This window comes from Pinus tabuliformis, chromosome Q (assembly GCF_031772625.1).
Source record: "Pinus tabuliformis cultivar Carrire ecotype Pingquan chromosome Q, CPIR1, whole genome shotgun sequence".
NCBI lineage: Eukaryota > Viridiplantae > Streptophyta > Pinopsida > Pinales > Pinaceae > Pinus > Pinus tabuliformis.
Genome location: NC_142296.1, coordinates 1,239,932,699 through 1,240,076,877, shown reverse-complemented (window position 1 = coordinate 1,240,076,877; position 144,179 = coordinate 1,239,932,699). Strand labels below are relative to the sequence as shown.

At 38.7% G+C, this 144,179-nt stretch overlaps 1 protein-coding gene and 2 pseudogenes across 5 annotated transcripts; all 3 read right to left on the bottom strand.

Annotated features, from left to right (window-relative positions):
• Positions 1-55,177: 55,177 nt before the first annotated feature.
• On the bottom strand, positions 55,178-56,457 carry LOC149224302 (UBP1-associated protein 2B-like; annotated as a pseudogene).
• Positions 56,438-66,826, bottom strand: LOC149224301 (ABC transporter D family member 2, chloroplastic pseudogene; annotated as a pseudogene).
• A 16,794-nt stretch (positions 66,827-83,620) lies between these two features.
• LOC149224300 (uncharacterized) lies at positions 83,621-138,097 on the bottom strand. 5 transcript variants are annotated; one of them, XM_089386080.1, is made up of 8 exons: positions 137,818-138,097; positions 137,541-137,630; positions 137,273-137,369; positions 134,035-134,200; positions 84,836-85,073; positions 84,654-84,727; positions 84,266-84,389; positions 83,621-84,091 (listed from the first exon to the last, which is right to left on the bottom strand). In XM_089386080.1, the coding sequence occupies exons 1-7, from the start codon at positions 137,957-137,959 to the stop codon at positions 84,273-84,275; spliced, it is 924 nt and encodes a 307-aa protein (XP_089242206.1). In that variant the 5' UTR covers positions 137,960-138,097; the 3' UTR covers positions 83,621-84,091; positions 84,266-84,272. The 5 variants fall into 5 exon arrangements, with proteins under 5 accessions (XP_089242206.1, XP_089242207.1, XP_089242208.1 ...); XM_089386081.1 differs by having other exon boundaries at positions 83,621-84,081; XM_089386082.1 differs by having other exon boundaries at positions 84,266-84,353.
• Between the last annotated feature and the right edge of the window lie 6,082 nt (positions 138,098-144,179).

Sequence of the window (144,179 nt, the reverse complement as noted above, 5' to 3'; positions counted from 1 at the left end):
GATTCTTCATCTTCTATTAACGACCAAAAATTATTGCATCCCAGACTTCAAAACCTTGAGTCATTAAGAGATTCTTAATTCTTGCCTTCCATATATCAAAATTTCCATTGAATAATGGAACTTTCCCAATTTGATTATCCACTGAGGAGGTGACATCTTTGACGGATTTGCAAGTCTTCTTCCTTGACTTTGCCATTTGTGTTATAAGGATCTACCTTCAAATTGTTAGGTTTTGAGTGAAGATACTGGCTCTGATACCAATTGTTGGAAATACTGAGAGGGGGTATGAATCAAAATTTCTTTTCAATTGTTATTTTACTAGTTAGATCACTTATAATTAGAACACAAAATGAACAATAATAATAAATACTTTTATCAATAAGAATAATGAGGAATTCAATCCTCTTATTTACAATAAATCAAGTACAATATAGTGTAGGTCTCCAACCCTAGATGAAGACACCAATCTCCAATCAACCAGGCTCCAACCTGTATTTTTCCAAGCACTAACTTGGACTTCACAAGGCTCCAACCTCTAGGGCTCCAACCCTATCTTCCAAGGCACCAACCTTGTCTTTATGAGGCACCAACCTCTAGGGCTCCAACCCCATCGCTGATATAGGCTCCAACATGGTCTTCTTGAGGACTCCTATCCTCTACGACTCTAACCCACAACTTCAATTCTTCAAGATAGATTCAATGATTCTTCAAGGCTCCCAATATCTTCCACAATAAGTCCTAACAAAATCTACATCTTCAACACTGCCCTTAAACGATCTCCAAGGTAGTAAACTCATCAATGACAACTTTTTCTTCTCATGAAGGTGTCATCACTTCTCTTCATGTTACCTAAAATAAATCTCCGAGGTCACCTCATGATGACTGCATCATGGTCTCCAAGGATGCCTTCAAGAGTTGGTCCAAAGGATGTATTCAACAATGCTCAAAGGTTTCTTTTAGACTTGCACAACGGTTCTTCAAAGTTATAATATACTTCTTCCAACGTGCCTCAAGGTGTCTTCACTATGGTTCCTCCAAATGCTTAACAATGTTTTTCAACCAAGGGATGGCTTCAACGATGCTCCAAGTTCTGCTACACAAATCCTCAAGTCAATACAAAAGACTATTAAATGAGGCCACTCCACAAAGTCTTCTTTATCCAATGTAGCCTTCAGGCTAATCTCCCTTGATCCAAAAATATTGACCTCAATAAGCTACTCTTCAAGATGTATATAGCTCAACCTATGTTCAAAGACTGCTCTATATGTCAATCCAAGTTTTCTTTGAAGATTCCACTATCTAGTACTTCACTGTCCAAACCACCAAATGCTCTATTGTCCAAAGTCTTCAAGTTCTTAACTTGTACAAGCCTCCAACTATCATCACTTCAAACCTTTACTATTGATTGTTCATGCCTCCACTAGCACCGAATTCAGGTCAAAGGTTATGATACAAACGCTAAGATTGTTGGTCCTTATTCAAACTTCGAGCTATGACTGTTCGAACCTTCAAGAGAGGTATGTCCAATGCAATTAGCTACAAGTATGATCTCCATAGGTCCGAGGTAAGTAATTGACCACATATGACTGTCCCTAATCCTTCACAAGACTGTGACTTTGGTCTTCCACCGGCAGTCTACCCACAGGTTTAAGGCTTTGAGGTAGTAAGGTCTGAGCTCTCTTTATATGCCACTAATCTGAGTCTTCAAGGTGTAACTATTATGTAGTGAAACTCTTCCACTAGTTTGATGTAGTACAAGCCTTCTTGTTCACTATTTGCTATCCGAGCTTTCTAAGTCTCACTGTACTGCACTTCTTCCACAGTCTTAAAGCAGTCTGAGGTAAAGGTTTGAGCCTCTTAACAAGTTTGTTCGATTATCTTTACTAATATTGGGCTACCATAGTTTTGCAATCCCACAAGTTCGAGCTACACACCCTCCAAGGCACCACTCTGCAATCCAAGGTATTTAACCCAACACAAGAATCTTTAAACACAAAATTAGCCCAATATAAATCTTTTCTTATTCTCCTCTACCTATGTCCTGCTTCTCTGCCTTTTGTTCAAATTTTGTGTCTTCTTCACTGAAAATTATTGATCAAATGAAGTGTTTAGATGTCTATATATACTAGTTTTGGAGTTATATGAATAGACACGTCCCTTGGAGGAAGAGCCGACTTGGACATGTAAGTTCATGTCAGCCAACACAAAAAATTATTATATTTTAACTTAGAAAATTATTTTCTCTCAAACTAGGAGTTAGAGGGCGAGTGATAGCTCGTTAGAAAGGGAAAATTGTCCTCTACAAGATGGTGTCAATTTCATCCTTCAATGAGGTCATTTTCCCATCAAGAAAATTATATTTTTGAAACTATCATCATTATTTCATTTATGGCAGCCTTTAGGATTTTATGTTTTGGACAGTGTTTAGGGCTTCTTCACTTGTGTTCTTCATTAGGATTAGGGCATATTTAAAGGAATCATGGGCATCTAGGGATTCATTCATTCATGTTAGGGATTTTAGGGCTTCATTGATTTATGCATGCATCATTCTAAGGAAAACCATCTAAGGTTTCATGTATCTAAGAAATGTGCCTAAGAGGGTTTCATGGAAAAGGCTCCTTCATTCATCATTAGATCATGCATCATTAGATTACGAAATTTTTATCATATAGATAGGGTTATATAGCTAGGGAGTTTGCATAATCTCATGATTAGGGTTTTATCCTAGGGATTGCATGAGGTTAGGGAAACAAGGACTATTCATGTATAACAAGAATATTTTCCATCTCCAATAAGGCCATATTGACATCAATGACAACTTTTATCAACCGATTTGTCCTTAGGGGTTCACATAAAACCTTGCCCATTCTTTCCTCTATTTCCTTAAAGGAGTCTTATTTATGAGCCTTGTGTGTTACTCCTTTCAAGAAAATATGGATTAGCTCCATACATGATTGGGGTTTTCCTTTGTTCCTCAATATCCTTTCCTTCATTTATTCCTTCCATGGAAAGATCTACATTCTTCTAGAAATATTTGGGCTACCATACTTCCCAAAAATGAGAATGCATACAATCTTCCAATATATGGCCATATGCTTGGTATCTTAAACATCTAAAGAATATTTTAACATAATATAACACTTACTTATGGTTTTTCTACCCAATGATAATCGTCATGGTTTTAGATGACCCTTATTTTAAACCCACTTTAACCAAGGCTTTAATCATTGTCCTATCCACATTGGATTTACAACATCTATTGATTTTTGTTGTTTTCCTCAAGTAATTTCTTATAACCCAAAGGAATTAAGAATCATATCGAACCATATCTCAATAGGAAGTCTAGCCTACCTCATTTATAGGATTAATCAGATAGTCCATTTATGCAATGAAAAGACGAATGACCCCCAAAACCAAACACCTTCCAATGTTTTGTTGATATCTTATTCTAACCTAAACATGAAGCCTAACCACCCTCAAGCCAACATATTTTATTTTGGACCATACCCGAAAACACAAACTAGAACATTTATATCTATTCATTTAAGGGTTTGTTCAAAAGTGCTTCTTCCAAATCTTTTGTATTAGGGATTTACCATCACATTCTATCCCCTAACTCAATATTGCATCATGCCCCACCACCATCATTATCAGGCTCACGATTTTATTTTTATCTGTAAAATGTTGTGGATATTCCATTGGACAGTTTGTCACAACAGATTTGATAAAATTATATTTAAAATTTAAAATTCTACACTATTACAATTTTATTTCTTTTTTTTAGATTTCTGGAATTGTAAATTAATGTTAATAGTGTATGCATGTGAATTAAAATTATGCAAAAAATAAAGAACAATGAATAAAATATCACACACACATTTGACACTAGATATGACATGGGAAACCCTTTCGAGAGAAAAAACCAGTTGGAAGGTGAGATTGTTATGCTCTCTTTCTCTAAATAGAAATATGGTTGTGAGTACAAAGAAGTATAACATGTGCATTGGGGATACTACAGTGCACAAATACTCTTTTTGTGGTCTATCACTTATCCCTCTTGGCTATGTTTGCTCCATTATGGAACAAATGCACTCGAAAGAATAGAACCCCTTTTCCTCCTAGTTGCTCAGTGATAACACAACCGAATAGGCTAATAGTGGTTAGGTTTGACTACCTCAAATATTAACCAGAGTTACAATATAGACTCTTGTAGAGTCTTCTTCATCATCATCACATGTCTAGCCCCTTTTTCATGAATAATGGGGGCTGACATAGCATCTTCTCGAACTATGGTGGTGAAAACAGAAAGGTCAACTTCTGAGTGGCATACTTTCGCATACAAACTCTAATTAACATGATTCTTGAGTTGTTGTAAATGTCTTTGTTTGTATAATAAGGAAAAAATGTGTTGCGCTAAAGAAACAAATTTGTACACCCAAAAAAGGTCCTTTTTATGCCTCTAAACGCTCCCAGAAGGTTTCATATCCCATTTTACCAAACTGGGTCCTGCTAGTAAAATGGAACTGTGAGCTTATTCCTCCACTTTTTCCACTCTGAAAGCATCAAGATGGATGAAAAACAATATAATGGTCTAATTTGAATGAGCTTTCCACACTTACTTGACTTCTCAGTTCTATTCTCGATCACAATTCCTTTGCTCTAGCTAAAACCTTATATATATCTGTGTGTGTGTGTGTGTGTGTGTGACCACTAAGATCGTTTAGATCCAAACTACTACCAATAAATCCTACCCCACAACACTGAACCTCCATCCCAATTTTATTTACCAATGGCTCATCTCTTTGGTCAGTTTCTATTTTCTTGATTATGTTAGGCTTTGCTCACTTGAGAACTACTTTGAACCATTTGCTAAAGTGACCAAATGTGCATTGGAATTCCCTTTACTACTAGTCTCCTTAGATGTAGCTATGTTAGGGTTATGGACCATATCCTTGCCTAAGTATACCAAGCCTTGTAACAACTCCATCATAAGATCTAATAAGGCTCATCTCCTTTGTCAAATATACATGTATCTATTTTTTCCCCATGTCTATTTTTTTCTCCTACACTTTCGATTCAACCATGGGACTTGTTACACCTCAAATTCACTTCAATGCATCACATTATTTTTCACCATATGCAACATATAATATGATAAATTTATTGGGGCTATTGTATCATGATGAGACAAAAGTGTGGTTATCTTTCATGTACCATATTGGGTCATGCTTAGTTGATATATGTAATAATGTTTAACCTAGGTGGTATCTCCAAACCCTTAGTGGTTGGTCATAGATAGTCCTCTTAATCCCCTCTCAAGATAGTCCTTTCTTTTATGGATTATGCTAACTTTCCTTGGGTGGAATTAAGTTGACACCATGTTAGTAATTTATGACATGGGTCATTTTGCAAGGGGCCTGGGATGGATATACCAAGACACATTATCTAGGAGAACATCTAGGCTCTCTCCTTTGTATGTAAAAGTGTTTCTTGTGTTGTAAAGGTTATCATACCTATTGAAGCACACTTATCTTATGTTTAAGCATGGATACCCATCTTATTTATTTATCCCACATTTGTCGTGGACTCTTGGAGATGACTTTATAGTTGCTCATATAGTTTCACATTTCATAGGTAAATTCATGGATCTCAAGGAAGTTTGTGTATCCCAAGGCATTGTTCACATCGTCCAAGGCTCTTTTCGACTATTTCTACATGCATGGGTATCCTCTTAATGTGATTTGTTGAATACCTTTGAATGATTTCTTCTTTCATCGCTTTTAGAGTTATTTTTCACTTGATATGAGGGTTTACCCCTACATGGGGAAGTGTCTACCAAATTTTAGAGAGTGATATGACTTGTTTTGACTGAGAGGGCTAATTTCCATCCTTTAAGGAGGATCCTTACTTGATATGTGGACGTGGTCTCTCCTTGGAGGCTTTATTTGAGGAAATATGAGCACTTTTAGAGGAGTTGTCCACTTCTTTGAGGTTATTTTACTACACACATGTGAACATCCAATCAATTAAGGCTAGACATTGGCTTGCTTGAAGATTATTCTTGCTTATATGACTATTTCACTAATATTTGACGCTTGAACCATGCATTCAAGAGGGATGTTGAGTCTATTCACCCTAGTTGACTCCATTAATGTGGAACAACCTCCTCTCTTAGAGGGTTTACTATACAAGCAACACATTTTACTTAGTCTCTTTGATGTTGTGGAAGCCAATCACTTTTGCAGGTCCCCTAGACTAAATTTAGGGATATTAGAAATAATAAAGAATGAGAAGAATGTGGAAGGATCCTCTATAAATAAAGGCTCTCCTTTCATTCCAAACTGTTGAGATTGTTGGCTACTTCTTTTTGAGAATATAACTTGTTGAATAGGTTTTTAATGAAGCCTTTGGTGTCAATTCTTGGACCTCTTTCTCTCTCTTGGTTTCTTATGGTGCATTAGAGATTTGTTGTGATAGCTTAATATTTCTACAATCTTCCAAGATCAATCTATTTGAGAGGTAAGTCTACCACTTGGAGAGAAGATGTTTTAGGGTTTCATCTCGTCCTTCTTGATTTGTCAGTTTGGGTAAGTGCTCAATCATTTACTTTGTTTTTCCTTTTGGTTTCTTAGCAATGGTTTTGAGTAATTTATTCAAGCTATATTTGATCTTGTTGGTGAAGGTGCTTCCATTTAGAAACCCCTTCCTACAGGGCCTTGGTCTTCATACATTATCTTGATTAGATAAGAGATTACCCTAGGGTTCTCATATTTTAATCTTAATCCTTTGAGATAAGAAAGACCAATTATCAGAAGGGATTTTTTCTTCAACCCATAAGCCCTAATGCGCTTGTCTTCTCCCATCAACCAAAAAAAATAAATCTAGAGTCTATCATTTTTTATTTTCTTTTGTATAGATAGAAATATAATTAGTAAAAATTAAAGAAAAGAATGATTTGGGTTTTGTTTGCTAACCTACTACAAAGTCCATTAATTATTTCATTTTGTAGATTAGTTTTATTGAGGGTTTGTGCTTAATTGTTCATCTCTAACCCTAATAAGGAAAAACAACCGTATAGAATTGTGCTTTGAGTTGTTATCTAACTTGTTGTGGACTAATTTAAGGCTTTCTCAAATATGACAACAATAATAAAATCAAGTTTGGAGAAACCCTAAGTTAGGGTTTGGTGCTTAAAGGACCATATTTACCTATAAATAACTCTTATTTCATTTCTAGATTGTTATTACAAGTTTGTCTTACATTTCTATAGGTGGAATTGATCTCTAAAATGCTTATAATTGCTTACATTTCTTTTGAATCTTTTTGTTGAATTCTTGTGCTAACGTTGGATAACCCTAGGGAGGATTCACCATCTACTTTTAAAGTTCTTGCTTATTTAATTGTTATATAGCTTTGAAGTTGATCCTAACACTTATCGGGTCATTACTTTGTTTCATATACTGAGTTCTAGTCAAAATGTCCAATGTCTTGCTCCCAAGTGGATAATCTCTCTTGGATGGTCTACTTTTCACTTAAAATATGAAATTCTACATTATTTGAACATAAAAACATATTTGAAAGTGTTCGACATACTTGAGCTTGTCCCTATTTAAGCATATAATTTGTTGGCACTCAAAGCATACATTTCGCAATCAATCTTTTTTTTCCCAAGTGACACACCCAAAGAAAATACCCAAGTACTTCTCCTCATTTCATGGATGGTGCCCAGGGTAAACTCTAAATTCTTAAAGGCACACGACCAATCAACAACAAGGCTCAAAGCCAGTGCAATAATATACTCATAATGAACTCAACATATCACTTATGGAAATTGAACTTAGATGTGAAAGATAAAAATCATTCCTCTCAATCACCCAAGATAAACCCAATTGACTACACCATCAATTTATGCTAACTAATTTCACTCTTTGTGCCCTGAAGTAGCTTAAAGTTGGTTTATGCTTAATTAGTATTTAAAGTTCCATTTGTTGAGTAATAATATTATAATTGCAAATATTAAGTTGTTTACATTTTCTATCTTTCACATCAAATTTGGTAGACACATCCACTAGTTCATAACTCTCTTCTTTAAGTGGATAATTAGAGGTTTATGTTATTATTCTTAACTTACTATCATAGAGGCATTTAATCCTTTATCCAAATCCTTGTGCTTTATATTTTTATACATATTATGGATTCATTGAAATAAATCATAGGTTTGCAAGGTTATAATTCACTAAAGATATTTATTGTAAATAGGTAGGGATACCACCCTTGGATTTTGGGAGAAGTAAAGGGGGTATTGTACTAAGGTGACAATGGTGCAACTCCCATATTTTTGTCTGAAGTTAGCGCTTGCTACTTCAAGTGGTAATAGGACATAGAGTCCTTTTTGTCTTGAACCTAGGTTTAAATCCCCATATGTGACAAAAACCATCCTCTGTAAGAATCATCACATTAGTCTGCTTACTAGACCTCCATATTCATTCTAAGTCATAGTCTTCAATCCCCTTCACCATTCTAACCTAGTTATTGTTGCACACCCCTGTGATTGTCATTCCTCCCACATAGCCCTTTTAACAATATCAACATGTTATATTTATTCACATTAATAGATTAATAATTCATTCATAGCAAAGAATAATGGTGAATAGTGAATGATCAATACAAACAATCTACAAGCTCATCTATCTCTTTCACATCACACACTTAAACCATTAACTATGATTTAAATGATTGACCTTATTTCTAGCATCTTGATAATTATTTATTAATTATGCTCATTTACTTGTTAACTCTCAAGGCTATTATCCAATCTCTTAAAATAGAGGAGGTATTGTGTGTAATGCTCCATATTACTATTAAATAAAATTAGTAATAATAATGAAGCCTTTTAGGCTTTATGTTATGATTTTATATTAGAATGATCATGAGTTGTGAACCCTACTCATTTTTGTGGTCTTTTTTTGTGCAGACCTCTGGGATCAACTGATGTTAATGATGTATATTTTATGATAGGAGAACAATTTTTTAATTTTTTTTTTGGGTCACTCAATATGGATTTGGGTAGATCCTATATGAATACACTCTTTTCTTGTGTATTTACAAAATGTAATCTTATTTATTTCTATAAATAAAATTGCGTTTTTTCTTCGAAATAAATAAATAAAAATAATAAAATGAAGATCAGAATAAATAAAACAATTTTGTTAGTAAAAAAAGAAAAAAATTTAAAATAAGTAAGAATAAATTTATGGAAAACTCAAATTAAGAAAAAATAAAAATAAAAATAAAATTTGCATGATGACACATTATGTGCATGGTTGTTTTCCTTCCATTTTTAGAACAAATTTGTCATATTTAACAGATGAGAAGGAGGATGTGGGGCATCCTTTTTCCTAGAGTGTTATAGACATTTTTGTGCCCTACAACTCCAAGCATGAAATGTCCATAAACCAAGGGCTCCTAAGTCCCTAAAAGTGTTGTTCTAACCCCTAAAGGAACAAGGTCAACAGATTACAGCTTCTCCCAGAAGTTCTCCATGAAAAACTACTCAAAATTGGTCAAAACAGGATCATTGCAGCTGCTCCACTGGCTACGTGCGTTGCATCTCACCCAAATGCACTGTGAGGGTGCGTTGCATTTCAAAACTCCCTTCTGTGGGGTGCGATGGGCGAGAAATGACAAATGGAAGTGTCATTCCGCGAGGTGGAGAGGCAATGGAAGCTTCCAGAATCTTCTCCTGTGACACTTGCCTCACTGAATTCGATCAAGGATGAGTAAGAGGCCCTCAGTCTCCAAGTGGAAGCAAGAACTCATAGAGAGAAGACACTAATCAAATCACAAGCTGACTCATCCCCCTTACAGATATCTATATATGGATCCCTCATCCCAGAGATCCAGAGGCTGGAATTTTGCATATTGTAAGGAATTGTTGTTGGTTTCTAGAGACAAACATCAGATTGTTGGGTGATCTAAGCTTTGTTTGAGGTGAAGAGGGGCTTCTTTGCTGGGAGGTTGATGCTGGGTCGGAACAACTGGTTGTAACTCCTCCTGGATCTTTTCTTGTTTATCAATAAAAGCTATTTGAGTTTTCCTCCATGCTTTTGTATCATTGATGCTTGTTACATTTGTATGGTCAATTTAAATCTGATCCTAAGTTGTTTATGAATATAGATCTATGTCTTTGTATAGTGCTATGCTTCAGTGATCTTGCAGGTACCTTGTGAAGCTGGGCGTGCTAGGGAGCAGGTAGCTGGAGACTATCAAAGAAGAGAGGGATCAAATCAAAGGATTAGCGCAAGACAGAGGTTGGTTCTTTCTATTCCTCTCTATCTATAATTCATAAAGGAAATACAAAAGTAGCTTTTCTCTGTTTGTTTCTAAGGCAGCTGTCACACCTTAGTGGGATAGAGCAGTTCTAAATAGACACTTTTCCCTGTAACATAGAGGAGACTCATGGGTGGCCAACTGTAGAAAAATATAGTGCAGTTGAGCCTATGGCTTGGTGGAGAGGCGTCCCCAACATGTTGGTTGTGGCTAGTGCATTAGAATAGCGCAACGGTTTTGAAATCACAAGTAAGTTAGTCTCTTTATTTAACAATTTAGTTTCTCACTACACATAACTCTTATTATGTACTTATTAATTGAAATCTTCTTTATATTTATTAATGAATGGTTATAATTTCTATAAGTAATTTCGTATTTCAATATGTGTGAAGTTTAAATCATTAGATATGACATCAAAGCAAGGTCACAACACTTGAAGTCTAGCAGCCTTGTCACAATTTCATACATTGAATCTAATGAATTTCTAAATTAAATATATATCTATTTATTTTTATTAAATACAAAATATCTATTTATAAAGATAATAAGTAAAATTCATATTGTTATGAAATTTAATAGGAATCCAACACAATAATTTTATTAATGCCGGGAAAAAAATAATTTGATAAGTTTTGAAAATCTAAGTAATTTTTAATTCAGTGCAACAATTGCATGGCTAATAAATTGTTTTTAGTCTCTTTTCTATGTCCTATTTGCATGAAAGTTATGATATTAATGAACTTAAACTTTATGTTAAAATAAATCATTTTATTATTTGTAATGGATTAGTGATTAGTTTAGGTAGAAACAATGTCATATGTGTCGGGTTGTATCCAAGCAACTTATTTGGCTCAATGATTTCATTTGTATTTTCCAAAATGAGTTTACACTCAAGTACTCTACAATTCATTGCAAATGTTGTGAAAATCAATGATGGATTTTTGTCAAATACATCTACATAAATTTCCAACAAAAAGTAAAGTAAAAATGGTAAACTTGTGATTAGGGTTTTCTCTATTGAATTTCCACGTCCTTGAGTCTAGGTTAGAGTCTTAAAATCATTGACGCTACCAAACCAAGAATATCGACCACAAACTACTTTGCACGGTAGAAATATAAAGTAGTAAATCCCACATGCACAAATATACACAGTTTTTAACAAATTGTACAATAATTACAATGCCAGCCTTCATTATATTAAACCAAATCTGAATAATACAAAATTCTATGGTATACAAGATACAATGACAAACTTTTTTCACATACTCGATGTGGTATCTTGTCCTGTTAGTCCTTTGCACCCGTACTGCTCACTAGTAGTGTCTTAGTCCATCAAGACCACTACACATCAAGACTCTAGAAGGGTTGCCCACTAATACTGATGCATATCATTTCTGCAGCATGTACACGAGATGATCCGATCTGATCTTTGGGTAGGCCTAATTCCCGAGCTCCAACTCCCAGGCTAGAAGTGACCTTTGTCCATCAAAGTGTTGCACTTCGGCACCAATCTTCACCCAATCTTCAACTCCTCTCTATCACATCAAGGTAACTCGTCTAGGGCTACTTTGGGTAGCCAACACACTGCCCTCCAACAGATCAGTGGCACCCAATACTTCTCTATTGGTTATGCTCCTAGGATGGACTCTTTGCCTCCTCAAAAAGTCCTCCACATGGCACCAACAGGCTGCAATATCAAACTAATCCAACGTGGTCATTGCTTGACCCAACACACATCAACTTCCGCTACAAGTTTGTTGTCCCATGTTTCCCTTGACTGTCATTGGTTAGGGCTTCTTTAGCAGGTTGTTACAACCCTTAACCGACCCCTGAACAACCCTCAAACAACCTCAATACGATGTGACATCCACTTTGAATATCCATCCTCTACCACGTTGTTTTTGTAGGCTTAAACCAACCCCTTAAATCCTCATCCGCACACCCTATTGTGGTGATATGGCTTTCGGCCTAGCACACAACAAATCTATCGCTAACGACCAACATGATTAGGTAGATTTTGTCCCTAAGCATTGCTCCAAAACATACTTGCGGGAGGCTCTTCAACGCGGCCTAGCCTCCAACACCCTCAGCCTCCACTACATCAATTTTAGACCCAAATATAGTCCTCCCACTTCGTTGTTCTGCCTCCTTCCTTGCTGTGGCTAGGGCTCAGAAGTGTCCTCCTTAATGAGCTCCTCTTTGATGTATAATGTGTTGCACAATGGATGGTCAAATGACATCAAATCACCCTTTTTTATACACCAATAAAGGGGCTCCACAAATTCATGAAGAGACACATCTATTGGACAATTTTATTTCAAGCCTACATGACTTGAATACCAATAACTATTTGTCAACTTCAAAAATTCATTTCTCCACTTCTACAACTTGGAATTCGACAATTCTCGAAGCGTTGGATTCTCCTTTCTTCCCTTTATCGTCTCATGTCATCACATGTAGAAATGTGCTTCCGGAATTGCCCCAAACACGATTGGATGCAAAACCCCATCCTTGGGTTCCAAGTCCACAAATGACCCTTGTGGCACTTTACCCTCCAAAACCTGAACCTTAGGGCTTGGAGTACCTCCCAAGCTACACAAAAAACATTGTTTAATTTCAAATTGGAAAGAGTAGCAAAGTGAAACATAAACATTCATGGAATGTAATATCACACTCTGATGCATGAAAACCTACAATTCTTTTATGAATAGAATGATATCCATGCCTCTAAGTCCAAAGACCTTAAAATGTTGTAATAGTGATTCAGATTGGATCATTATATTGTTTTTCATCCATCTCGATGCATTTGGAGTGGAGAAGTCGAGGGATCAACTCAATGGGACCGTTTTTACCAGTGGGACCCAATTTGGCAAAATGAAGTCTGAAACATTCTAGAATCATTTTGAGGCATCAAATGACGTTTTGTGGGGTAAAAATTTGTTGCTTTAGTGCCACACCATTTCATGTTATTCTACACACAAATATCTTTCCAAAGACGCAAGAAGCACATCAATCATAGTTAGTATGCAAAATATATGCCACTTAGAAGTTGACCTTCATGTTTTCACACCTATAGTTCGGGAGGATGTTGCGTCAGCCCCCGTTATTCATGGAAAAGGGGCTAGCCACATGATTATGATATAAAAGACTCTAGAAGAGTTTATATTTTAACTGTAGTTAAGAGATTATGTTGTCAAAATTAACCACTATTAGGCTATTAAGTTGTGTCATAACCGGACCCCTAGGAGCAAAAGACATTCCGTCATTTCAAGAGCATTTGTTTCATAGCTAAGAAAAGATAGCTAGGAGAAATAGGAGGTAGAACACACAGATAGTATTTGTGCACTTTAGCAGCCCACGAGCCACAAACATTACTTTGTAACTACAATTATATTTCTAGATAGAGAAAGAGAGTGAAGCGGCCTCACCTTCCAGTTGGGTTTTCTCCCGAAAGGATTTCCCAAAGAGAATATCTTGTGTCTTATGTGTGTGTGAGAGGTTATTTTTGTCGTGCTCTACTTTTTTGCATAATTACATTTGCATGCATGCACTAGTTACAGTTAAATATACAATTCTTAAAGTTTAATAAAGTTGTAATAGTATAGAATCTCAGATTTTTAATATAATATTATCATATATGTTGTAACGAATTGTTCAGTGGAATATCCATAGCAGTTTACAGATCATTTGGTATTAGAGCAAGTTTCTTTGGGTATTTTTTGGAGAGTGCAGGGATCTAGATCGGTGGCGCCGAAAATTGTAAAGCCCTACTCATGGTTGACGAATCTGTAAACTAACCTCATGATCCTACAAAGGTGAGGTTTACGTGGTTGGAACAACAAATCACAGATATCAACCACAATGTAAGCCTCTTCATGGCGGCCTTGAATAACAAGTTGGGTATATTTGGGGGTTCAAATGCAGAGGAAAAATTAGAACAAGGATCAGAAGATCGGAGAGAAACAAAGAACCAGCCGAAGAAAGGACTCGAAAAAGATCAGCCCAGTTCGAGTTTCATGAACTAATCACATTCCCTGTTTTAAATGGAAGAAAAAATTGATATCAAGTCGTACCATGGCGGGATCGACACTCTAAAGTTGAACCACTGGTTGAAGCAACTGGAAGTTTATTTCAATGTCTATTAGATTGAGGAAGGGAGAACGATGTCATTCGTGCGGCTGAAATTAAAGGGTCATGCACTGACTTGGTGGAAGAGCCACACAGAAACCCTGAGGTTGAAGGGAGAACCTCCAGTGACTAAGTGCGAGGATTTCAAACCCTCATTAAGTCATAGTTTTATCCCATTGGGTACGTGGAGGACTAGTGGATCCAGTGGCATTACTTCAGGCAAAAGCAGGGCCAAAGAATGCAGGAGTACACCATGGTAGGAATATGACTATAATGTTGTGTATCTCTCCAAATAACCCAGATGTACTTCTCAAGTATTTGGGGGGTCTGCACCACCATCTGCATGAGCAAGTGATGGTGTTCAAGCCCAAATCAGTGGTCGAGGCTTCTATACAAGCACATTACTTGGAGAACATAGGCCCGAAGAGGGTGGAATCAAGTGGATCGAAGAAGAAGGAGCAACAACAAGATTCTAAGGAGGGGAAGACGAAGAAAAAAGTAGGGAAAGATAAGAAGACAACAACCACAACAGACCAATGCAAAGATCGTAGAAACCATTGTAACATCGATGACCATACAGAGGAAAAATGTTGGAAGTTGCATCCAGAGTTAAACCAAAAGAACAAGAAGAAAGATAAGAAGAAGAAGAATCTCATGGCCATTGATTCGAGCAAACAAGTTGAAAGCATGTTAGATGTGGATGAGAAGATCATTTGTACATCAATACAGAAGGAGGTGAATCTAAGTAGCCTTCAGCAATAGGAAGAGAAAGAAATGACCAAACTCTTCCATCTAAAGATACGGGTCAAGAAGACAAAGAATCTATTTGACTCAGGATCACAGGCGAATCTCATTGTAACGAAGCTGGTCAAGAAGTCGGGGCTGGAAGCTCATGTTCATCCAAACCCATATCCATTGGTATGGATAAATAAGGATGCAGAGTTGAAGGTAAAAAAAATGTAAAATTAGATTTGTTATCAGTGTTGATTTTATTGATGAAGTGGAGCTAGATGTGGTTCCCCTTAATGTATGTGGAGTCGTGTTTGGGAGTCCATACATGTACATCTGTGATGCAATATTCATGAGGAGAGTGTGAGACTCAGATTTCACAATTGATAATTTTAAATGATATTAAAGATCTAAAATAGCTGGTGAAACATTAATTTGGGAATTTAACAGGGACTAATCAAGACAATTTTCATAATATACTACTCTACAATATATGTACAGAATTCACCAATTTTGTTATTAAGTACTGACCTGAGGTTATGTGGTTGAAGATGTCTTTGCTCTGTTGTGGTTCTCGCTCTTGCTCCCATTACCAAAACGACCAAAACCTCCCTACCAAACTGAGCACAACTTCAGTACCCAGCTCCAAAGTACTTCAAATTCGAGGTACTCTGGCCCCCTTGCCCAAAATTTCAAGAATAACTGAGCTCATGCTTCCTTCTATTAGTGACATGGAATTTCCTCATTTCTGTAATTTCCCCTCTGTAAAAGCAACCCCCCCCCCCCATTCGTCCTCTGAGTGCTCGTATAAACACTTGTTCTCAGGCAGTCACCACCCTCTTCCATCACTGTCATCCGATTTTTTGCCTTAGTCATATGTTTTACGTGTTACCTCAGGGTGAGGTACTTTAATATAAAGGTTGATAAGTTGAACTTTTAGTTCATTGTGATATTTAAACAAAATGAAATTTAATACATAAGTTTAATTTATAATATTAAAATAAATGAATAGTCATCCATATAATTATATTAAGTGTTTGATATTTTAAAAATGAATATTAATATTTAAAAAAAAAAGAATATTTTTACATATTTACATTAAGCGGATTGAAAGTGTTAATTTTATTTGATAACCTTATAATTACGAAATATTGAATATGTATCTTTTGAGAGTGTCAAATTTTTAGGTAATACTTTACTTCTTAAATAATTAAGGTACTTGAACATCTTTCATAATTATTTAATAAATATACTAGTGCAAGGCATGTGATGTATGCATATGTAGTTATCATATGCATACATCGTACACATGCTAATACCCTTTTGCTTATAAACTGAAATGGGTCATTACAGAGAGCCAACCAGTATCGGCTCGTCAAGGATGGAAAATCATTCATCATCAATGCGCACAAAGGAAAGCCGAAAATCTCACTGGTAAGTGCCAACCAAGCCAAGAAATTGATCAATTCCAGCAAGTATGTTTGATTGTTTTTAAGAGAAAGTCGGTCTGAAGAGGATTCAATAAGAGGAAAGGCATCTCTGGAAGGGTGTACTAAGAAACAAAAACAACAATTGGAGGAGTTGTTACATGCATACAAAGATGTGTTCAGACTCCCATTACCAAATATTGGGTTGTACAAACAATTGGTTATAAAAGCAAGTGAGGTGAAGAAACAATTGTAGTAGCTGCTAGAACAGGGTGCCATTCGACGGAGTACATCACCATGTGGGTCACCCATCATCATTGTGTCAAAGAAGGATGGGACTTGGCGAATGTGTATAGATTCTAAGGCATTGAACAAAATCACGCTCAAGAACAAATACCCCGTGCCCAGGATAGATGATCTACTAGACCATTTGCAACAAGAAAAGTACTTCACCAAGTTGGATTTCAAGTCTGGATATCACCAGGTTTGAGTCAAAGAAGAAGATACATGGAAGACCACCTTCAAAACCAAGAAAGGTTTATATGAGTGGTTAGTCATGCCATTTGAACTGTGTAATGCACCAGCTACATTTATGAGATTAATGAATGATGCCCATTTTATAGATTCATTTGTTATCGTCTATTTGGACGATATACTGGTATATAGTGCTACCTAGGAGAAGCATATGTTACATTTGACACAAGTGTTGGAAACATTGAAGAAGCACCAATTTCTAGCAAATCTCAAGAAGTGCGAGTTTGCGCAACAATATTTGGTGTATCTGGGGTATGTGATCGGTGGAGGAGAACTAAAGTTAGATCCTTACAAGATGGATGCCATCATGAAATGGTCAATGCCTACTATTGTTTCTGAGGTCAGGAGTTTCATTCGGGCAGCACAATACCTGAGAAAGTTCATAGCCTCATTTTTAGCGCTAGCAGCACCGCTCCATGCCATAATAGCAAGTGGCAAGAGTTTCCAGTGGGGAAAAGGTTAGTAAAGGGCTTTCGAAGAGCTAAAGAAGAAGATCAGCTAAGCACCAGTTCTGGCATTACCAAACTTGCAGCAACCCTTTGAAGTGGAAACAAATGCGAGTGGGTATTCTATGGGAGTTGTCTTGATACAGGGAGGAAGGCTTGTATGCTATCATTCTGAAGTATTTCATGGGGTAGTCCTTAACTACCCTACCTACGATAAGGAGCTCTATACCATGGTGTAAGTTTTGAAGAAGTGGAAACACTATCTAATGGGAAAGGAGACAGTAATACACACAGGTCACCAGTCGTTATAGTACTTGCAAGCCCAAAGTAAGCTACAACAGACCAGGCATTACAAGTGGATGGGGTTTTTACAACAGTTTCATTTGGTGATCAAGTATAATAAGGGGAGCACAAACAAGTTGGACAACATGCTTTCAAGGCCACCCACATCAAATATCACAACTTTGGGGACTCTTATGCACATGGAGCCATTCACCCATGACGCATATTTAGAGGATGATGACTTCAAGGAGGTGTATCAACAATTGCAGAGTTAGAGTCATGTGCGCGATGGTGATAGCACAGTTTACTACCACCTCCAGGATGGGTTACTCTACATACTGGATAACATATGTGTTCCTAAAGGTGAGCGATTGTAGTTGATCAAAGGCTCGCACCTCTAAAGATGCAGGGCACTTTAGTGTAGAGAAGATTGTGGCTAACTTGTGTAGGTATTTGTATTAGCCCAAGATGCAAGAGCAAGTAGCTAGGTTCATAAAAGGATGCATGCTTTGTTGTACCAGAAAGCCTAGCAACTGGAAACAAGGTCTATATCATCCCTTACATGTACCTACTCATCATTGGAAAAGAATTTCCATGGACTTTGTGGGAGATTTACCGATAACCAGAAAGGGACATGACTACTTGTTCATGGTAGTTGACAGGTTTAGCAAGATGTGTGTTATGACTCCCTGTAAAAGACCATCAGCGGACAAGAAGCAACAAACTTATTCTTTAGACATGTTTGGGTGCATTTTGGGATACCAAGGAGAATAATTTCAAACAAGGATACAATATTTCTCAGTGCATTCTGGACTACATTTTGGGAGAAGATGGACACAAAGTTGAATAGATCTACAACATTCCATCCACAGAGATATGGTCAGATATAAGTAGTCAACAAGACTTTGGTGCAACTTCTGAGGGGATAAACTAGAAGCATCTTAAGACCTGTGATGAAAATATGGTATATATACAACATTCTTACAACAAAGCAGTCCACATTTCTATAGGAAAGTTTCCATTTGAGACTTGTTTTGGATATTTTCCACCTTCACCTTTGGATATTTCATATGGGCAACAAGAAGGAGTGAGAGAATATCTTACTGGAGATGCTTTGAGGGTGGAAAAAATTATAGAGAAGATTAGGCAAATCCATCTACAAGTACATGAAACATTGTAGAAGTCACATGAGAAGTATAAGGCCAAGCATGATCAACACAAAACAAAGAATTCATTCAAGGTGGGAGACAAAGTATGGTTATAGTTGAACAAGGAGAGGTTGTAGGGGTTTGGTAAGAAAATCAAGGCTCTGAGGTATGGTCCCTTTGAGATACTGGAAAAGGTGGGTGATAATGCCTATCAACTCAGTTTACCACCATATATGCGCATTTACTCAGTTGTGAATATAGAGAATTTGAAACTCTATGAGCCTTCCATGCTAGATCAAGAAGAGGAACATGTCCTACCTTCTATGGAGGATTTGGCACCAGATGCTCAAGAAGAGTTGACAGAAGATACAATTTTGCAGAAGAGGTCCAGAACTACAAGACAGGGGCAACATGACCTTTGGCATAGTGGACTAAAGGGACAACTTCTAAACAAAGCTAAATGGTACACCAAAGGGAAGGTGGAGGAAAAATTTCCTCACTTTATTCAGTAGAAGCTTTTGGTGACCAAAATCCTCCCAAAATGGGGAGGTGTGATCCGGATTAGATCATTATATTGTTTTTCATCCATCCCAATGCATTTGAAGTGGAAAAGTGAAGTAATCAACTCACAGGACCGTTTTTACCTGCGGGAGCCAGTGTGACAAAACGAGGTCTAAAAACTTCTAGGAGCGTTTTGAGGCATCAAACAACATTTTTTTGGATAAAACTTTGTCGCTTTAGCGTTGCACTATTTCATGTTATTCTACACAAAGATATCTTTCCAACGGTGCAAGAAGTGTGTCAATCAGAGTCTATAGCAAAAGTTATGCCACGTAGAAGTTGACTTTCCTGTTTTCACACCCATAGTTCGGGAGGATGCCGCATCAACCCCCATTATTCATGGAAAAGGCGCTAGCCACATGATTATGATGTAAAAGACTCTAGAAAATTCTATATTGTAACTTTAGTTAAGAGTTGATGTAGTCAAAATTAAACAACAGTAGGCTATCAGGCTGTGTTATAACTAAGCCACTACGAGGAAGAGACATTCCATTCTTTTGAGAGCATTTTGTTCCATAACTTAGCAAAGATAGTAAGGAGAGATAGGAGCTAGAGCACACAAAGAGGATTTGTGCATTGTAGCAGCCCACGAGCCATAAGCATTACTTCTTTATACCTACAACCATATTTCTAGATAGAGAAAGAGAGCAAAGTGACCTCACGTTCCAACTGGGTTTTCGCCGAAAGGATTTCCCAGAAAGCTTATCTTGTGTCTTATGTGTGCGTGTGAGATTATTTTTTCGTGCTCTACTTTTCTGCATAATTTCCATTCGCATGCATGCACTAATTACAGTTAAACCTACATATCTCAGAGTTTAATAACACTGTAATAGTGTAGAATCTCAAATTTTTAATATAATATTATCAGATCTGTTGTGACGAACTGTCCAATGGAATATCCACGACAATTTACAAATCAAATAGAGTCATTGACATATATAGAAACCAACAAGGTCAAGCAGGAACTCATTAAAAAATATTTTTTCTTCCTTGCTTTAGCATTATATTTTGATAGGAGTAGCGCACAAGCTCCAATTACTGTGATCTGTAAAGCATAGGACACCATAATCTACAAACTGTTTTTTAAGGTATATTTTTGTGTCAATAATATAAAAAAACTAGCAAAGATTTATTGGAATTGCAAGTCTAAGTTTAGTAATTTACACAATCTAAGTGCCCCAAGGGATTTTCAAAGCATTGAATCCATTCATGCATTCAAAAGGGTAATTTAAACAATAAAAAATCACAATTTTACAAAGAATTGTATTGCCAATACATCTTATTGGTGTGTTGCTCAAAATGAAGGAGACATGTCATTCCTTCCACACTTTAGCATGGAATTGATACATGATGGGTGGGTGTCCATGTGTGTGTCTATATATATAAATATCCATCTTAAATCCAGATATATCAAGCATCGAGAGAGATCAAATCTCTTGACTTCAAGATTTGCACTGTAAAAAAAGTTTGCACCTCAAAAAATTTGATCCCTCGCAACACTTAACAAATCCAAAATTAAAATAAAACTATATTAAAATTAGATAATATTTAACCAATAAATTAAGTTTATGTAATTTGTTCAAAATAATTCAAAAAAATTAAGTAAAATAAAATAAAATTGAAATCTTTATCATCAAACATGGAAGTGCAATTTTACTATTTATAACACAAACCTAATTGGGCATTTTAAGTTTTAAGTATGAAAATTGCAATTTTGATTTTAAAATGTTTGCAATTTTTATGAAAATTGCAATTTTGATTTAAAAATATTTGCAATTTTTATTTTAAAATGTTTGGGTTATTCTTTTAACTATTTTTAACATATAATTTAAAAATAAATTTAATTTGGTAAATTGAGGAGCCTAAAGCTACCTTTATAATTTCTCTCTACTTGATAGATTTAATTTGGTAAATTGAGGAGCCTAAAGCAACCTTTATAATTTCTCCATACTTAATTTTATCCATTTCAATAGAATTTTGTAAATATCAGCATGTTTTAATATACTTTATTAATTTTTTTCCTCAAGCTGGTTATTAAAGTCAATTATTAAAGAATCTAATTTGGTAATTGGGTTTGTTAGCTACTGAGCGTAATGGTAAAGTATATAGGAAAACAATAACGCCTTTTATTGATTAGATTAATTGCTTAAAATTATGTCTATGGTTGTTGGTGTGAAATAAGTGATTAAGATGTGTACACGGTAAAACATTTTTAGATCTTACACTATTCGTTTATATTAGTCATATTGTAGGTTTATAAATTTACTTCATATTTAATTTAAAATGATATAAGGAGACATGGTAGTTTTAAGATATTTAATATTTTTGGTATATGTAATTAAATACAAAAATAGTTGTATTTATTGATATGTATAAGTTCAGAATTATAGAATTATAAATTTTTAGTAAGTTAAAATGATATGGGTAAGTTTTATATGAGTAAGAACTTAATAATATAGAGTTGTGTAAATTAAGGGTGGGAAATTTTGTTTTTTTTGGTTTTTTGGTTTTTTTCCCTCAAAATGAGTAATGGAGGTCATGAAATGCATTTTAAACTTTTAAGTTTGTTTTTATATTAATGGAGGTCATGAAATGTATTTTAAATTTTTAAGTTTATTTTTATATTAGTGATATTTTTAATTGAAAGATAATGTAAGGATTAAAATTATATTTCATTATTTATGTAATTTTAAGTTTGTTTTTATATTAATGGAGGTCATGAAATGTATTTTAAATTTTTAAGTTTATTTTTATATTAGTGATATTTTTAATTGAAAGATAATGCAAAGATTAAAAATATATTTCATTATTTATGTAATTTTGAAAAGTGAAGGTAATGAAAGGGCAACCAATTCGTGATAACTTTATGGTTTAGAGAGGAATGAGTGATTGAGAATATAAATGATGAACACAAAGTGATTGAGTTATGGTGGCTTAAGAAATAATCAATTATTATTGGGTCGTAATGCTTTAAGGAAGTTGTCTTTTAAAGGGGGAAATAGTATTTTAATTTTAATGTTGTTCATAAAAGAAATTATAACACATATGTTGCTTATGCTCTAGAAGATGGATATGATCCAAAATGAAGATATGATTAAATTCACATTCATGAAATAATGTTGAAGAGACAAATAAGAAGTAATATACAATAACATAATATGTGAAATTCGTTGAAGTAACCTAAAGAAGTAAATAAAACATTAGTTGTTCAAGCAAGATGTGAAGAAATTATAATGATTAAATTAAGAGAATGGTAGTACAACTCCTCAAAAGTACAAATCAAATGAAGTCTAGAAGCAATATATGTATACATTAAGCAAGTATGGAACTATGCTTGGGAGACTAATTACCCTTAATTATTAAGAAGGCTTTTAGGAAAGGAAGGGAAATCTATGTTATATTTGATAATTTATTTTGTGACTGAGAGGAAAATAATGAATTTGTAAATTTTTCAATGATGATAACTTGGAAGAATAATATGAACGTAAAATAAACTATGAGTATAACAGAAAAACAATGAACGCGAGATTTAGGCTCCAAGCCAGGGAAAAACCCCTTTAAGGGGAAAACCCAACAAATTCTTCTCTTCTTATATAATCAGATCAAATTGATAATTCCAAGGCCCAAACATCAAGACCAAGACCTCCCACAAGACCCAAGTCAACCCTCCTTTCAAGCTTCTCCAACAAGTCAAAGTCAACTCTAGTCAATGGTAGTCAACGCGTCAAAACTCGGTCAAACTATAGATTTCTGACCACTGCAACTACTTCAAATATTCACATGTGTGAGAGAGTTAGGGCATATGTATTCCTCATTTGACCTTCACTCTCTCTCCTTTGACTTTTTGCTCTTCTTCTTGACTTTTTTTGTTGGTTTTCTCTATCTTATTGGCACAAAAATCACTTGATTGAGATACTCGAAATGAGGTCGAACTGTCTTCTATTTATACACATCCAGGAAGTCAAATGGGTCACTTCAAGGACCGACTTGGTCTTGTGGGGGCAAAATTGACATTTTTGGCTCCAATAAAATTAGTTATCCGCTTTCTTTTCAAAGTCCAAATGGGACTTCACTCTAGTACAATAATCTAACTTATGCCAAATATTCTTTTGACTCAATAAACCCTAGAAGCATGAAGAACATGCTTGACCTAATTATCAAATTGACTTGAGCATGAAACCCATGCTTGAAAAAATAAATTTATTTTTCTTTCTTTTTGCATTTTCATAAAATATACAATGACATAAATACAATGGTAATTACGAAGACCGAACTTGGTTACAATTTTCAACAATAATGATGACCCATATAATTCAAAAGTATCAAGATATTAAAATATGAATTAAAAATAGTCACAAATAGCCAAGGATAGACCAAGAAAAAAAATTAAAGTTAAATGATCAAGGATAACAATTGAAGTGTAAGAAGAATGTTTTTGGAAATTCTATAATGAAACCTTGAGAAGAATTGTCCACAAATTGACAAAAGAAGTGAGAATCAACTAATAGTGGTTGTACTTGAGTGATTTATACCCATTTTATGACTAGATTGATGATATATTGAAACTTCATAAAGAGAAACTTATCAAGTTTGTGCCATTGACATTGGAAGAGGTTATTGCCAAAGCACGCCAAGCATATAACATATTTTTTGGATGATAATAGTTGTAGTCATTCCAATTATTTCAAATCATAATCCAAAGATAGTTTATTACAAACTCATAAGGGAAGGGGTATAATCCCTAGTCCAACTCAAAGAATAATGTGTTATGCAACCATATCACAAAACAAAACAAAATATAGATCAATGACTTGAAAATTAGCCTCTTCGAGGGGGAAACCTCCTTTACACCACATAAATGAACAATTCTTGGATGAATCAAATGATAAGACCTCCTTGGTATATATAAGAGTCTAAGGGGTCACAATATAACTAGAGTCTACATAACAATAACAATAATGGGCTTCTATGGGGCACAACAATATCAATATGGGAATTACATGGGCAAACAATAATAATAAGGGGGCTACACTATTATTATAGGCACCTAACATGCCCCTCTCCTTCAAAAGAGTGTTTTCTTCAACGCTTGAGTAGTTCTGAATGTTTCTGTATAAAATTCTCATCCTCCCATGTGGAATCTTTAGCTAGTAATCTATTCCACTTAATGATATACTTTGAAATTGATCGATTCCATAGCTGTCAAGTTCTTGTTTCCGTGACTGCTTCAAACTCCTATATGATTTTCCTTCTTCGTCAAGTTCTAGCAATATTGCTTGAACTGGGAGCTTGTCACTGATAACCTTCTTTAAGCATGAAACATGGAAAACTTGGTGTACTCGGGAAGATGCAGGCAACTCCAATTAGTATGCCATAGTACCAATCTTTTGCAACACCTTGTAAGTACCATAATACTTGGATGATAATTTATTATCCTTCTTAACTTGCTTGAGGGAACTTTGTTTGTATGGTTGTAGACATAAAAATACCCAATCACCTACATCAAAACTTATTTCACTGTGATGTTGATGTGCTTGTTGTTTCATTCGATTCTGCACCAGAGTGAGGTTATCATTTAAGAGTTGGAGAACTTGTTGTTGATGCTCGATGTGATCTTCCACTACTTGAACCTTAGAATTGTCTATTAAAGATGATGTGATGGATGGTGGATGATATCCATAAAGTGCCATAAATGAGGTCATTTTTGTTGCAATATGGAAATAAGTGGTCATACCACCATTCAAAAGGAGGCAAACACTTGACCCATTGTGTTTGTTTATCAAATACAAAGCAACAAAGATATCCTTCCAAATATTTGTTCATTATCTCAGTTCTCCCATTAGATTGAGGATGATAAGATGAGCTATGAGCTAATTGAGTACCAAGACAAGAAAATAATTATGTCCAAATTTTTTTAGTGAAAATGGGATCTTTGTCACTTACAATAATCTTTGAGTTTCCATGTAGCTTTTGAATTGTTTCCATAAATGCAGTAGCAACCGTACCAACTTTAAAAGGATGAGATGATACACAAAATTATGCATACTTGGTCAAACTATCAACTACCACCATGATGACACTCTTTCCTTCAGACTTGGGTAAACATGTGATCAAATTCATTGAGATCTCCTCACAACGCTGACTTGCAATGGCTAAAGGTTGTAACAAAACCAAGGTCTTAATTGTCTCAACTTCATTTTGTTACCAAACCAAACATTATGCCACAAACTTTTGAATATCAAATTTATGGTCATCCCAAAAAAATTCCTTGTTGACTCTATGGTAAGTTTTAAAAAACCACGAGTGCCCTCCTAAGGGAGAGGTGTGCAATTCCAAAAGAATATTTTGTTTGAGTTGGGAATTATTACAAAGATATAGACAATGTTTGTACCATAATGAATCATTTTTCCAGATAAATGTATCAGATGTACAGGGATCTTGTTGCAAATTTTGAATGAGTGTCCACACCTCTTCGTCATTCTTCCATTCATCCCTTACTTCAGTTATCTAATCAAGTTGGATAATAGAAATGACACAAAGAAATTCTTCCACATCCTCATCCTTTCTTGAGAGTGCATCTGCAACAACATTTTTCTTACCTTTTTTGTAGATGATTTCAAAGTCATAACCCAACATCTTTGTGACCCATTTTTGTTGCTCTTCTAAGAATAATCTTTGTTCCAAAAAGTATTTCAAATTATCATGATCTATTTTTACCTTGAAGTGTCTTGCCATTAGGTAAGGTTGTCATCACTTTAGTGCATGTAGTATTGCCAACATTTCCTTCTCATAAATAGTTTTGTGTAAATTCTTTCCCTTGATTGGATGACTTTCAAAAGCAATGGGTCTTCCTTCTTGCATTAAAACAACACCAATTATATTTCTTGAAGCATCACATTCCACAATAAATATTTTTTTGAAGTCTGGTGTAGCTAAGACCAGTGCTAGGCACATTTCCTCTTTAAGATGTTCAAAGGCCTTAGTTGCTTTTGGAGTCTAAGAAAATGCAACTTTCTTCAGTAATGTTGTTAGAGGTGCCACTATTCTCCCATAATTCTTAACAAACTTGAGATAATACTCTGTCAACCCGAGAAATCCTTGAAGATGCTTTATGGTTGTGGCGATTTTCCATTCTTTAATGGCTTTAATTTTGTTAGGGTCTACTTTAACACTCTCATGAGATACAATATGACCCAAATATTCCATCTCTTGTACTCCAAAGAAACATTTGGAGGTTTTTGCATATAATTGTTTCTCCTCCAATAGTTTGAGCACCTTGTTAACATGTTGAACATGATCCTCCCAAGACTTGTTGTATATTAGTATATCATAAAAAAAAAATAACACAACTTTTCTAAGGAAGGGTTTGAAAATGGAATTCATCAAACCTTGAAATGTGGAAAGTGCATTAGTAACGCCAAAATGCATGACCAAAAATTCATAATGACCTTCATGCTTTCTGAATGTTGTTTTCAGAATGTCTTCAGTCTTCATTCTCATTTGATGATATCCTGAACGAAGATATAATTTGGTGAAGTAGATTGCTCCACGTAATTCATCCAACAATTCATCAATGATAGGAATGAGAAATTTATATTTAATAATAGGCTTGTTGAGCTCCCTATAATCATGACACATACGCCATGATCCATCCTTCTTGTGCACTAATACTATTGTAATAAAGGAAAAGCTTTGACTAGGTTGAATTATACCAGCCTCTAACATTTTTGCAACCATGCATTCAATTTCACTCTTTTGGGCGCATGGATATCTATAATGCTTGATGTTTGGGGGAACACTTACTAGAGTCAAGTGAATAACATGATCATAATCTGTTAGGCCCCTATACTACTAGTGTAACCCCTTATTGTTATTAGTATAACCCACTTATTATATTGTTGTACCCATGTAGTGCCCATATTGTTACTATTGTGCCCCATAGAAGCCCACTATTGTTATTATTGTGCCCTTACATTATTATTGTTATGTCGGCTCTTATTATGTTATGACCCCTTAGACTCCTATATATAGAAAGAAGATCTTTTCATTTGTATCATCCAAGAATTGTTCATTTATGTAATGTAAAGGAGGTTGCCCCCTCGAAGAGGCTGAATTCTAAGGCGTTGATATATCTTTTCTATCTTTTCTTGAGCTGGTTTCATAACATTTGGTATCAGAGCTTTGGATTCTAGGGTTTTGCTGCTCCAAACAGGTCATCGTGGCATTTTCGCTATAACTTTTTTTCTGTAACGTTTCAGAAGTCGCAAAAAAAACCCATTTGAGAAGAAATCGCGCTGAACCTTGTATCTGAATTTCAGAGCTTTTCACGCGATATTTGCGGAGATATGATCTGAGGAAGTTGGTCTTTTTGCAGAATCCTGAATTACATTCAAAACAGGTGACCTGGGGAAAATCGTCATAACTTTCTCTCCCGGGATCGGATTGAAATTTCGTAAGAAGGTGCAGAAAGAGGACGGACTGTAGTTTCTTGTATGCATTTTTCAGATCCAAAGGTTGAAATAGTGACACGTGGAACTTCATACAATTTCGCTCTTCTGGCAAGGTCTATAATCAGGTCATCTTGGGAGATTGTGCATAACTCTTTCTTAGAGAATCCAATTTGGATCAGACTGGTGGCATTGGAGACAGGACACAGAGGGCTACTATAGTTCACAATTTCAGAACTTAAAGATCTGAAAGTACAGAGTTACAATCGTTTCAAGGTCGAGCTCCTAAAATCAAGAAAAAGCAAGATGAGGAAGTTTGATGGCAAGGATCTGGTAAATTGGATACTTCAGATGGAGCAATATTTTGATCTACATGGTGTACAACTGTTACAAAAGGTATGTATTGCATCTTCATATTTAGAACCAGATCAATTTTTATGGTATGAAGGGCTTTGTTCTCGTAAAAAACTTGTTACGTGGTCAATTTTCACGGAGGAAATGATAGCACATTATGAGGATACAAAGAGCAACACCTTTTTTGGAGCAACACCACAACAATTGGAAAGAGTAAAAGGGCTTTGTGACATATTGGAAAGTAAAATTATGTCAACAAGGAAGTCTACCCCTCACAACTATAAAGATGGAAGTGTTGTTTCTCCTAGCCTTCCACAACCTACAAGGGTTACACCACAACAATTGGAAGAAAAAAGAGAAAAAGTGCTTTGTTACAATTGTGATAGCAAATGCACTAAAGGTCATAAGTGTGCTGAGAAGAAATTATTTTACATAGAATATGAAGAGGAGGAAGAAAAGGATCAAGAAACCTCAAAAGAAGAAGATATACGCCAGGACCCCACCCCAGAAAAAGAAGAAATGAATCAGACCATATCTTGTAAAGCATTGGCAAGAATTACCACTCCTCAAACTATCAAGATAGAAGGACATATCAAGAACAAAAATTTTCAAGAAGTGAAAGATCACATCGAGCATCAAGAAATGAATTCGACCATATCTTGTGAAGGATTGGAAGAAATTACCACTCCTCAAACTCTAGAGATAGAAGGACATATCAAGAAGAAAAAGGTTCAAGCAGTGAAAGATCACATCAAGCATCAACAAAAAGTTCTCCAACTTTTAAAGGATAACGCCACTTCAGTGCAAAATCAAACGAAACAACAGGTAGATCAACATCATAGTGAAAAATGTTTTGATGTAGGTGATTGGGTATTTTTACTGCTACATCTCAAGCGAGTTATTTATGAGAAGGAAATGTTGGCAATACTACATGCACTTAAAAAATGGCGACCTTACCGAATGGGAAGACTCTTCAAGGATGAGGATGTGGAAGCATTGTTTTGTACTATTTCTATTATCCAACCAGATTGGATAAACGAAGCAAGGGATGAATGGAAGAGGGACGAAGAAGTATGGCCACTTATTCAAAAGTTGCAAAAGATCCCAATTCAAACAATATTGCCAAAAATTGAAGAGGAAGGAAAAATCATATTGGAACCTGGAGCAATCACAGAAACAAGAACCCGACAGCTACAAAATTGATCAATTTCAGAGTATCTGATCAAGTGGAAGAACTTACCCGCTGAAGATTCCACATGGGAGGACAAAAATTTTATGCAGAAGCATCAAGAACTACTCAAGCGTTGAGGACAACACTTTTTGAAGGAGAGGGGCATGTTAGGCCCCTATAATACTAGTGTAATCCCTTATTGTTATTAGTATAACCCACTTATTATATTGTTGTACCCATGTAGTGCCCATATTGTTACTATTGTGCCCCATAGAAGCCCACTATTGTTATTATTGTGCCCTTACATTATTATTGTTATGTCGGCTCTTATTATGTTATGAACCCTTAGACTCCTATATATAGAAAGGAGGTCTTTTCATTTGTATCATCCAAGAATTGTTCATTTATGAGATGTAAAGGAGGTTGCCCCCTCGAAGAGGCTGAATTCTAAGGCGTTGATCTATCTTTTCTATCTTTTCTTGAGCTGGTTTCATAACATAATCATGAATAGTTGGAAGGCCTTTGGGAGCGTCAAATACCTTGGAATGATTGTCCAAGACTTTTTGGAGATTTGGAAAAATATATGATTTTGATGTTTGAACCTCTAGTGAGAATAATTGTGCAATTACGTCTCATTGATTTTTCTTCAGAAGTTTTTTCATGCCATTAGAGCTTATTATCTTGCATGGTTTCCTTGTGATATCCCTTAATTCAATTTCATTTCCTTCCCCAAAAAAAATCAAGAAAAGTTCTTGAAAATTAAAAGTTATCATCCCCAAAGATTGTAACCATTGGAATCCCAATACAACATCAACACCACCCATTGGAATGAAAAGAATTGGACTTTTCAATACATATTCCCCCGTGTTAGCTTGATATTATGACACTTTCTAGAGCAATTTATAGTTCCTCCATTTGCAACCATCATTTGACCCTCTGGTGCTGGATATAGAAAACAATTCAATTCCTTGGTTATCTTACAAGGAATAAAATTATGAGCATTACCTAAATCAATCAATATTATTACATTTTTCTTCTTGATATATCCTTCTATCGTGAAAGTTTGAGGAGTGGTAATTCTCGCCAATGCATTACAAGATATGGTCAAATTCATTTATTTTTTCTCTCGGGTTGGTTCCTAGTGTATATCCTCTTCTTTTGATGTTTCTTATTCATTTTGTTCCTCCTCTTCACAATCTATGTAAAATAATTTCTTCTTGGCAGACTTATGACCTTTCGTGTATTTTCTATCACAACTGTAACAAAGTCATTTTGCTCTTTCTTCCTCCAATTATTGTGGTGTCAACCTTGTAGGTTGTGGAAGGCTCGGAGCAACAATATTTCCATCTTTATAGTTATGAGTGGTAGACTTCCTTGTTGCCATAATTTTGTTTTCAACTTTTCTTGCCACCCTGAATGCCTTCTCCAATGAATCAATTTCCCAAAGGCGAACCCCATGTTGGATGTTATCATTTAAAGTCCCTATGAAAACATCATTTCTATGCTCCTTTGGAATATTAGTTACCCTGATATTCAATTTTTGGAAGTCCTCAATGTGCTCAACCATTGAACCCTTTTGTTTGAGATTTATCAATTGGCTAAAGAAGGTGTTGCTCTTTGTATCCTCATAATGTGTTATCATTTCCTCTGTAAAAATTGGCCAAGTGACAAGTGCTTTATGAGAAAAATATCGTTGATACCATACAAACTTATGGGTTCTAAATATAAAGATGCAATGTTTACCTTTTGAGTGTGTTGCACATCATGGAGATCAAAATATTACTCCATCTATAGTATCCATGTTACTGGATCCTTGACATCAAACTTCCTCATATCACTCTTTGGAATATGATGGGTCTTAAACCCAACATTAGAGTCTCTAAAATCATATTTCATATTCATTTTGTTCTCAACATGATTTTCATGGATTACCTTATCACCATTGGGAATCCTTTCTCACAATGACTTTTTCAACCCTTCCAACTTGACATTCATTATGTCCATGTCTACTTTAAAAACTCCCATGTCTACTTTTAAACCTTCCATGTTTGTTTTTAAACCATCCAATTCATTTTTTGTTGCTCTTTGTGAGTGAAATTTGTTGCACTTGATCTCATAATTTTAATATATCATGCAACATTTTTTCCTCTTCTTCATGCATCATATTAGAGATTTTTGGTTGCTTACTGGGAGTATCCATTTTTTTTGTTGTGAGGCATATTGGAACAAAGTACTGATATTTATGCTTTACTATGCCCTTTGAATCACTTTCAAATGATTTTTCAAACAAAAGTTATGCACATTTTATAAATACACACTTTTTTCTTTCCTTCTGGAGCTTGATATTGAAACTATTGTATCTCTGTAATTTTGAATCTCTAAGGTCTAAAATTTGATCATGTGGTAGCACTTTGAGTCTTATTTCCAACGCCACAAGTCATACCAATATTGGATTCTTCAAGATAAAGTTATTCCAAATCTCCCACAATGGCCTGATTGTGGACTGGTTCAATAGAATGAACTTGTATGGAATGCCACATGTCACAATTTTAACCTTCAGCTCTGAAATTGATACACAACAAACTACAGTCTGTGCACTTTTAGCCACTTTTTACAAAATTCAAATCTGATGTTTGAAAAGAAAGTTATGACGATTTTCCCTAACTCTATTGTTTGCGATTGAATTCTAGAGCATGTAGAAACCCTAACTTCTTCGAACCATGTCTCAGAAAATATAGCAAACCAAGATCTGAAATTTCTACACGAAGTTCACTAAGATTTCGCCTCCACGTGGTTGAAATTTCAGTTTCAGAAGCTTTGTAGAAAAAAAATTATAGTGAAATTTCCAAGATTACACGTTTGAAGCAGTGAAACCCTATAATCCAAAGTTCTGATTCCAAATGTTATGCAACCAAATCACAAAATAGAAGAAAAGACAGATCAACGACTTGAAAATTAGCCTCTTTGAGGGGGCAACCTCCTTTACATCACATAAATGAACAATTATTGGATGATTCAAATGATAAAACCTCCTTGGTATATATAGGATTCTAAGGGGTCACAATATAATCAAAGCCTACATAACAATAACAATAGTGGGCTTCTATGAGGCACAACAATAACAATATGGGAACTACATAGACACAACAATAACAATAAGGAGGCTACATTATTATTATAGGGACCTAACAGAGTGCATCTATGATAAAAAAAATCAAGAGGTATTGAGTTATTGGGTGAAGAATAAATCATTCAAGCTTAACCATTCCATTGTGCAAGTGGATTAGGCATGACAAAAAAGCTTAAAAAATAACAACCTAGTGTTTATGTGCTATTAGGTATAGCAATCTCAGAATGAGTAAACAAAAGATGTAAAGTGATGTAAAAATCATGCGATTTAAATTTTGATATTAATGGCTTAAGGAATGATGGTAAGGTCGGTAATAGTTTAATGTTAAATTTCACCAAATTTTTCTAGGTGGAAGGAACACATGACCAGATATTAAGACTTTGCATGATCATGCTTAATTGAAAGTTACTTAAATAAGGAAAATATATAAAAATTTGAGCATATTGATAAAGTGACTATATCTATGTTGTAAATTGTCAACTTCCTTATTGGAAGCAAAGGAAATGATTATCAGAAAGCAATTGGTATCTAGATGAGAACAGGGCACTCATAGTATTGATGATCTAGTCTAACTGACAAACATATCCAAACCAAATCCTAGGGGGTTGTTTAATGATTTTATCTATAGAAATGTGTATTCAATGTTTATACAGAATAATGAATTTGATTTTGTTGCTGAATAATGATAAGAACACTCATGATGTTTTCTTGTTCTACATATAAAATGTGTTGACACGATTCCCATATTTATGGTATGACGTCAATATATGGTCTCATTTATTATGTTGGTGTAATGCTATGTCTTTGATACATATATGTTGATGTTATAATATTATGATGATCTTTAATGATATGATGGCATGTGGTAATTGCATGTAGTATTATGATGATATGTTTAAATAATGGCAAGTGTGAGTTTCATGTGGATTATTTTCTATGATATGGTGATGTTATAACTAACATATTGGTTACATGTTGTGAGGCGGTGATTTCTAGGAAATCCATCAATGAGCCAAGAGGGCTAGTTTATTTGATGATCCCATGGGAGCCCATACCTATGAGGGACAATATGTAACATCTTATGGGATGGGAAAAAGCTCAATCAACTACTTATTCTAGTGTTCTTTTACCTTGTATAATTCTCAATGGGATATAGGACCATCTTGAGAAGTCTAAGTGCCTAATATTGGAGTTGTGATATCAATGTCCAAAAGAGGGATGGATTTGTGTGTGGGACTTTGATGCTTGGGGTTATACATGGTAGGAGCTATGGAGGGAGTTTGGGTCAGCCTTTTGAGATGCCTAGGGTGCGAGAGTACTAGATCAAATGTCTTTCTTAGGGAAAATGAGGTATGGACAAAAGGGCTTTAAACTTTGTTCTCAAAGTTTGGGAAAGAAGAGTTTGAGAGTACTTGCACTTTCCCCTAATGTTTTGATGTAACTTTCATTGTTTGTTATGGTGATTTAGATGGCCCTTATATTAGTTACAACAACGATTGTTGTGTATAAGAGAAGGAAATAAATAACTTATAAGTTGTATGATTAAACTTAACTTTGAGACAAAGTTTCTTGAAGAGGGGATGTAATGCCTCCTATTATTATTAAATAATAATAATAGTAATAGTAATAATAAAACGAAGATCAAAATAAATCAATAAATAAAAATCATAATAAATAAATAAAAGAAACTATTTTATTAAATAAAAGTAGGAGTAAATTTATGAAAAAACCAAATGAATGGGTAATTCATATATTGTTGTGTCTTGTAGTTGCTTCTATGACTATAAAAAACCTTTCCCTCTTAACAACATTGGTTGAGTCCATAGAAGCAGTATCGCCCAAAACTAAGATAATATAGTTGGTTGCAAGGCAATTACGATTGCTTGCTCATACTTTGATCCAAAGGATAAAAAATATGCTCAAAATTGCTCGAAACCGGCACGAAATCGTAGTGTTCGACGTCCTGATTCCAACGTCGTATGAAGTTATGATGTTCTGAAGTTTCCAACAACTAAAAGTTAACTTGCAGGGTTGACTGGGTTGTTGAATGAGCAGTCCATACGATGATGTCATCAGCTAACGTTGCAAGGTATGGTGTCAGACGGGCCAATCCCATGCTGACATGTGGTAGGATTGTATAGTGCGGATTGACAGTTTTTGTTTGGTCAATTGTTTGTTGATGTGGTCCAATCACGAGGCGCCACGTGGCCTAATGAGAGGGCGCCACATGGACCTCTGTTATTGGAAAAAATTCTTGTAACAAGGTTGAAGGGCCACGACGGGGTTCGCCCACACGACCTCCACCAAACTAATCAGGTGCCTTACCATTACTCCATTCTAATGGTTCTTAACCATATTGTCGATGGAATTTATTTAAATTAAAGTCCAGTTGGAGTTGGAGGGAGGGTGCAGGCACGTGGCCCCATCCACGATCACATGTTGTACCACATGACCCTAGCACAAAAGTGGAGGGGTCGGGCGGTTATCCCTGCCCTTGGTCATATTAAACACTCTGAAACTGTTGGCGAAGCATAGCAGAGAGGGTTGGGAGATAATCCCTAGCCCGCAGTCTTGTTGGTAACTGAAAAACTGTTGGCAGGAGGCTCAGGCAAGGGCAGGAGCGTGGCACCCTGCCCGCGCCCAATCCCCAGGCAAATGATGCCATATGCCCAGAACTCGGGAGCTAAGGAGTCGACCCTCAGGCCTATTTGGCACTGTTAAACGTGCAACAAAATGCACCAATTGCGACAGGAATCCTATCAGTCCCAAGCAAATTTGTTATTCGGCAGTAAGCGCAAAGGCAAAATACATAGAATGGTTAGCCAATTTTGCAGAATTGCAGAACAGATAACAGAGCTTTGTTCCAAGAAGCATATCTTGCTCATTTTTTAACCTTTTTTAGCTCAAGAAGAGCCTAGATAGGGGTTTTTGAGCATTCTGGACACAATGGTAGTGTCATTTTTGCAATTTGAGCTATGTAAATTGATGTAATTTCAAATTTGAGCATATAATTTAAAGACCCAACATTGGAAGTTGGACCCGGAGACGTAGCCCAGGAGGGGTGAACTCTATCATCAAATTGTTGTTTGTGTGATGTTGTTCATGGTCTATTCTTTTCTTTTTTATTTCTGCAAGTTTAACTAAAAACACTAAGTTTATGTGCTTTTGCAAATTGATCCATTGCCCACAAGACATAAACTTGCTTGCAATTTTTTTTATGAAACCTTCAAGTTTTTAATTTCAGATCAGTTTGGTATCAGAGCATGGTTGTTTTGAAGGTTTGACTGTGTTTGCAAGTGTTTTCTTGATGCTTACAAGGTTAAAGTTGAAAAGAGAAGGAGTGCTTGAAGAGCCAAATCCTCAAATTGGTTCAAGGAGGTCACAAACTCCTCAAACTCCACCAGTCATGGCACATGAAGAACATGAGATGATGTCCGAGGATGAGAGAGATTTCTGTTGTCCTCTCTTCATATAAAAATTTCACCATTTCAGACATGTCATGGTAGCATCATAGTAAGCTCAAGGATATCATTTGATGGAATTTGATGGAATTTGGAATGAGATGGATCCTTGTCCCGCAACTGGCTAGGTAGCATCATAACCAGTTGCTATGGATGAGAGTTCAAATCAACCAAAAGGTAATGGTGGTGATGGGAGCAAGCCTCCACCTCCACCTCCTCCTTCACCTCCACCATCTCCTCCATCCTCATCTCCATCTTCATCTCCTTCACATACTCCTCCAATATCTCCAAAAGGACATGCTAAGTCTCCTTTGTTAAAGCTTGATGCCAAATTTGAATTTCCTATGTACAATGGGGAAGTAAACGCTGAAAAGTTGGATAATTAGGTTCAACAAATTTAAGTCTATTACATGATTCAAAGGATTAAGGATGACGTGACCAAGATCCAGCTTGTTTCTCTTCGTTTAGAAAGTGAAACCATCATCTAGTGGGAGGCCAGAACTCAAGAATACTTGAAGAAAAGAAGTAAAATAATCTCTTCTTGGAATGATTTTGTAGTTGCATTAAGAAGGCAATTTTATCCATTAGCTTACATGCAAAAAGCAATTATGGATTGGCAAAATTTTAGACAAGCTAAACGTCAGAGTGCTCAAAGTTACACAAGAATTTAGAAAAAAAGATTTAATCTTGGGTGTAGATTTGTCTTCACAAAGCACTCTCATTAAATACATATGTGGATTACATAGTTATTTGAGACATACAATTCTTATGTTTAATCCCACCAATCTAGATGAAGTATGTGTTCAGGCAACTCATTTAGAAGCAAGAGGGAAGAATGTTCCTCAAGAGACTAGCAAGAAGCCATCCAAATATGGAGACAAAGGAAAGGAGAAGTTTAAAAGCAAAGGCAAAGAGAATGCTATAGTCAAGAAAGAGAGAGAGAAACTTACATGTAAACATTGTTCAAAGAAGATCGTGATGAAGATCGTTGTTGGAAACTACATCCAGAAATGACACCAATGAAGTTCAACAAGGGAAAAAAAAATATTGCTGCAACAACTCAACAAGATCTAGGATCTGATTCAAGTGATGAAACCAAAATCACAACCATGGGAATGAAAGGTAAAGCTTCTATTGCAAGTACTAGTTCTTCTAGTAAGCCTATTGAGTCTCAAAATGATAAAGAAAGAATTGAGCTTTTCCATATTAGGGTCATTACAAAACATACAAAAGTTGATACCTTGTTTGATAGTGGATCCCAAGTTAACCTTATTTCTGAAGCTATTGTCAAGAAACTAAACTTAGAAACTACACCTCATCCTAAACCTTACCCTTTGGGTTGGGTATGTGAAAATGCCAAATTGCAAGTGACAAGAAAATGTAAACTTAAATTTGCCATCACTGCAAACTTTATTGATGAGGTAGAGCTTGATGTTGTACCACTTGACATATGTGGAATTGTTTTAGGGAGTCCATACTTGTATGACCAAAAAGCCATATTTTATCACCATGAGAACATATATGATATTTTTAAAGATGGAATTGAGTATATTGTTAGAGCACATCGCAAGAAGATGAACATGTCTCTTGTAAATGTTGGTCAAATGAGAAGGCTTGTAAATGCTAGTGAGAATTTTGTATTGTTGATGATCAAACCCAAAGATAACGCTAAATATGAAGCTTTCCAAGGATGTGATTCAAACTCAAGCATGATTTGGTTGAAGTTGTTAACACATATGATAAGATGTTTCAAGAACCTAAAGGGTTGCCTCCTAAAAGAGGAATCCAACATGAGATTCAATTGCAGCAGGATGCACCTCTTCCAAACATTAGCATGTACATAATGTCAATCTTGGAGAATGCAAAGATCAAGAAGCAAATTCAAGAGTTGCTTGAGAAAGGAGTCATTAGACCAAGTACATCTCCTTGTGGGTCTCCTATTGTCTTGGTTCCAAAGAAGGATGGTACATGGCGCATGTGTGTGGATTTTAGAGCTTTGAACAAAATCATGGTAAAGAATCGTTATCCTCTTCCTCATATTGATGATTTGCTAGACCAATTAAAAGATGTTATCTATTTCACTAAGTTAGATTTGAGAAGCGGTTATCATCATATTAAGATTGCTGAAGGTGATATTTGGAAGATTGTTTTCAAGACAAAACAAGGTTTGTTTGAATGGTTAGTTATGCCATTTGGGCTTTGCAATGCACCTGCAACATTCATGAGAGTTATGAATGATGTGTTGAGACCATTCCTTGATGATTTTGTCATAGTCTACTTAGATGATATTATGATTTTCAGTAAAACTCGTGAATAGCATGTGAAACAAGTTTTAGATGTCTTAAAGAAACAAAAATTGAATTTGAAGATGTCTAAGTGTGAATTTGGGAAAACCTGTTTGGTATATTTGAGTCATATTATAGGAGGGGGTGACATGTGAAACAACTTTTAGATGTCTTAAAGAAAGAGAAATTGTATTTGAAGATGTTTAAGTGTGAATTTGGGAAAACCTCTTTGGTATATTTGGGTCATATTGTAGGAGGGGGTGAATTGAAGATTGATCCCTCAAAGGTTGAAATCATTGTGAATTGGCCTAAGCCCAATAATGTAACAGAGTTTAGGAGCTTTTTGGGAGCAACCCAATATTGGATAAAGTTTATCGTTAACTTCTCATCTATTGTAGCTCCACTACATGCTTTGACAAGTGTGAAACAAGTCTTTCAATGGGGAGGAAAGCAGCAGAAAGCCTTCGATACATTGAAAGAGAAAATCAGTACAACACCAGTTCTTGCACTTCCATATTTTAAGCAACCATTTGAGATTCAAATTGATGCAAGTGATTATGCCATGGGAGCAGTTTTGATGCAACATGGTAAGCCTATTTGTTATCATTCTGAAACCTTTACCAATGCAGTAATTAACTATACAACTTATGATAAAGAGTTCTATGCTTCGGTATAAAGCATGAAGAAATGGAAGCATTAGATTGGGTAAGGAAACGATTATTCATACCAACCATCAACCTTTGCAATATTTACAATCGCAAAACAAGATACAACAAGCAAGACATTTCAAGTAGATGGGATTTCTACAACAATTCCATTTGGTAATAAGGTATAAGAAAGGTATATAAAACAAATTTGTTGATACGTTGTCAAGGCCTATTGTTAATGTATCTGTCATCCTTAAGCATAACTCAATCATGCATGAAAGTTGTATTGAACAGTATGCTCAAGATGACGATTTTAAATATGTTTATGCAAACTTTCATTCAAGGCAATCATGTTGAAGAGTTAGATTACCATGTCCATAACAAGTTGTTGTATCATATTGGCAATTTATGTATTCCACGGGGTGAAAGAGTCAATGTCATAAGGGAAGCCCACACTTCTCTTATTGTTGGTCACTTTGGTGTAGGCAAAACAATTGCACAATTACAGAGGTATTGTTATTGGCCTCGCATGAATGAAATTGTTTCAAGATATGTAAAAGGATGTTCTATGTGTGCTACTAGCAAGCCTAGCAATAGAAAGTTGGGTTTGTACACTCCACTTCCTATTCCTTCTCGTCCTTGGGAAAGTATTTCTATGGATTTTGTAGGAGGACTACCAATGTCAAAGAAAGGTCATGATTATCTTTATGTTGTTGTGGATCGTTTCAGCAAAATGTGTGTGTTGATGCCATGTAAGAAACATGTTACAACTGAATAAACCACAAAGATGTTCTTCCAAAATGTATGGGTACACTTTGGGTTGCCCACTTCTATTATTTCTGATCGAGATTCTCGATTTGTCAGGAAATTTTGGTCAAGTTTATGGGAACTCATGGACACCAAGTTGAAGAAGAGCACAACATTTCATCCACAAACCGATGGCCAGACAAAAGTAGTAAACAGAACAGTAGTACATCTCCTTTGTGGATACTGCAGCAAGCATCCTAAGCTTTGGGATGAACACTTACATTACATCCAGCATGCCTACAATAGAGCTAAGCATTCTTCGACTTAGACATCTCCATTCGAAGCATGTTTGGGATATTTACCAAAATCTCCCTTAGATTTTATCTTTGGGAAAGATGTTGCGATGGATGGACACAATCATATAGACAAAGCCAAGCGCTTCATTGAACAAATTCAGTTGGTGCATCAGATGGTACAAGAACAGTTGGAGAAGATTCAAGCCAAGTACAAGGTGAGACATGACAAACATCATGTTGACCACATCTTCCAGGTGGGAGATCAAGTTTGGCTATATATCAACCAGGAAATACCTCAAGGTGAAGGTAAAAAACTCAAGCAAATGAGATATGGTCCTTTTAAAATCTTATAGAAGATTGATTCTGATTATATTTTCCACCATACATGCAAATTTATGTTGTCATGAATGTGGAAAAATTGAGATTATATGAGCCTCCTATGATTGAATATCAAGGAGAGAATGTTCAGATTCCATCCATATAAGACTTTTCTCCTGAATACTTAGAAGAATTCCAGCAAGATACTATTCTTGGTAGGGGTATACGAACTTCACGCAGAGGCAATGTGGAGTATCTTCATGTGGGGCTCAGGGACTAATCCAAGTAAAGTCAGGTGGATTGAAATCGGAAAAGTGAGGTGTTGGAAATACTGAGAGGGGGGGTGAATCAGTTTTCCTTTTCAATTGTTATTTTACCAATTAAATCATTTATATTTAGAACACAAAATGAACAATAGGAATAACTAATTTTACTAATATAATCTTTAAAATAAATTAGGTACAATATATATAGGGCTCCAACCCCTGATGAAGACATCGATCTTCAATCTCACAGGCTCCAACCTATTGCCAAGCACCAACTTGGTATTTTGTGAGGCTCCAACCTCTAGGGCACCAACCCTGTCATCTCAAGGAACCAACTTTGTGTTTAGGAGCACCAACTCCAGTGACACCAATCCTTCCAATTCTGAGGTACCAACCCCAAGGGCTCCGACCCTATAGTTTTACTTTGTCAAGAATTGTTTTGATTGTATTACATTTCTCTCAAAATATTCTTCACTGTGTTATGTTAATCTAAAGCTTCATTGTAGTCTCCATGCTACATCATCAATCACAACTTGTCTTCATACGAAGGAGTCTTCGCAACTCTTCATATTGCCCAAAAAGAGTCTGCAAAGTTACCTCATGATGATCTCCAATAATGTCTCCAAGATCTGTTGATTCTTTTCAACAAGATATCTTTGATAAGTTGCGCTAAGCCCTCAATGTCTACTCAAAAACAATTCTCTGTTTTCAACCTTCTGTTCTTATGGTTGTGGTAGTTGTTTCAAGAGTGACTGTTTCTCACTACTCTTACTGTCGTGATATCTTACTTTCAAGGAACAAACTCACAAACACTTCAATGTTGGTGTTGTCTACTACTCCCTTCAAATGATGACAGATGAAACTTTATTTCCTTTCACAGAATTGTTCTTCAAATTGTGTTCTGTACTTCTTCCATAGATTAATTTATCACATGTCTGAGCCTTTCAAAGATTAACCCAATCAACAAAATTGCTTCGTCCTTCAGCTTCCTTCTGTCCTACTGGACCTTCGGCTTCCTTCCTTCTCGCTCGATCTTCGGCTTCCTCTATTCCTTCAAGTTCACAAGTTGTGAACTATTACTTCTTCTCTCTGTAATCAATACCCGAGATCCACACCTTGAAGTGAAGCGTTTTAACTTGTTTTTATACGAGTTTCACCAATGACCAAAGGACATGTCTATTGGAGGGAGGCCGACTTGTATATTAAAAATATATATCGGAGATTCTTTTATCCATAGACTTGATTATTCACAAAAACCATATAAGAGCTGCTATACCCACATGGAGGTCCCACATGCCACATCATCACCTTTAATCCCACACTCGCAATTTCATGAGAATCGGAGTCATTCCTTTAATCCCACAATCGCAACTTCATAGAAAAACGGAGGTTTTACAAGTGTGCACATGCTCTGTCTTCCGATGGAGTGGATGCGATATTCAATGAACTGTTTTTAATGAATCCATCGGGTCCACAATATTATCACAATTGGCGGTCCGGGGCCCACCACTCTATCGCAATTGATGGTCCATAATACTATTGCAATCACCGTTTTACCGTGACATCCCGTTAAGACTTGTGATATGAAAGTTCCAATACGCGGATGTGATATTACATTGAGTCATATTATAGTGGTGCAGTCGGGTCGGCAATAATATCGCAATCGATGTTTTAACGTGACATCCTTTAAGGCTTTGCGATATGAAAATTCCGATAGGCAGATGTGATGTTTCTTTAAGGTGAATTGTAATGGTCCCGTGGGTCCGTAGGGAGATGATTTCTGATTTCATTCTGAAGATTTCTTCATTTTCCTTAGCTAGACTACTCTCCAATTCTTCCATGATCCTTGTAGCTTTACATGCTTCGGCCTTGAGAAGGTTGAGGTCAGATTTTAGTTTGAATATTTCTTCATCTTTTGCTTATAGTTGGCATATCATGGTGTTTTTCTCATTTTTTGCTTCATCAACCTGTCCTTCTATGATTACCAATGCTTCCATTGTCTTCTCAGTTCCTTGTGCTTGTTTCCTTGCTTCTTCTAGTTGTGATCTAAGGGAGGAGACCTCTTCCTTGTATTGACCAATCTCTACTTCAATTTTGTTCAAGCTCTGGTGCCTTTGTTCAAGGTGGCTTGACAAGTTATCTTCCTGTTTCTTTGCTTTATCCAATTGATTTGTCACGGATATGACTTCTTCATGATGCTTTCTTTTGCTTTGATGAAATTCCTTCTTAAGCTTGGAAAGCTCTTCATCCCTTTCTTATACTTGAAGCTTGACAGAATCAACTTTCTTCCTTGTTTGGTCTTGGTCACCAGCTAGTGCTTTTTTATTAAGTTCCTCATTTTCCTTTTTCAAATTGATGATCTCTTCCATGGCAACCATAAGTTTAGTGAGGAGATCTTCTTCAAAATCTTCTTCATTCTCTTCATCTTCTAGGTCTTCTTTAGCCTTGATGTCATCATTCTCATTTTTAGCTTCTACGATGGGTTCTGGATTTCCTTCTTGGTTTCCATCATCTTCTTGACTAGTGGTCATGGTCAATGCTCCTTTTGAGTGAAGGTCATGAAGTTTGTCCCATATACCCTTCGCTGACGAACATTTTCCTAAATTGTTCTTTGTAGAATCTGGTATCCCATTCAAGATTGCCTTCATTGCTTTTGCATTGTACTCCTTGGATTCTCTATCCTTCATGCTATAAAAAATCACTGATTTCCAGATTTCAATGCCTTGAGTCTTTAAGAAATTCCTCATTCTTGCCTCCCATATATCAAAGTTTCCATTGAGCAATGGAGCTGTCACAAATTGATTGACTTCAATTTCGATGGTTGAGGGAGACACATCTTTAGGAGGATTGGAGACTTTCTTCCTTGGCTTCGCCATTTGTGTTCTAATGATCAACCTTCAAGCTGTTAGGCTTTGAGTGAAGGTACTAGCTCTGATACCAATTGTTGGAAATACTAAGAAGGGGGTGAATCAATATTCCTTTTCAATTGTTATTTTTACCAGTTAAATCATTTATATTTAGAACACAAAATGAACAATAGGAATAAATTCTTTTATTAATATAATCTTTACAATAAATCAGGTACAATATATATAGGGCTCCAACCCTTGATGAACACATTGATCTTCAATCTCACAAGCTCCAACATGTTGCCAAGCACCAACTTGGTCTTTTGTGAGGCTCCAATCTCTAAGGCACCAACCCTATCTTCTCAAGGCACCAAACTTGTGTTTAGGAGCACCAACTCCAAGGACACCAATCCTTCCAATTCTGAGGCACCAACCCCAAGGGCTCCGACCCTATAGTTTTGCTTTGTCAAGAATTGTTTTGATTGTATTACACTGCTCTCAAAATCTTCTTCACTATGTTCTGTTAATCTAAAGCTTCACTGTAGTCTCCATGCTACATCATCAATGACAACCTGTCTTCATACGAAGGAGTCTTCACAACTCTTCATATTGCCCAAACAGAGTCTGCAAAGTTACCTCATGATGATTTCAAATAGCCATCATGATCTCCAATAATGTCTCCAAGATCTGTTGATGCTTTTCAACAAGATATCTTTGATAAGTTGCGCTAAGCCCTCAATGTCTACACAAAAACAATTCTCTGTTTTCAACCTTCTGTTCTTATGGTTGTGGTAGTTGTTTCAAGAGTGACTGCTTCTCACTGCTCTTACTATCGTGATATCTTACTTCCAAGAAACAAACTCACAAACACTTCAATGCTGGTGCTGTCTACTGCTCCCTTCAAACGATGACAGATGAAACTTTATTTCCTTTCACAGAATTGTTCTTCAAATTGTGTTCTGTACTTCTTCCATAGATTAATTTATCACAGGTCTGAGCCTTTCAAAGATTAACCCAATCAACAAAATTGCTTCGTCCTTCGGCATCCTTCTGTCTTGCTGGACCTTTGACTTCCTTCCTTCTCGCTCGATCTTCAGCTTCCTTTGTTCCTTCAAGTTCACGAGTTGTGCTGTTACTTCTTCTCTCTATAATCAATACCCGAGATCCACACCTTGAAGTGAAGCATTTTAACTTGTTTTTATACGAGTTTCACCAATGACCAAAGGACATGTCTATTGGAGGGAGGTCGACTTGTATATTAAAAATATATATCGGAGAGTTTATTATCCATAGACTTGATTATTCACAGAAACCATATAAGAGCTGCTATACCCACATGGAGGTCCCACATGCCATGTCATCACCTTTAATCCCACAGTCGCATTTTCATGAGAATCAGAGTCATTCCTTTAATCCCGCAATCACAACTTCATAAAAATCGGAGGTTTTACAAGTGTGCACATGGTCTGTCTTCCAATGGAGTGGATGCACAATATTATCGCAATCGGCGGACCGGGGTCCACCACTCTATCGCAATTGACGGTCCATAATACTATCGCAATCATCATTTTACCATGACATCCCGTTAAGACTTGTGATATGAAAGTTCCGATACGTGGATGCGATATTACATTGAGTCATATTATAGTGGTGTAGTCGGGTCCACAGTAATATCGCAATCGGTGTTTTAATGTGACATCCTTTAAGACTTTGTGATATGACAATTCTGATAGGCGGATGCGATGTTTCTTTAAGGTGAATTGTAATGGTCCCGTGGGTCCGTATATATATCGCAATCGCAGATTTTGAGTGTGACATTCCTTTGCATTACATAACTTCTAATGCAGCAGTTCTGGTATGGCGGATGCGATATAACAATAGAGCATATTGTTATGGAACCATTGGGTCCATAATACATATCGCAGTCGAGGGATTCAATGTGACACATAATAAAGCGATAAAGCCACCGATATTGATTTCTCTGATGCACTATGATCTTTAAAGAGTTTTCATGGTTTATTATTGTTAACTCCTCTGTTATGGCTCTTACTCTTGGGTATATGCAATAGCCAACTTCTCTTGCTTCGATACCCTGCTTCTTTGATGGCTTCCAGTGAACTCTTCCTCTTACTCTTTGACTTCACGATGACTTCTCCTCTTTGGCTTCTTGCTCCTGTTGCTTCACGAATCCACTGCTTCTATTTTTTCTATATATATATATTCAATCCACTTGAGTCCTCCATCTCATCATATCATCATATATCAAACTTTCATCACTATGAACATATGATCAATGGGCATCAAAGGTGTTGAGTGGAAAAGGATGCTTGTGAGGGAAGGCTGCTGGTTCGAGGTTTAGGGTTTAGCGCTTCAAACCTGCAGAACCAGAATCAGTTCTGGACGCGCACAGGGTTAGAATAGTGGAACTGCTCAGAAGAGGACAAGGATTGACCCAACAAATGGTAAACGGGGGGTCCATTGGGACCCCATCCTTTAAACAAATAGTTATGCAAAAACAAGCAGCGCAGGAGGGAGTAAAGATAACAGGATATGGAAAGCTTAAGCAAGATAGCGAAACAAGCAAAGAGAAGAAACAAAGGGTGCACAGAGAAACAAACAGTAACCCAAAAATGAAAGAAAAAGAAAGCGATGGAAAGGAGGACAGCGAAAGGAAGGATGATACAGGGCAAAGACACATAGCCCATAAAGAGAAACAAATAGAGGAAGGAGGGGAACGAGAGGAAGGGAATCAATCAAGAGAAGAAAGAAACCGAACCAAACCCCAGCAATAACAAAGCAACAAGAGGAGCATGCAAACCAAAAAAAGCAGAAACCCTAAGAGTGGTGATCACAGATCCGGAGATACAAGCCTATAGAGAACATATGTTGGAACATGCAGTAATATGCAAGTTCATGGGACTGTGGCCAACTGAAAGAGCACTATGTCAGTGGATCAGGCAGCAATGGAAACCCAAAGGTGATGTCAAACTGCACTTAGGAGCAAAAGGTTTTTTCACTGTTGTTTTTACGAATTTAGAGGATAAGGATAGAGTATTTGATGGGGGTCCTTACTTCTTCGCTTCAGCGGGTCTCTACATGAGGCCCTGGAAACCCAACTTCGTGCCAGAAAAAGAGACATTCACACAGGTCCCAGTGTGGATCCGTCTTTTCTCACTTCCAATAGATTACTGGGGCCTGGCGGCACTAAAGCAAATAGGGGATCGACTAGGAACTTTCATCAAAGCCTCAGAAGCAACGATGCAAAGAAAATACACTTCCTGCGCGAGAATTTGTGTGGAAATGGATGTATCAGGAGCTTTACACGAAGGATTGTGGCTGGAGTACAGGGATGAAGACTATTTCCAAGCCATCGACTATGAGCAAATCCCCTTCCGCTGCAGAAAATGTCACGAACATGGACATTTAGTAAGAGAATGCCCATTAAACAAAACAAGGGAAGAACCTAAGCCAGAGCAAGCAGCAAAAAGCAGGGATGCCTTTATAAAGCCAAAAGCAAGACAAAGGGCTAACAGAAAAAGAACGAACAGAATAGGAGCAGCACAAGGCAACACCAGCAACGCCTTTGAAATCTTAGAGACAGATACAGATTCAGAAGAACAAAATAAGGAATCAAATAATAGTGAAGGGAACAAAGAAAGGACAGGTCATGAAACCAAAGAAGGGGAGGAACATCCCCTCAAAACAGTAGTCCAAATGCAGGAGCCAATAGGAGAGCCAGATGAAGATGCAGATATGCTTACCAGTGATGGTGGTAGTGAGGAAATGGAGCTAAATGAGGTTCTAGAGCAGGAAGGAATGAACTTACCAGTCATGGCAGAAATCTGGAAAACTCAAGGAATAGAAAATATTCCGGAAGAAGAGATTAGAAAGATCAACAATCTATTCATTGCAAGGCAGAAGGCGGAGTTGGATAGGCAAAATAGGAAGTTAGGCATAGCAAAGGGAACAGGCAGCCATTCAAAGAGCCTTTTATGCAACTCAACCAGCTCGAAACAGAGAAGGAAGAGAGGCCGAAGAACAAACGGTGAAGTATTGCAGGAACTGGGTATTTTAATGTTAAACTCTGGCAAGATGAAGGCTCTGAATGCCTTCCCGTCTTACCAACAATCTGTCTAGTTAAAAATGAAAGTTATATCGTGGAATGCAAGAGGGCTTAATAGCCAAGCGAAACAAAGACTTCTAAAGAGAAAATTCCAAAAAGAGAAACCGGATATCATGTTCATACAGGAAACCAAGTGTGCTAACAACAACATGGTGAATATCAGCAAAAGGCTTGGGAAACACATAGAATTTATGGAAGTCGCCAGTCAAGGTTGGGAAGGGGGTTTAGTAACTCTTTGGGACTCCCGAGTGATTAAAATCCTCTCGACAGAAGCTACAAGAGCGTTCATAGCCATGGAAACTCAATTGATAGGTAATTCTGAAACTTACTTATGCACAAATGTTTATGGACCTCAAAAGCTAGAAGATAAATTCTCTTTTCTCCGCTCTCTTTTAAGTCTAAAGCTCAGATATCCCAACTCGAAAATCATCATGGGGGGAAATTTTAATATGATAACCTCTCTTTTGGAAAAGAAAGGAGGGATTAGAAAACTCAATAAGGATGCTGAGCTCTTCGCTGAATTCATTGATTCTACCAAACTAGTGGACATCCAGCCAAAAAGTGGAACTTTCACTTGGAATAATAGGAGAGGAGGCGAGAAGCAGATAGCCTCTCATTTGGATAGATTCCTTATTTCAGAAAGCATTATACTTGAAGGAATAATAGTGGAATCTGACATCCTTCCTAGTGGAGGATCGGATCATTGGCCAATCTCTTTGGTAGCGGCCATCCAAGGAACCCCCAGAAACAAGCCTTTCAGATTTGAGAAGTTCTGGTTGAATCACCCTAATTTCATTCAACTGGTGGAGAAATGGTGGCACGAGCCAATGGACATCAGAGGAACCAGAATGTTTAAACTTCAAAGCAAATTAAGATACATCAAAAACAAAATAAAAGAATGGAATACAACAGAGTTTGGGAACATTTTTAAGGAGAAAACTATCATAGAGGGAAAGTTAGAACAGATTCACAAAGAATGGGCTAATGGGCACAACAATGAGGACTCAGCAGAACAGGAAAAAGTCCTGTTGCAACAGTGGCAAGCACGTTGTCAACAGGAAGAGACCTTATGGAAACAAAAATCTAGGATACAATGGCTAAAGGAGGGGGAACAGAACACTAAGTTCTTTCATAGGTCTGCGCTAGACTACAGAGGGGCTAATAAGATACTCTGTCTCAACAATGAAAAAGGGGAAACTTTACAAAGTCACCAAGAAGTAACAACACTGCTCACAAGGCACTTCAATCATATAGCCCAGGAGCCGCAAGCAGACAGGACGGAAGTTATTGAGGAGCTAACTCAGGCTATTCCTAAAATTATTACCAATGAGCAAAACCTAGCTCTTATTAGGGAAATCTCTTTGGAGGAGGTGGAAGAAGCGGTTAGAAGTATGCCGAATGACAAGGCACTTGGGCCTGATGGTTTCACCATCAATTTTTATAAAGCCTGCTGGAACTTTGTTAAGACTGAAATATGGGAAGTAGTAGAAGATTCCAGACGCTCCTGTTCTATCCTTAAATCGCTAAATTCTACCTTCCTCGCTCTAATTCCCAAGGTAGAAGAGGCCAACTCTCCAGAGAAATTTAGACCTATAGCCCTATGTAATGTAATATATAAAATCATATCTAAAGTCATAGCCAACAGATTGAAGCCCATTCTTCCTGGCCTCATTTCGGAAGAGCAGTCGGGGTATGTTGAAGGAAGACAGATTTTGGATAATATTCTTCTAGCCCAGGAAATGGTTCACACTCTTCAGACCAGGAAAATAGCAGGGATGTTGATGCAGCTTGATCTTTCTAAAGCCTATGATAAGGTCAACTGGAACTACCTTGAGGCCATACTGAACGCTTTTGGCTTTGATAAGCAGTGGACTAAATGGATTCTCGCCCTGATTAAATCCACTAAGTTTTCCATCCTTGTCAATGGCTCCCCCTCCGACCCTTTCTCTCCCTCCCGAGGCATTAAGCAAGGAGACCCTCTGTCTCCTTTCCTTTTTGTAATCCTTATGGAAGGTCTGAGCAGACTCATCAGCAAAGCAAAGAATGAGGGAAAAATCAAAGGACTACAACCCCTTCATTCCATACCAGCGACAACGCACCAACAATTTGTGGATGACACAATGCTGCATGGGACGCCAACTGTGAAAGAAGCCATGGCTTTCAAGAAAATTCTAAATCTCTTCAGTAAGGCTTCAGGTATGGAAATCAATCTTTCAAAATCCACTATTTTTTTCTTCAATACTCATTTAGCCATTCAGAAGCATCTATCTAGTATTCTAGGCTTTCGAAGAGGTAGCCTACCCTCTAAGTATCTAGGGGCCCCTCTAACAGACAAACCCTGGCAAAAGATACACTGGGAGAAAATCCTGGCCAAAATGAAGAAGAGATGTCAGCACTGGACCCACAGAGCACTCAATTTCGCTGGAATATTAGTCCTCACCAAAGCAGTATTGCAGGCCATTCCACAGTACCTGCTCTCTATTATCCCTGCCCCTAAAGGAATCCTACAGCAGATTAGAGCAATCCAGAGATCCTTTGTCTGGAATGGCAATGCGGAAAAAAAAAATGGGCGCTTGTTGCCTGGAACAAACTTTGCAAATCGAAAGAATTAGGGGGCTTAAATCTTGTGGATCCCTCCACTATCAACATGACCTGTGGAGCCAAGCTCTGGTGGAGATGGTTGAAGGAACCCAATCTTCCATGGGCCAGACACTGGAAGGAAAAATATACCCCAGACTGCAACATTTAGGAATTAATAAGGCTGCAGGAGGTTCCTGAGGGGTCTCCTATATGGAATTTAACAAGAAAGAATCGTGACATTGTGCAGGATCACAGCTTTTGGGAAATCCGAAATGGGGAAACAGCGTTATTCTGAGAAGATGCTTGGCAGCAACTCCCGAAGCTTGATAGACTAGAGTTCGCAGGCCTTAAGAGACAGTGCCAGGACAGGGGCAGATACACTGTCCATCAATACTGGAATCACAGCAGCAGGGACCAGGAATGGAGAGAGTGGTTGATCAATGCCACAGAAAGCTCAAATGAGGAAAACAACAATATAAGAAATTTGCTCGACCAACTAAACAAAAGGAAGATAAGAAAAGCTGAAGAAAAAGACCAGCTAAGATGGGGCATGAAAGGGAGTGGTAATTTTACGCTCAAGGAAGCCAGGGAACATCTCGAGAATACAGAGCAAATGGAGGTGATTCAATGGAGTAATAAGGTCTGGGATACTCTGTTTTGGCCTAAAATTAAAACATTCCTATGGCTCCTGATGCGAAGGAAAACTCTCACTTGGGAGAATCTTCGCAAAAAAGGGTTTAATGGCCCATCTAGATGCCCCATGTGCAATTCAGCTGAAGAAACAATGAACCATCTCTTCAACACTTGTGACTGGGCTTGTCACCTGTGGAAATGGGTGGAAAACATCATGCAAAAGACAGATCGAACCAGGGACTCCATCCAGGACACCATCATGAATTGGCAGAGCGGGTACTCAAATAATATAAGAATTAACAGCATATGGAAAACCTTGCCGGGATTTATAACCTGGACCATATGGAAGGAACGGAATAGAAGAATCTTTCAGAATGAATACAGAGACATAGAGCATTCGCTAGACACTATAACCCAAAATATAAGACAATTAATTCTGGTTAAGTGCAGAGTAGAAACAGATAACCAAGCTTCGGCTAGAGACTTACACATTTTAAAAGCCTTCAAATTGGATAACGGCCGAAGTATGGGCACCACGAATTGCCAGCAAAATCCAAGCACCGCGTCAATTGGCTGGAAGCGTCCTCCTGCAGGCTTTCTTAAGCTGAATTTCGACGGAGCCTCCAGAGGCAATCCAGGCTTGGCGGGCATCGGAGGCATCATAAGGAACCATGCAGGGGAAATTCTTCACATCTACAGTAAAGCCTTGGGGGAAGGGACTAATAACGAGATGGAGTTTGCTGCCATGGAACAAGGACTCAGAATTCTCAGAGACACTCAGGGTGGCACCGCGGTGGTTGAGGGAGACTCAGAGTTGGCAATAACAGCGGCAAGGAAGCTCTACGGGGGAGCGAAAGCAAGTAAGGTTACTAAACATTGGAGACTTGCCAAGGTTACAGACAACATAGCAGGTATGCTGGGAGAAATGAAAGGTCTGATTTTTCAGGCGGTGCGACGGAAAGCTAATATGGTTGCGGACCACCTGGCGAACTATGGAATCGAGCACCCAAACACCATGTGGGATAGCTGTTGGCAGAATGTAGACTGCCCGGAATTAAAAGAAAAGTGCACCCAGCTCTCCAGGCAAGATCTGGGTGACGACAATTGAGAATGAGTGGGAGGAAGAACATAACCACATCACACTATGATGAGACATGCTGGCACTGCAGATACCATTAAAGAGTGGCAGGGGGTAGAAGGACACGCGAGTTCGGTGCAATTATGGCGCGAGCAGAGGAAAGAGGATATAGGATCAGATATGATAAGTAAGGATATGCGCCGCCGAGGCCAGATCAAGGAGGGGGACACTTGGCAGGAACTGGAGCAGGAGAGAAAAGGTGACCGTAAAGGAAAGAATATGAGCCACTACACAAACAATTCGACATCACGCAGAAATTATTATGACAGGACATGCAAGTTGCGAAGAGACAGGCGGTCTTCAACCGGTAACATCCCAGGCAACCTCTATTTAACATCCACCAAAGGCAAGGGAAAAAGCATTGTTTTATCGTGTAGTAGACCAGAGCCCACCCATTCTGCAGAAAGCATCCAGAATTACACCGTGAGAGTAGGCACGACAATGGCAGGGGAAGGAAGTCGCAACGCTTCTGCAAATAAAGATCTCAAGGTCGCTAGAGAAATGTATGAAACGCGTACCTCGCTAAAGAACAAGCGTAAGATCATTGACCTGGAAGCCATGGTCCATGAGGAAGAAAAGAAGCTGTCAGAGCAGGACATAGAAAAAGAAGTGGATTGGCTTCAGGACCCCGGAACTGTTACCACGCGGGCCACCCAGTTCATCAGGACTCAAGCAGAGAGCTGGCGTATGAAAACACTACTTGCTCAAGCCTTGAGCATGCAGGGCAATAACGCAGAACAATTGCGAAGAGACCAGCACATCTCAGAGGCCAAGACGGAGGAACACATCGCAATCTTAGAGAGCCTGGACTTTAAGGTTAGTGCGCTGGAACAAGAGGTCGATAGCATCTCCAAGAAGCTCACAGTGCTGATCAAACTCCTAAGGCATACTATTGGACAAGATACAAGGCAAGCCGAACATCAGAAGGATGAACCGATGGGAGATCATCAAGGCCAGCATCCCAAGCCTGCGCAGGCAGGCATCTCAATGTCTGAACCAGCTCCGGAGACATCCAGGAATTATGTGGTGCTCAAGATGTAAAGGGGCTGTTTTGATCGTGGCTGGTTTCTTTGTTCCTTCGGCTGGTCCTCTATGTTCCCTTCCGTTATGCTGGTTAGTTGGTCTATTGTTGTTCCCTTCTGTTATGCTGGTTAGTTTGTCTGTTGCTTCTGTTGTCTGTCTGCTGCCTCATTCAGGTAGATGTTTAAGTGTTTGTCTTTTGTTAAGCTCTATGACAATGCCACCCTGCGTGGTGTGCTTATGATAGTATGGTTAGCCCTTTTGGTCAATTTTGAAGGTAGGCCTGCAGTCTGGCGGCCCTCGATCTGCAAGTGCAGATTTTTTGTACTATATTTTCCTCTTTTTTAATATAACAAGCTGACTTACAAAAAAAATGATCAATGGGCATCAATGGGCAATCATGTATCAAAGAATTTTCCATCACTAACACTTCCATATTGACATCAATGACAACTTAGATTAACAATCTCCCCCTTTGTCATTGATGGCAATATTCTTTCCCTTTCAACAGTCTCTCCCCCTTTGACATCAATGGAAAATGGGGTGCTCAGCGTGTAATGCCCTACTTAATCTTATCATGCAAATTTTACTAGTGTTTAAATTACCTTAAAATATTGACTTATAATTATCAAGAAATATTGGTACATACCTACATTGGTGAAACTATATATTTATTACTGATATAAATTTTGTTATTATTCAATTCCCAACTTCCCTCCTCAAATTTAAATTTTGATAGGATATGGTTTCCTTCCATTTATTACAATTTAAATATCCACATCCCCAAAATGTCCTCTCAAATTTACTTGGGAGAAGACATGGTCCTCTCCAATTAATTACCAAATTATATATTCATATCTCATCCCCAAAATGTCCTCTCAAATTTACTTGGGAGAAAACATGGTCCTCTCCAATTGATTACCAAATTATATATTCATATCTCATCCTCAAAATGACCTCTCAAATTTACTTGGGAGAAAACATGGTCCTCTCCAATTGATTACCAAATTATATATTCATATCTCATCCCCAAAATGTCCTCTCATATTTACTTGGGAGAAGACACGGTCCTCTCCAATTGATTACCAAATTATATATTCATATCTCATCCCCAAAATGTCCTCTCAAATTTACTTGGGAGAAGACACGGTCCTCTCCAATTAATTACCAAACTAAATATTCATATCTCATCCGCAAAATGTCCTCTCAAATTCACTTGGGAGAAGACATGATCCTCTCCAATTAATTACCAAATTATATATTCATATCTCATTCCCAAAATGTCCTCTCAAATTCACCTGGGAGAAGACATGGTCCTCTCCAATTAATTACCAAATTAAATATTCATATCTCATCCCCAAAATGTCCTCTCAAATTTACTAGAGAGAAGATAAGTCAAATGTAAGGATGAGGGGGTAGTTATGACATTAATGATAGGTGGTTGAGGTGGAGAAGAGAAGGAGGCATAAAAGGGGAAGGATGACGGGAGGAGAGAGGATCATTGGTCTTGGTTTTGGTATTGGTTTGGTTGTGGTTTTGGAGGATTTGTTTTGAGAGAAAGGTGGAGAAGAGAGAAGAGAGAGAAGGTGAGTATTGTTTATCTTGGACACACTACATCTGGTTGGACTTGGGCTCGGAGGGCTAGGGAACCTGTGGAGGTTTCCTAGGCTAGGAAATACTTCCTAGTTGGTTGGGAGGTAAATCCAGTCGGTAGTCAAGAGGAGCATCCCAGCAGGATCAAGAGCTCAGGGGCATCTCAACCAGGCTATCGGAACAGGTATTCCTCTATTTATAGATTACTCATGTAAGTGATTGAAATGAAATGCTTACTATTTAATTGTGGGAAATAAATTTTAAATGGTAAATTATCATCGATTAAATGTTTAGTTAGAAATAAGTTATTTCTCGTTTTATTGTATTTAAAATTAGAGAAATTTAGTTTTGTTAGAGGACCCTAGGATGGAGCCTCACACGTGGTATCAGAGCTAGTTTCAAAATCTGGACCCAAAACCCACTAGACCCAAATCTCCGCTAAAAGAGTTTATAACCCTCAAAGTTACTTGTAAGCATTTTATTGTAAAATTATGTGGAACTGATTTCATTTAAGACTAAATTAATGAGATTTTTTTTATTCTACCAGCAATTTAGAACTTCTTTTATCACTGCCATGTGTGTCCTTAACTGCATCGCCCCTTCCAACACCGCCATGCTAAGACCCATAAGCCCCAAGCTCGGGTGCACTCCATACGACCCTACCGATCCAAGCGGGCTCTGAACAAATTGCGAAAATGCAGCCGCTTGTGACAGCAAAGATGGATTGAATGACGATACCAAGGCAGGATTAACAGACGTAAAAAGCGAGTGATCCAGCCCAAGAAAGTTCTGGTTCTGACCAGCCAAAATAGCATTAAAACGCCTGACTGAACTCGGAAGCACCGCCCTGATTAAAAGGCAATGTGCTGCCAAGAACACGGTGTGCTTCCACGGCCGATCCGAGAATCGAAACCGCACCATGGGTCAGAGCAAGGTCATTGGGGTCCAGAGAGCCGGTAACAGGGGTATGCATGTTCCTTTGCTTGCTACCTTCTGCTGCCCACTTGCAGTTCATGGCATGACCTTCTACAGTTTTGTTCGGCTCCTCCAAAGCCTTCTTAGCACCCTCAACAGTCTTGTAAATGAAAGCGCAAAGCCTCTGGACATTCCCGTCAGTTTATCAAACCCTAAGGGCCCTTCCTCGATTACGCCGTAATTCAAAAAAAAGTTTAGCAATTTCTCCACCGGCATATTGGCCAAAACATTGCTCACATAGATTTTCTGCCCAGTGGTCTCGGTGGGAGGGTGCGCTGGCACCGGGCCAACGAAAACCATCTGGCAAGTAGTCATCCTGCTATCAATTTTCTTGCTAGGATCCTTCAGGGATTTCTGCGCGCCTTCCATGTGTTTAAAGGTCACGAATCTGTAACCCTTGGATTTCCCAGTTCCCTTGTCCACGATGACAGTGCATTCTTCCAGCTCGTTGTATTGGGAGAAAACGGACTTCAAAGCCTCCGACGTAGTGTCCCAGCCGAGACCGCAGACAGATTTTTCTGTGTGCCAGATCCTTGTTGACATGTTTTCAAATATTTTCTACAAGTTGAGGGTCTTTCTTGGCGTTCTCAGAAATGATGTCCATCAACTGCTCTTTGCTGAGAGGCTCCAATAGCTTCTTCATGTATTCTTCATCTTCCTCGACTTCAGCTTCGGTGCTACAATCGGCTTCAGAGTAATACCACGACTTTCTGCAAGCTTCTGTAATGACCCAATTACTCGTAGAAGTGTCTCTGAACAGACATAAATAATGTCATACATGCCTGCTTCTAGCTCATCCAGAGAGGAGAATCAACTTCACTGCAGTACCATCAACGCCATGACCAGTTAAGGAAAACATTTATGCAACTGACTTTGTCAAATATGTCTTATCTTGATCAATGGTTTCAAGTATCCAGTTGTGCTCAAATGTATCAAATGCACGATTCTCCAACCGCAGAATTTGCTTGTGATAATTGCGTAGAGTTCTTCTATGCCCGACGCTTATATATGATATTCCCGTTGTTGGACACAGATTTTCATTGATGTCAATATGGCAATATTCAATAGGAGGAAACAGAGCATATCGGAGCCAAGAGGAGCAAAAGGAGCCAAGAGGAGCAGACCAAATCGGAGGAGCTATAGCAAGAGGAGCCATCGGAGGAGCTATTGGAGCATATCGGAGCAAGAGGAGTCATCGGAGGAGCTATCGGAGCTATCGGAGCATATAGAAGTTCATTTGATGGCGATCAAGTGAACTACTAATATATACATGCCCAGACTTTCCATCAGAACGACGAGAGCATACACAGGAGCCAATTGACCTTCCAGATCAATGGTCCAGATGAAGCCGCAGAGGAGCGGAGAATTTTTGTTGCACCGACGAGATTGGATGTTATCGGAACTAACCAAGGAGAAATTGACATGGGAATAGTGTGATGAGTTGTGAGTCGTCCGATCACTAATCCGGATCGACGGTCCCGATCTAATCGACAATCGGGCGATCGGAGGAGTGGAGCCTTTCGGGACTGCGAAGTGTAAGCTCCGACAGCCGGAGCCGAAAAGATCATAAAGCCAAGCTGAAGGGTTCGTCGAGTCCGCGGGATATATCATTACTTAATAAGTCGCCGACAGAACTCGCCGAAACCATTCCGGATCCGAAATCCATATAGGGAGGAGTGGTGAAAGGTGTCGGGTCCGCACCTCGTCGGAGGTCAGGGCTTAAGGGTTTATTGAGACCGCCGAAATCCGGACCCACCAAAATTTATAAAGGCGGAGTTATAAAGATTTGGAATCCGAGCATTGGAAGTAGAGCGGGGATTATATGGTTTCCATGTATTGATATATTATATGATATATGGCCGCAGGGGTTAAGGCTTGCGGGCTTTAAAGCGCTCGGGTGGTGGCTTCTGATGGTTGATAAAAACGCTCGGGTGGTGGCTTCCGATGGGTGGTTATAAAGCGCCAATAAAAAGGTCACTTCGATTCCTAGTAATTCCATGGTTATAATAGGCTCTTGGCCTAAATAACGCTTCCGATAAAGCCTGTAAGACAGAAGAAGCAAAGGAATGGAAGCTGAAGTGTCAAGCGATCAAGTGAGGAGGAAGCCAAAGAGCCAGCACGTAAGAGGAAACGAATGGACAGGGGCATGGAGCATATATATATATATAAAAGAAAAAAAAAAAAAAAAGCAAAAAAGTGTGTGAGTTGTTGTTGTTGTTCAGGGACGGGATAACCTGAGCATGAGATAGTGGAAGCAGCAGAAGAAAAGGGGGCAGCAGAAGCAGTGGAAGCTGAAAAGAGCGCAGCAGCACACCAGTGTATACCAAAGAGGTTGGAGCCTCAGAATTGAACAGGATTGAAGTCCTTGGGAGTTGGTGCTCCTAAGTCCAAGATTGGTGTCTTGGCAAAATAGAGTTGGTGCTCAGGAGGTTGGAGCCTCACCTAAGTCCAAGTTGGAGCTTGGCAACCAATTGTGACAATCTATTTATTGTATTTATTTTTACTGCACAGTTATATTAATAAAAGCATTTATTCCTGCTGTTCATTTTGTGTTTCTGAACATATATGTTTTAACTAGTAAAACAATAGTGAGAAAAAGAAATATTGATTCACCCCCCTCTCAGTATTTCCAACAATTGGTATCAGAGCCAAGTTTCTTCATACTAGCCTAACAGCTTGAAGAAGGATCAGCAGCCATGATGAGAAATCATGAAGCATCAGGAAAACCTCCTCTGTTCGATGGCACTAACTTTGGGTTCTGGAAGAAAAGAATGACTTACTACTTAATGTCCCTTGGACCTGAAGTCTGGAATTTTTGTCAAACTGAATACCAAGCGACTTCCACTCTTCCAACAGACCAAGACGAGAGGAAAGCCTACATTGCAAATGCAAAGGCCATGAACTCCATCACTAGTGGAATCACTAATTCCGAGTTTACAAAAATCATGCACTGTAACTCTGCCAAAGAAATGTGGGAGAAGCTAGTTGGCTTGTACGATGGAGACTCAAAAGTCAAAAAGGCAAAGCTTCAAACTCACAGAAGACAATTTGAAAGCTTGAAGATGGAAGATGAAGAAGACATTGCAGCATACCTCCTCCGAGTAGCTGAAGTGGTAAATTCCCTGAAAGGATTGGACGAAAAAGTTGAAGAAAGTACCATTGTTCAAAAGGTATTAAGGTCTCTTCCAGACAGATTTGACTCCAAAATAAGTGCTATAGAAGAATCAAAGGATCTTGACACCCTCAAAATGGATGAACTTCATGGAATTCTTACCGCCTATGAAATGAGGAAAGGTGGCCCAAGCTCCAAAGATGCAGCATTCAAGGCCTCAAAGTCAAAGAAAGGGAAAGAAAGGAATGATTGTAGTGATGAGTCAGATGTGGAATCCGAATTGGCTCAATATGTACGAAAGCTGAAGAGAGGATCTAAGCTTAAAGGCAAGTATCCTCTTATCTGTTTCAAATGTGGTAAAATAGGTCATTATGCAGCAAAATGTCCTCATAAACATGACAGTGATGATGAAGGAAATTCTAAAAGAATGGCACATAAAAAGAAAGGGTTCAATAAGAAAAACTTCTTCTCCAAGCAAGATGAGTCTGACGAGGATGAGTTTATGGTCATCAAAAAGAAATCAGATGAGGAAAGTGATCTGGATGAAAGCCAAGAAGCATTATTCATGGCACTCACAGATGATGATGATGACTCGGGGCTAGAAGGAAATGTAGATGAACTGTTAATAAGCGCCATTGAAGAAAACGAGAAACTACGGAACAAAATCATTTCTCTCAAAGTGGAAAGCGAGGAAATAAGAAGGAGAGAAGATCTCTTAGAAGCAAAACTTAAAGAAAAAAAAGAGACTTGTGAAGAATGCGAGGCCGAAATAGTATCTTTGAGAAAGGAGTTGGGGCAAGTTAAAAAGGGTTGTAAAAGTTCTCAAATACTTGAGACTATTCTGAAAAACCAAAAACCTCAACATGATAAGTCAGGAATAGGTTTCAAAGGAGAATCCTCAAGCACTAAGAAAAGTGCGAAAAGCTATGCCGATGCACTTTCCTGCAATCCAAAAGATGAAAAAGTATGTTATCAAAAGTGCATCCCAGATTCCAAGAATGAAGAAAGAATTTCTCCAAAGAAGAATGTGGAGTCGAATCATGGACACTACAGCAAATACAAACCTGTACTCCACCAAGGGCCCATCAAAAATCCAAAGGACGAGGGAGGAGTAATTCTCAGGAAGGAAATCGACTTAAACCGTGGTTGCTTCAAAACCATCTTTCTTGGACACTGTTTTCACTGTAAAAACTTCGGTCACCAAGCTAGACACTGTATGGCTCGCAGAAGTGAAAAGACAACGCAAAAGAACCAAGTAATCAACTCATACGCCCCCAAAAGGCAGGGACAAATCAAAACCTTCAATTCATTTGATCCCTTGACCAAATTTGATCTGACTTGCTCTTTTTGCTACAATAATGGACACTATGAACAAGACTGCCCACTTAAAGGAAGAAAGACGAGTAGCAAGAACTCTGGCATGGACAAATGCGGCCTGGCTCTTTTTGCCCAAAATAATGGAAACCAGTGGTTTGTGGATAGTGGGTGTTCCAGACACATGACAGGAGACAGAAGGAAGTTTATCTCACTGAGCAAAAAGGAAGGGAATGTGTCCTTTGGAAGCGGAACTGGCAAAATTGCAGGAAAAGGAACAGTTACTCTGATAAATGGAAAAGGAAAAGCTCAAGATGCTCTGCTAGTTGACGGACTCAAACACAACCTTCTGAGTGTCAGCCAAATCTGTGATCAAGGACATAAGGTTGTTTTCAGCACCAAAGACTGTGAGATAAGGAACTCTGCCTCAGGGAAACTTGTGGCAAAAGGGGTGAGAACACCAAACAATATTTACGTTCTGAACAAGATCCAGGAAAATAAATGCTACTTGAGCCAGACAGAGGAGAGTTGGTTGTGGCACAAGAGACTTGGACATACCAGCTTCGAAAATCTAATCAATATCAAAGCTATACAAGACATCCCAAGGCTGTTCAAACCAAAGCAAGTAGTGTGTGGTCCATGTCAACATGGAAAACAGACCAGAACCAGCCACAAGACAAAGGAACACTGTACATCAAAGCCCTTGGAGATCATCCATGCTGATGTGTGTGGACCAACTAGAAATCAAGCACTCCATGGAGAAAGGTACTTTGTGTTATTTGTTGATGATTATACTAGAATGATGTGGATATATTTCATAAAGTATAAGTCTGAAACTTTTGAGTGTTTTAAGAATCTAAAAGCCCTTATAGAAAACGAAAAAGATTCAAAAATTAAGTGTCTCAGAACAGACAGAGGAGGAGAATTCACATCAAACGAGTTCAGTGAGTTCTGCAATATTCATGGAATTAAAAGGGAATTCTCGGCTGCCAGAACACCTCAGCAAAATGGGGTAGTTGAAAGACGAAACCGAACTGTCCAAGAAATGGCAAGAACCATGCTGTTAGCAGCAGACCTCCAGCCAAAATTCTGGAAGGAAGCAGTAGGGACAGCTGTCTATACACTGAATCAGACTCAATTAAGACCAAATTGTGACAAAACTCCTTATGAGCTATGGAAAGGGAGACCTGCTTCGGTGAAGTACTTCAAAATATTTGGAAGCAAGTGCTTCATAAAAATAAATGATGGTTCACCTGGAAAATTTGATTCTCAGGTTGATGAGGGGATATTTCTTGGATACTCTCCACGGAGCAAGGCTTACAAGTGCTACAATTTTCGACTGAAGAAAATAGTGGAAAGCATCGATGTAAAGGTTGATGAAGATCTTCCAGAAAAGGAAATTGAAGAACAAGAAGATGACTTTCTCATTGAAGAAGAAGAACCTAAAGAAGAAGAGATAGATGATGAAGAAGAAGAAGAGGAAAGAGAACCACCTCATACCCCTTCAAAGATGAAGTATGTAGAAAGATACCATCCAGAAGAACAGATCATTGGCGATAGAGATGAAGGTGTGCAGACCAGAAGAAGGATAACAACCTCACCCAAGAGAAAAGTCGTTGCCCTCCTATCTATGATAGAACCAGAAACATTCACAGAAGCAAGTAAGGATCCTCATTGGGTAAAAGCAATGGAAGAAGAAATGTCCCAAATTGAGAAGAACAAGACATGGGAGCTGGTACCTCGTCCAAAGGACAAAAACATAATAGGAACCAAATGGGTGTTCAAAAATAAAATGAATGAGGAAGGACAGGTTATCAGAAACAAGGCAAGACTTGTCTGCAAAGGCTATTCACAAATTGAAGGAGTTGACTTTGAAGAGACATTTGCACCAGTGGCCCGTATGGAAGCTATCAGGATGTTCTTAGCATTTGCTTGCTCGAAAGGATTCAAAATCTATCAAATGGATGTGAAATCAGCATTTCTAAATGGGGAACTCAAGGAGGAAGTCTACATGGAGCAGCCAGAAGGTTTTGATCTGACAGCAGGAAAGGACCTAGTCTGTAGGTTGAAAAAGGCTTTGTATGGATTGAAACAAGCTCCTAGAGCTTGGTATGCAAGACTAGATAACTATCTCCAACAACAAGGCTTCAAAAAGGGAGTCGCTGGAAGCAATCTATACATAAAGACAGATCAAGGTAAGTTACTAGTTGCTCTTGTTTATGTCGATGATCTGATTTTTGCTAGTAATAATGATGAAATGAGCCATGAATTTTCTCAAAGCATGGCAAAAGAATTTGAGATGTCAATGATAGGTGAACTATCCCACTTCCTTGGACTTCAAGTATCTCAAACCAGAGCAGGATTGTGTATATCTCAAGTCAAATATCTAAAAGACATGCTCAAAAAATATGGAATGGAGGACTGTGCACCCATGAGCACTCCCATGACCACAAACTGCAAACTAAGCAAAGATGATGACTCCCCTCTAGTAGATGCAACTCATTACAGGTCAATGATTGGAGCCCTTCTATACTTAACAGCTACACGACCAGACATAATGCAAGCAGTAGGAATGGTGGGAAGATTTCAATCGGCTCCCAAACAATCCCATTTATTAGCTGTAAAAAGAATCCTCAGATATCTGAAGGGAACTTCAGATCTCGGTCTTTGGTACCCAAGGAGCTCAACACTGACTGTAACTGCATACACCGATGCTGATTGGGCTGGAAATATAGATGATCGGAAAAGTACTAGTGGAAATGCATTCTTCCTAGGACACTGTTTGGTATCCTGGCTCAGCAAAAAACAGTCATCCATATCATTATCCACAACCGAAGCCGAGTATATTGCTGCAGCAGACTGTTGTACTCAGATACTATGGATGAAGGAAGCGCTAAAAGATGTCGACATATATACAGATCAACCAATTACCGTTTATTGTGACAACACTAGTGCTATCAGTCTCAGCAAAAATCCAGTGATGCACTCAAGAACCAAACACATACCAATCAAGTATCATTTCCTCCGTGAGCAAGTAGCTGAACAAAACATCGCTCTGGAATATATCAGTACTAAGGAGCAGATAGCTGATATTTTCACAAAACCTCTTCCTCGGGAAGCATTCGAACATCTGCGACAAAAGATGGGGGTTATTTCTTTATCATCACTCAAGTTCATTCATAAAGATGCAGCAGGACAGGGGGAGCAGTTTGACAGGGGGAGTTCGTCTGCATTCCTTTGCCATTGATGTCAAAGGGGGAGAAGGCAGAAGAATATTGCCATCAATAACAAAGGGGGAGATTGTTGGACACAGATTGTCATTGATGTCAATATGGCAATATTCAAGAGGAGGAGACAGAGCATATCGGAGCCAAGAGGAGCAAAAGGAGCCAAGAGGAGCAGACCAAATCGGAGGAGCTATAGCAAGAGGAGCCATCGGAGGAGCTATTGGAGCATATCGGAGCAAGAGGAGTCATCGGAGGAGCTATCGGAGCTATCGGAGCATATAGAAGTTCATTTGATGGCGATCAAGTGAACTACTAATATATACATGCCCAGACTTTCCATCAGAACGACGAGAGCATACACAGGAGCCAATTGACCTTCCAGATCAATGGTCCAGATGAAGCCGTAGAGGAGCGGAGAATTTTTGTTGCACTGACGAGATTGGATGTTATCGAAACTAACCAAGGAGAAATTGACATGGGAATAGTGTGATGAGTTGTGAGCCGTCCGATCACTAATCCGGATCGACGGTCCCGATCTAATCGGCAATCGGGCGATCGGAGGAGTGGAGCCTTTCGGGACTGCGAAGTGTAAGCTCCGACAGCCGGAGCCGAAAAGATCATAAAGCCAAGCTGAAGGGTTCGTCGGGTCCGCGGGATAGATCATTACTTAATAAGTCGCCGACAGAACTCGCCGAAACCATTCCGGATCCGAAATCCATATAGGGAGGAGTGGTGAAAGGTGTCGGGTCCGCACCTCGTCGGAGGTCAGGGCTTAAGGGTTTATTGAGACTGCCGAAATCCGGACCCGCCGAAATTTATAAAGGCGGAGTTATAAAGATTTGGAATCCGAGCATTGGAAGTAGAGCGGGGATTATATGGTTTCCGTGTATTGATATATTATATGATATATGGCCGCAGGGGTTAAGGCTTGCGGGCTTTAAAGCGCTCGGGTGGTGGCTTCTGATGGTTGATAAAAACGCTCGGGTGGTGGCTTCCGATGGGTGGTTATAAAGCGCCAATAAAAGGTCGCTTCGATTCCTAGTAAGTCCATGGTTATAATAGGCTCTTGGCCTAAAGAACGCTTCCGATAAAGCCTGTAAGACAGAAGAAGCAAAGGAATGGAAGCCGAAGTGTCAAGCGATCAAGTGAGGAGGAAGCCAAAGAGCCAGCACGTAAGAGGAAACGAATGGACAGGGGCATGGAGCATATATATAAAAAAAAAAAAAAGCAGAAAAGTGTGTGAGTTGTTGTTGTTGTTCGGGGACGGGATAACCTGAGCATGAGATAGTGGAAGCAGCAGAAGAAAAGGGGGCAGCAGAAGCAGTGGAAGCTGAAAAGAGCGCAGCAGCACACCAGTGTATACCAAAGAGGTTGGAGCCTCAGAATTGAACAGGATTGAAGTCCTTGGGAGTTGGTGCTCCTAAGTCCAAGATTGGTGTCTTGGCAAAATAGAGTTGGTGCTCAGGAGGTTGGAGCCTCACCTAAGTCCAAGTTGGAGCTTGGCAACCAATTGTGACAATCTATTTATTGTATTTATTTTTACTGCACAGTTATATTAATAAAAGCATTTATTCCTGTTGTTCATTTTGTGTTTCTGAACATATATGTTTTAACTAGTAAAACAATAGTGAGAAAAAGAAATACTGATTCACCCCCCTCTCAGTATTTCCAACACTCGTCGCTGCAATTTATTTGTACAGACGAACCTCATTAGCTTCAGCTAGCATGCTTGTAGACTCATCCAACAGAGCAAGTTCTGGTTGTGCAAGTAGCAACCGAGCAAATGTGAGTCGTTGTTGTTCACCCAGCGAAAGTACGCATGACCAGTCAACGTTGGAGTCCAAACCATTGCAGCGTGTGATTAGATGATCAAGACATACAACCTTCAATACCCCAACAAGCTCATCTTCATTTGGCATAGGTTTAAGTTCACATCGTGTGTTTGTCAATCTCGAACTTTTCAATGAAAATGGTAGAGAATATGATTCTGACACGGCAATAAGATCTTCAATCCACGTAGGATAAAGCAGCTGCTAGCACAGTGTTCCTAAAACCATGTAAGGCATTGGAGGAAGGAAAAATATTGCCCCAGAACTTCCTTTTGTTCCATCTACGAGTTGGTGTTCTTTGTCTTTTGTACGATAGTTTGTTCCATTCACTGGGCCATCATTGTTAATTGCTCCTTGTAAAATAGATCTATCAGATCCTTTATTGCTCTGTTTTATATGGAATCTAATAGTGCCTTTACCAGAACACCATATACCAGCAATAGCTCTCAACAGTGACGTTTTTCCACTTCCACTTGGACCCATTATTAGTAAGTGATCTCCTTTAGTGACCACCAATGACAAGTCTTCAGCAAGAGTCATGGTGCACTGTGGTGTTTGTAATGTTAAATGTTCAATTTCCAAAAGTTTTGGACAAACTTCATAAGTATCTGCTCCATTACATTCCGAAGCAGTTCCATAAAACTGATCAACCTTCAAGAAAGCTATCTTTGGTTTGGAGTCTTCTATCAATAGACTATTGCTTTGATCCAAAATATCACTGAACTCACCTAACCGATCAATGACAGCTGAGAAAGCATTGATAGCCTGAAACTGGTATACAATTAGTGAGAAGTCACCCAAGACATGATTGAAAGCGAAGTAAGACTGATTGATCACTCCAAATTCGATTTTGCCAGAGAAATACATGGGAGCCACAACAGTTGCAGGTAAAATTTGAATTAGGTATCGGTATCCACTGGTGAAGAAGTCCAAGTTCCGTGATGAAATCAATAATTGAGTTAAATTCTCAAAAGCTTGTTTGAAGCGCTGGAGAAGCAGCTGCATCTCATTCTCTTCACCTCCATAGAAAGCAATTGACTCTGCATTTTCTCGGATGCGCACTAGCCCATAACGAAAATCTGCCTCTCTTTTTTTTCCTTGCATGAAGTTTAGGTTTACAAGTCCCTTTCCTGCAAGGACACTGATGGTTGTTTCCCCGAGTGAATAAACAATGAGCACCACAAACAAAGGTGGATAAATTCCAAACAGTATGTTGCTGAATGATATCAAGTCTACTGCTGCCGTAAACAATGTTAATGCAAATGAAAGAGAAGTCCCGGTGAAAGAACTGAAGTCATCAACAATCCTCTGATCTGGGTTATCCATGATTGATTGTGATTGGGTCTTATAGAAAATTTGGTTCTCAAAATAGTTGCCCAAATAGTATCTTTCCATCCATGCCCGCCATCTCAGTCCAAGTGTTTCCCTTCCATAATCTCTCAGTACAAAGACCTATAAGGGTGCAACAATTTGCTCACCGGAACTCCTCCAGCAAAAGCTCCGAGGTAATACAGAAGTTGTTTTGTGAACTGCTCCTGATCTTTGCTTGCAAGGGCATTATAAAAATCACGCCCAAGAAAATTGAATCCCACATTGATTCTTGTAGTGGCTAGGGTGAGAGCAAATACACCAACGAGTTGTAATCTAGCCTGAACTTTATCCTCTGAGGTCCAATATGGAATGGAAACCTTCCAAAACCTATTGATAAGCAATGATGGGCTCAACATTCTCCGCCTCCACAAACATTCGCCTCAACATTCTCCGCTTCAACAAGAAATGCACCAAAACATAAACTGGATGGATGCTTTGAGTTGGTTTCCACTCATTTGGCTGAACCCCAAAATCTCTTAAAAGTTGAATAATCCTCTCCTGATCTGCATGATTGAAAATGCATCTAGTAATCCATTCAATTACAGGTTCCATCAAGCGGACATACATCCATTTTTCATGATAAGACTTCATCATTTTTGGTACCTAGATTGCCTGAAAGAACCCTTTGAAATAGTGTGATATAATCACTAAGTCCTGTGATGAGAAAACCCTTTTTCGTAAGGAATCAATGCTTGTGCACAACGAGCCAAGTACAAATGATCAAATGCAGAGGCTAAGGGATCTGCTAACCCTCTAATCATCAAACTCAATCATTGGCAAACATTCAACAGATTCTCATCCAAAAATGTCGAGAACGGAAAATAGCCACTTCCAAGTATATTCGAGGAAGTAGTTCTCGAATAGAACCAATCTTGTAAAACCAATTGCTACACGTTTCTTTAGCCTCACGCGGAACATCGATGCATGTGAATCCCTCAGGTAAAAGTCGTATGATATTTCCCTCATCATCAAATTCTGCCTTTCTCTTGATACGCTTCTTGAAAAAGAGTGGAAACAAACTGAAAAATATGGACACTGTATGTGCTGAGCACAGACACAATCCTGGAGACAGTGAAGGAAGTGAGAATGAAGATGGCAGTGTAGATGGTGCAGATGAGGACTTCTTACAAAAGGTTACGAATGGATCATCGCTCTAGCAATAAGGATACCAGTGTTATATTCCAAGATTATAAGAAATTGAGATCCAGGAATGAGGATGAAGGGGATGACGCATTTTTGACCAAAAATAGGCCAATTGAAGATGGGGACACTGAAGCTACAAGTTGGCAACAAGAATTTTGAAAAAAAAAAGGGGAAACTTAAGATCAATATCAATAAGCCTGTTGGCCAGCGTTTTGTCTCTGATGAGGAAGAACAGACCACAGGTACATGTTTATTTCTTTATAACAGAAACTGGAGAATTTATATTATAAAGGGTTGCAGCATTGTTGATCAGCGAAGTGTACATAGAGATAGCTTTTATGAATTTCCAAGAAAACTAAATAGACATAATATGCCAAAAACAGAGTTTTTAAGTACCTTCGCAGTTATAGCCTTCCAAAAACATTTTGGTTGGTATATATCCTATATTAAAAAAAAAAAAAAGAAAAGAAAAAAACAAAAGGACATTTAATATTATTATTGAATGACAAATCCATATTGATAAATGAACAACTCAGTTACTCACAAAACATTAACTACAAAGACATTGACTGAATTGAATTAGGCTTTAGTGTGGTCTCAGGATCGTGATAGCGCTAAAGCAAAGTCATCATTGTATTTTCTCTTTGGCCTCTTTCATCTTTTTGTTAAAATGTATTATATATACTCTTCCAATTGCTACAACAGCAGCATCGCATTCAACTGTAAATAGCTTTTCAGTGTTCACCTCCTCTTGTGTTTGAGGCAACCCCAAAACAGAGTCCATGGTAACATCAGCCCATGGTTTATTCAACACAGGCAAAGGCTTATGCAAACTAGTGCTTTACTATCCTCTGCAATTTAACAAATCTTGCGAGCAACAATAAGTTACTCACATCTCTCATTGTGGCCAATGAAACCTTCAACTCACTTAACTGAATGCTTTATTTTGCTGAAAACTTCCTCTCAACCCACTTGAATCCAATTTTTGGATCAATTTCTCTCTCATTGATCTAGCCAGAATACATAATTGTTTATCTTTAGACAAAAATCCATCCACCAACAAATATTCTTCAAAACTGCTTCTAGTGTTTAATTGGTTGGTAAGATTCGAAACCCTTTTTCCAAAATATGCATAATTCACGTAATCCTTTTCTATTACATTCAAGCCAATTGTCTAGCATAAGGAAAAATCCATCCACCAACAAATATTCTCCAAAAGTGCTTCTAGTTGTGCCTCTTCAATTACATTAAAGCCCATGGTTCAGTTTGCATAGTTATAATTAAATGGCAGCCCTACTTAAAGTTTCCACAGCAACATTGCATTGCTTATTATATGTTGAATAACAAAAGTGACAATCTGAAATAATGGGAACCAATTGCCATGTCCATGTTATAATTTTTCTCGGGAATTTATATACCATAGTGCTTGATGATCTGGACAAAACAAATTCTTTACATAGGAAATAATGCTGCCAATATAAGGTTTTTGAATGACAGCATATATTTCTTTACCAGAAGTGTTATATTTTTTTTTGGCATCAATTTTGTTAAAATGTGCTACAAGCCTACATGTCCGAGTCTGACTCAATACTAATCCAACTGCTACAGAAGAAGCATCATAGAACATCAAATGCTATATAAGTGGGGATATACACCATTTAAGTCCAATATTGTATATCCCAACCTATACAGCATTTAATGCATTGCTGCATGGGGCATATTGTTTTCCCTTTTTGGGTAGCTAAATATCTTTTTCCAGTGTTACTTCATCTAAATGTTGACATTTGGTGCAATCTGTTAAGGCTGCAACTATGTCAGAAATGTTTAATAAACCTCTCCTAAATATTTACTACCAAAAGAACTTCTAAAACCACCTCACCAAAGGAAGTCACTAATCAAGGCAAGTCATGAAAGCCAAACAAGAGGAGGAAATGAAAATTTGATCCAATTCCTTTGTTCAAATCATTTCTGCTCTGAGAACAACTTCTTTTAACTAAGGTTGCCTGGCCTTTTCACTAGCTAGGTGGTCTGCCATAGTTGTTCATTGCAAGATTCTTGCCAAAACAAGCATGCAAGCTATGCCCAGTACGTGTTACATTAAAATGTATCAGTTGGTAGATTTGCTTCCCACTTAAACTGCATTTTGGGAGATTGTTTCCTGAGCTAAATGCTTGCAGTCTTATTGAATTGCCGAAAGAAAAACAACGTTACAATTTGTATTTTTTTATTTTTAATTTTTATTATCACAACAGAAAAACATATTGTTATAAGCTCTAGAATGTTCAAAAAGGATAACTAGAAGTATAGACTATTTAGTTTTGCTATTGGTGATCATCATTCATCATCGGAGTAAACTAGATAATGTCAAATTCTAGATCTAAGTAATAGGAACCAAATGTGGATTGTTGTCATTTGTTTCCATGGTTATTTTTTATCCGACCAACCTTTGGTTGACCTTGCAGCCATTACAAGTGTTCAAAGGGATTTATTGAACCTTCCCTAGAACTTTTATAAATTATACTCATTTCAAAATGACCAATGCAATGAATATTTTCAACGAAAACCCTCTTTTGCAAACTGTTTTGGAATTGTACTTTCTTTCCAGAACGTGTTAGGGTAATATGCAATATCCTTTAGAGAGCTTAAACATTTTTTTGGATGGTTTAATTGGGCAGTACTACCTGTGGAAGTATTCAAGTTTTATTGTGCAAGCATTATACAAATAATGATAGAGATGACTGCTAATATCTTTTGGAGAAGTCTTACTAATGTTTCTTTTCTCAAGCACAAAGATACAAAAGCTAGCGAATATATGTTTATCTATTTATTCTGAGTGAAGGAGACTAGTAACATAAGTAATCCATATTTTAATTTATAGGTATGGGAAGATTATTTAGTTGCATTTGCAACAAAATATTGTCAGTGGTTTTGAAATGTCGTTTATATGAGGTCTTTATAGTAAAGATTGGAATTTTTTTGAGTACCCATGTTTTATACCAACTAGTATGTATTTATCAATTTTTATACATTGAAGAAGATGAGTAATATAAGCAATCTATATTTTGTTTTGTAAAGGTGGGAAGATTATTTAGGTGCATATCCAACTTGAAGTTTTTAAATATTGTCAGTAGTTTTGAAATGTTGTTTCTATGAGGCCTTACAAATAAAATTTGGTTTTTTTCCCCTTTTCTGTCTATGAACTGGTAAATGCATAGATTGTATTTACTTATCAAATGAAACTTCTTAACTCTGCTTTACTTTCTAGAACAAGCCATTCAAGTATGGCCTTGATCTTCTTGGATCCATGCTTAGGGTATCTACTGAAATTGAATTTCAAAGTACTAAAGGTTCGTCTTTTCTTTGCAAGACTCGCTCTTTTCAAGATTGATTATGAATTTTTTTTTATACAAGTGCTCTAAATATTAATTCATGTTTATCCTAACAATTATTATTATGAAATTAGATAAAAAAAAAATCAATGTGTAGTATAAGTACCTAGTTTATTGTTCTTATAAATGTACTGGGGTGTTTATCAACACAAACAACGTGACCAACTATTCATACAAACCCTTCTTGGTTTTGAATCCCGTATTTCACTCATCTCCTTCTCGAATTCAGATTCGGTAATATCCACTCCTCGGATTTTGATCTCTTTCAAGTACAAAGCAAGGGCATAAACTAAAAACAAGAGACCATGATCAGGGCTGAATTACATTGACCTTTAACACAATCTAATTATGCTTATTGAGAAGCTATAAGAGATTAAAAATGCATGAGTTCAAATATCTGATATTCTCGTCACCTTAAGGACTAACATAAATAAGTAAACAAAATATAGGTTTGATAAATATGCACTGGTCTTTACTGCTCTGGATATCATGGTTTATAATTTTGATGAGCATTGATTAGAGATTAATATGCATCAGTTTAAATGTCAAATATTTTCATTGCTTAGAACACTGATATAAGTATGTGTATTGAAACCTATGGATCATAAAAAGTATTAGCATGAATGGTATGAGCACTTAAAAGGTTTACAAAATGCACATATGTTTTCTGCTTGGACTTGGTTGCCTATTTTTGGTTGATGTAACAGTCCGAAGAGCACCTGGTAGGTGTGTGCAACTGTTTTATTTTGTTTACAACTTCAGTTTGGACAATGTGGTTGTCAAGTAAGCATATTTTGGCCAAATGAGGCAACTCACACATGTTGTCATCCATGGAAAATTTGCAACTAATTGTGGCATTCTGAGTTCTAATTCATGGTTATAAATATGCAAAGAATGGCCATGACTGTAAATGAGTGCTATAATTATATATTGGGCCTGTTACTAGTTCAAATTCCTTCTGCTAATTATTTCTTTTCTTATAAAGAAATCGGCCTTGCTCTCAACTTGAAGGCAAGAGTGAGGTTGTTGGTACCAGGCCAGCCTACAGAGTCATCGACTGTACATGTCTTGCCAATAACATTGGCATCCGATTTCCCCAAGACCTCTATTCATCACGCTATCATGCATGGATAAAGAAATGGTGAAACAATTTGAATGGTTTAATATTGAAATTTAAAAGCAACACATAGTTAGGCGCCTGGGCAATGATATGACCATAAATTCTGTTTGGAATACAAACATCGTAAGCATAAAGTGATAGAGTATAGAAGCAGGTAATAAAATACTTGAAAGACGGACAATGCAAAATATTCGTTAAATACAAATTTAGGATGACCTGAATTCCATACTGCTTAGAGAGGTTGAAGGAAGTGTCAAACATAAAAGACATCGTAACATAGGGTTTGATAGTTCAGGCATCACTTGGTGGACCAAGTTAAGATACAATGGGACAAGTCTAACCCAAGATCTGCTACCCAAGAGGATGCAAAGACTATATGTCGCAATTACCCCTCACTTTTGACCATTTATGATGTCCATTTTGAATTAGATAGCTACCTATGCTAAGGCTTTATTTTGCAGTTCCATGTTATTTATTTATGAACGCTATGTAATATTGATGCATTTAGTTGGACAGGTGAAACTACTTATGTAAATCATTAGATGGATTAGGTATTGATGATTGAAATGTTCGATGTATGACCTAATGTATGACTTACTTGGTTATGATTTATCTAGTACATGACTTATCAGAGTTATTGTTGTTTCATGTATGGCTTAAGTGGATATGATTTATCCCTTGAATGACTTAGTGAAATTATGATTTATCTAATGTAAGATTTATTTCCAATATGAACTACAAAATTGATACGTGGATACTAGACTTAATAATATGATGTTTAAAATCATGTATCTATATCTATTTTGTGGTTTTATATATATATATATATATATATATATATATGCATGGATGAGAACTAATCCGCAGATTGGAAAGAACTATATGATAACCAAGATCTACTCTTCCATTTGGGAAGGTCGAGACATCCAATAAGGAAAGGTATGATGTACATTGTTCTATTACATTTGGTATCCACTTGATATGCACTCTTATGACATGGGTAAAATGTAAATGACAGGTGGCAAGACTACCTGACTGGATTATTCGATGACAAGTATCCAACTAGCGTTGTAGTGTGGTCCATATTAGGGTGTTGACCCTAGTTGTGAGGAGGGGTGGAGATATTTCCCACCATGTAACCTCCAAACCTGGAATCGTGGGAGGGCAGTGGTGGACACGCTCCCCTAGACGTGTGATGACGATTATCAGTTGCCTGCTGGGGAATTTAGGTCAATATAGTCGACGCTTCCGCCATATTGGTTTTATCAGTGGTTAGATTGGTATAGCCGATGCCGTTGTATATAGCAAAAAAGGATATATAGGGTGGGAACAGAAGTAGGTCAGGAAGGATAGGAGGATATAGATCAGATGGAGACTCGAACATGATGTCATTGTTTGATTTATCAAATTTTACTACTATAACTCTCTCTCTATTTTGTTATGCCTTATTGCCAAATTGCTTCGAACTCCTTGTATCTTTTACACTCTAACTTCGGGACGAAGTTTTCTAAAGGAGGAGTGTATGTAATGCCCTACTTAATCTTATCATGCAAATTTTACTAGTGTTTAAATTACCTTAAAATATTGACTTATAATTATCAAGAAATATTGGTACATACCTACATTGGTGAAACTATAAATTTATTACTGATATAAATTTTGTTATTATTCAATTCCTAACTTACCTCCTCAAATTTAAATTTTGATAGGGTATGGTCTCCTTCCATTTATTCCAATTTAAATATCCACATCCCCAAAATGTCCTCTCAAATTTACTTAGGAGAAGACATGGTCCTCTCCAATTAATTACCAAATTATATATTCATATCTCATCCCCAAAATGTCCTCTCAAATTTACTAGAGAGAAGACATGGTTCTCTCCAATTAATTACCAAAATATATATTCATATCTCATCCCCAAAATGACCTCTCAAATTTACTTGGGAGAAGACATGGTCCTCTCCAATTAATTACTAAATTATATATTCATATCTCATCCCCAAAATGTCCTCTCAAACTTACTTGGGAGAAAACATGGTCCTCTCCAATTAATTACTAAATTAAATATTCACATCTCATCTCCAAAATGGTCTCTCAAATTTACTTGGGAAAAGACATAATCCTCTCCAATTAATTACCAAATTATATTCATATATCATCCCCAAAATGTCCTCTCAAATTCACTTGGAAGAAGACATGGTCTTCTCTAATTAATTACCAAATTAAATATTCATATCTCATCTCCAAAATGTCCTCTCAAATTTACTAGGGAGAAGATAAGTCAAATGTAAGGATGAGGGGGTAGTTATGACATTTATGATAGTGGTTGAGGTGGAGAAGAGAAAGAGGCATAAAAGGGGAAGGATGATGGGAGGAGAGGGGATATTTGGTCTTGGTTTTGGTTTTGGTTTGGTTGTGGTTTTGGAGGATTTGTTTTGAGAGGAAGGTGGAGAAGAGAGAAGGGAGAGAAGGTGAGTATTGTTTATCTTGGACACACTACATCTGGTTGGACTTGGGCTCGGAGGGCTAGGGAACCTATCGAGGTTTCCTGAACAAGGAAATACTTCCTAGTTGGTTGGGAGGTAAATCCAGTCGATAGTCAAAAGAAACATCCCAACAGGATCAGGAGCTCAGAGGCATCTCAACCAGGCTATCAGAACATGTATTCCTTTGTTTATAGATTACTCATGTAAGTGATTGAAATGAAATGCTTACTATTTAATTGTGGGAAATAAATTTTAAATGGTAAATTATCATCGATTAAATGTTTAGTTAGAAATAAGTTATTTCTCATTTTATTGTATTTAAAATTAGAGAAATTTAGTTTTGTTAGAGGACCCTAGGATGGAGCCTCACACAGGGACTCCCCCTGTCGAACTGCTCCCCCTATCAAACTGCTTTTGTTCTTTATGAATAATAGATTTTCATGGGTATGTTACTCCCCCTATCGTGGTGCTCTTCTTTTTACTCAAGATAGAAGGATTGTTGTCTCATAACTTACTGAGCTATATTCAATTGTGCAACATTCTTCTTTCTATAGTCCTTTTGATGAGCCATTTTTCCTTGTGTTCTAGTAAAAGTTTCTGGAAGTTATCTCTATTGATTTACAACCAATTACAAAGCTTCAATTATGTTTGATGTTGTCAATTTCTCTTGCTTCAAGCTTCATTCCCAGATGTATATGTTTGTTTGAAGGTTGCCTCTATTTGTGTCCATAATTTACCTATTCTCACATTAAATCCCTGAGTCGAGACATAAACTTTTGTAATAACAACAACATAGTTATTTTCTTATTAGCATTAGATGGCCTTTTGCTGCTCCAATTTATGTTTAGAAATCAAGTGGAAAATATTTTTAACAACAGTCCATTGGATAGATAAGAGATCATGTTCTTTCAAAGGAGTGTTCCTGAGAAATGATCTATCAAAGAATGATTGTTAATATAGCTCATCAAGGATTTCATAAGGACCCTTTCACGGATAGCTTCTGCAATAATGATCAAGAATCACAAGCTCCCCCTAACTGTATGCATGGTCTCTTTTTGGTAGAATCCCATCATCAAACACTCGAAATATCAAGAATATCTTCATCAAGTCAACAACATGTGTTGTTGGCTGGAGAGTTCAGGAGATTTTCAAATTGTATTTGCTTTCTTCTCCATACTTGTGTAACTTTCTTTTCTGGCATGGTTCTAGCTTGTGTAGGAACCCAAGTTAAGTTACAATCACGTGCCATATGACCAATGTTATGACACTTGAAGCATTCTATGTTGTTCATGAATAAGAATTCATGATTTCTTCCTGCAGAATTGCTTCTCGGAGATTGTCGGGGACCATAGTGTCTATCTTTGTGGTATGCCCTACAATCTTTTTCCATGTGTCAAAAGTTGTACAAGAATAACAATAACCAAGAAATATACTTTGGTACCTGGGAGAAGAAGGTTTCCTTGATGTACTTCTGAAGTCTTTCTGCCTTGAGATCCTTTTATTATAATCATTGCTTCTTGCGTCCTTGATATCATCTGCACTTCTTCTTGGAATATGATTTCCTTCATTGTTGCCTTGCCTCTTATCCTTGCCTTTGTTGGAACTGGGAGCATCAACATTTCTTTTTAGCTTCCTCACATCCTTTTTGTTTGAAGCATTATCATTCTTGCTTGAGGATTCTCCTTCATAGCCAAGACCTGATTTATCAAATGGGGATCTTTGATGGCTGAGCATGTCATCCAAGGCTTGAGAGCTTTTCAAGAATTTGTCCATCCCTTCAACCTTTTTTCTGAGGGAGACAGTGTCTTCTTTCCATCTTTCACAATCATTATTCTTCTTAGCAAGTTGTTTCTCAAACTCTTCCTTGATACGTATTGCTTCATTTGATTCTATTTCAAGGGAGATGATTTCTGATTTCATTTCTTCATTTTCCTTAGCTAGACTGCTCTCCATTTCTTCCATGATCCTTGTAGCTTTACATGTTTCGGCCTTGAGAAGGTTGAGGTCGGATTTTAGTTTGAATATTTCTTCATCCTTTGCTTTTAGTTGGCATATCATGGTGTTTTTCTCATTTTCTGCTTCATCAACCTGTCCTTCTATGATTACCAATGCTTCCATTGTCTTCTCAGTTCCTTGTGCTTGTTTCCTTGCTTCTTCTAGTTGTGATCTAAGGGAGGAGACCTCTTCCTTGTATTGACCAATCTCTACTTCAAGTTTGTTCAAGCTCTGGTGCCTTTGTTCAAGGTGGCTTGACAAGTTATCTTCCTGTTTCTTTGCTTTATCCAATTGATTTGTCATGGATATGACTTCTTCATGATGATTTCTTTTGCTTTGATGAAATTCCTTCTTAAGCTTGGCAAGCTCTTCATCCCTTTCTTGTACTTGAAGCTTGACAAGGTCAAATTTCTTCCTTGTTTGGTCTTGGTCACCAGCTAGTGCTTTCTTATTAAGTTCCTCATTTTCCTTTTTCAAATTGATAATCTCTTCCATGGCAACCATAAGCTTAGTGAGGAGATCTTCTTCAAAATCTTTTTCATTCTCTTCATCTCCTAGGTCTTCTTTAGCCTTGATGTCATCATTCTCATTTTTAGCTTCTATGATGGGTTTTGGATTTCCTTCTTGGTTTCCATCATCTTCTTGACTAGTGGTCATGGTCAATGTTGCTTTTGAGTGAAGGTCATGAAGTTTGTCCCATATACCCTTCGCTGACGAACATTTTCCTAAATTGTTCTTTATAGAATCTGGTAGACCATTCAAGATTTCCTCCATTGCTTTTGCATTGCACTCCTTGGATTCTCCATCCATCAAGCTATCAACAATCACTGATTTCCAGATTTCAATGCCTTGACTCTTTAAGAAATTTCTCATTCTTGCCTCCCATATATCAAAGTTTCCATTGAATAATGGAGCCATCACAAATTGATTGACTTCAATTTCGGTGGTTGAGGGAGACACGTCTTTAGGAGGATTGGAGACTTTCTTCCTTGGCTTCGCCATTTGTGTTCTAATGATCAACCTTCAAGTTGTTAGGCTTTGAGTGAAGGTACTAGCTCTGATACCAATTGTTGGAAATACTGAGGGGGGGTGAATCAATATTCCTTTTCAATTGTTATTTTTACCAGTTAAATAATTTATATTTAGAACAAAAAATGAACAATAGGAATAAATTCTTTTATTAATATAATCTTTACAATAAATCGGGTACAATATATATAGGGCTCCAACCCTTGATGAAGACACCGATATTCAATCTCACAGGCTCCAACCTGTTGCCAAGCACCAACTTGGTCTTTTGTGAGGCTCCAACCTCTAGGGCACCAACCCTATCTTCTCAAGGCACCGACCTTATGTTTAGGAGCACCAACTCCAAGGACACCAATCCTTCCATTTCTAAGGCACCAACCACAAGGGCTCCGACCCTATAGTTTTGCTTTGTCAAGAATTATTTTGACTGTATTACACTGCTCTCAAAATCTTCTTCACTATGTTCTATTAATCTAAAGCTTCATTGTAGTCTCCATGCTACATCATCAATGACAACCTGTCTTCATACAAAGGAGTCTTCACAACTCTTCATATTGCCCAAACAGAGTTTGCAAAGTTACCTCATGATGATTTCAAATAGCCATCATGATCTCCAATAATGTCTCCAAGATCTGTTGATGCTTTTCAACAAGATATCTTTGATAAGTTGCGCTAAGCCCTCAATGTCTACACAAAAAAAATTCTTTGTTTTCAACCTTTTGTTCTTATGGTTGTGGTATTTGTTTCAAGAGTGACTACTTCTCGCTGCTCTTACTGTCGCGATATCTTACTTCCAAGAAACAAACTCACAAACACTTCAATGCTAGTGCTGTCTACTGCTCCCTTCAAACGATGACAGATGAAACTTTATTTCCTTTCACAGAACTGTTCTTCAAATTGCGTTATGTACTTCTTCCATAGATTAATTTATCATAGGTCTGAGCCTTTCAAAGATTAACCCAATCAACATAATTGCTTCGTCCTTCGGCTTCCTTCTGTCCTGCTGGACCTTCGGCTTCCTTCCTTCTCGCTCGATCTTCGGCTTCCTCTGTTCCTTCAAGTTCACGAGTTGTGAACTGTTACTTCTTCTCTCTGTAATCAATACCCGAGATCCACACCTTGAAGTGAAGCGTTTTAACTTGTTTTTATACGAGTTTCACCAATGACCAAAGGACACGTCTATTGGAGGGAGGCCGACTTGTATATTAAAAATATATATCAGAGAGTCTTTTATCCATAGACTTGATTATTCACGGAAACCATATAAGAGCTGCTATACCCACATGGAGGTCCCACATGCCACGTCATCACCTTTAATCCCGCAATCGCAATTTCATGAGAATCGGAGTCATTCCTTTAATCCTGCAATCGCAACTTCATAAAAATCGGAGGTTTTACAAGTGTGCACATGCTCTGTCTTCCGATGGAGCAGATGCGATATTCAATGAACTGTTTTTAATGAATCCATCAGGTCCACAATATTATCGCAATCGATGGTCCGGGGCCCACCACTCTATCGCAATTGACGGTCCATAATACTATCGCAATCATCATTTTACCGTGACATCCCGTTAAGACTTGTGATATGAAAGTTCTGATACGCGGATGCGATATTACATTGAGTCATATTATAGTGGTGCAGTTGGGTCCATAGTAATATCGCAATCGATGTTTTAATGTGACATCCTTTAAGACTTTGCGATATGACAATTCCGATAGGCGGATGCGATGTTTCTTTAAGGTGAATTGTAATGGTCCCGTGGGTCCATATATATATCGCAATCGCAGATTTTGAGTGTGACATTCCTTTGCATTACATAACTTCTGATGCGGCAATTCCGGTATGGCAAATGTGATATAACAATAGGGAATACTGTTATGGAACCATTGGGTCCATAATACATATCACAGTTGAGGGATTCAATGTGACACATAATAAAGCGATAAAGCCGCCGATATTGATTTCTCTGATGCACTATGATCTTTAAAGAGTTTTCACGGTTTATTACTGTTAACTCCTCCGTTATGGCTCTTACTCTTGGGTATATGCGATAACCTGCTTCTCTTGCTTCGATAACCTGCTTCTTTGATGGCTTCCAATGAACTCTTCCTCTTACTCTTTGACTTCACGATGGCTTCTCCTCTTTGGCTTCTTGCTCCTGTTGCTTCACGGATCTACTGCTTCTATTCTATCTGTATATATATATTCAATCCACTTGGGTCCTCCATCTCATCATATCATCATATATCAAACTTTCATCACTATGAGCATTATGATCAATGGGCATCAATGGGCAATCATGTATCAAAGAATTTTCCATCACTAACACTTCCATATTGACACCAATGACAACCTAGATTAACATGAGGGAGTTGTACCCTCACTTACTTGCTGACTAAAACAAGTCTTTTGGTGGTCCAAAAACTTCTAGTGGGGAGGAGTGATCGAGGGGATCAAAAATATGCTCAAAATTCAAGGTGCTCATAAGTGTTTGTCATCCTGATTCCAATGCCACTTGAATCGCCTCAATCCGACGTCGTATGAGGAAGTTATGATGTTCTGAAGTTTTTGCCCAACAGCTAAAAGTTAACTTGCAGGGTTGACTAGGTTGTTGACTAGGCAGTCTGTGCAATGACATCATCAATTAACGTTGCAGAGTACGGTGACAGACAGACCAATCTCGTGTTGACACATGGCAGGATCATACAATTTGGATTGGCAGTTTGTGATTAGTTAATTGTTTGTTGATGTGGTCTAATCACAAGGTGCCAAGTGGCCCTCTAATTTTGGCCAAAAGCCTTGCAACAGGACCAAAGGGCCGCGGTGGGGTTCAACCACACGACCTCCACCAAACTCATCAGGCGCCTTACCATTACTTCATTATGTTGGTTATTAACCATATTGTCGGCGGAATTTATTTAAATTAAAGTCGGGTTGAAGTTGGCAAGAGGGGCGAGGCATGTGGCCCCAGCCCCAGTCACATGTTGCGCCACACGACCCTGGCGTGAAGGAGGACGGGTCGGGCAGTTAGCCCTGGCCCCAATCGCATTGAACACTCTAGAACCGTTAGCGAAGCATAGCGGAGAGGGCAGAGAGATAAGCCCTAGCCCACGGTCTTATTGGTAACCGAAAAACAGTTGGCGAGAGGCTCGGGCAGGGGCAGGGGCGGGCATGTGGCACTCTGCTTGCGCCCAACCCCCAACCACATGGTGCCATATGCCCAGAACCTGAGAGCTAAGGAGTCGGCCCTCATGCCTATTTGGCGCGCTTAAACAGGGGACAAAATGCATCAATTATGGCAGGAATCCTGCTGGTCCTAGGCGAATTTGTCATTCGGCAACCAACGAAAAAGTAGAGCTTGGTTCCAGGAAGCATATCTTGCTCATTTTTTAACCTTTTTGAGCTCAAGAAGAGCCTAGATAGGGGTTTTTGAGCATTCTAGACACAATGGCAGTGTCATTTTTGCAATTTGAGCTATGTAAACTGATGTAATTTCAGATTTGAGCATATAATATAAAGGCCCAACATTGGAAGCTGGACTCGGAGACATAGCCTAGGAGGGGTGAACTTTGTCATCAAATTGTTGTTTGTGTGATGTTGTTCATGGTCTATTTTTCTCTGTTTTATTTCTGCAAACTTAACTAAAAACACTAAATTTATAAGCTTTTGCAAATTGATCCATTGCCTACAAGACATAAACTTGCTTTCAATTTTTTTACAATACCTTCAAGTTTCTAATTTCAGATCGTACTTTCTCTCTCTTTTATAAGAGAGGGCACCGAGACAAAGAATGGTAACATCAATAATAAATACAATAGTGGTATGACACACATGTCCTGTGTCGTCTTGGAATCCTCTCTTATGCAACATTAGCAGTGAGCACTAATCCACGAAAACATATAAACCCCAATATACCATGATTTTTATGCCAATGGGGGTGCCACAAAGGTAGTTTCCCCACTAATAACAATCCTTCACTCTTAATCCACATTGATTGTGAGTCCATAGAAGTAGTAGCCACCCAAAGTAAGATAATGGTTGTTGGTTGCAAGGCAATTATGATTGCTTGCTCAGACTTTCCCTCTCATTTGTAAGAGAGGGTGAGACAAAGAATGGTAACATGAATAATAATAATAGTATGACACACATATCTTGTGTTGTCTTGGAATAGCTTCTATAGCTGTAAAAATTCCTCCTCTCTTATCCCACATTCATAGTAAGCACTAGTCCACAACAATATATAAACCCCAATATACCATGAGCCTTATACCAATGGTGGCACCACAAAAATAGTTGCCCCACTAACAACATAATTGTTGATTAATTGCAAAGTGATTATACTTGTTTGCTCAACCTCCCCCTCCATATGCAAGAGAGAGAATATGTCTATTTTTACCTATGTTAAAAGCTTCATTCTTCATACCAAGCTGTATGTAATTGATAGCAAGCTTTTTAATGTTCGTTAATATCAACCTTTTCTGGAAAGTTCATGCCAGTCGTGGTGTCATTTTTGGTCGTTTCTCCAATAATTTGTCTAGAGTCATGTCAGGTAGCAGATAACAAAAATAACACTTTCATCTCCTTGAACTTGTCGCAACTCTAGGTAACTATATTTATAATCAAGAAGGCAATTCTGGTCAATGTCCTTAAGGTGTTGCTGTTTGAGATACTTCAAGTGAAAAACACAGACCTTTTCCTCTTCTCCTAACATTCTCTAACATGGCACGGGAGTAAACATTTTTATTGTTACTTCCACAACCAGATATATCACCAAACTGAAATTCTCTTGTGCCTCTAAAGCCTTGCTAAAAGAATTTTAATGGGTTGTTTTAATTTTGTTGTTATTAGAAAATATTAGAGATAACTTGTTAACCTCTGTTTGGACAGCCTTTGCCTCGTGAATGGGTGCATCATTTTCATTTGTCTTACCAAAGAGGCATGTCAATGGCATCCAAGAATGAGGCCCTGTCATGCTCAGTATTATCTTTGGTCATGGACAAACAACACACACTACTGTCTCACTGGTTGAAGGAAGACTGGGTTGCGTCTTATGAGACTTAATTGAAACCACATTTCAATTGCCAAAGACAACGCTGGGCAGACGGCTCCCCTTCTTTTGGTTTCCAAAGCCCCCTTTCCTCAATCCTCTTGCCCCTCGCAATCTGGTTCCCAAGATGCATGCTCGGATCCTTCAATTTTACTGACAGTCTTATTGTGGAGCCTTCCATGAAGACTCTGTCCTTGGTCTTGCGTCCTTGCTTTCCTGCTTATTCAACATGTTGCCCTGTGTTCAGATATTATCCACAGCATTCACTCTGTAGCCGATTTGTACTGAGAAATTCTTGCAAAATTTGCAATAGAAGGTATAATGAAAGTGGACTTCCCTAAAAGATTATGGAATTTCCTCAGGAACTGAAATAACTAGTGAGTTCCCTTAGTTCCATCGTTTAAATACTAAAGAGGTTCAATCTATCTGAAATCACTGAAAACAGGTCAATCTTCACCTTGGTCTCCTTCTAAATGGATTTTAACATTTTCCCTCTTGGATATCACTCGACACAGTGACATCAAGCATTGTTAGGAATAAAGTGGAGAAACGGAAGCTTTTGACACTTACTATTTGTATGTTTATTTTAGGGGTCCTCTTCCAAGGGATCTAAAATCTGCATGCTTCTTTAAATAAAAAAAGGTTTAGACTTGTCTTGCACGTTCTAAAAAGGATGCATGGAAATTCAGATTAGTTAAGGAACTCATTGATAGAAATTATCACTGAACACTACATCAAATGAATTGAATGTGCTAATAAAACATCCTTGACTAAATTGACTCTACGCTTTTACTCGGACCATAGCTAAAGCCTGCTTTTGTGTCAGAAAATAGATTCAACGATCCTAAATGAAAAAAAATGGTCCATATTTAAGGTTCTTTGGTGTATGTCCATTGATTGAAAGTCAACAGGAGTAGAGTCAGCCCCATGGCACCATTCCAATTAATGAATTAACACCTTCAATTTCAGCACCAATTCGCAGATAAATATGTATGTTTTACAAAGACCAGTTAAAAACTACACTAGGAGATCTCCCCCTAGAAAACCTTCCAATATTTTGACAGCTACTTCCACTGATGTCCCCATGAATAAACAAAATATCACGTGCAAATCTGATGGTTTTAGATATATTCTCAACTTCAAAAACTTGACGAGCAACCAACAGCCACCTCAACTGGACAAGCATGCACAGCTGTTAGGGATAGTAGATCTTGGCCAGTATATTGGGATTTCCAATGAGTTTACTGGGCACCTATGACAGCTGCTTGACTGGACAAGAGAAAACATTAGAAAAAACAGCAGGAAGCCATATCACAGCAATGAACTTTTAGCTCAGTTGTGTGACAATGCAGCCTGACAGCAGTTATGGACCGCAGATCATTATATTAAGATTTCTTGTCTCTGGTAGATGCTTGACCAAACCACAAAAGACATAAGACAAATTAGAAGGACAGTCCATTAAAAACACAAACAAGTGTTCAGCAATGAATCACCAATGCTCAAATTTTCACCGACTGTAACTGATGTAATGTTAGAGCAGAACTAAGCAACTAGGAATTCGTCATGATATGAATAAAATAACTACCAGCAGTTCAGGTATGAGCTTGAGGCACACCCATCGATTGATATTTCATTAACTCTTCAGCCAATGCTTTTTTGTTGTATTCTTTTGCCTGCAAAAGGGAAAGAAGGAAATTCCATAACAGAACCTTTACAGGCATTATGTGCAATGGAATATAAGATGAACTACTCATGAAAGAGATTCAGCTGCAAAACTAAATATCAACATTGAAATCATTTATTGACCAAGAATAAAGATTTTTGCAGGCTGAGGGATGCCACAAGATTAAGTAAAGGTCAAATTAGTAAAATAGAAGGAATGTGATAACAGAACAGCAAGCATATAAATAACTTGTAGGGACAGATCAACTGACGACCACAAAGGACTATATATAAATGTTGCTAGGAATTACCATCCAAATTAGTTGCTCCACAAGATGTGTCTTATTCACAGGGAGATCGGGGGAAGACAATATATCAAAGAGCTGCAATTAAGAATTGTACATCTTGTTTTGTTAGATTTGGAATCAGTGAATCAAATTTCAAGCTCAAATGATTCAAATATGCAAAAGACAAACTTCTGAGGAACTTAACTCATTGGCTTGATTTGGTTTTACATTGCGTAGAACCCGTATTGTTGATATCAAAAAATCTGTTTGCTCCTTAGTGTCCAATCTTGTAACTAGAAAGGGTACTCTAGGTGAAGAATTATCTCCAGATAGAGTTTTTTTAGAATGATTCTCTCTAAATTTCTCTTCAACCCTCTTCCTTTTGTTACATCCATCAGTGACACCATCAATCCTCTCTTCTAGTTCTTCCGCTGCCAATCCCCCCTGCTTGAAACAACAAGATCAAAAATACTCTTTAGATCTCGATTAAAACAATATTGCAGGCCATATCACATTCTTTTCAGAATCATTGAATTATATTGCAAATCGAGAAGTGGTTTTCTCAGTGACCCCTCAGGAGAATCCATCCATGGATGCACAAAATAATAAAAGCAAACTTTTGAAGAATCGTCAAATTAAGAAGTAGCTAACATAATGTTGATTTTCAAGTGCCAAGGAAACAAGCACAATTTTCTGCTACTGATAATTACTTCTAACGATATTTTTGCAAATCCCAGATTATCATTAAGCAATAACACTAGAGAAAATTCAACTGTAAATGCAATAGAACAGTAAGACGGTAGAGACCAGAAAATTTTCACCTGGGAAACCCAACCTTGGGAGAAAACCCAGCAATTTTTTCTAGGAGAAATATTGTTCAATTCAAGTGAACAATCTGACTTTTCCAGTAAAACTTGGTCCTGTGGATGTTTCTAGCCTGGATTTTAAAAGTGATAGTGGTCCTATGGCTTCAATTACTGTGAGCGACGTTATCGATCCCAAGCAGGGTTTTGTTCCAGACCTTGTGAGAAATGAGAATGAAATATTTCTAGAAATTTGTGACGGTATGGTTGCTAATCAAAGTAATTTGCAGTTAAGCCGCTCTACGGTTAATGAAATTCTGGGTAAAGCTCTAACCCAGGGTGAATATATTTTTTCATTTTCGAGAAACTAAAATTTTGGATGGTGACAATTTCCAGTATCCCAAAGCATGAAGACAAGTGATGTCATAAGGTTGAAGGATGCCATTTTCTCTGCCATGGGTTTATACATGGTGAATTTTTTGGACCCCAGTTGTGTTTCAAATCTCGATGCCCCTCCGAAATTTGACGACAAGGTCAACTTTGGCAAGGAATCAAATAGCACCAAACTGAGATCGTTCTTAAATAATTCTTTGACCGATCCAGAGCATAAAATGCAATTTGTAATAGATAGTGCACTTGGAAAGGATCATGCTACTCTTGTAGGTGTAACTGATCATTTGGGGTTCATTCTAGAGGAATTCATCAAAGTTTACGATGATATCGATTATTACGATTTGCCAAGGGATGCCTGGGTGTAGTGCTAACCAAGTAGTGCCCATTTTTCGCTCAAAGGGTTGGGCCGAGTTGTGTGCTTAGGGCTTCTATAGCAACAATTTTTGGTTAAGAGGCCAACCGAGTCTGCTTGTAGGATAAGGTCTGCTCTATGTGATCGAGGAGAACAAAAAGCCCTAAGAGATAGTCGCAACTGCCTAGAAGAAGCCGAGTAAGAAGAGGTTTGTGCATGAGACCTGTTCTAAAAAGACCGAGAGGAGGATTTGACCAGCAACAGAGAGGACCGAGGTTTCGTTCTTGATGTAAAGTTTGGTTAAGGCTATCATGGAGGGTCTGTCTTGTACAACAAAGAGAGTCGAGGTTTGTCTGTCAAATGAAAGGTGGGTTGTGTCTACTGGGAGAGGTCCGAGACCTTAGGAAGGAGGGTCGAGATAGGTAAGTGTTGGCCACAGTCAAGGAGAGACCTGGCCGAGGGTCTGCTCATGCAAAAGAGGGCTGACTGCAGAGCCTATTGAGGCTGGCTACAGGATGACCTTGCCCTAGGAGCAGGGCCAAAGTATGAACAGATAGACCGCGGGCCTCAACGTTGAAGAACAGGTTGGTTGAGGATCATATGAACAGACGGAGTGTTCTTATGTCTATATAAAGGGGGCCAAGTTGAACAGGAAGCAGAAAAGGAGTTGTTGTACAAACTAGGAGGCCTAGTTAGGGCCTCAGGAACCTATGTCAGGCAGGCCGGAGTGGAGAAGTGTCTCGCTGTAAAGGAGGAAGCAAGGTCGAGGGCTATAAGGGAAGGTTGTTAGCCAAAGGAAGGAGCTAACAGCAAGATAAGGCCTGCTAGGGAGGGCTGGCTAAGTCGTATTAGGACTAAGGAATTGTTATAGCTAAGAGTGTGTGGGCTGAAGGGATAAGCTCAGACCTAAGAATTTGATCAAGGAGTCTACCACGTGGGCATCAAGTTGATAGTGATCAAAAGAAATTGATCTCTATGTGAGTATTAGAGGCAAGAGATACCCTGGTACAAGAGTTGAAAGTCATAGGGTTTGTGGGAAGAAAACTTGGAGTACTTAATGCAAATGGAGTTGGATGAAGAAACAAAGGAATCTAAGCTTGATGAGATTTCATACGGGCTTCATTAATGAGGAAAGGATCAAGAGGGAGTTAGCAATTCCCTACAACACTTAGCAATTTCTTCCTTAATCAAGAGATAAGTACTTCATATCTTTCTCCCTTGGTTATTGTTATTTTTCCTTGGTGAGCCTCTTGTCTTCTATTTTTTGCTTGCTTATAATTGTTTCTTCCCTAGCCTCCTGAATGAGGTTTGCGGGTACAACTTGAAGGAAGCCAAGTCAATGATTTTGGCAGCAAATGGCAGCATCAAGAAGAACAAATCAAATTTTGTGGCAAGAGGGTTCTCCTAGTAAGAGGGAGTACAGGGATGGATTTATTTTTTGCTCTAGTCTCCGACGGAGAGGTTCTTGTATGACCTAAGGGCTCGAGCACAAACTCAACAGACTGATTGGTGTTCGAAAGGAAGAAATCATACAGATTGTTAGGACATCTAGTATAGTGCTAGATGACAAGAAGAGCTTCTAGTTCCAAGGGAACAAACTGTCAAGGCAGAGTGGAAGGAGCAACCTTCTTAGAGGATGTCATGGGTTGAGAGTGTCAAAATGCTCAGAGACAAAAGTCCTCTAGGAGCAGTATGCCTTCTTTCAGGAGACCATGTCAAATAGCAAAATGACTTGCTTACATGACAAAGAAAAGCAGTGGAGTTCCAGTACATATCCATAAATGAGCAGATTGTTGACATTCTCACCAAGCCCTTGTCTAGAGTGAAATTTGTATACTTCAAAGACAAAATTGACGTGATGTAGAATGTCTCCCTCATTGAGAGGGCAGGTTGATGTCTTTGCAAGATTAAGGCAAACCATCTCTTGAATCCATGAAGGACTTTTGCTAGGTCATAAGGGACTTTGAATAGAGAAGATTGATACATTCACCTGAGAAGCCAGAAGGAATTGGCTGGGTCATAAAGGACTTTGACCAAAGGTGAATAGCCCAAGGAAATTACAGGATTGGACAAATCTTCTCCTAAAAATCCAGAAGGACTTGGCTAGGTCATAAAGGACTTTGACCAAAGGAGATTGATACATTTACCTAAGGAGCCATAAAGGATTTTGGCCAAATGTAAAAAGCCCTAGATACTCACATTGCCCACTCCAAGATGAAGTGATCTATATACATGCAGCAACATAGCATGCTTATGAATTTTTCCTATGGAGGAGAAATTTCAGCTAAGGGGAAATCTATTGCAGCCAAGGAAAATACCTCCCTCGCTAAGAGGTAGTGTTGATATTTTTGTAGAGTCTGGAGGTATCATTGCATGCCAAGAGGCCTCCTAAGTCAGCCTAGAAGATTTATGAAAATCAAAATTCAAATTCAATTTTTTTATTGAGCTTCATGTAGGCACAAAATGGACAAGCCAGCTCAGCTCGTGAAGGGACATGTCCCTTGGGGTAAATGCACCCATTTGACTTGTGTGTGTGTGTGTGTATACATAATGCAACATATTCATTTGACCAATTCGTAGTATTATCTCTCTTCTATAGAAGACACATGTGGGAGCAGATAGAGGACAAATTAATTGAAGTTTGGCTTGGTTTTTGGCACAGATCTCTAGAAAATGTAGAATTGTAAACCTTATTGAAGAATAATTTCTCCTAGAAGAAGAGTGGTTGGTTTTTCTCCCAAGTTGGGTTTCCCAAGGAAAATTTGTTGTCTCTATGGTGCATGGTTGTCTCTTTATGATCTTACTATTTTTGTTGCATTAGTTTTGATATTTTCTATGTATAATTGCTCAATGATATCAATAACATAAAGATAAATTGTTAAACATCATTAGGTAGTAATAATCAGATCATTTTTTCGTGCAACAACGCTGGCTTGACCTAGCCGGCCCGCCCTCCCTCCCTGAGCTGCCTCCTGCGGCCTCCCCGCCTGGCAGCCTCCTGCTGCTGGGCTCGCCCGATCCCGTTCCATCTGACCTGGGCCGCCACCCCCTGTGACAGCCTTCTCTAGCTGCTCGAAGTTGTTCCCTGCTGCGCGTTTGCCTGACTAGAACAGGTGCTCCCAGCCATGTCGCCCCCAGGGGGCCCAGACCCATTGGACCCTCCCCTGCCCCCACCCCCGGAGGTGACCGCATTCAAAGCAATGATCGCATCAAGCTGCAAGCGCCCGCCCTCTGTCAATCAGCAGAAGTTCGTCAAGAAGATGGATTCCATCCCCACGGTAGCCCTTCCTGAAGAAGAAACCTGCAAAGCAGCTCTGAACCTCGCTGAGAGAGGCCTCATAGGCCAGTTCACGGGCCTCTGGCCCTCGCCCAAGTCGGTAGAGGACTGGACACAAAGGAATTGGAAGCCGTTAATCAAAGAAGGTATAAAAAGCTACTTCGTAGGCAAAGGTTTTTTCATCTTCGTATTTGAAAGTGCAGAGGACAGAAGCTTAATCTTCAGAAACAGACCTTATTTTATGGGCCCCCAAGGTCTATACCTAAACAAATGGTCGCCAGATTTCGACCCTACCCAGGATGTCCCATCAGCTGTACCGGTGTGGGTGCGGCTCCCCCATCTCCCCCTACACTGCTGGAACCAAAAGTCTCTCCAAATCATTGGCAATGGTTTAGGAAAATATATAGATCAAGCGGTAAGAAAAGATCAATATTCATGTGCACGCATCTGTGTCGAAGTCGACCTGGAAGAGGGTTTGCCGGAAGCCATAAAACTTACAGTCGCAGGCTGGACGCATGTCCAAGAGTTGGACTATGAACAACTGCCATTTAAATGCAGACACTGCCATGGCTACGGGCACTTCGCCAAACATTGCAAGAAAAAGGCGGAAGAACAGCCAGACAAACAGAACGGCGAGCAATGGACCCAAGTACAAAAAACCACCAATCAGAAGAAAGGCAACGGGAAAGGCACTCCGAAAGAGACTCCAAGCAGTTCCAATCCCACCCAAGAAAAGATCTCAAATGGTAAAGAAAACAGCCAGAGCAAGTCAGCCACAGTAGCCCCGGAAAATGTGGATCAGATCGATCCTCCTATCACCAACATAGAAGATGTAGAAATGGCTCATCTGGAAGCCTCCCAAGGAAGCCCCTCCAACCCCTCATATGCAGAAGTAGCAAGGAAAAAACCAGCTGAAAGCTCTGACTCCTCGGAGGAGGAAACCTTCGAGCAACCCACAAGAAAAGTTGGAAGGAAATCTCGTAGAGAAGCAAGGGAAGAGGAGGCGGAAAGGCTCAAAACTCAAGGGAGCCAGCCTACAATAGAGATGTCAATCGGGAGAAATTCCAGGAATAGGCCCCCTAAGGGAGGCTCCCATCCTACCCCTGGTAAATAATGTGCCTCGTCTCTTGGAACTGTAGAGGTCTGGGAAACCCCTCGAAAGCAGAAGCGGTCAAGGATCTTCTCAAAATAGAACCCTTAGACATTCTAATGCTCCAAGAGACTAAGATAGAGGGGAAAGCCCTGCTAGACATCAGCAAGAAGAAATGGAAGAAAAGCACAGGAAGAGCAGTCAGCGCAAGAGGCTCATCCGGAGGGCTGGCAACTCTTTGGACAGAAGATCTCTTCCAGCTGAACAAATATCATGAGACCCAGCACTGGATCTACACGGAACTAACGCACTGCACAAGTAAGCTAACCATCTCCCTTTTCAATCTTTATGTACCTGTCCTGTATTCTGAAAAGAGGGACTGTTGGAATTCCCTCACTGAATTTCTTGAGCAGCACTCCCCTAGTAACATCATTCTTGCCGGGGATTTAAATATAGTCTTAAAAGCTAAAGAAAAAAGGGGAGGAACTAATAACAGAGACCCCATGCTCCCCATGGTGGAAGACCTCATCCAGCAGTGGGATCTTCTCGATTTCACACCGGTCAAAGGGTTCTACACATGGTCCAACAACCGAGTGGGTGAGGACCATATCTCTGCTCGACTGGACCGTTTTTTAGCACAAGGTACACTGATGATGAATAAGAAGATAATCATCACCAAAATCCTGCCCAAATTGACCTCAGATCATAAGCCAATCCAGCTCATTCTGGAAGAAGAAGAAGACCTTGGCCCAATCCCCTTTCGATTCAGCTCTCTTTGGATAGAAAGGGAAGGCTTCATAGATACAGTGAAAACTGCATGGGCAAAACCAGTCATTGGGTCCTCCAGTTACGTGTGGGAACAAAAGCTTAAAGCCACAAAGCAAGCCCCAGCCAAAGAAAAGAAACTGTTCAGTCCCTAGAGGCTCTGCAAGTAGAAATGGAAATAAAAGATATTACCCCAACGCTCCTTGACAAAGAAGTGAAAACTCAATGCTCAACATATCGATCTCTCCGGATGGAGGAAGAGCATTGGCGAACCAAATCCCGAAGTCTGTGGCTGAAGGCTGGCGATCGGAACACCACCTTCTTCCATCGCCAATATCGAGCAAGACTTTCCAGAAACCATATCTCTGAAATAACAAACACAGAGGGGTAGATTTGCAAAGGGTTCAGCCAGATAAAAGAAGCAGCCATCAGACATTTCAGACAGCTCTACACCGCAGGTAACCATGTCAATGAGGAGGAAACTGCTGACCTCCTCTCCAACATTCTGCTTCTGGTCAGTGCTGAAGACAATTCCGTTCTCATCAACCCCATCACTGAAGAAGAAGTCAGCAAAGTCATTTGGTCTATGGATCCGGACAAGGCCCCAGGGCCTGACGGATTCACCATTCACTTTTATAAGACCTGCTGGGACATTATCAAAACTGATCTCTTAAAGATGGTAAAAGGATTCATGGGAAAAGCCAAGGTAGGGGGAGGAACCAACTCCACCTATCTCGCCCTCATCCCAAAAGAAACCAATCCAGAAACATTCGCCAGATTCAGGCCAATATCGCTCTGTAACGCCTCATACAAAATTCTGGCAAAGCTTCTAGCCAACAGGATCAAGCCACTGCTCAACAGGCTGATCTCCAGCAATCAAGGTGGCTTCGTAGAAGGCAGGCACATCTTGGATAATGTCATCCAGGTGCAGGAGATAATCCATTCAAGCAATCAGCGTAAAGAAAAAGGTATGCTGATAAAACTTGATATGGCCAATGCCTTTGATCGAGTCAACCGCTCCTTCCTTTACAAAGTCCTCCTCTCCTTTGGCTTCTCCCCCCATTTTGTCAATCTTATCACTGCCTGCACCCACAACCCCTGGATTTCCCCTCTTGTAAACGGTCGACCCACCTCTTTTTTCCAAGCTCAGAGAGGTCTCAAGCAAGGATGCCCGCTCTCTCCTTTCCTGTACATCTTGATGGCGGACTCCCTCAGTAGGAAGCTATCAGCTGAAAAAGTCTCAGGCTCCCTCCCTGGCCTCAAACCCTCCCCTTCTTCTCCAGCTCAGAACCACGCTCTCTTTGCGGACGACTCCCTCCTCCTGGGAGGTGCCTCAGTTAGAATAGCCAAAGCCTTTGACTCTGTTCTCAGTTGCTATTGCAGGGTCTCGGGAGCCTCTATCAATGGAAAAAAAAGCGAAGTCTATGGCTGGAACATCAGGCAGCAAGAGCTCACAAGTATCTCCAATCTGCTTGGCTTTAAAGGACATGCTAAATGGGAAAAGATTAAATATCTTGGTCTTCCCATCACAAATGGCGTCAACAAGAGGTCATTGTGCACTGATATTATCAGCAAAATCAAAACAAAAATTACAGTTTGGGGAGGATATTGGCTCACAAAAGCAGGCAAAGTCATCCTGATCAAGACTGTCTTATCGGCGCTCCCAATCTACCAAGCAGCCTTCCTTCTCGCCCCTAAAAGCGTAACAGACCAAATCTCTAAAATTCTCCGGGACTTCCTCTGGAAGGGGGGGAAAGGAAATCAAAACAAGTTTCATTTAGTGAAATGGGACGTGGTCAAGCGCCCAATCTCTGAAGGAAGCCTCCAAATTCATGATCCAGCACTAGCCAACCTGGCGTTGGGAGGCAAAATTATTTGGAAGCTTTTCAAAGAGCCCAAACACCCTGTTTGCGACATGCTGAAATCAAAATACGTTCAAAACGTGCCGCTCAGAAACATTCAGATAGCCCATTCAAACAACAGCTCCCAGGTCTGGAAACTATGTAGTAAAACTTTGAATTTCTACATACGCAACGCGTACAGGATCCCAGGGAGCGGCAAACACATAAACTTGTGGCACGACAGAATAATGAATCGTGACCCCCTTGCGGAAATAGATGAAATTGCAGAGTTAAAATGCTGGCTTGAACGCACAGGTATAAAAAGTCTTTATGATCTGTCAAACTAAGATCACCATGATGACTAGCAAGGCTGGGACTTCTTTGGAATTCCAGAGCGACTAAACCAACAGAAGTGCGTTCTCAAAGAACTGTTAGAGGAAGCGGCCCCAGTGAATAGAAAGATGAAGGATAGCTGGGGATGGGGGCAATCTGGAATTTATACAACCGTTGCTGCCTATAATGCCCTTCAACCAAACAGGAACAGCAGTAAACCGCCGGAATTCTGGAAGAAAGTTTGGGAACCGCTAGCTCTACCTAAAGTAAACTTCTTCTTTTGGACGTTGGTCCACAACAAGTTGTTAACTGGAGACAATTTGATGAAAAAAAGCATAGCTGGACCGCATAGATGCGAGCTGTGTAGAAGTAGCTCAGAAACAGCCAGGCACCTCTTTATGGAATGCAAGTTTGCCAAAGAAGTATGGGGTCTCATTCTACAAGAGTTACAAATCCCAGCCCCCTCTCATAACTCTGTTGCTGATCTATTTGACTCAAGGAATCAATGCTACCCCAACAAAATTCCTAGCAAGTCTATTTGGAGAAAAGTTTGGAACGCTATCCCCAAGTTTGTATGCTGGCAGATTTGGTTGACCCAGAATGACCTGATATTCAATGATAAGCTGCAAGCTCCTTTCGTGACAGCAGTAAAGGCCAAATCCCTTCTCCTTGAAGCAATCCAACAACAATATTTTCCAGAAGATTCTTTGCTTCTCCCCGAAGAAGAGAGGTGGCTGGGCCCCCTCTTCCCCCATTCTCGGAAGCAGTCAACAGCCCCTCATTCAGCGAATCCGGAATGGCACAAAAGAGACTCCGAAGTCAACTTCCAAGAATGGTGGCGACAACAAAAAACAACCACGATATCCTTCGACGGAGCCTCCAAAGGCAACCCTGGGACAGCAGGCGCCGGAGGGGTCATCTATGCCTCGGATGGCACAAGAAGGGACAGCTTTTGCTGGGGTATCGGGCAGAAAACCAACAACCAGGGAGAGATTCAAGGTCTCCTTAAAGCTTGTCAAAGAGCCAGAGATAGAGGTGACAAAGAATTCCAAGCCTTTGGAGACTCAGAGATCTTAATAAAAAATTTAAACACGGGCAAACTGTTTAACAATGCAAGTCTCAACAAATCTCTGAACAGAATAAAGAGTGTCCTGCTTGACCTCGACTCCTACAAATTCCTCCATATTCTCAGAAGCCTGAACAGTGAAGCAGATCTGATGGCGAACAAAGGCTACACGCTTGGGAAAGGACAACTCCTCATAAATGGCGAAAGCTCTTATCACCCCTGTAATCCATGAGGATCCTAAATATTGTAACAGCATAAGAAACAGAAATAGAAGTAATGTAATGATGGTTGCCATGGCGTGAGTCCATTCTACTCCTCAAATTAATAAAACATACTCGTTTCAGTGAAAAAAAATAATCAGATCAGAAGATTGGTTTCTATTGTGTATATTGTAGAAAATACAATAGTTGTCAGGAGCCACGCTAATCAAAATCTAGAGCAGCTTTAGAAATAACAGGATTTCATATAAAGAAAAACATTGTGATTGAATTGTTTGCAAATGTAGAATCACTTTTAAATCAACACACAAACAGTGATACTAAGTTGGGTCAGGTGGGTGAGCAAATCAACACCATGCTCAAAGCACATGATGCAAAGGTGAAAACTCCCCAGGATCTAAAGAATAAAATCAAGAAATTGGACAGTTGATCAACACTATGTCGAAAGCACATGATGCAAAGATGAAAGCTCCTCAGGGTCTAAAGAATAAGAATCAAGAAATTGAACAGCTGATCAGAATTTTGAAGGAACATAGCACTCCAGTACCAACAACGATATATCTCTTGTGTTGATTTTCTAGTGCAATTAGGGTTAGCACAAGTTTTTTGAAATTTTGATAATTACTTTTGATGTAGATCTTCTTTTAACTTATTTTGATATATCATTCAACAATTACACTTCAAAAATTCAACAATAAAGAAGAGTAGAGATCACAATGCACAAAAGAGAGACAAGATTTACCCTAGGAAAACCCACTACGGGGAAAATCCCAACAACCTTTTCAATAGAGAAATTCTTCTTGTTCAATGAGAGACACACCTAGACCTATGGTCAAACCTGGTCTTCTCCTCCAAAACAAGTCCCCCAAACTGATCGTGCACTTGCTATTAACCCTGTACTTCCAAAATTTCGGCCCTCCTAAAATAGCAAGTTGCCCAAAATTTTGGCCCTGCAGCAATTGCCCCAATAACCCTGAAAATTTTGGCCCCCTACAATAAATGCCCAATAAAAATGCGAACCACAGAGAGATAGATTCCTTCACATGTGTGAGTTGCTAAAGAGAGAGAGGAGAGAGAAAATTCGGCCTTCTTCCTCATCCTTCTTAGCCCTTCTTGTCCTTCGCTCACTTGCCCAGAAATTGTCATAAGAGATGAATGTGAGTTGCCCAAATGAGGAACTTGAGCTGCCTCTATATAGTAGTTTGTCTAGGGTGAATGGATGTGTCTCTTGGCCAAGGCCAACTTGACTTGGAGGGAAACTGACTTGTCACTTTTGGAAACAAAAATTTCATTTGAAAAATTCAAATTTACAATGGGACTTTGACTCAAAATAAATTTCCTTTTGACTCGAGCATTTATAAACATGCTTTACAATGATAAATATAATTACATCAAGGGACGAAAAGTATATTATGAAGACCGGCCATAGTTACAAATTCAACATCTTGGAGGCTAAAGGTTTTCCAAAGACAAGGGCAAAGGATATGAAGATATGAAAACTTTGTATTTGAGGGAGAAACCTGAAAGTGGTGGCATGAATGATCCATGGGCTTGTTGAAACTTGGGTAGCTCGAAAGGTATTTTCGAGTGGAGAAAACCCACTAAAGATGTGTTTGTTAGGTTACCCAAAGTTGGGGTTTTTTGAGTCATGTAGGCTCAAGTCGGCCAGCTAGGCCAAGGGACATGACCATTGGGGTTTACACCCCATGGTCAACTATATATAGGAGGCCAATGGAGTGGCCAAACCACATCATAGCAATATCATCCTTGTGAAGAATAACAAACCAAGAGTGAGCCACAGATCAACTAGGAGAAGGACGAATTAGATGGTCTGGTTATGATTTTTCTCTGTTGAAGAAGGACAAGAAGAGGCCCAGTATACTTCTCTGTTGGACGAGGAAAGACGCTACCGAGATCTAAGTTTTAGTCTATTGTTTTAAGGAGGTCGAGATCTATTTGTGATTAGGACAAGGTTGAAGCCCTAGAAACCTATTACAAGTAGGCCAAAAGGCCCCAGCTTGAGTTGCAAGAGGGCCAAAAAGGCCTTAGGACTAGGTCACGGCCTGTCTGAGGGAGGCTGCAAGCAAAGAAGGTGGCCAAAAGGCCTCAGAGTCTTGGGAGCAAATTCAAGGTACCTCGGGGCTAAGGAAAGGCTAGCGAAGGTGGACGAGAGGGTTGTTGCTCTGTTATAGATGATTGTTGAGCATTTTGTGAAGTTTGCTTGGTAAAGGAGTTATGATAAGCAAGGTGATTTGATGCTAGAATACATTTGATTGAAAGACAAACCCTAATGTGAGCAATTGAGTGTACAGGGCTTTGATAGGAGTCATTCCCTATGAGACAAAGTGGCAACAAGGAGTCTAAGGGCTAAAGAGATGAGCCCAGACTCAAGGCGTTAGTGGGCAACAAGAGGACAATGACTAAAGGAGCTTATCACTATGCAATTTTGGAGGCAAAGGACAATCAAGTACATCAAGGGAAAAGAGGAAAGAAAGGGCTAGAAGCAAAGGACTACTACAGCAAGTCAAGCTATTTTGTCTTTGTTGTGATGGGCAGATTGAAGGTCTAAAGGATTAGACCTCAAGCCCTAGATTTTGTATACTATGTATACTAGTTTGTATCATGTGTTATAAAGAGCCATGATCCCTAGTATGGGAACCCTAATATCTTCTTAACGATGAACTAGTGAGAAACGAGATTTGGGCCAATATAACTTGTGTACTTTATTGGTTTCACTGTTGTTATATTTCCGTTGTGCAAAGTGAATTTGTCTTGGGCTTATCTAGTGTGTTGTGTTCCTAGTTAGAGCACATACCAAACCTAGAGGGCATGGGAATTTCAACATGGTATCAGAGCTACTTTGAAGAGCACGTGGATCAGAGTGTGCACAGGAAGTAGCTTAAGAGGGAGCTGTGAAACTGCTAGACATGGAGTAGAAAGTTCAACAGAGAAGGTGCTTTGGCATGGATGAGATAGCTTCATGTGAATGGCAGGTTGATCGCAAGATTCTACCTTCATTGGGTTGCAAAGTTGCACATCTGGCAGAGGAGCCATGTGCACATGAGGTATTTGACCTAGGAGGATGAGGACTCATGCAGAGTTGAGTTGTGGTGGTCTAGAGTGGATTAGACCCAATGTTCGACTGCAGCTTGGGACTGACCTTGGAAGGACACAAGTTCAGTAGCAGCACTTTCCAAGAGGGAAAGCAGAGTGAACCAACGGAGATTTTCTTGGCTCAGAGGGAGTCTAGCTTCAGAGGGAGACTGCAAAGGAATGTTAACCGCCCAATGGAAGTCTGAATCTTCAGGTTCGAGGAAGAGAAAGGAGTTTTCAGCCCATGCAAGGATAGTAACAGACCATACGGGGTCATGGTGGTGCAAGGAAAAGTCATGCTGCATGAAAGGACAATCATGCACAATGCAAGATAAATCTTGGCCAAGTACAAAAGAAGATGTGGCATATGTGAGGATAGTCATGGCCATGCAAGGGGAAGCCGTGACTCATGTGAGGACAATCATGAGCATGCAAGGAAATTCATGGAGCTAGAGATTTCAAGGTGTGATGGAAATACCTTCCTCACTAAGAGGGAGTGTTGAAATTTGGGTAGCTCAGGAGGTATTTCCGAGTGGAGAAAACCCAAAAAAGATATGTTTGTTGGGAAATTTACCCAAAGTTGGGGTTTGTTGATTTTTGGTAGCATCGGATATGCTCTAGCCATGAAAATTGATGGAGAGACTAAGGCACATGAGATCTCCAAGACCCAAAAATCGTTTGGAGAACTTCCACCCGAATGGAGAGAGATTAAGATAATTAATATTTTTAATGAGACCCTAAGTCTAAACTTAGGAAAATTAAAATATTAATGTGTATTAATATAATATGGGTGAGAAAGTTCTAAATAACGAGGACCAAGCTAGATCTAATCTTAGCCGTTGATTAGGGACTTAATCTCGGTCGTTGAATCGTCAACAGGAAAAGTATAAGAGGAAGTTTGAGGGTTAGTTGGAGATACACGAAGACACCAAGAGAGATCAGTTAGTTCGATTTTCTGGGGCAAGGTTCGCTGAGGAAATCGAACAAGTGATCAGTCGCAGTGAGGGGCAGCTCAACAGGAGGCCAAGGGAATACATATTAGAGAGGCAACTGAGTGTTGGAAGAGGCAACGAAGAGCCTAGGAAGGCTAACGCAGAGGCAGCAAGGGTTGACACAGAGGCTAAGGAGGCCAACGTAGAGCATGTAGAGGGCCAAAGGAGCTGACACAAAGGCCATAGAGGCTGATGCAGTTGATGCAGAGGGCTTCAAAGGCTGCGCTGAGGTGATTTAGTGAGACGGATTGAGAGTTGATTGGCTGACGCAAAGCCAGAGAGGGTGATGCAATCCCTAAGAGGGTGACACAGTTCCAAAGAGTGCGTGGAGCAGCGTTCGCTATCCAGCACAAGGAATAGTCGAAGTCACTGTGGGATCATTCCTTCGACCGCTGATCAGCCGAAATATCTGTCTTCGGATAGAGGTATTGCTGCCAAGGAAATTCTTTGAAGGGTGAGCCATTTCTGGCACCCTAGTTGTATTCAGAATCTGCTTAATAATAAAACCCTCTATATGTTGCACCGATTTTCCCGCATTGGGTTTTTCCAGGGACGATTGTCCAAAAATAATGGTGTCCCTTGTGTTGTCTCAGTTTATTTCAGTTGTTGATCTGTATATTTGTGAAAGTTGCAATTGTGTTTATTTCGATGTTTATATTATTAAATAACTTGTTAACACAAAGAACAAGTAGGAGATAGTAAACCAAAAAATGCAGTAGGGGTTTCTAATGTGTTAGATTCAGAAATTGTCACAGGGTTTTGGACCCAAAGTGTGAGCTTAAAACCAAGAAAATTTATTTAAATTATTTTTGAGTCATGTAGGCTCAAGTCAACCAGCTAGGCTAAGGGACATGACTATTGAGGTTTACACCCCATGATCAAGTCTATATAGGAGGCCAATGGAGTGACCAAATCACATCATAGCAATCTCACCCTTGTGAAGAATCGCAAGCCAAGAGTAAGCCGCAGATCAGCAAGGAGGAGGACAAATTGGATTGTCTGGTTCTAATTTCTTTCTATTGAAGAAGGACAAGAAGAGGCTGAGTATACTTCTCTGTTGGATGAGGAAAGAGGTTGCCAACATTGAAGTTTTTATCTGTTGTTTTAAGGAGGTCGAGATCTATTTGTGATTTGGACGAGGGTCGAAACCCTAAAAACCCATTTCAAGTAGGCTGAAGGGCCTCATGTTGATTACAAGTGGGCCGAAAGGCCTCAGTTCGAGTTGCAAGAGGGCCGAAAAGGCCTTAGGACTAGGCCACAACATGTCTGAGGTAGGTCACAGACAGAGAAGGCGGGCAAAAGGCCTCAGAGGCTTGGGAGCAGAGCCAAGGTACCTCAGGGCGAAGGAAAAGCCAGTGAAGGTGGACAAGAGTGTTGATGTTCTGCTGTAGATGATTGTTGAGCATTTTGTGAAGTCTGTCTGGTAAAGCAGTTCTAAATAGCAAGGAGATTTGATGTTGGAATATAGTCGATTGAAGGACAAACCCTACTATGAGCAGCTGAGTGTACAGGGCTTTGATAGGAGTCATTCCTTGTGAGATAAAGAGGTAGCAAGGAGTCTGAGGGCTAAAGAGATAAACGCAGACTCAAGGAGTTGTTAGCTGTTAAGAAGCCTTCCAAGAGGGAAGCAAGAGGACAGTGACTAAAGGTGTTGATCACTGTGCGATTTTGGAGGTAAAGTACAGCCAAGTACATCAAGGGAAAAGAGAAAAGAAAGCACTAGAAGCAAAGGACTGCTATAGCAAGTCAAGCTATTTTGTCTTTGTTGTGATGGGCAGATTGAAAGTATAAAGGATCAGACCTCAAGACCTAGAATTTGGATACTATGTATACTAGTTTGTATCAGGGGTTGTAAAGAGCCATGATCCCTGTTATGGGAGCCCTAATGTTTTATTATTGATGGACTAATGAGAAATGAGATTTGGGTATTTCTTGTGTACTTTATTGGTTTCACTGTTGTTATATTTCCGCTGTGCAAAGTGCTTTTATGTTGGCCATCTCTAGTGTGTTGTGTTCCTAGTTAGGGCACATGCAAACTTAGAGGGCGTTGGCCATAACAGATCATATATGCTCCAAGTTAATACGTTGTGCCAGAACAAAGTAAAGAAGTGACTAGTTAGGGTGGAATCACCTCCACCGAAACTAGACAGGGGATTAGCTAGGGCGGGAATACCTCCACCGAAACTAATCAAAAAGAAGGGGACTTAAACCCTGAGAGCCATGGGCCCAAAAAAAACCAAAGACAAATCCAATCCAAATCAATGATGACAAAATGATTCCAACTCTCTTTTATTTATAGATTTCCTCATGGGGTTCTCCTCCTTTAATGAAATGTGAGGGGTTCATGTGCAAACCCTAGTTTGGGCTTTTTTCCCCAGCTACCCCAAAATTTACCTAATGTTGCCCTAAAACATTAGATAATGGATTTGCCCCTTTATCAAAGACTATAGCCTACGAGATTAGATAGGCTATTCTGTCTTTCCTTGGACAATCAATCCATAGGGGACATTACATTCTGAGGAAAGAACAAAGCCCCGTACTCTCCAGGTGTTTGTTACAAACCATGGCCTATCAACAAGAACTGAGGAATTAATGTTTGATGAACTAAGAGTGTTACTCTTGCAAGAGGAAAAAATATAGAGGCTTTATGGTGGAGATGGGAATTCTGAGCATGTTTTAACCTTTTACAGCAAAGTAAAAGGCCAAAGGAAAACAAAGCTTTGGCTAGTGAGGGAATAGAAGCAAAATTCAAAGAAAATGCTACAGCAGGCATGAAGGCTCTAAGAAGAGCAATGCCAATTGAAATAAACCAATGGTAAACCTATTCAGTTTCGAAAAGTGGGATAAAAATAAAGTGTGATATATCATTGATCATAGTTAACGAAGAAAGGATCTCAAATAATTAAGTCGAAGACAAACATGATGGAAGTGGTAAAGGAGTTAAAGAATAAAAATGCATCCCAACATGCACATATAGAAGTCAGAGGGCTCACCGTATCTCAGGTGGAAGTTTTAATTTAGTCACTTTTCAAATGCAAAGTAATCCTCTCAGTTCCCCCATATTTTTGGTAAGTTCATTGTCTGAGTCTTACCTCATGTTGATTGCCACACTCATATGCACTCATATGCTTTCTCCTCTTCTAAGCTTCTGGCACTTAATGTTCCACTCTCACCAACACCATTAACACAATGACTCTTGAGTCCCATCCATGTTCAAATCCCAACTCTAATCTTTCATTTTTTATAGTATATATGACATGATACATTTCCCTCCCAACATCCTGCTAAGTGTGCCATCTATTCTTTTCTTTCCCAATGGTTGTTAGAGCTCTATAGATATGGTCTTTTCTATATATGATATATTTAGGGTTATTGTTTTAGATAGTATCAATTATAATAAAAAATTGAGAAATGCATCTTATAGAGTCTCTGGCTTAGCTAATATGCATCTTATAGAATCTCTTTGCACCCACTTGAGGGGCTTTGATCCTAGATATCCACACTAATACAAGCCCAATCACTTCATTGCTTGTTGCTAGACCACATTCCTGTGGGCTTCTAGGTTATGACTTAGGGCAAAGGGAAAATTTACTTGAGATAATTTAGTTTTAATCAAATCATAAATATCTTCATATATATTATATACTTCAGCATATATCTTAGAATGTATCATTTCTAAATTAATAATTATAGTATATATAATATCTTAATATGTTGTCAAATATAATTTACCTTGAAATATGTATATGGACAAACCTAATGGTAAATCTCATCCAAATTTCATCAATAAAATCAAATCCGAACCTAATTTCATCATTATCAAACTAGAAACTTGAACCCAAACCATGTGACTTAATGTATTATGTACACTGAAGTGCCACTTGACACATGACAAATAACAAATAGTGGTTTTCCACATTAGATGACAGTTAAAATTGTGGGGTAATGGTTGTTTTAGGAGATGATAGAGTACACAAAGTGAAAGGTCAAGGTAATTCTCCTATGGCGATACCTTATGGAAGAGTTTGAGAAGTGATGTGTTGTATATTCCGCAAGTGAAGAAGAATCTACTTTTAGTAAGCCAAATTGCAAAAACATGTCAAAATTGATTTTGAAGAAGACAAGTGCCTTGTAGAGGACAAGAAGAAACATTATAAGGTAAAAGTATTTAAGAAGGTTTGGTCCATTGAGCTATGCTACAACAACAACGTGGGGAGTTGTTGTGACCAGTGTGGAAAATGTCGCAATAATATCAACAAAGTCTGATTTTTTGGGCTAGCTAATTTTTTGACGACTTTTTCGACAAATTAAAAAAAAAAGTAAATAAATAATAATAATACAAAAAATAAATAAATATAATATAATAAATAAATAAAATCGTGATTTTATCGAAAAAACGGGATGTTATTAGGAGTCGATCGAAAAACTCGTGAAGCCCGCCCAAACCGTGGATAAGTGAGGGGAAAAGGCCAAAAATCGCACTCATTTTTCACTCTTATTTCTGCCATTCGTCCCTGTGGAGAGAGGAGGTCTTTGCCATTGCCCAAGAGGAGGAGATTTACTAGTTTTGTGGTGTGGATTTGGAGATTTGTCCATTGCTCAAGGTGCTGATTTGTTGCTGCCAGGCATGTATTTTAATTTTTTTCTCAGCCTTTGTTACACAGATGGCTTCTTAAATCTTTCTATTAGTATGTTTCTAGCTTATTTTTGCTTATATATTTGAATCAAAACATTGTTTAGGATCAAGATTGAGTCAAAACTTCAAAATGTTTAGATTGTTTACAAGTTTCAAGAATAAAAAATTCAAACCCTTGTTTAGTGAATCTAAGTATGTTCAAGTGCGTGAGAAGAGGCATTTAAAATTAAAATTAACAATTACATTTGTGTTTGTTTCTTATTTGATGGGCAATTTTTAATTTTTTTCTTTTTTTTTGTGCCCTAGGTTCAAATTCAAGTTCAAAGTTTCAAACAAAATGTCGAGGAATTTGGACCCTATGTGGGAATATGGTGAACCTGATCCTATACCCGATAGTGGGGGGGTCAATATACAATATTTGACTTGCAAGTTGTATGGCAAGCATATGTCAGGGTGTGTCAACAGATTAAAATTCCATCTAGGGCAAAATATAGAACTTTGCCAAAATCCAACTCCAAAATCATCCGACAAGCCATTAAATCATTGATTGATAAAGAGGAGGGCAAAGACAATAGGGCAGCGGTAAAAATCCAACTTGTAGGGGCCTCGGGAGTGGGGGGAAGTGAGAGTGGTTCTTCAGCATCACATTCCACACCCACATGGCCCAACCCCTCAGCTTTCTCATCATTTTTTTGTTCCTAGAACCACACCTGGGGCACAACCTAGCATCAAATCGGCACTTAAAAAAAAAGGAAAAGGTGGAAGCTAACGGGTTGGTCAATAAGTGTCTTCTATGGAGTGATGTTCCTTTCAACATTTCTAAGACCAACCCATTCTACCAACCTATGTTTGATGTTGTTGTTGTTGGCCCGGGGTACAAAGCCCCTACCTTTGCAGAGTTGGGAGGGCCTCTTCTTCAAAATGAAAAGGCTGATTGCACTGCTAGATTGGAGGAGTTTAGGGCATCATGGGAACACACTGGATGCACAATCATGCCAGATGGTTGGACTGACTAGAAGGGTAGGACCCTTATTAACTTCTTGGTTAGTTGTCCCAAGGAGACAATGTTTATGAAATTTGTTATCTGCACACATTAAAGATGCACGTTTATTATGTGAGTTATTGGACACCATTCAAGAAGTAGGTCCACAAAATGTTGTCCAAGTCATAATGGACAACGTTGCAAATTATGTTGTTGCTAGCAGGTTGCTTATGGAGAGGTATCCTAACCTGTTTTGGACAACTTGTGTTGCTCATTGTATTGACTCGATGTTGGAGGATATAGGTAAGATTCTTTTTATGAGGGATATTTTGAATCATCCAAGAGCATAACAAAATTTATATATAATCATGCATTTGTGCTTAGCTTGATGAGAAGATTCACCAACAACAAAGAATTGGTGCATCCTGCCATTACACGATTTGCCACTACTTTCATATCTTTTCAGTCTCTGTTGAATTCTATGTGGGATGTGAAGAGCATATTTCTTTCACAAGATTGGAGTGCTTTATCTATTAGCCACAAACCACAGGGAGAGCGCATATGCAGACTAGTTTCATATGATCATAGCTTTTGGGCAGGAGTAGAGGAGGTGTGTGCCATTTCAAAACCTTTGGTAAGGGTTCTTCGGTTGGTTGATGGAGACAAGACCACAATGGGATACTTGTATGAGGCCATGGATAGGGCCAAAGAAGCCATTCGTGCCTATTATGAAGATAAGGGAGACGAGGGGTTAGAGAAACAACAGTTGATATGGAGAGTGATTGATGAGCGATGGAACAAGACCCTCCATCTCCCCATTCATGCTGTAAGTATCTACCTCAAACCTGCATTTTCTTACTTCTGTGGTTTCAGATTTGATGTTGAGGTGATGGATGGATTCCTTACTTGTGTTGATAGGATGGTGGCATCTGAGCAAGAACGTGAAGAAATTTCTAAAGAAATGGAGATATATAGGATGGCAGGTGGCACATTTGGTTTTACCATGGCTATTAAGAATAGGATGACCAAAATGCCAAGTAAGCTTTAGTTTGTTTCAACTTTCAAATTTCATAATTCATTGTCTCTTGATAATTTGCTTCAAGTTTATAATTTCAATGTTTTAACCTTTTTTTTATGTTTCTCATTTTTCTTTTAACATGTAGATGCTTATAGTGGACAAGCTATGGTGGCAAAGTACCCCATCTCCAAAATCTTGTTATTCGAGTGCTCAGCGAAACATGCAGTTCCTATAGGTGTGAACACAACTGGAGTGTATTTGACAAAATACACAACAAAAAGTGCAACAAGTAAAAAAAAAAATCAAATTAAATTTTTGAATTCATTTTATTATTTTTAATATTTAAATTTTCCAAGTACTAATTTACAATCTAAGATCCTAATACAGATTGGAGTCCCAATGCCTCAATGACATGGTCTACATCCACTATAATCTTCGATTGTGGGTGAGACAAATTCAGAAAACTCCTGATGTGGAAGCCATCTCATTAGACAACATTGATACCACTGTTGCATGGAGGGTTGAGACTGAGAGATTTGTAATGGACTTGATCCCTGATTGGTTAGATGTGGATCCAGAGGCACTAGAGGAAGGGCAGGTAGCAGTTGCAGGGGAGGGAGAGCCAGGGGTAGAGGAGGAGTAGGGTCAAGAGGCAGAGCAAGAGGAGGAGGAGGAGGAGGAGCTAACACCATCTAGGATGGGCAGAAGCAGAGGACAGAGGCCATCTCTTTTTTTTGCTTCTAAAGGACGATAAAGTCCATTTGTAGCCCCAGGGGTAGGGCCTTCTTCTTCTAGAGGAAAAGGCAAAGCCATTCCCTATTCCTGTAAAAGGAGCAGAGGATCTCAGTGACTGATTACTTTATTACATTTAGATGGCTCATGATATACATTTATTATATTTTTTGTCGATATTTTGACTCTTAAGAGTTGAGACTGAGTCAGGATTCAAGATTCAAAACTTGATTCACTATTTTGATATGTGATGTAGCACTAGACCTCTTATACATATTATATATTAGTTTTCTTTTCATGTTTATGTAGAAATGCATTTATTTGATGTTGGGGATACTTTAGATGTCGATTTTTTGCCGATTTTTTCAAAAACCTCTCGAATTTAACGACTTTTTCAATTTCTAGACCCTTGTCGAATTATTCCCGAGGTCGACTTTTTCCACATTGGTTGTGACAATGATCCAACTGCAAATCATGGTGTGCATACTCCTTCCTTGGGTGGGGTTTGTCCGATGTGGCTAGATTATATTGAATATCATTGATGTAGCCTTCAAGCAAATTATTCTATGATGTTGGCAAGGTACCAGCAAAACCTAGTCTTTACTAAGCATGTGAGGGTGGGTGGAGCTTCTTTCCTGGTGTACAATCTGTAAAAACATGAGTTCACATTTTTCTTAAAGTATAGAATTTGGCCTTTATAGGTTTATGGCAACAATGAGACAACAATACTTAGTGGTTTAAGACAACACCAACAATTAACTTTGGAATCAATGGTTTAGTTATATTAACTACCAAAGCCTTAACATCTAAAAGGTTGAGTATGGTTCACGGTTTGCATCTTCATTGGCAAGAAACAAGTTGATGAATCTCACATGTCAAATGCACAAAGAAAATCTGCAAAAGAACTAGAGGTAAAGCATGCAGGTGGTTATAGTCAGTCCGCACTAATTTTTTTAGTCTTATGGGAACTTCAACAACATCATTCAAAGTGTTAGAGCAAAATTTAACACCACCAAATGATGTCAAGTCCCAAGCATCAACAGATTAGTTTGTGCAACTCAGGAAGGCTATCCACTCTCCCCTCACTAGCGCTTTCTCTCTCTTTAGGTTGGCTCTTCTCCAACTCAGGGGGGGGGATTAAGGTTATAGAGTGGAGACTCAAGATCATCTTTGTGAAGAGTTGGCCTAAGAAAAACAAATGGTCGTAGAAAAAGTGGAATAAATGAGTGATATGGAAAAGGAAAATGAAAGTAGAAAGCCCAATTACCAAGTGCCTAATCACTCCTTGGGCAAATGGGGTCCAGAGAATAGGCATTAAAGATGGCAAGTCCATGAAAATATAAGGAAATAGGGGCTGCTATGCATGCCACAAATCAGCTTTAACTTGATCTTTATTACAGAAATTTGTCCTCCCACAGCCAGGTGTGCTATTCAAGATGTTGGTATAAAGGTGATGTCATATCAACACTAAGAGAAATTTGGATTTACTAGATGTAGCTAAATACAACAACAATAAAAATAAGAGGGGTCAAATTTGCACATTACAGTATCCCAATGAGTTATGGTTCTTTACAAAGCATTCATGTCAACAATACAAGGCTTACAATGGAAATCAACACATGAAAGTAACTTGCACAAACAAAAGCCTCACATTAACTAAAAAAAGATATACCTCCAATCTTTCAATTGGGCTCCAAGCATGTGAAGTATAAAATGCTGATTTTTGTAGCTTGGGTAGGTACTTTTGCATAAGCCTTGTGTCTAGGCATGTAGAAGTCGCTCACATTCTCCTTAGAACACTTGCTCTAGTGTGAACAAGTTGTTGATGCAACTTAGCCTAAGTCTAACTTAAGAAACAATACATATTAATATGTTGGCTTATTGAGCTAAAAGAAATTTAGGAAAAGTAAAGTAATTTACTTTAGTAAGTTTTAATCTTTGTAGTTGATCTCAAGTGAGGCGAGATCTAATCTCAATCATTAATCACTTTGAGATTAGTGTTAGGGTTAGGGATTTAGCTCAATGTAAAGTTATAAAAGAAAACTTGAGGAGACGAGAAAGACACACTACAACATCACAAGATTGAGAGTGGCATCTCAATGAGTAGTGTGCTAGACCCAAAGGAGTGCAGAGAGGTTGGAGATCTAGATCTGCAAGAAAGATTGAACACTGATCTAAGGTATATCTGCTGGATTAGATCAAGGTTAATTGTATTATGTATATTTTCATAGGTGGGCCATTATCCCAGGACGGGAGCCCACATAAGTTTGGATTTTTTATTGAAAAAACTTGTTGGGAAGAGATCTATTTGTGTCATTATTTCATGTGATCAATTATTTAAATTTGTTTCTGCTGAATTTGTTAGGAACCTGACTGTGTATTTACTATTTATTTAGTAGCTAAGTTTTCTGCTAGGAATTAAATATCAAGTGCTAGGTTCACAAGAAAACTAATACGGTATCAAAGTTGTAAACTCTGAGAGTTGATCTTGTGTCAAGTTCGTACTAAATCAACTAGGTCGGGTTTGGTCGTGATTGTGAGGCAGAATTTTTTTAAGGGGGTGTCGAACAACTAAAGATAAATTTTGTTGAAGGCCCAAAATTTAACAAACAAAAAAATGGAAAAAAAAGGGTTGCATGGGGGCAACTGGGTGGCCGACAGGACTAACGGCCCACCCACCAATGCAAGGAAGGGGCAAGCGCCAACAAATATGGTCGGGGCAGTAGCTAGTAGCAACAGAAGTGCATAAGAGATTCGATAGAGAAATTCCACAGCCAAAACAACTGACAGGCCTGCGTAGCAACACATCAACTAGAGGTCAGCCCAAGGCAAACGCAGGGAAAAGAAAGTTAGTTGGGAACAACCGTTGACAGGCAAACAACTCAATTGACTATGACGAGACTATGGGTTGGTGAGGACATGTCACAAGGGCCGACAGGGACAGGAGGCCAAAGCATGCAGACCACAGCACAAATAGTTGCATGCACATGTCCCGAGCCGAGGAGGAGCTTTGAAGTTGAAGAGTGATGTGACACAAGGAGGTGGTCGACTGGCAAAGTAAAAAGGCTGCAATGCAAACAAGGCTAGCCCCAAACCAACCACGATTTTAGCAGACACGACAATGTTTCAGGCAACAGAGGGCAACACAGTATCGTGTAGGTAGTTGACAAATCTACAGGACCAGTAAGAGGTGAAGGTCCTACCAAAAAACATAATCAATGCCAGTCAGCAATTGAGGACCAACCAAACGGTAAGAATCTACAATTGCTAAACAAGTCGTGGGTAGAAATGAACAAGCCCAGAAGTGACCATAGCTAACAGAAAGGTACGTGTACCAGTAACCTAAGCAAACAAGGTCAGGCCCGAGCAACTTTAGACAGCATGGGGATGAGCACAGTTTCTTCTTCATCAAGAAAAATTGTTTTTGGTAGGGTTTGATCAGTTGGACACAGATGGCTACCAATCTTAGGTTTGAAGATCACTTGGATGGTATGTCTAACTACAACATCTGGAAGGAGTGAATTGCATTAGAGTTAGAGGACAACAAGATTTGGGAGTTTGTAGAACAAACTAAAATTCCTCCTACTAATGCAACACTTTTGGTCGTCCCTAAGAAGAAGGACGTCAAAGTCAGGAGGATTATACTGGACAAAGTGAAGGATCACATTATTCCTCATATATTTAAAAAGAAAACCACCAGAAAAATGTGGGAGGCATTGACCAAGCTATACCAAAGCGACAACTAGAATCGAAAAATGGTGCTAAGAGAGAAACTCGGGGGCACCAAGATGTCCAAGACTGAGACAGTTTCTTCTTATCTCACCTGAATATCTCAAATACGAGATGAGTTTGTTGCAGGAGGGGAGAAAGTGTCAGACCCAAAACTAGTAAAGACAGCTCTAAAAGGATTCACAGAGTTGTGGGGTACCGTTGTTAGGGGAGTCGTAGCACGGGAGAATCACCAACCTAGGATAGATTGGGTGGCTTCACATAGGAGAGGACTCGTGAGGAGGCTCTACATGGAAACCAGGTAAAAGGTGTAGGTGATGAGGAGAATGTTGCTCTTTTAGGTCATGCAAAAAAGGGTAAGGGGGCTACCAAACTGAAAAAAAGAGAGGAAGAGTCCTCTTATGATGGGAAGAAGAAAGACATGAGCAAAGTCAAGTGTTTTGCATGTCACAATCCATGACATTTTGCGAGCCAGTGTCCAAACAGCAAGAAAGATAAATAGAAAGCACGGGTTGCAAAATTAGAAGAGACTGAAGGGTTTGAAATAATTTGAGGAGTTTTCATTAGTGGTTGCTTGTCTTTCTGGCACTAGTGTTAGAAGTGCTCGGTTTGTGGACAGTGATGCATGGTTTATGGATAGTGGAGCATCTTGCCATATGATGGGAATGAGGGAAGTGTTCCTTAGTGTTTCAAAGACAAATTCAGACATGCATGTGAAAGTTGGTATGAGTACCATACATGCAATGAAAGGGGTTGGAACAATGTTATTCCAGCTAGAATCAGGAGGATCTTTGGAGGTGGCAAAGGTGTTATATGTCCCAGAGCTGAAGACGAACTTGCTCTTAGTCTCAACTCTGGAGGACAAAGGGTATGATGTTGTGTTCCAGAAAGGACAAGTATTCATATGTTCAAAAAAATCTACCCAAAAAATAGAAATAAAGCTTGGTGTCAGGAAGGGTAAGTTGTTTAGTTTGCAAGGCTAGCCTGTAGGTAGATCTGACAGGATTTTGGAACAAGGATCGATGTTAGTGATAGAGATTGAGCAGGAGGCTCTAAAGATTGAGTTGAGACCGAGGACTCAATCTTCTAATCTGGAAGATGGGTAGGAGGCCTCCTTCAGATCTATCAGAACCAATTGGTATGAGCTAACATTGTTGGATGCTCAACTGCAGGCTCCTAGGAGCTTGGTTGGGATAAACAAGTCTTCAATGCAAATTCCAAAGCTGGTAACAAGGAAGTCTTTCAATTCAGAGGGAGTAGCTACAACAACAGATGATGTGGTGGGATTGAAAACAGATCTAGGTGGGGGAGATTCTTCCAGAAGTACCTCCCTTTCTAAGAGGGAGTGTTGATTTTTGTAGCTCAGGCAGGTATTTCTACACAGGCCTTATGTCTAGGCGTGCAGAAGTCGCCCACATTCTCCTTAAAACACTTGCTCTAGTGTGAGCAAGTTGTTGATGTAACTTAGCCTAAGTCTAACTTAAGAAAAAGAACATATTAATATGTTGGTTTATTGAGCTAAAAGAAACTTAGGAAAACTAAAGTAATTTACTTTAGTATGTTTTAATCTTTGCCATTGATCTTAAGTGAGGCGAGATCTAATCTCGATTGTTAATCACTTTGAGATTAGAATTAGGGTCAAGGATTTAGCTCAATGTAAACTTATAAAAGCAAGGCTGAGTAGAGGAGAAAGACACACTACAATAGCACAAGATTGAGAGCAGCATCTTAGTGAGTGGTGTGTTAGGCCCAAATGAGTGTAGACAAGCTAGAGATCTAGATCTACAAGAAAGATCGAGCACTCATCTAGGGCATATCTACTAGATCAAATCTACGTTAATTGTATTTTATATTTTCTCAAGTGTGCCATTATCCCAAGACGGGAGCCCACATAAGTTTGGAATTTTTTAATGAAAAACTTATTGGGAAAAAATATATTTATGTCATTATTTCATGTGATTGGTTATTTAAATTTTCTTCCATTGAATTTGTTAGGAACTAGATGTGTATTTATTCAGTAGATAAGTTTTCTGCTAGGAATTGAATGTCGAGTGCTAGGTTCACAGGAAAACTAACAGAAATGATGTCAAAGGGGAGAGATCCTCAATTCCCAAATTCCCAACAACCTCTACAATAGATAGAGAGCTCCTCTTTACATATTGAGTCTCTTCTCTCATACAATAAAATATTACTATTTACTAACTCCATGACAAGTCAAACTGTGAAAATTGGCAACTAGGGCCAAATTCTACCTTGGGACAGCTTATTTGATGGAGATGGTGATTGCATTAAATTCCTCTTTTCGAGAGGACCAAAATTGATATAAAGATCATCTCATTTGGACAAGCAGAAGTGTGATTCTGAATTTATGCCCACACGTGCAAATTATCAAGGTCGGCCACATAATCATGTAGGCTCAGAAAGCCCAATGGATGTGTGACTTCACCCTCAACGACTTGTATAAATCCAAGTGACCTTTCACCTCATTTGGCATCTTCATCACTCACATTCTCTCTCCTTCACTCATTGGTTCGTACAACATTGGGCACTCTCTCTCTCTCACATGTGTGGAACAAGGAGGATGAATTTCAAAGCTAAATTGCAGGGCCAAAAATCTCAGAAAATTTTGCAGTTTGACCAGCGTTGACTTTGACCTTTCAAGGAGAGTTTGACTTCGATCTTTTGGGAGATTATCTGTTTGGGCGGGCCGCATCTTTTTGGCCCAGGAACCGAGGTAATCTGAGCACTTTGACCGCAAACCAAATTGTAGGTTGACAACAGATTTTAGGACAGCAGTTTGACCATTGACTTTGTCATTATTTTGGGTTCACTTTGACCTCTTGATCAGGTCGAGTTTGACTAGGCAAGACCGAGTTGTTTTGAGGACATCCTATTGCTGCTTTGACCATCTTTGACTTTCTGGATAGGGCTTATTTGACTATAGTTGACTGCAGATTTTGACAAGATAGTTTTGACTTTTGTACTCTCTCTCTCTGTTGAACATTTGATATAATAATAAGAAGATTTGATCAAAGGGTTTTCCCCATCTTGGGGTTTTTCCCTAGCATCCGCCAAATCTGGTGTTCTCTTGTCTTGGCTTGTCTTCTGCATATTGTTTTATGTTCTATCTACTTTTACCGTCAATGTGATTAATGCCAAATGGTTAATGTGATTGCTATTGGAAATATGAATTGGATGTTGTCATTGGGTTGCTAGAGGAACATTGAAGTAATTGTGCTCAGCATAGAACATACCATTGTTAACTAAATTTAACATGGTATAAGAGCACAGGTGAAGACAAAGCCCAAGCAAGAGAGAGAAAAGCAAACACTAAGAGAGATTTGTTTGATCTAGCTTCAATGGCTTCTACATCTTACTACAAATCCAAGGATAAGCTTAAGGACAAATCTGACTATCATGAATGGAAGATGACTTTGGACTTGACTTTGGAAGAGCATGATGCCATGGACTATGTGAAGGGAAGAGTGGTGGGTCCTCCTTCAAATGCACCTGCTGCTGCAAAGACAAAATACAAGAAAGGTGAGGTCAAAGCTAAAAGAATCATTATAGACTCTATTCAAAAGCATTTGGTTGCTTATATTTCTGATTTAGAAACATCTAAGGAGATGTATTATAAGTTGGTTGGGATGTTCAAAGTGACCAATGCAAATCAAATCCTCTTTCTCAAAAACAAGTTGAAGGATATCAAGATGGACAAAGGGGAGTCTATCCAAACTAATGTTGCACGAAGCGGAAGCGTTTTTTGGAAGCGGGAACGCCGAAGCGTCATTTTCCAAAAATCTAGGAAGCGAAGCGTCCGCGGAAGCGTCTGCTATATATATATATATATATATATATATATATATATATTTTTTGCATTTATACTCAAAACAAACATCCCAAATACCAAATTAATTGTAGAAGACATGAAAACATGTATATTTTTGCATAAATCAAGATAGATATAACATCCATTGTACATTAATGATCTAGAATCTAGATTCTTAGTCAACATTGCCCAATTTTGATCAAACTACCTAATTCAAGACTTAAAATATGGTAGAAAAAGCTTAACATGCTTGATCGATGGTTTTGACTTGATTGAAAGGTAATTTTTTGCTAAGGGTGTGCTGCGTGACAAAGGAGTTCAACAATTAACACCACCAACACTAGGGTACATATAGGGCTTGGTGCTCTTGATTAAATTCGAATCGCATACCTTCATACTTGATATAATCTAATGAAATGCCACAATCCCATTGATCCTGAATTCCTGAAAACTGTTAAGTCTGCTGAATTTTGAATAGGATATGAAATTCTATTTTCTCCATATGAAGTCCAATGAGGCTGGAACCACTCTCAAACATCCTGAGTCATTTCATGGTAATGTTAAAAATTTAAGTAAAAGGATGAAAATGAAAAATAAAGGAGAATGTCACTTTTACTTTAAGAATTTAACATTACCATGAGGGAGCATCCGCTATATTTATAATTTTTTTTGCCTTCATTCGTCACCCTAACCCAAGGTGGACCCACCCCCAACAAGCGAACTCACCTAAAATTAAAAAAAAAATTGAAAAAAAACGATTTTCTAAACGCTTTTCCGGAAGCTTTTCTGGAAGCGTACGCTTCCGACGCCCGAAGCGTCGTACGAAGCGCGCTTCGGCGCTTCCGTACAGCGCTTCCAAATTTCCAGGAAGCGGCTAAAAAAGCCGAAGCGGCGCTTCCGAATTCGGAAGCGCCGCTTCCGGCCAAGCTTCCTAGGCGCTTCCGTACGGGACGCGCTTCGGGGCTTGGAACCGTGTGGGGGGGGGGGCGCTTCGTGCAACACTGATCCAAACCTACTTCCTGAGGATTATAGAAATCAAGAATGACCTTCTATCTATTCGAGAATTTGTTGCTAACAGGGAGCTCACTCTCATCGCTCTCGGAGGTCTTACAAGAGCATGGGATGTGTTTAACACCACCATTCTCAACAATGACAAGATTCCTAGTTTCAATGAATTATTGGCTAGATGCACTCAAGAAGAGATGAGGATGATGGAGAGAGACAAGCCTTCAAATGGAAATGAACCTACTGCTTTCTCCGCTCATGCTAAGAGGAAGAACAATGTTGGTCCAAAGAGACAAGGTCAAGGATTCAAGCAGGGATTCAAAGAAGGAAGAAAAGGAAGGTGCTACAATTGCAATAGGTTTGGCCATTATGCTAGAGAGTGTCCTCACAAGAAGGATACTCCAAGGGATGATGACAACAACAATCACAACAACTACAAAGGCAATGGCAATCAAAGGAACAACATGTTCAACAACAAAGGAAAAAGGAATGCTCCTACTGCTCGATATGGAAATGGTCGACCTCCCAAAAGGACAAGAAATTCTAGGTATGAGGAAAGTAATGTTGTAGGAAAACAAAAAGAATTTTATCTTATTTCCGCCTTATCTACTGCCTCTCCTTCGAATACTTTGGATCATTGGTTGATTGATAGTGGAGCCTCAAGGCACTTCACTGAGTATAAGGAGGCCCTCTCAAATTTGGTTGAAAAGAAGACTAACTTGGAAATCATACTTGGATATAATGCCACCTAACCTGTGAAAGGAATAGGTATTGTCACTCTTCCCTTGAATCAAGGTCAAACCATTCATCTACAAGAAGTGTTGTATGTGCCCAATTTGAAGAAGAACTTGGTGTCTATTTCTGCAATGGAAGATAAAGGCTTCAAGGTAGCATTCATCGATGGAAAGGTACGTATTTGGAAAAGAAACCCTAAAGATGCCTTTACACTTGGATTTAGGGTTGAAGGTCTCTATCAAGTTGGAGGAAGTCCTTTGGGAGCCTTGACTTGCAATAGTTCTCTTCAATCTAAATTATGGCACCGAAGATTTGCTCACCTTCATTACAAAGCCTTACCTGGGGTAAAGAAGATGGTCACGGGTATGCCCGAGTTCAACATGAACCATGAAGGAGTTTGTCAGGGTTGTGCAGCTAGGAAACTTACAAGGGGACCACTCCCTTCAAGTGAAAGTCAAAACTTCCAATATTCTTCAATTGGTCCATTATGACCTATCTGGTATGTTGTCCGTAACATCATTGCGAGGATACTTATACTATGCAATTTTTATGGATGACTTCTCTCGCAAAACATGGATCTACTTGTTGAAGAAGAAGGACGAAATGTTCAGATGGTTTTGTTCTTTCAAATCCTTGGTGGAAAATCAAACAAGGAAGAAGATCAAGATATTGAGGACCGACAATGGAACCGAATATGAATCAAGTGAATTCAATGACTTTTGCAAAGAGGTGGGCATTAAGAGGGAGACAACCATTCCATACACTCCTAAGCAAAATGGCCTTGCTGAAAGGAAGAATCGAACAATCATGGAAGCCACCTATGCCATGCTCCATGATTAAAGTCTACCAAAATTCTTATGTGGAGAAGTTGCCAACACTGATGTGTATGTTCAAAATAGGAGGCCACATCAAGCACTGGATTTCAAGACACCTAAAGAAGTTTTCACTGGTAAGAAACTTGACGTTTCTCATTATAGAATATCTAGTTGTCCTATATATTTTCATGTGCTTAAAGAGAAAAGAAACAAGTTGGAAGCATCTAGGAAGAAAGGTATATTTGTGGGCTACAGTGAAAATTCAAAGGCATGTAGAATCTATGTGCCTAGTCAAAGAGATGTGGAAGTTAGCCATGACGTCACCTTTGATGAAGATACTGCCCTTGGGAAGTCCCGAGATCTCCCCATTCCAAGGAAAAATAAGATGAACCTCCTTCAGATGAACCTATGCCTGATGTTGAAGTCCCGATGGATCCCATTGATCCACCACCTAGTGATCCCTCTACCTCAAGTAAAAGACCGTTGTGGCTCAAAGATACTCTCGAAAATGCTGAAAAACATATTGCTCCAAGAGGGACATTCCGTGAAAGCAAGAAGCCAAAGAGGTATCAAGGGTACTTAGTTGCTATGAGTACTATTGTTCAATTTGAGCCATGTACGTTCGAAGAAGCCGTAAAATACCAAGTCTGAAAGGATGCAATGAATGAGGAATATGAATCTATCATGAAGAATGATGTCTGGGACGTGGTCCCTAGACCCAAGGACAAGTCGATGGCTACTTCTAAATGGCTATACAAAATTAAACATGGAGCTGATGGGAGTGTTGAAAAATATAAAGCCAAGTTTGTTGCTCAAGGCTTCTCTCAAAAGGAAGGAGTGGATTATGACGAGATATTTGCATCGATTGCCCGATATAACACTATCTGATCCATTATTGCTCTTGCTGCTCTCAAGGATGGAGCCTACACCAAATGGATGTTAAGACTGCTTTCTTGCATGGCTCGCTTAAGGAGGAAGTCTACATAGAACAACTTGAGGGGTTCGAAGTACAAGATCGAAGGACACATGTGTGCAAGTTGAAGAAAGCCCTCTATGGGTTGAAGCAAGTCCCTAGGGCTTGGTATGAGAGGATTGATAGCTATCTTATGAAGCTGGGATTTACAAGGAGTGATGTTGATCCTAACTTATACTTCAAGGTTGAAAAGGACATGCCTCTCATTTTGGTCCTTTATGTGGATGATCTCTTTCTAACAGGTGCAGACCCTCTCATTTATCAATGTAAGAGGGAGTTGGCTTCCGAGTTCGAGATGAAGGACCTAGGTCTGATGCACTACTTCCTAGGCCTGGAGGTCTGGCAAAAGCCAGGTGATATTTCCCTTTTTCAAGGAAAATACATTGTGAAGTTGCTCAAGAGATATAGGATGGTGGATTGCAAGTCTGTGTCTACTCCGATGGAACTCAACTTCAAGAAGCTATGTGGAAGTGTTGTTGGGCCCGAATTGGCAAACCCTTCCGAATATAGACAACTTATGGGGACCCTGATGTTCTTGGTAAACTCTCGTCCTGACATATGCTTCGTTGTGAATACGTTGAGTCAATTTATGGTCGAGCCTCATCACATACATTGGATTGCTACTAAGAATCTCTTGAGATATCTTCGTGGCACAATCAACTATGGATTGAGATACACTGCCGGGAATTTGAGGCTACATGGATATACTGATGTTGACTAGGCTGGCAGTGTGGTGGATCGTAAGAACACGTCTGGATGTTGCTTCTCATTAGGGTTTGCCTCAATTTCTTGGATGAGTAGGAAGTAGAAATCGGTTGCTCTAAGCACCGCCGACGCTAAATACATTGCAGCTAGTATGGCCTGTTGTGAAGTTGTTTGGTTGAGGAAGCTCTTTAGTGAGCTATTTGAGCACGTGTTGGATACCACCGTGATCTTCTGCGACAACCAAAGTGAGATTCGCCTTCCAAAGAATCTTTTGTTCCACAACTGCTCCAAGCACATTGATATCAGGTACCACTTTATCCGGGGTATTGTACAGTGGGGAGCAATAAGGCTCCAATGCACAGGACTGATGAGCAAGTTGCAGACATCCTCATGAAGCCCTTAGGGAAGGTCAAATTCTTAGCCTTCCGAGAGAGACTTGGAGTCATGGAAAGACCCTCCTAAGAGGGTCCCGATTGAGTTGGACACTGAGCTCTGGGAGCTCTTGGGGGCTTGGGGTACTTCATGGAGCTATGAGCGACCATAGTATGAGTGGTTCACATTCCCCTATTGGTGAGCTGTGTACAGGATGAGTGGTTCACCTTCCCCTGTGATACCCCATGATGGTTAACTGTGTGTAAGGTGAGTGGTTCACCTTCTCCTATTGATGCCCCAGCAAACATTCTACCCATGTAGTCCGAGACTTATGGGAAGTACCTCTCATCTGGCCAATGAGTTGGGAAACGTGGATAGCGACCTTAGCACTATCAATGGATGCATCGTGCATTGTCATACTCCCTATGTCTAGGATGCATGGTGTTCAACAACTGATATGGGATCAAGACTGACATTTGTCAGTGGAGAGTGGTAAGGTCTTGTGACTCAGTCTCGATCGATTCTTCTTTATTATTCATATTAGTGTTCAGTAGAGCAAATATGAGATGAGACACAGAGATGGTACATGATGACAATATGGCATGATGATTGATGATTGGTAGGTGGAATTCTCCCTAGTTGAGAGGGAGTGTTAAAATTGGCAACTAGGGCCAAATTCCACCCTGGGACAGCTCATTTGATGGAGATGATGATTGCACTAAATTCCTCTTTTAGAGAGGACCAAAATTGATATAACTCATTTGGAAACGCAAAAGTGTGATTTTGAATTTATGCCCACACATGGGCAAATTATCAAGGTCGGCCACATAATCATGTAGGCTCAGAAAGCCCAATGGATGTGTCACTTCACCCTCAACGGTTTGTATAAATACAAGTGACCTTTCACCTCATTTGGCATCTTCATCACTCACACATTCTCTCTCCTTCACTCATTGGTTCATACAACATTGCGCATTCTCTCTCTCACACATGTGGAACAAGGAGGACGAATTTCAGAGCTAAATTGCAGGGCCGAAAATCTCAGAAAATTTTGCAGTTTGACAAGCGTTGACTTTGACCTTTCAAGGAGAGTTTGACTTCGATCTTTTGAGAGATTATCTATTTGGGCGGGCTACATATATTGGCACAGGAACCGAGGTAATCTAAGCACTTTGACTACAGACCAAATTATAGATTGACCGCAAATTTCAGGACAACAGTTTGACCAAGTTTGACCATTCACTTTATCACTTTTTGGGTTGACTTTGACTCTGATCAAGTCGAGTTTGACTGGGGAAGATCGAGTTGTTTTGAGGATATCCTATTTTTTCTTTAACCATCTTTGACTTTCTGGTTAGGGCTAATTTCACTGTAGTGGACTGCAAATTTTGGCAGGGTTGTTTTAACTTTGAATTTGGCAAGTCAATTAGACTTTTGTACTCTCTCTCCGCTGAACGTTTGATATAATAATAGGAAGATTTGATCAAAGGGTTTTCCCCATCTTGGGGTTTTTCCCTGGCATCTGCCAAATCTGGAGTTCTCTTGTCTTGGCTTGTCTTTTGCATATTGTTTTATGTTCTATCTACTTTTACTGTCAATATGATCAATTGTTAATGTGATTGCTATTGGAAATCTAAATTGTTAGTTTTCATTGGGCTGCTAAAGGAACATTGAAGTAATTGTGCTAGTCATAGAACATACCATTGTTAATTAAATTTAACACAAACAAATATTATAATAATGTAGTTAGATCTCTCCTCAATCTATGGTTGACCATGTCACAGCATATGGACAAAACGCTCTCAAGGACAACTCAACCCATCTAAAAACACTAGAGAAATAACAATATAATGCTCATGAGAGGGGAAGATACCACTAAAAATAGGTACTAAACCAAGTCAAATGCCAAGTGTCCACAAGGAAAGAACCCTCCAAAAATGCATGCATGTAAGATATAATAAAATAAGTCTCCACATGGGAGGATGTGCTACAAGGTCCACTTAGGAAAACTCACTAAGTGTGCCCTCCAAGATGCATGTGAGAGTTAGCTTTCTAATACCTAGTTGCTAATTTAATAAAAATTATAAGATGAGGAAACTGAAAACTAAACTCCAACTTTTTTACTAAATATGTTGAGTCTTCTAACAAATAATAGCAGCGGAAAAATAAAATCACGAAGACACAAGCACACGAGAATTAATACACCAGAATTTACCCAGGAAACCCCAACTGGGGAAAACCTACCAACTTGTGTGTTTTATTATTATTCTACTCAGCAAAAATCTCATGAAATTGATTACAAACACTGGGAAAAATTCCCCTTAAATTTGTTGTCCCTCAACACTTTGTTCTACGTCTTTCTAACCAACCGGCCTTTGCATACACAGTTGCACAAACTTGTACAAGCTATTCAGCAATCTTGCGCAAATGACTCAGCCTTAGAAAGTGAGCACGCTAGCTAAAGAAAATAATGAGGCTGTTTGACCTCTGTCTCTCTACCCTAGCACGTTGAACCGAAACCTCTTCTTGTTGAGCTAAAACACACAAGTCTCTAGTGTGTAATAATGATAGCCAAGTTTGCACCCTTCCCTTTTTATAAAATCGAACTGGCCCATCAACTCAAGTCGAACTATTGAGATCGATTTACTTTTTGACTATAGGAAAATTAGAATTTTCCTAAGTCAAAATTAAGTGAAAGTATAACTGCGCCTTAGCTTCACTTGTGGGTTCCACTGCCAAATTTAGCACACTTCTAAATTTAGCAAAACCCTTCCATCTCTAACTTCAATTAACACTCCCTCTTAGAGAGGAAGGTGTTTTGTACTACACCCAATTTATCTCTAAAGTAGACAAATTTTCCTCTTGCTAATGCCTTGGTCAAGATATCTATTGTCTGCTCCTCTGTAGGTATGTACTGAAGTCTGACTTTACCCCTCTGAACACAATCTCTGATATGGTGGTACCTGATCTCAATGTGCTTGGAGCGGTCATGAAACATTAGATTTTCAAAGAGCTTGATGCAACTCTGATTATCACAATTTATGACTGTGGGCTCCAACCTCTAATTGAAGAACCTGACAAGTAGCTTCCTCAACCAAATAGCCTCACAAGCTTCCAAGCTGTTAGAAAATCATAAAGGCAAAAAGATTTTCTTATACTTGATATATGCTTGTGATGTTCTTGACTTCTTATTAGGTTTCTTTTATATCTTCTTTCTTTTAGTTCATCAAGCAATTACCAAAGCAATAGCACATAAAACAATGGACACCAGATGTAGGCTCACAGCCAGGGCAAAACCCCTCTCTAGGGGAAAACCTAGTCAGTAATTCTTCCTTCAATAGTTTTCCAAAGATATTCCAAGACTCTTGACCTTGACACAAACTTTCCTCCACACCAAGTCAGCCTTCTTCCTTACTTGCAAATGATCCTTCTTGACCTAGCAACAACAGCGACAGCGGCAACACTTTCTTCGACCCAGCAACTTCGACCTTGCCTTAGAGACTTCAATCTTCACTCAAAACCTTCGATCTTGGCCCAATACAGCTTCTTGAGGTGGCAGCGTCACATGACAACTGGCTATGGCATCGACACAACAACTAGCTACAGCATCAACATGGAAACTGGCTACGGCATTATACGGCAACTGGCTACGGCATCAACAAGAGAACTTCAATCTTCCAAACTAGGGCACAAGAGAGAGAGAGAGAGATAGTTGCACCAAAGGTTCGATTTTCCCTTTCTCCTTCTCCTAGACCAAACTCGCACTTCCTTCTCCTCCTATTTCGCACTTCTTCCGGCTTCAAGAGAGATCAAACTTGCTTGTGAGAGAGTGTGCTTCAAATGGAATTCGAATGGCTTCATTTATAGCCCTTTGGTGAGGTTGAATAGCCTCCTTTGAGGCCGACTTGGTGTGGAGACAACATAATTCATATTTGACTCAATACTTAACCTTTTTACATGATTCAAAAGCCCAAGAAGGGTCTCTTTAAAAGTAAAATGACTCTATTGACTCAGAATAAATCCTAGAAGTCCTCAATGGGGACTTTGACCTAAAACATGGTGACCCAAGCATGAAACCCATGCTTTAATAAGTCACAATAATAATAATAATAGTTATTTTCTTTATTCTTTTGACAAGTAAATTACAAAATGACTCAAATACATTTAATGAAGACCGAACCTAGTTACATTTTCTAACACAAGTTGGCAGCCATATACTCGACCTCAATTGAGCTCAGTGCCATTGATCTTCGCTTCCTACTCAACCAGGAAACAACTGTTGACCCAACACTGAAAGCACAACCTAAAGTGCTCTTCCTGTTGGTTGAACCCCCTACCCAATATGCATCTGTGAATCCCTGAAGACTTACTCCATCAACTTGTCTGTACAATAACCCATAATCTATTGTGCCCCTAAGATACCTCAACATGCGCTTAACAGCAACCCAATGCACTCTAGTCGACTCAACTATGAACTGGCTCAACTAGTTAACTGCAAAGAAAACGTTTGGTTTTGTGTTCACAAGATACGTCAACGACCCTATGAGCTGCCTACAGAGAGTGGGATCCACTCACTCACCTCTAGTAGTGTCCACCTTCCTCTAGCTTGTGACTAGAGGTGTGGTCATAAGCCTACAATCCTGCATGTGGAATCTCTTGAGAATCTCCAACACATACCTACCTTGTCCCAAGAATATCTTCCCATCACCCTACCAAACCTCCAATCCAAGGAAATAGTGACTCAAATACATTTAATGAAGACCGAACCTAGTTACATTTTCCAACACAAGCTGGCAGCCATATACTCGACCTCAATTGAGCTCAGTGCCATTGACCTTCGCTTCCTACTAAACCAGGAAACAATTGTTGACTCAACACTAAAAGCACGGCCTCCTACTAAACTAGGAAACAACTGCTAACCCAACACTGAAAGCACAACCTAAAGTGCTCTTCCTGTTGGTTGAACCCCCTACCTAATATGCATCTATGAATCCCTAAAGACTCACTCCATCAACTTGTCTGTACAACAACCCATAATCTATTGTGCCCCTAAGATACCTCAACACGTGCTTGGCAACAACCCAATGCACTCTAGTCGGCTCAACCATGAACTAGCTCAACTAGTTAACTGCAAAGAAAGCATTTGGTTGTGTGTTCACAAGATACATCAACGACCCTATGAGCTGCCTATAGAGAGTGGGATCCACTCACTCACCTCTAGTAGTGTTCACCTTCCTCTAGTTTGTGACTAGAGGCGTGGTCATGGGCCTACAATCCTGCATGTGGAATCTCTTGAGAATCTCCTACACATACCTACCCTGTCCCAAGAATATCTCCCCATCACCCTGCCAAACCTCCAATCCAAGGAAATAGTGCATAAGCCCTATATCCTTCATCTCAAACTCTTCTGCAAGATCTCTCTTGCAGTCATGAATGAGCTCCTCATCCCTTGTCAATATCAAATCATCAACATATAACAAGAATGAGAGGTTGGCCCTCAACCACAATATAGTACAGGTTAGGGTCAACTTCACTCTTGGTGAAGCCCAAATCAAGAAGGTAGTTGTCTATCCGAGCATACCATGCCCTCGGTGCCTACTTGAGCCCATAAAGAGCTCTCTTCAACCTGCACATGTGTGTCTCTGTTGAAAGTCTCAAACCCCTCAGGTTGCTCAACATATATCTCTTCCTCAACAACTATGTTAAGGAAGGTGGTCTTCACGTCCATTTGGTGGATCTTCCACCCCATATGTGTTGTGATAGCCAGAATAGCCAGAATAGTCCTAATGGGTAATTATCGAGCCACTTCTATGAACATCTCATCATAGTCTATCCCTTCAACCAGGGAGAACCCTTTGGCCACGAATCTAGCCTTACACTTTTCCACACTCCCATCAGTTGCATGCTTGATCTTGTACACCCAACATGAACCAACCACTGACTTGCCAACTGGTCTTGGCACAATCTCCCAAACGTCATTCTGCATGATAGAGGAATATTCCTCCACCATGGCATCTCGCCATACCTGCTGAGAGGTTGCCTCCTTATAACAAGATAGCTCTAAGTCTATCACCTCAGTCATAAGTACCATGTACCCAGTATATCTTTGTGGTTCTTTACTTTGTTTAAATGTGGAACTAGGAGCTCCAACTCTCTCCAGAGCCTCCCTAATCAATTGATATACCCACCTGGCTCGTCCTCTCCCTGGACTGGGAGTCATTGGCTTAATGGGCCCTTCTAAGTCTACTCTCTCCTCCTATTGATGTGCTTTTTCCTCAACTGTGTGTTGGTCAACCTACCCAACAACTAGTTATGATGAAGCCTAAGAAACTGGTTGAGCATCCTGCTTGGGAGCCTACTACTCCTCTTGTGTTGCATCTTGCTCATGCTCCAAGGAATTCCTGAGAACCCTTTCTTCCTCAAACTTCACATCATGTCTGATCATTGTCTTCCTAAGTGTTGGAATATACACCCTTTATGCCTTAGATGTCTCATTGTAGCCCACGAAAATGCCCTTCTTTGTTGTGGGCTCCAACTTGTTCCAATTATCTGAAGACACATGGTAGTAAACAAGATTGCTAATATCCAGAAGTGAGACACGTCAAGCTTCTTGCCTATGAAAGTCGCCTTTGATGTACTCTGCCTAATAGGTGAATACCTTGTGTGGACTCTTGTTCTACAAAAAGACTGCAGTGTTGCATGCCTCTGCCCAAAGAAACATAGGTAGCCCCTAGTCATGCAATATAGCCCTGGCCACTCCAACAATGCTTCAGTTCTTGCGCTCAGCAATCTCATTTTGTTGAGCGTTATGAAGTGTGGTGAGCTCTCTCTTGATGCCCTCCTTGGCACACAAGTCCCTGAAAGCATTGGAGATGTACTCCCCACCATTGTCTGACCTTAGTGCCTTGATCCTCCTACCAGTCTAGTTCTCCACCAAGGCCTTGAACTCCACAAACTTCGAGAAGACCTGATCTTTCTTCTTCATGAAGAAGATCCATGTCTTTCTTGAGTGGTCATCAATAAAGGTGACATAATATTTGTATCCCATCAGGGATGGAGAGGAAAATGGTCTGCATACATCTGAATGTACCAACTCCAAGATGCTCTTGGCCTTGTTGTCTCTACTGGAAAAGGATGTCTTGGCATACTTGCCAAGTGTGCAGCCCTTGCACACGTCATGTTGATCTACACTATACTATGGTAACCCTGTGGCAATCTCCCTCAAAATCTTCAGCACTCCATGGTGTAAGTGACCCATATGCCTATGCCAAAGCTCTCCAAGGTCACATCTATGCACACTAATCTCTCTGCTGCTCAAGGTCGCTTTTGTCTCAAACTATAACCTATAGAGGTTCTTCACCCTAACTCCAATCTGCTTCATGGCTCCAAATTTTAAGGGCTTGAGGAAAGTCTTTCCTCTGTTGAAGATGACCTCATAACCTTTGTTTTCTAAAGTTGAGACTGAAACAAGCTTTTCTTCAACCCTGGGATATAGATGACATTTTTAAGGTAGAGAGGATTCTTAGACTCCCTCTCAAACTTGACAATACTCACGCCCTGTGCTAAGTACCTGCCATCATCTCCCATCTCTATATGAAACTACGTATCCTTCTCTGTCAACTAGATGAAATAACTCTTGTTCCTAGTTATATGACAAGATGCTCCATTGTCAATATACCACACATTGTTGACCACTGAGCTTGCCATGATGAGAAAAAACTCCTTCTCAAACTGAGAAGTGAACTCCTCCACCTTTGTTGATGCTGCCACGTGATCCTTCTTGGATCCCTTCTTCCTATTTCGACACTTGGTGGAATAGTGCCCAAACTAATGACAAGAGAAGCACTTCATTTTGCTGAGATATTTCTTCTTCTTGCCTCCTGAACTGGACTCAACCCCTCCTAGATTTTTCTTGCCCTTGGCCTTGCCCCCTTTGCCAGCTAGGGCAAAGTTTTCTTCTTCCTCAATCTTCACATGAGACCCAAATTTAGCTTGCTTCTGAATCTCCTCTTGCACACAATCACTCCATAGTCGCTCCCAATTTGGAAGCTTTTCTCTGCCACTCACTACATCAGTGGAGTTTTCCAATGACTTGGGAAAGCCCAATAGTACAAAACTGACAAAATCTTGTTCGAGACTATCTCCCCAACCCCAAGTAACTCATCATTCACTTGGGTGAATCTGGTCAAATGAGAAATCACAAACTCAGACTTAATCATCTTGATATTTCTGAGTTTATCTCTGAGTACCAGCTTCCTAGCCTCACACATACCCTGGTACAACCCTAAGATAGTTGTCCACATGGCATGAGTTGTCTTCTTTCCGAAAAGGTGAGGTATGATATGATGCTTGACTCCTTCAACAATTATTCTTCCGGCCTTTGCATCCTTTTTATTATGCTGCCCAGTGGTTGAGGGTGTGCTAGTGTGGCTAGAGGACTCTCCACAAATTCCCAAATTCCCTGCTCCTCTAAAACTATACCAATCCTCTCCTTCCAAGAAAAGAAATCCAAAGCCCCATCAAGGCAGTCCTCAAATCTTAGCCCCAAATATGCTATTCTACAAGTTCGAACTGCTCAAAATCCCTTGCGCAGAGCCCACTTGAGAAACCCGTATGCAAATTATGCCTTGGTCACGCAGCTAGAACCCTAGCACAACCCTGAAGTGAATTGTGTCCCCTTTCTTGCGTCTTTCACCTGCTCCTAAGGAAAATAACTCGCTTTTTGATATTCAATCAGAGCCCTGCTTTAATACCATGTTAGCTTTCTAATACCCAACTACTAAGTTAATAAAAATTTTGAGAAGAGGAAACCGAAAGTTGAACTCTAATCTCTTTCACTAAACATGATGAGTGTTCTAACAAATAATAGCAACGAAAAAATAAAATCACGAAGACACAAACACACAATAAATAATATAGCAGAATTTACCTAGGAAACCCCAATTTGGGAAAACCTGCCAACTTGTGTATTTTATTATTATTCTACTTAGCAAAAATCTCATAAAATTAAATATGAACACTAGGAAAAATTCCCCTTCAATTCGTTCTCCCTCAACACATTGTTATGTGTCTTTCTAACCAACTCAGCCTCTACATACGCAGTTGTACAGACTCACACAGACTATTCGGCCCTCTTGCGCAGGTTGACTCGGCCTTAGAAAGTGAGCACGCTAGCTGAAGAAAATACTGAGGCTATTTGGCCTTTATCTCTCTGCCCTAGCACGCTGACCTGGAATGTCTTCTTGTCGAGGTAAAACACACAAGTCTCTAGTGCGTGATAATGATAGCCAAGTCTATGCCCTTCCCCTTTTATAAAATCGAACTGGCCCATCAAGTCAAGTTAAACTAACCCATCAACTCAAGTCGAACTAGCCCATTAACTCAAGTCATTAACTCAAGTTGAACTGGCCCATTAACTCAAGTCAAACTATTGAGATCGATTTGCTCTTTTACTATAGGAAAATTAGAATTTCCTAAGTCAAAATTAAGTGAAAGTATAATTGTGCCTTAGCTTCACTTATGGGTTCCACTGCTAAATTTAGTAGAACCCTTCCATCTCTAACTTCAATTTACAGTGAGAACAATCAACATAATAATCCTCCTAAGAGAATGCTCCACAATAGCCCTCTCCAAAAATAGCAAGAGGTCCACAAGAGGCAAACAACCAATCCACATGTGCAAATCCTAAACAATCAATCCATGGATGAATGTGCAAGATGCCAAGTGCATGGAGTGCTCCACAAGAAATGTAGTCAAAACAATAAAATAGCAAGTGGACCATCTCCAGAAGACTAATGTAAGGAGATAAGGGTGAATTAGGGTTTTGATCATGCCAAAACTTCATGAAATAACAAAATATATATCTCAAAGAATAGCAAGAAGTGTCTTCACAAATGTGCCCTCCATGGAGATGCTCAAAAATAGGAATAGGACCAAGTAAATGCATGCAAAAGCCACACATGTGGCCCTCCAAGCATGCCACATGTCCCTCCATAAGAACCACTCCATAACCCCTTGCAATAAAAATATATATAACACCAAGTCAAAGAGGTGAGGGTGTTCCCCAATGAAGGTCAAATGATGACAATTGTAGCTGAAATATCCATGCAATAAAGATGAGAGAGCACCTAGGAAAGGTGCACCCTAGAAATTCTGCCATGTAACTATCTCAACTACCCACAAATAATAAAATACTCTCCAATAAAGTGCACCCTACGAGAATGTGCCAAGAGTGGTCCTCAACAATAAAATGTTACCCTAAGTCACATAACACGCCCCCCTTGGTGTCACGAATCCTTTGTGTCAGACACGACACGATGATGACACGTGCCCAACACAAGTTTTACTCATGTCAAGCACATGCCAAAATCATGTCCTGGCTTTGTGACATGTGTCACTAAAAATCAACCTCGTGCGGTGCTAAAAGTCGGGTTTGGCTTGATTTCTCTCACTTGCGTTTATTATTTTGGAGTTGTAGGAGTGTGTGGGTGACCAATAAAGGAGGGAGACGAGTTTTAGAGGAGATTCAAGGTGCACGTTAGTGGATTTCCCTTCCAATTTTTTTTACTTTTGCTACAGCAGTCTGCCGGTTCCTTTTTGTTTACATGCATAGCCTTACAATAGTCCATTTGTCTTTATATTCATAGCAATCATGGCTCAATCAAGGGCAACAGGAAAAGGTCAAAAGAAGGGGAGGAATGACCCCATTAATAGCCCCCCTCTTTCAATTTCATCAGGGTCTGCCAATATTCCATCTGTTGGAAGTGGGGTTGCAACAACAGCTTAAAATGTTGAGAGGAACATCATCTTAGCAAGACAACAAGTTCAAGAACTAAAATATCCCTTGTAGAAATATGTTACAAGACATCAAAGGCCAGGGAGCAAGTTAAAGGGAGGAGGCAATGTTCTTTGGACACGAAGCTTTTGCAACAGTCAATTCAAGAAGCACATATTTCTGTGTGAAAGGGCATTTTTTGGGCACATCTTGTGCAATTGGAGCATGTGTAGGAGTGAGTGCATCTAAGAGGAAAGAACTAGAAAGAGAGGCCAATGTTAGTGCAGCAATGGTGGCTGCAGCATCTAAGAAAAAAAAGAATGAGGATCCCTTTGCATTCTTGAAGAAAGCAATTATCCATTTGGGAGTTCCAGTGGGGGTGCAAGTCAAGCAACAAAAAGGAAGGCACTTGGATCAATAGACAAAAGAGGCAAGAAGAGACTGATCTTACCATTGGATTATTTTTCTATCTCAACTTCATATCATTTAATGTTGCACAATCACCTTTATTTATTGAGATTTGTCAATCCCTAGCTCAGGGGGCTCCATTGGGGTATGTACCTCCTAGTTCAGAGAAGCTTAGAACTACACTGTTGGTTAAGGCAAAGAAGGACTTGGATAAAATGTTTGCGCCTATTAAATCAGCATGGCCAACATCTGGGGTTAGTATTGCTTTTGATGGATGGACAGATGCAGCAAGCCATCCACTCATCAACTTCAAAGTGTCTTCCTTGAATGGACCAGTTTTCTTGGAAGTAGTGGATGCTCTTGGAAATACAAGGATGCACAATATATAGGTGAGTTGTTCATTAAATTTATTGAAGATGTTAGTGTTGATTCTTATGTGCAAATCATTATAGACAGTGCACATGTTTGCAAGGTTGCTGGCATAATTTTCGAAGCTAAATATAAACAAAAAAATGTAACACATTGCATTGTCCATTCCTTGAATTTAACATTTAAATCTATTTCTTTTGATGTGTCATGGATTGGAAATCCTATTGACGATGCATGGCATATCCACAACTTTGTACAAAACCATACCAGTGCCCTCACAATCTACAAAGAGACAAGGGGGCTAAGAAGCCCTATGCTTGATGAGTAACTCATGGAGCAACATGCGCTCCTCTGCAGCCATTAGCCATGAGGCTCCTCTCTCATGTTACTTCATCCTCTTGTTGCAAGAGGAATTGGAGCACATATGGGAATCTATATAGTTCGAAGAAGAGCAAGCTTGAGCAATCCAGGGCAGAGACAATGGTGTATGTGCACACCAACCTTTTCCTTATTTACAGGCAAAGGGAAGAGTGGTTGAAGGGAAAGACAAAGAAGTGGGATCTGTTTCCTAATGATATGGGTTTGGATGGTAGTGTCGAGTTGGCATTGGCCAACTTGGATCTTAATGAGCCAGTGCTAGAGCCTATCATTTTTTATGATGGTCATACTCTTGGGGGTCATTCTCCACACCAGCAGATGCAAAGATTACATTGGATATAGAGGAGGAGCATGCAGAAGAGAGCAATGGTGGTACTGATGTTGATTTTGATGTTGATGAGCTATAGCCTATGAGATTCTTTCATCCTTCATTGTCTTGGGGTTCTTGGATCGAATATATACTTTACCCTCCTCAAAGGTCACAATGTAACCCTTGTCCTTCAAAATAGCAAGTGAGATCAAGTTCTTCATCATACTCAGAACATACAACACGTCCTCAACCAACAAGGATTTGTCAGACTCCCTCTGAAACTTGACCGTGCCAATACTAGCTACTTGGTACTTGGCATTATCCCCAACCTCAATATAGAAGTCCATCTCCTTTTTCTTAAGGTTGGTGAAATACTCCTTGACTCTCGTCATGTGGCAAGAAGCCCCACTATCAATATACCACACATTGGTGGCAACTGAGCTCGAGAGATATGCAATGAGCGAAAACTCATTCTCGAACCGTGCTACAAACTTGCCCACCTTTGCGGTAGCAGCAACCTGCTTCTTTTTCTTGCCCTTCATCTTATTCAAGCATTAGCTAGCATAATGTCCTAGTTGATGGCATGCAAAGCATTTAACCTTGCTTGGATCCCTCTTCTTCTCACCCTTGGAAGTAGATCCATTACTCGACCCTTTCTTGGCCTTATTTACCTTTCCTTGCTAGGGAAAGGTTCTCTTCCTCTTCAAATCTCTTCTTCTCATCTACATGTTGGGCTCCCTCTCAGATCTCTTCCTGGATGAAATCATCCCACATCCTCTCCCAAGAGGGCAGGTGCTCTCAACCAACAATACATTTTACGAACACTTCCCACTACTTCGTAAAGCCATTTAAGGCAATACACACCAACTTAGTCTCTTGAGTTGTGTCCCAACAACTGCCATCTGATCTCTCAACTGTGTTATCCTGGTCAAGTAAGATGTCACACTCTCCCCCTTGGACATTTTTATGGTATGCAACTTGTCCCTCAACACCACTTACAACTCTGGCAGTTGCTTTGCTAAAGCTTTGTGAGTGTATACCACATCTTCTTCTCAGTATCCTTCTCTAACAGATGGGGTATGAGATGATCTTTGACCCCATCAAGAATAATCCTCTACGCCTTGGCCTCCTTGACCTCATGCAAATCAAGAGCAATTGGATCTGAGCTTGGCGGCACCACTATTGTATTAACGAAGTTCCATAGCTTGTTCTCCTTGAGAACAACTGAGATTCAATCCTTCCACTGCAGATAATTCAAAGAGCCTTCCAATTTGTCTTCATACCTAACGTTGGTGGCCATGGTAGAAAACCCTTGAAGCTTGTACACTTATCTCTAATTCTTTGTCCTACTACTTGAGGCAAATCGCTTGGCTTTGTATTTAGAGGCTATCACTCTGATACCATGTTAATTTATTTAAACCTAGTTACAAATTTACTGTCTCAACAAATAATCACAAAAGAAAAATAACCAAGGTTTTCTAATCTAACATGTAATAAAAAATATTTTGGGTTTTTAATGATATAAACAACACAAGCGAAAATATATGAAACCAATCACATGCAAGAGAGAATAACACAAATATACCCTAGAAACTCCAATTTGGGGAAACCAACAAATGTTGGGCTTCTTATTTAGCTTTAGGAGAATTATTTTTTACAGCAAACTTATAAGAAATTGCTCTGACAATTACACAACAAAAGATCGTGACCCTTTCTCTTACACCGCCTTTTTACGATCCACATGTGTGGCCCAATAAAAGAACTTTTGCATACAAAGAAACTCAACCCCTTTATTGATCTCACTTGCCTTGGTCTTGCTCTAGCTAGCTCTATCTAGCCTCTTCTCGCTCTCATTGCCAAATACTACGCTCCACTGAATCCCAACTCGTGCCAAATCGATATATTTCTCCTTTGCCTCGAACCTCCTATTAAAGAGATCAAACCCTAATATCAAGTGAAATCCCTAATCTCAACAGTTGAGATTAGATCTCACGTCACTGAGATCACCGGTCACGACTTAATAAGTCGTTTACTTCTTTTCCCTTTTATAGAAAGGTACGCAACAATTAAATTAAACTACCATCTAAAGTCATAACTTAGGAAATTCATTAATTAATTGTCGTAGGAGATAATTAAGGTGACTCGTTGCATGTCATGGCACCTGATCCATGCAAATCACCTTCCAAGCTACCTACAAAGCCACAAGTAATTCACACGAGTGAAGCGCCACACTCCAAGGGTACACATGTCCAGCTCCAAGGTGATGTTATACACAAGAAATACACAAGCAAGGATCCAATACAAGGATGTTTCATGAGATGTGTCCAACACTCCTCTTAGAAGCTTCCAATGATTCTAACACTCCTCCTACAAGCCTCCAAGGACTTCAACACTCTGAAGCCATGTGCTCCACTGAGTCCATTCCCCCTACATCTCTTAACAAAGGGAATGATATGGTGGGGCCAATAACGGGGAAATCCCAAACAAATAACCTCATTAAAAAGAACAGACAGTGGGATGGAAGGGTCCCATATAATATTTGAAAAATTCTCAATGAACGCCTTCAAAGTTGGTAGACTTACTCGTGCAAATCTTAGGATGGATGTTTGAATAAAGGTCATGGGTGAGAAAATGAAAAGGAAGTGGGCAAACACACATGAATGAAGAGATGACCTACAACACGGTAGAGAGAGGAAGCATTAGTCAACCATGTTTGAGCATCAATATGACAATATCAGCTAGTGGTTGGTTTCAAGGAAGGAGGTTGTGCCAAAAGGTCTCAGGAGACATACAAAGGAGAAAAGGGAGCTCCTTTCTCCTAATAGTCAAGAGCATGCATGTCTTTCATCTAAGAAAGTGGCGGTAATTCATATGAGTGGTTGTGTCTATCTCATATTCAAACTTTCTACACATAACTTTCCAATCATTGTCATATTAATGTAAATTCCTAGAAGTTATGTAACAAGACTTCTTCAGGTTATGTAGGTACTAGAACATGTGAAAAACACTTATGATGGTGATGATTAATGGCATAATATAATATCATGAGCAAGCAAGTAGGAGATCAGAGTATTGTCATTCTCATTAAAGGAATGGTTCAATTTACTTCAAAACCACTTGATGGCAATATAATATTATAAACTTTAAAGTATACGATTCATTCCTTAATAGTTTTACAATAAGTAGCAGCCTTCTTAAATCAGTTTTCTATTAGCGAAATTCTTGAGTATGGATGTGCCCAATTTTCTCTTGCCGGTAATTGCAAACAAAAGAAGGAAAAAGATAATGTCAAGGATATTGTATCGCAAAGCAATGACTCAGTACCACAATTCAATTTAATTGGCAGTTGTCAATATAGAGAACACAGCATCATAAAATCCTAAAACAAATATTACGAAAGTATGACACAAACCTTTTTTGTTGGAATTGATTCTCGCAACTCCTCTTGTGTGCTTGCTAAGCGAGATTCCAGAATACTAATTAGAGGTGTTTTCATCTTCCTCATCCTTTGGCCTGTGGCCTGTTTACAACGATTCTCTAATGCTGTTGCCACTCGAACAGGTAAGTACATAAGGTTCCTGGTTTGAGCAAGTGAATCCAACAAAGAATAGTTAACACAACCAATTTGTAAAGGACCAGTCACTATTTTAACAAACACAACTTTGTAATTTCATGACCTCCTATTGAGGTTGAATAGATCTGCTATCTGATTTCTATCTTGAAAGACAAGTTTCTTTTGCAATTAATCTTCTTCTGTGATTCTGCATAGTAAAGCTTTGCTCAAGAAGAAATTTTGAAAAAGAAAGCAACTGCGTTTAACAAGGAAACTGGGGACAAAGAATCAGAAACGTTAGAATGACTAGAACCAAAACTGTGGAAATGAAGGTGGAATATCAGGGGGTGAGAAAGAAATAGAAAACCAACGAATAAGGAAATAAGATAAAAGTACATAACATAATTTTATTAATGTCCACAAATAACCAAAAAAGTAGGTCTGATGGGCTTTAAAATTTTACATCAGAAATAATAAGCAGTGGGAGTGCAAATGCAACTCCTAAAAGTAAGCAGCTACTAAAGAAAATCAAATTTGTATATCACAGCCTAGGTGCATATCAGGCCTTGGTCACATTGCATTACTCTTCATGGTGTTGAGATCCAAAAATATCCAATAGACACCTTAATACTTATGTGGTCCATATCTCAAATCTTGCCTTTAGATGCATTTGACTGAACTAAACACACTGCCAAAAATATATAACAGACACTTTATCTGGTCCATATCTCAAATCTTGCCTGGAGAGACATTTGACAGAAATAATCACACTGCCATCACTTCAGCTATGAAGATGCCTCAAGATATGCAGGAACAAATGAATATGACGAGATATATATTGGGCATATAATATGCTCATGGTTTGAGATGTTAAAAGTTGTAAATATCGTTGAAATTTTGAAATTTCACTTTTAATTCAAATTTAAAATTTCACTTGATTTACATGAGGTTTCTCTGATTTATTTCCTGTGACCTTTTAGCCCTAGGGCTGAATCTGAAATATTATTTTACAATGGCAATATTTCACTTCTTTTCTGCTCTCTGATCTTCTAAATATGTGTTAAATCACTTCACCAATTTTATTTTTTGTTATATCAAATCAGTATATATAACCAAGCCTGGAATCTAATTGATCATGAAGATAACATAAACTGAAAATCAAATCTGCAAGTACACAAAATTTGGATATATATATATATAGATAGATATATATATCACAAAGCTGGTAGTAGGTACAAGTCAAGCTCTCCAAACCAATGTTTTCAAACTCGGAATTGATCATGGCTCAACTCTGACTCAATTTGTCTCGGACCAATCTGATTTCAATGACTTGGTTTAATAAAAAATACATAAAATATTTAAATTTAAATGAAAATATTATATTTTAAAGATTCCAAACCATGATTCCAAAAAGGAATTGAAATTTTGAAAGAAAGCATTATGAATAAATGAGCAAGAACATTTAAATGACAAGGAATGTTCCATCATTTATATCGGAATCCTCATCATTAGTATCACTGTTTGCCTCTTCTCTAGCCTTTGCCTCTATCTCAATCCTTTAGGGACATTGGTCAACACCACCCTATCTTGATAAAATTGCCTAATCCAAGCCTTATAACATGGTAGAAAAAGCTTAACATGCCTAACCAATGATTTTGGTTTAAGTGAAGGGTGCATTTTCGTTAAGACCATGACAAAGGACTTCAATAATCAATACCAGCAACATCAAGGTACATAAAAGGCTTGGTGCTCTCAATTAAATGCCAATCCCATACCCATACGTGATATTATCCAATGACAATGTTGCAATTCTACTAATCTTGAAATCCTGAAAAATTTTAGGTCTGCTGAATTTTGAATAGGATAGATTGGAACCACTTTCAAATATTCTAAAACAATTAATAGTAAAGTTAAAAACTCAAGTAAAAAGCGAAAGAAATATAAAGCAAATTATCAATTTTTACTTTAAAAGTTTAACATTACCATTAATTGCCAGCATCGATAAGGTTTACCAGTCTTTTCTTTTTGGCTCGTTGAATCAGCCATAGTGGAATCCAGACTTACGCATCATAATTTTTTTTTTTTAAATGTTGCTTGTTGAGTCAGCCATAGTGGGGTCCAGACTTACACATCATAATTCGTATGGAGTTATGAGGCAGCAGTTTATATCGAGCAATACCTTTGTACCTAAGACATATGAGCTTGTTTCACTTCATGTAAGACAATGTCCCATTATGAATTTGATGAACCTAATCTCTCTGTAGTATATATGGATTTATATTCCCTTTCACAGACCCCAAAGCTACCTCCTTGTCAATTGGAGCATTACAATATAATTCACAAATCATGCATTGTACTATCAGCTTGGAGACAAGTTCTTGAGCATCGGGTAGCACTGAAAATCTACTATCTTCATTGTTACACAAATTCTGGTGTTTATTGCACATCCTGGAATAGCTATTTTAACAGTATCCACTATAACTCATGACAAAACCCTATATCTATGAGGTCTGTAAAATACTCTCTTTTCTTTTGGCAAAAACAAAACATTAAATTTCTGCCATGCAAACAAAAGTGAATTCATCCCGAGTGAGGGTGGAAGTGATCCATCATCTCTTAATGACCTGCGTTCGATATGCACCTCAAGGTTAGGAAACTCGATGAGCATGTCTTGAATTCAAATACTGAGACTCAAAATATGCCGCATCGAGCTTCCTAACCTTGCGGCGTATATCAGACCTGAGTCTAGATGGCCTAGTAATAGTATACATTGTAATCATCTCCCTTAAACGTAACCTATACTAGATTTGGGTTATTTTTGATCAATTGTCATGACAAAACCCTGTGGTTGGCTCCTTTGCCATAGGAAGTGGGAAGATGTAAATTGCAAGACTCCGTTAAATTGAGTAGGTGCCACGTAGGTGCTATAGAAAAACCCAAACCCGTTATCAGGAGTAGGAAGATGTAAATTGCAAGACTCCGTTAAATTGAGTAGGTGCCACGTAGGTGCTATAGAAAAACCCAAACCCGTTATCAGGAGTAAGAGGGAAGTTATAATGAAAGTAAGAGGGAAGTATAATGAAAATAGAGAGAGCACCTGAGAAGCTTATCTCGTGGAATATCGAAAGGGTTTGTGAAAATCTCCAAGCCCGTTGAATCACCGTTCTCCATCTCTCCAATTTGCAAGGAATTGCCTGCAAACGAAAACTTAAATATATAGTCATGTCAATAAGCTGTGAATACATATTAAAAAGGGGATAAGGGCCTAGGGCAACCAATAAATCACATGCTATTGGGTATTCAATGCCGTTTAAGAGTACTATGATGGGACCTCAAGTCGCCCAGCAAACCCCTAGTAAATTCACCATGCATGCATGGGCATGTAACCGAGTAGCCCTTCGGCCAGGAAAGGACTTCGGCTTCCACCGGAAAACACTGATGCCCTTCTGCAGGACCTGCATTAATGCGATAGTCATTTGAATTTTGAAAACGCCCGCCCAAATTCTAGATATTTTAATTTCAAATTCGGGAATGGTTCATCAGTTTCATCTCATGGCGTATAGCAATGCATCAGGAGCTCAGCTGGCTGTGGCGAAAGGAGGCGAACTCAAAGGTAACGAGCTAGACCCGAAGGTATTTCACCTGTGATTCTGTTGTTGAATCGAATGAGCTTTGCAAGGCTACGTGCCGCGCAGAGACCTCGCGGAATCGGCCCTAACAGACAGTTGGTGTTCGTAGACGAGTCCAGAAGGGGAAAAATATTGTTGATTATGGTATCTATCATTATGAAGAGAGGGTTCTTTATCCTTGCGGGATTGTTAGTAGTAGCGACTTGTTGTCATGTAACCGCAGCCAGAAATTTAAACAAAGTGGTTCATGACCGTGTGTATAAACCCGACAATTTCATTGGAAGCGGAGGAGGACTTGGTGGCGGTGGGGGAGGAGGCTTGGGCGGAGGTGCTGGAGGTGGCGCTGGAGGAGGCTTGGGCGGAGGTGCCGGAGGTGGCGCTGGAGGAGGATTAGGTGCTGGTGGTGGTGCTGGAGGAGGCTTGGGCGGAGGTGCTGGCGGTGGCGCTGGGGGAGGTTTGGGCGGAGGTGCTGGCGGTGGTGCAGGAGGAGGTGTAGGTGGCGGGGCGGGAGCTGGAGGAGGATTAGGAGGAGGTGCCGGCGGTGGTGCTGGAGGAGGTGTCGGTGGTGGGGCTGGAGCTGGAGGAGGATTAGGCGGAGGTGCCGGAGGTGGTGCTGGAGGAGGACTTGGCGGAGGTGGTGGAGCGGGTGGAGGGCTTGGTGGTGGTGCAGGCGGAGGTGGTGGAGTCGGTGGAGGGGTTGGCAGTGGTGGAGGCGTAGGTGGTGGAGCTGGCGGGGGATTTGGTGGAGGCGCTGGTGGCGGAGGAGGAATAGGGGGCGGACTGTGATGAATCACCACCCGTGGGAACGATGCATGATAGTGAATACAAGTATAAATAAAATAATATTTTGAGAGTTGGTTTCTCCAGAAATATTATGCTTGGCATGATAGTGAATTAAAGTATAAATAAAATAATATTTTAAAAGTCGGTTTCTCATTGTCATCGTCTGCTGTTGCAAGCACTGCAAAGCCATTTATGCACTTTATGATTAAAATATATGTTGTATCCATATGTTCCCCTTTACCGTTGGGATTTTGGGGATTTTTTTTGGTATTAATTTTATAAAATATTGATGTCTTCCAATTTTTATGCCATAAAATAAATACATATTATTATTCTTTATTTCAATCTTTAATTCTACAGCGGTGAAAAATGGTTTGATCAAAATAAGGTTACCTGAATGGCAGTAGTCTTTAACGCGACTTTTTGAAAGCTTTTCCGGCGATTTTTTTCGGTGAAAATCCGGCAGTGATTTTTTGGAATCCAAGTTTGATAGCTAATTTCTGCACAATGAAACCGTCCCAGGGTTTTTCAGGGTGCTGAATCCGAATATGCAGTTAAAAAACCATTTTAACTGCAACAAATCATGATTTCATCTCAATTTCTTCCGCCGGATTCCGTCACCGGAATCTCAAAAAGTCGCATTATAGACAACTCCACCTGAATGTTCTATAATATATTATTAATCTTATAGGGATGGCAAAATGGTTTTTCTCTTACCATGGATGCTACATAAAAGGCCCGTTCGTAAGACTTATATGAGCAACCAGTAAAATATCCGTGGACACATTAATGAGAGTTCGTTGATTGGTTTTATTTGCTTTCGAAGAAAGTGTGAGTTGACTTAATTAAATTAAATATATGGATGAGTTTACTTAATTCAAATATTTATATGTTTTATATAAAAGTTTTAATTGAATTTCAATTGTTATATAATTTTATAGTTTTAAATTAGTATACTTATATTAATGTGATTGATATATGTTAAAAAGGCATTAATTTCCATTATTTATATGTTAATTAACATTTTTAAATGAAACTAATTAACATAATTTAAATGAAATTTATTAAAAGCTATATCATAGCTTATAAATAAAAATAATTTGCATTTATCAACATTGATGCTTAGCTTTCTTTTTAATTGTCATACAATTCATTTTTGTTGACGATGGTCGTAATTTCACATGTCATTGTCCTAATTATAATGAGATTTTTTAATTGTATTCGATTCCAACCTGAATAATTGAAGTTGGGTTTTTTTTTTTTTTTTAATATCCTATATCTTTTTGTTCTTCCTTATCAAAATATATATAGAAAATAATGATCTGCAATCTATAATTATTATGTAAATAATGATCTACAATCTATAATTATTATATAAAACAAAATTCAATAAATAAATCATAAATCTGTCAATCCAAACAACATAATGTCTCAATGAAAACCAATAATTCTATCCATCCAAACACTTTTCAAGATATCTTTATTGACCTCCAAAGCATCAAGCTTCCTGATTGAACAAACCCTTTTGGCACCCTCAACGCTAGTATACTCATAAAACCCATTGTCTGTTGCATATATTGATAGGGGGTCAAAGGAATTAGATAATGTTGCATATATTGATAGGGGGTCAAAAGAATTCTCTTTATCTAAGCTCTCCATAGTCCCTTCATCGAACTACTCACCAATGTGCTCAGTTTTGGATGAAACTTAATCGAAGCCAAGACAGTCGTATGAGAACTGTTAAGAAATACCTGTGACACATTCCAAGAATACAAATGCTATGTGATGACGTCACCATATCAACTCGCAATGTTACAGTTCATCGTACCAGAGGGTGATCAAGAAGTGTTCTCATAGCCTGTCCATAATTAACCACGATTTCGCTTCAACGGGTGTAATGGACAAAGAGGAAATTACATAATGAAAGAAAACGATTTCAATTGGTGTAACAACTCCAAGTGACACAACTCAAATTAACTGATAAATAATTTTTTAATAAATTATAATGTTATTTTTTAATAAATAAAAAATAAAACCTATTAAAAAAATTATAAATTATTTTTATATTTTCTATATTATTTTTTGGATTATGTATTAAATGGGGAATATTCTTAAATGATAAAATTTTAGCTATTCATAATTTAAAAATTTAAATTTCTTTAAGCCAACCATGCTTTTACTGTAATTATGGAATACCTATCGCTTTATCAAAATGATTATTTGATAAATAATGAGAATGATTATATTTAATTTATAAAGTTTTAATACCTATTAAGAATATAATCATTTTATTTATGAAAATGATTAATTGATAAGTAATGAGAATGATTATATTTAATTTATAAAGTTTTAATACCTATAAGAATGTAATCTTTTTTAATAAATATATAGAACAATTAAATTAAATTTATAAAATAAATTTATTTCTTAATAAATTGAAAATTTTATATAAAAAGATAGTGAGTTGTATGTTTTTTTTTTAGTATCATTATTTATATGAATAGATATGTAGAACAATTAAATTTAATTTATAAAATAAATTTATTCCTTAATAAATTGAAAATTTTATATAAAAAGATAGTGAGTTGCAATTTTTTTTTTAAATATCATTATTTATTTTCATATATATATAATTATTAAATTTTTATTTTGTTATATAATATTTTGATAAGATTTTATTCATAATTTAAAATAAAACTAATTATAATAATTTTTTTAAATATTAATTATATATTTAATTTTTATCTTATTATATTGTATTTATATAGTATTCATAATCACTTTGGAAATTTTTATATTTTATCTATAATTAAATATTTAAAAATACAATACCAAAATAATATATTTAATAAAAATTTAATTAAATTATATTTAAAATTTATTTATATTTTAAATTATAGGTCATGATGGAATATTAAAAATAAAAGTTATTAACATTGAAGAAAGGTAAAAGAAGGTGATCTATAGTTATAATAATAACTTTTGAAGGGTTTTTATTATAATATAAATATAAAATAAAATAAGTAAGTATATCTTGCTAGTGCGGGAATGAGTCTGCTAGTTTGATAACTGAGTTATGATAGTTTTTTCCACCCGTCAAAAAAATGTGGGGGAATGATAACACTAAAAGAACTAAATTTGATATGTTCTAACTATTAAATGGTAAATAATGAAACAGTAATAAAATGGAGAAGTGAATGAATTAATAAATGGAAAAACCATGATACAATTTAAAAATTAACTTCACATTGATTGTTTACTGGAAAAACTATGCATATATTAAAAGAAAAAAAAACCAATTTAATATATATATATATATATATATATTCTAATTACTTTGGAAAAGATTATATTAATGCACAAAATGTCTAAGCATATAATAAAGATGATGATGATATTTGCAATGACCAAATTATACCATGTATAGTATTTTTATATAAAATGTAGATAAAGTTACAACTTTGTGACTTCTCTTATTGCATTAGTGGATTGTAGGGGTAAAATAGTGTCTAAGGATTATTGTAAATTTTAACAATTTAGATGACGAAAAAATATAGATGTGCATTTTCCTTTTCAATAGTAAGACATAACTAGTATCTTTCATTTTTACACCACATTTGTAGGAGAATGATGGTGCAATGTATATCCCTTCTATAGTTGTGGTACATGACAATATAGTGAACGTGTGTCGCTTGAATGTTGAAGCATGCAATATGCATCCTGCTACTACCTACATCAATAACAATAAAACTAAAAACATGCAAAGTTCCTCAACATTACTGAAGGTGGGTAAATCAATTTTTGGAATTAATATCTTCATTTTCCTTTTAGTTAGGTTTGGATTTAAGGATGTAGTAGGACTAAAGTTTGATGGTTTTTCATTTGTTTCCTAGAGTGCATACATATTTAATTAATGTTGGGTCACTAATAATCTGAAATGTTAAAGTCTACACATGCATATCATGAATTATCAGACCCATAAATGTAAAAACAATGTACAATTAACACTTTAATATTCATCACATATTGGACAATTTAAAATATGGTTAGTGTGTGTGATATATGTGATTCAAAATGGAATGTGGCGAAGGGAAAACACAATATAATTGTTCTACACAATATAAGTAAATTTGAGTAGTGCAAAACAAGTAGCTTGAAGACATACATGTTATTTTGTATAGATCTAGAAATGAAGTTGTTCAGTGTTATAAAGGGTCCATTTTTCACTTGAGATAATGTGGAATACCACCTTACAAATGAAGAAAAGAAACTTGATATTGTATTTCTTATATTGGGAAGGTGTACAAAATAATGGTCTTCAAAGATTGGTTTCAAGTCAAGAATTTTTAGAATGGGGTTGCAAAGAATATCTCCATTCCCAATCCTTGTAATAGAGGTTGTTTGTTTGTTTTTTCCTTTAAGTTGTCTCTGTATTGCAATATAATAGATTTGCATATGGTTAGCAAAATTACTGTCCCCGCCATCCCACCTTGGAAACCATACCAGAGGCAGTAAAGTAGAGAGTTAAGAATTTGCAAAATTATAGAAGAGTCCATAAAAAATATAGACCGAAACCATTTTTTTCCCCACTTAAGAGTAGACTAGCAATAAGGGACAAAACTAACATCATGGTTGAGTTATTGAGTTTATGCTAACAAGAAAATTATATTGATCATGGATGTAAATGAAAACGTAGTTACAGGTCAACTCCATTTATTTCATTGATTACTACCTGTGTCATGGTATTGATATCTTGAGCTACTATTTCCTAGCACTCCCATTTTAATGAGGAAGGATGGAAGGAACACCAAGAAGAATAACTAAAAATAGAGACTGCAACATAACCTCCATTGGCTAATCAATCTGTGAATTGATTAGTTGATTTATAGATATGTGAGGGAGTGGAAGCAAATGTTAGACAAAGGACTTTTTTGATGAGATTCAGAGAGTCTTCTAGTCTCCATATTTTGGCAATTTTGAAAGGGGAGGATCCATAGAGGAGGTTAGTAAGTAGGGAAATATCAAGAGAGTCACCTTCAAGGATTAGGTGATGGAATTTGAGGGCGGAGGAAATTCTCAACCCCATTTCAACAACTTTTAGTTTTGTTGCATCATTACTATTGCCTCCAATGTAACCAAAAAATAGATGAATAATGTCTTGTTCTTTTTAGAAAAAGTCTCGCACATAGGGTGTAGGACTATGGTTTCCCTTGGGGGAACCATCGAAGTTTAGTTCGATAAACTTAAGAGGGGAAGACTAGTGTGAGGGGGAGGAGGAAATCGATGGGGTGGGGAGGAATAGAGGGGAGTTTGGTAGGGGAAGAGGGAAAATTGAGAGTAGAAAGAAAAAGCACCTTGGAGTCTGGTGGGCTCCAGTATTGCAGCAATGATGCCGCAACTCCTGGGACTCCCTTCTTTACTTTTATCAACCCGGTAGTTCGTAACAAACTTGGAAGTGGCAGTGCTATATGCACAAGTACTAGCTCTTACTGCAGGCTGTCACTTGATCAGCTGACACAAGTTCACTAGGAGCTTAAGCCAACTTCTATGAGTTCCTAGAAGAAGCTTTTAACTGTGATGGATGAGAGCTAA

Bases quoted from the DNA above. Each gene is read 5' to 3' on its own strand.
- LOC149224300 (XM_089386080.1), bottom strand. From the start codon at position 137,959: ATGATAGATACCATAATCAACAATATTTTTCCCCTTCTGGACTCGTCT. The intron at 137,370-137,540 runs GTGAATTTACTA...TTTCGTTTGCAG, and splicing joins TACATGCCCATGCATGCATG to GCAATTCCTTGCAAATTGGA. The intron at 134,201-137,272 runs GTGCTCTCTCTA...TGCTCAAACCAG, and splicing joins CCACGAGATAAGCTTCTCAG to GAACCTTATGTACTTACCTG.